Consider the following 120,757-nt stretch of genomic DNA (forward strand, 5'->3'; position numbering starts at 1 on the left):
GGCGCCGGTGGTGCCACCTAAGGCACCGACCGAGGAAGGGACAACTGAGGGGGCAGCCGAAGGAGTGTCGGCTCCCCCACCCACGGAAGAGGTCCGGGCCGAAGTACGTGAGCCCGAACGACCTGCGACGGCCCCCGTCACGCCCTCAGGAGGGACCTAGTCGAGCTCGAGCTTCCCGTCTCTCTCCGACCTCTGGGCCTAGGCGACCGACCGGGGGAAGGCACCGATGGCGTCGACGGACGATACAAGGTCGGCGGGCCACATCGCGTCATCCGATGTCCAGGTTCTCGAAGGAGCATCGACCCTGGCCAACCACAATTTGGCTAGGAGGTTGTGTCAAGCGACCATCCTCCCAGCCGACCGAGAGCTCCTGAAGGGTTGGTCGGTGTCTGACATGCTTTCTGCTTTTTACCCAACCATGATCTAGGTGAGCTCTTCTTCTTTTTCTTTCTCCTTCATTGTTATTTCTATCATTCCATTTTTGTGACGATCAGCCTTCTATTTGTAGCTGATCTACAGCATGTCCGAGCTGGAGGTCGGGTACCGGAGGTTCGGCGACGTCCGGACGGCCTGGAAGAATCGGGCCGAAACCGCCGAAGCGGAGAAGGCAATGCTGGTGGACCAGCTGAAGTTGTCGGTCGATCGTGAGGCTAGGCTCGAGGAGGAGATCACCCAACTCACCAATGGCCTAACCGCCTCGGAGGTCGAACTTCAGTCGGCTCGCGAGCAGATCCAGCGCAAGACCCGCTCCGTTCACCGACTGCGGCGAAAATGGGACGGCTGCGTCAGGGAGCTCGAGGCCAAGCACGAACAGCTTCACGTTAGCCTAAAGAACCTGGCTAAGGTCGAGGAGAACTTGTCCTCCGCCCAAGCCAACGCTGACATAGCGAAGTCGGAGGCGAAGTTGGCCAAGGAGGCACTGAGCCGGACGGTGGAGGACTTTCATGGCTCGGACGAGTACCAGAAGGAGCTCCTTGAGAGCGGCTTCACCTCCTATCGGGTGGGGTATGAGGATGCCCGAGATGTGATTCAGAGTCTGCACCCGGAGCTCGATCTGAGCGACATCGTCCCTCCAGGGTCGGAGGACCAAGCCACAGAGGAAGAGGCCGAAGGAACGAGTTGCCGAAGATGAGGCAGCTCCAACCCCCGGTCCCTCCCCGACCCGAGCGGGCACGTCGGTTGCTCCCGAACTCCACCTGGTGCAAGAAGTCGACTCCGACGAATAGTCGGAGTATCTACCCATTATCTTTGTATTTCTTTTTTTCTATTTAGTCTTTGATATTTATAATCGGGCTTCGTCCCAATTTTGTAACCAGACTTCGGCCCAATTTTGTAATCGAACTTCGATCCAATTTTGTAAGTCATTTCAACTTAACAAAATCAAAGACTTTTCACACTTTTTTTCACGTGCGGTTGAATGTGTTTAATTTGCCGAGCCATCTCCGAGTGCATAGGTCGTAGCTCCGACATATCTCATTAGGACGTTCAGTAGGATCTAGCGTAGCCGATCAAAGTAGTCAGTAGCGTGCACCACGCTAAGGGCAGCGCAAGCCCCGATCGCAGGCCGGCATCCCGATCGTCATACAGATAGCGTAGGATCTGATGGTCGAGAGCCATACTGATTGTAGGTCGAGTGCCCGCCGCCCGGACCTTGGTCGGGCATGTACGTCAGGCCGAGTGTCGGTCGATCACCGAACGTAGCTCGTCAACATGATCATTCCATAGAGTCTGATAGTCGAGTAGAATAACGATGAAGTGTTGAATATCCATTGTCCGGCCCTTGGTCAGGCATGCACGTCGGGACATATGATAAACGATGGCAAGCCAAATATCCTTCAATCGATCGTGATCAAGTCGGTTTGTCGCAAGTCGAATACCCGTTGCCCAGACCTTGGTCGAGCGGGTACGTCGTGGTGCATGATAAACGGTGGCAAACCGAATATCCTTCGATCGATCGTAATCGAGTCGATATGTCGTAAGTCGAATACCCATTGCCCAGATCTTGGTCTGGCGGGTATGTCGTGGTGCATGATAAACGGTGGCAAGCCAAATATCCTTCGATCGATCGTAACCAAGTCGGCAATCGTGTCGTAGATTCGGCATAGAGTCGTAGACTCGACGTAGAGTCGGCGATCGAGTCGTAAATTCGACGTAGAGTCGTAGACTCAGCATAGAGTCGGCGATCGAGTCGTAGATTCGACGATCGAGTCGTAGATTCGGCGTAGAGTCGGCAATCGAATCATAGATTCGGCGATCGAGTCGTAGATTCCCAATGGGACGTGGGGCTCAAGTCAGGATGTCGAGGCTCGTACTTCTGGCGAGGGCCGACCCTCGACGGAGAGCCAAACTTTGTAGACTCTGGAGTTTTAAAATTGTATTGTATTCTAAGCAAGAGGGGCATACAGAATTCATTGATAATATAATTTCAGGTTGTCAGCATTCCAAGTCTGGAGAATGGCCGTCCCTTCCAGGGTTTCAAGTCGGTAGGCACCCGGCCTGCAGGTGTCTGCAATCTTGTAGGGTCCTTCCCAGTTTGGGGATAGTTTTTCTTGATTCTGAGGCTTTGAGACTTCCGCCTTCCTTAGAACCAGGTCTCTGGGTCTGAAAGACTTTGGCCTAATTTTAGTGTTGTAGTATCGGGCCACTCTTTGTCGGTAGGAAGCCATGCGGAGTTGAGCATCGCGTCAGAGCTTGGGTAGGAGGTTCAAGTCAACTCTCCGACACTCGGAGTTGTCCGGTTCGTGATATTGCTCAACTCTAGTCGATGGTAGCCCGATCTCTAGTGGGATCATTGCCTCCGCCTCATAGGCCAGGTTGAAAGGAGATTCTCCGATCGGGACCCGAGGTGTCGTTCGGTATGCCCATAAGATCGAGTGCAACTCTTCGACCCAGAGGCCTCTGGCTTCGTTCAGTCCAGTCTTCAACCTATGCAGAATGGTCCGGTTGGTTACTTTAACTTTTTCGTTGAACTGTGGATGGCCGACCGAGGTCAGCCTGTGCGTGATGTGAAATCTCGTACAGAACTCTCTGAAATCATTATTGTCGAATTGTCACCCATTATCGGTGATGATGGTGTGCGGTAGTCCGAACCTAGAGATGATGAATTTCTGGACAAAGTCTTCCATCTTGCGCTCGGTGATTTGCATCAGGGGTTCGACCTCTATCCACTTGGTGAAGTAGTCGATTGCGATGACTATAAACTTTCTTTGGCCAGACGCCAGAGGGAAAGGGCCGAGTATGTCGATCCCCCATTGGGTGAAGGGCCATGGGGCGACGATGGCAGTCAGTTGGTTGGTGGGCCAGTGTTGTAAGTTGACGTACTTCTGACACGGCTCATACCTTCGAACCAAGTCAGCCGCATCTTTTTTCATGGTGGGCCAGTAGTAACCTTACCGCAGGATTTTGTAGGCCAAGGATTTGCCCCCCAGGTGACTCCCACAGATCCCTTCATGCACCTCTCTGAGTGCGTAGTCCGCATCCATCGGTCCCAAGCACCGTAGCAAGGGAAGGGAGAACGATCTTTTGTAGAGTCGCCCGTCCATCATTACATACTGGGAGGCCGCCCACCGAAGTCGCTTGGCTTCTACGGGATCTTCGGGGTTGGTTCCGTCAGTCAGGTACTGAACGATCAGGTCCATCCAGCTTGGCTCGATCGTCAGTTAGAGTACCTCCTCAGCCCTGTCGATGCTTGGTTGCTCGAGACTCTCCACGACTGTCCGATCCAAAATACCGTAGGCAGATGTCGCAAGCCTGGAGAGTGCGTCGGCCCGAGCATTCTCCGACCTGGAAATATGGGAGATCTCGAAATACTTGAGGTGTGCCACGAGATCTCTTACTTTCTGGAGATATTTCGCCATGGTCGGGTCCCGCGCTTCGAATTCACCTTTGACTTACCCCACAATCAGCTGGGAGTCGGAGAAGACTCTGAGGCTGTCGATTTCGAGCTCCTTCACCACTCTCAAGCCAGCGAGAAGCGCTTTATACTCGGCCTAATTATTGGAAGCTTTGAAGTTGAATCAGAGGGCGTACTCAGTAACTATTCTCTCCGAGTTGGTGAGCAGGAACCCAGCCCCGCTCCCTTGGGCATTGGAAGCTCCATCTATGTGTAACACCCAAGTTGACCCGAGGTCAAATTCAGAAGTCGCAGCTTCTTTGGAGCTTCCATCTTCCGACATTTGGTCGGCTGTCGGGCATTCTGCAATTAAGTCGGTCAGGACTTGGGCTTTCAAAACAGGTCACGGTCGGTACTGGATGTCAAACCCGCTCAGCCTCATCGCCCATTTTGCCAGTCGTCTTGATGTGTCGGGGCGATGGAGGATCATCCTCAGGGGCTGGTCGGTGAGGACAACGATGGTGTATGCTTGAAAATATAGATGGAGTCGTTGCGCGAATATGACCAAGGTAAATATCATCTTCTCCACCCTTGAGTATCGAGTTTCAGCCCCATGGAATACTTTGCTGGTATAATATACGGGCTAGTGAGTTCGGCTCTCGTTCTTCCGGACGAGTACCGAACTAACAGCCTCTAGGACGGTGGTCAAATAAAGGTACAATATTTCTCCGACCTCTGGCTTTGCAAGCAGGGGTGGAGAAGTCAGGTACTTCTTCAAATCTTCAAAGGCTTGCCGGTACTCATTTGGCCAAGAGAAGTCCTTCGTCTGCCTCAGGGTTTTGAAGAACGGGAGGCATCTCTCAACCGACCGAGAGATGAATTGGCTGAGCGCGATGATCTTTCCACTGAGCTGCTGTACCTCTTTTTTGGTGTTCGGGTGCCGCATGTCGATGATCGTCTTTATCTTCTCGGGGTTGGCCTCGATTCTGCATTGAGAAATGAAGAACCCGAGGAACTTCTCCGAAGCTACCTCGAAGACGCACTTAGTCGGATTTAGCTTCATCCGATGTTGCCGAAGAGTGCGAAAGGTTTCTTCCAAGTCTTGGACATGATCTGAAGCCCGTGTGCTCTTCACCAGCATGTCATCTACGTACACCTCCATGTTGCGTCCGATTTGATCTTTGAAGATCTTATTGATGAGGCGTTGGTAGGTGGCTCCGGCATTCTTCAGATCGAAAGGCATCACTCTGTAGCAGTAAAGGCCCTTGACGGTCATGAAGGCCGTATGCTCTGTCCTCGGGTGCCATCCGAATTTGGTTATATCCGACGAAGGCATCTATGAAGCTGAGCAGTCGATGACCGGACGTCGCATCCACCAGTTGGTCGATCTTCGGCAGTGGAAAGCTGTCCTTCGGGCAGATCCGATTCAAGTCAGTGTAGTCGATGCAGATCCTCTACTTCTCATTGGCTTTCTTCATCATGACGATATTTGCGAGCCAGTCGGGATATGTGGTTTCTTTGATGAAGCCCGCCTCGAGTAGCTTGTCCACTTGCTCGTCGATAGCCTTCTATCTTTCGGGGGTGAAAGTCTGTTTCTTCTGTCTCACCGACTTCACATCAGGGGCGATGTTGAGTCGGTGAGTCATTGTTTTCGGAGGTATGCTAGACATATCCGCCGCCAACCAAGCGAATATATCGGCATTAGCTTTCAACAGCTTTATCAACTGCTGTCGCTCCGGGTCGGACAGCTGCGACCCGACCCAGACGATCTGTTCAGGATTCTTTATCATCGGGATGGGAATCAGCTGTTCAGCCGGTTCACCCCGCTCTTCCTCTTTCCATTGGTCCAGCTTGTCAACCGTCAGGGAGTCCTTCAATTCATTGCTTTGAGTAGAGATTTGGAAGCACCACCGAGCGAGTTGTTGATCCCCATGCATTTTTTCGGCTCCATTTTTAGTCGAGAACCGGACCAGCAAGTGGTACGTCGAGACTATCGCCCTGAGGGCGTTTAGTCCGGGTCTTCTAAGTATGGCATTATAGGTCGAAGGTACTTGGACGATCGTGAATGTCATGTGGACGGTGCTTTATCGTGGTTCGGCCCCAGCTGTCACGGAAAGAGTAATTTTTTCTTCTACTGCGACGGCTTCCCCGACGAAACCCACTAGGGTTGTAGAGACTCTCCTGAGTCGGTCGGTTGATAGTCGCATTCGGGAGAAGGTCGAGTAAAATAAAATATTAGTGGAGCTTCCATTATCGACAAGAATCCTTTTTACATTATAATTCACTATTGTTGCCGAAATAACAACAGCGTCATCATGGGGAGTTTGGATTCTCCGAGCATCCTCATCTGTGAAGATGATTACATTATCCTGGCGCGGCCTCTTCATCGACTCCCCTTCAGTAGTCGTTCCTCGATCCAGTCATCTAGAGATCATGTTGATGACTCCAGCAGTAGGCTGGTTATTCACTACCTCTTCAGTCGGTTGGGATCGTTGGTCGGGAAGGGATCGAGCCGGCAGGTCCCTTCGGTACTTTTCGAGATATCTTCGTCATATGAGAGCCTCTATTTCATCCTTGAGTTGGATGCATTGCTCGGTGGTGTGACCGTGGCCCCGATGGAACCGACAGTATCTTCTCTGGTCGAGGCCATTTGCCTTCAGAGGCGGGGGCCATCGCAGGTATTCCGATCCTTCGATCTCCATCAGGATCTACGCACGAGGAGCAGAGAGAGGAGTGTAGGAGTCATACCTGCGATGCATCGGTCTCGGACTCCAGCGTCGGGGCGATCTCGGACTCCGTCGTCGGGGCGAGACCCGTTTATCAGTCGGGGGCCTGTTGGGTTCAGCAGCTTCCCGATTTTTCTTCCGCTTCTCCTTCTAGCCCGTGCCTTCAATCAGGCACCGGTCGGAAGCTCCTTCGTCCGCACGCATGTATTTGTACATACTTTCAATAATTCGGCATACGTCCGGGAGAGAGTCTTGTCCAAAGAATATGTGAACTGGGACCCCCTTAACCCCCTCTTCATGGCTGAGATAGCCATGTCTTCGTTGAGGTCCCGGACCTCAAGTGTGGCCGCGTTGAATCGAACCACAAAGTATCGGAGCGTCTTATTTTCTCTCTATTTGAGAAAGAAAAGACTGTCCGAGGTTCGTGACAATTTTCGACTAGTGCTGAAATGGGCCACGAAAAAATACTCGAGCTGTCCGAAGGAGTGGATACTCCCTGAGCGGAGGCCAGAGTACCAGGCTCTGGCAACTTTACGGAGTGTGGCGAGGAAGCCGATGCAGAGGAGGACATCGGTTGCCTCCTGAATTGTCATGAGAGCCTTGTAGCTCTCCAGATGGTCAACTGGATCGGTGGAGCCGTCGTAAGGCTCCACGTGAGGCATCTTGAACCGACTAGGGATCGGTTCGTCGAGGATAAATTGGAAAAGAGGTTGGGTGGTCCGGAAGTCGACGTCGTTTGAAGACTTCTAACCATCCGCCTGGAGTTGGACAAGCCAATGGTCGATTTCTTCGAACTTACATTCGTAGTCGTCCAACCGTCGGTGTTGTGAGACCCCAGGGGTCGAACCTCCCGATGAACTTGAGAGTGAGGCGGACGGTGTCCGCGGCCGCTTCTCCTTCCTCGCCTGCTCCAGCTGGGAAGGAGAAGGACGTCGAGACCGATGGGTGTCACACCGCGGCCGCCTCGCCCCTTCTCAGTGGGAGTGCTGAGACGGCTGCTCTTGAGGAGGAGACGAAAGTTGATGCGGACGTCGACAGCTGCTTCTGGATGGCATAGGGTGTGCCGTCGGTTGTTCCACCGGCGGTTGCGGCAACTAAGTCGGTTGCTGTTGGAGATTTTTGATCGCGTCCGTCAGAATGGTCATTTGCTGCACGATCGCCGCGATTTGCGCCTCCGTGGTTACCACCGGATGCGGAGAGCTGGGCTCCGCCATGGAAGGTGAAGGAGGGGCCTCTTTCCGATGGAAAGAGCACCTCGCCGACCCGGTAGCTCTCGATCGTTGAGCCCTGATTTTCGTCATCTCGAGAGATTTTTTTAAGCTCTGTGGAGCTCGCTGGCTTACCTCTGTCGATTATCCCTATCTGACGCGCCAAATCTGTTGCGATAAATCCCCCCATCGCCTGATCGCCGATATCGCACACCTGCAAAAAAAGTCCTCACAGATCGGAGATGCCTCCGACGGAGACCCTCTGACGGTCAAGTCAGAGAGGAGACTAGGCAACAGTGAAAAATCAGGAGCTCAACGAGAGAGAGAAAGAGAAAGAGCTCAAGAGATAAGAAGCGCTTCAGAGAGCTTGAGGAAGCTTGCTCAAAACTTACCAAGACTGTTGCCTTACCCCATTTTATAGTAGAATACGGTATGGTTCCGTCATTAATGGTGCAGACAACGGAGAGTTGTCAAATCGTCGGGGGCTGTTAAACTGCCGTGGGTTGTCAGGTTACTGGGATTAATCCATGTCCTTAGCAGGACAATGCCCCAGGATGGCCATACCGCATGTCCTTGACAGGACAACTGCCCATAGCAGTCGTACGGCGTTTGGGTGGGCTGGCCGACTATATGTCGGTATTCGGTTGTCGGATGATGACCCAAAGACACCGTCGGCTGATCTGGTACCTTGTGGAAATCGAACGTCGGCTACCATTTCCGACAGTGAGTCGATGATTTGAGCTCGGCCACTTGGCCGGTCGGGAACAGTATGAGTTTGTTCGACCGACATACCTTCGATCGGATATTGTCGGCAGCCATTATCAGCAGTCATCGTCGGAGTCGTCCGTCGATTTGGTCGGTAGAGTCGGGCGTCGGTCGAATCGATCCGAGGATAAATTGGCATATAGGGATCGATCGATATATCCCAACACTATCTCAAATGGATTAAGTGAGATTGTTTTACGGTCACTATTTCAGCTGGAGAAACCAATATGGAAACAGAATCCACATTTTCGATTTACGTTTTGGGCAACTTTTACTCTCTGACATGTAGCTATGACCAGTGTGATATTTCAAACTTGTGATGTCTCAAATCAGATAAATCAAAATTTCATAATAGTATTCTTATATTCCTTTGTGCTTATAGCATTTTAATACCATCTTGCTTGACATGGTACTAATTGAAGTTTTTGTTTAAATTTGTTGCTCAAATTTACACATCTAATGGTCATTCAGACAAGACCATATTTTAAGTCGATCAAGCCATATTTCTCTACCGTAATGGTTTTCAAGAGAGACCACTGCTATGAGAACAGAATCTGTGGTTTTTGTTTCAGCTTTTTGTGCAATATCCAATGTCTGCAAGATTTGCAAAACATTTCTAGCATGCCATGTCAAGGGAGCAAAAAAAAAAAAATCGCATATTAATAAGTTCTATTAACCTGTGTAACATGTTACTATTATCTAGATTGGTGTGGCACAAAATTTAAGTTTTGGTTTGAATTTATTGTGGAACATTGTCTTAGATTCAAGCAATCAGGACTAACCAAAAGTACACATCTATTTGGGCTTGGATCATCCAACTTTGTAAGACTTCAACCTAGCTCTACAGAAAATGCTAGCAGCTAGTCTATGTTCGTGGATCAAACCAATCCATGAATCATAATCTCAAATGAATGCCAGGCCACAAAATTACATCAGTTTGTGATGTATCCTATTGCATCAAATCCACTTGAGCCTTGCATAAAAAAACTTAGTTAATATGGAGCTTAATGGTGCTCAACTTGGACTTATATATATGATGTATAATCCATCTGACAGAGGAGCATTGAGAAAGTTTTGCACCAGTTCTTCCAAAATTTTTGGGTGAGATTTATGAATTACTAAATCCACTACTTAAATGTAGTAAGAAGAAGAGCTTCGGAGGATGAAATTTAACCAAACGTTTTCAATGTAGTAGAGTTGTTATGGACTAATTAACTAGAGACAGTGGATAGTTTACATGACCAAATTGGGAGACTCTTTTAGCTTTTAGTAGGAGGAACGGAAACTTGTTCATGAAAGCCTACAAAAGTCCACTACTTTTTATGACCTTACAATGGACTTGTCACGTGGTGGGAAATTCTAAGATGACAACAAGGACGGTACGTTCAACGTTCAACGTGCGTTAGGCCAAAAGATTCAAACTACCAAAGCGTAGTTTAACCTGATCCAATCTCAGCTAAAAGCACTTAGATTGCATGTGCTTGCAAAAACGGACCTCCAAGGTCAACATAATCCCTCCATAGTCGCTTCACCGGGACATAAATTTTTGTTTTAGAAAAAGGAAAAACTCCTCATGCCCGCATTATGTAGATCTTAATTTGTTATATATTATTAAACCATCATGTATTTGCATAATAATCCCGATCTTTGTTTCTCTTTGAGGCTTTCATGAGTGAGGGACACAAGTATCTTAGTAACTTACCAACCTAGAAATTAAGATATATACAACCTAATAAGTTGTTATTTATTTATTTATTTATTTTTATTGAGAACCTGATAATTTTGTTTAGTTCTATATGGCACATGCTTCTCTCCAAAGGCCTGTTAAACATCAATCAAGCCAGAAATGAACATTGGAGCTGCTACAGTTTATCATTAACATTGATGGAGATATAATCCCAATTCTGGAGGATGGTATTCCAATATTCCATGAAGAGGACAAATTAGAACTTAATAAAGAAAACTCTATATATTCTATGATTTAAAAAAAAAAAAAAAAAGTGTGCCTGAAACTAGCTCAAGACAGGGCAGTGCACACTTGAGAAGATGAAGGCCCAAGCTTGATACAAAGTAGGCTCTCACAATCATTTTCGACAAAAAGACAATTCAACACTCAAAAAAAAAAAAAGAAAGCAATTTTCTCCAACAATTTCTAGCTACATCATATATATATACCTGAGCATATATATGAATGAATTGTTTGTCTGACCTTTTATTTTCTTTTTTGGTTGGGTGGGGGGAATGACAGACTTGTCGAGCTGCCAGAATGCATTCATATTCCGATGTGAATTAAAGAAAATAATAAATTTTATTATAATCCAATCATTGACCTCTGATCATATTTTTGAATTTGTTTTCCCTTTTTTGGTGCTAAAGGATGGGAAATCACTAATAATTATCAGTATAGGGGTGACATGGTATTGAAATGTAATGTTGACCCATTCCTCCGGGCGAAAGTAAAGGGACCGTACAAAAAGGTGGGATATAATATATATCCCAAATGGTTTCCAAACTTCCAGCTCAAGTGGGCCACCATCAGGAAGCAAAAAGGGGCACATGGAGGAACCAGAAAAGGAAGAGAAATAAAGAAAGGTAAGCAAGCACATTTAAATGGTGAAAGCATATAGATGTATAGGATTAACTCTAGTAAATGGTTCCCTCATGTGATGCAAGATAGAAAATGACTTTGAGGCATCTAATTTGGTGTGTTATCAAGACCATCTATCACATTTTCTATATGCAAGTCATATTTTTCTTTCACATTTTGTTTAGTTTCTCTGGCATTTTTTTTTAAAAAAATATGTTGAATAAACAAAAGAAGAATCTGCATTTGGGCAGCTCAACAAGCTGACTTGTTGGTTATAAAAATATCATCTTCGTATTCTAATCATCATAAAGTTTTCGAGACATCTATGACTAAAACGTGCATGTTGAGGAGACTTAAGATTTCTTTAGTTTATATATGTGTCATTTCCTTCCACCTTTTGTGATGAACTTAGGCGGTGGTGGACTTTTTCATGTTTCGGTTTCACAAGTAACATGAGATTCGGTAGCAACCTCAACATGGGAGTTTTGTGATTACATTTAGCAAGCTTCTTGTATACTTGTTGCTCCCCTTTTTCTTTGGGCTAGATCTTCTACTCAAGCCAATGACCAAAGTAACTCTAAGAATCTGCTTGAATATTCATATAGGATGGAATGAAAATCATGTAAGACTCGTGAATTAAGCTGTCACGCTTACCAAGTACCATCTAGTCTAAATTCTTTGGGAAGAAAAAAAAAAAAAAAAGGCCTTCACAGGTTTTTTTCTTTTTCATGCAGCCCAAACATTAGGATATAAGCTAGATTTGGAGAGGCTCGTAGAAAATACAAAATGGATGAATCAACAGACTTGGTTTCTATAGGATTTTCAGTCTACTTTTATAAGAACACTCAAACAAGCTCTAAATAATCTATAAATGAAGTATGGCTAAAACCAGATTGGATACTAATATATTCATATCTATAATTATTTTAGTTGACAAATACAAATATAAATATTAGTTGGATATAAAAATTTATATCTATATTTATTTTAAACAGATACAGATATAAGTTAGATACTAGAAGTATAGATATAATTCGAATAAGGAAACTTTATGACCACATAATTAAAGATATTTCTAAGTGGGTAATAAATTAAATTAACAGTATGTTAATATGATTATATATTTTTTTTAAAAGTTAATGAATGCTATATAAAATCAAACAAGATTATAAATAAAATTAGATATTCAGATATAGATCGGATAGTTGTCTAATCACATTCATACTTATTTTCTTCAATGGATATAGATATGGATACGGATATTAGTTAGATGCTCAAATTTCTATCGATATTGTAATAAATTCAGATTCAAAAATAGATTCAGACAGACATTATCTAGGAATGACAATTTTAGCCAACTCATTGGATACCCAATTCAATCCAAATGAGACATGTTTTATCTAATCCAATTAGAAACCAAGATAGATATGGGTTCTAGAAAAATATATTTAAAATAGATTCAAATCAGATACGGATAATGGTATGATATATTTCTAATCTTAATTTAATTTTTTTTCAAAATTATAATTATTTTATAGTATTTAAATGATGAATTCTTTATCTGATCCAATTCTATCTGATCCAATTTTTTTTTTAGGGTAAACTAATAAAAAATCTCCAATTGAGTTTAAACTTAAAAGTAGCTCCTCATTTAAGTTTCAAATAAAAAATACTTTTCATTTGAAACATAACTTAAAAACAGCTTCCTAAATGGCATGAAATGATCGAATTGCCTCTGCAGTTATAAAGCAATATTATACTATTATAAAATAATACTGTGCTATTATGAAATAATACTACCTTATTGTAATGTAATACTATCTTATTGTAAAAGAATATTGTCTTATTGTAATACCGCATTAATATAATATAATACTATACTATTATAAAATAATACCGTACTATTATGAAACAGTACCGTCTTATTGTAATGTAATATTGACTTATTATAAAAAAATACTGTCTTATTGTAATATTGCACTAATATAATATAGTACTGTTTTATTGTAAAAGAATACTGTCTTATTGTATAAGGATATAAGGATAATTTTAGTTAAAAATAAAAAATTAATTTTAATTTTTATTTAAAATGTGAAACTATTTTTATATAAAATTCAATCAAAAAATTATTTTTAAATTCAAAATAAAATTAAAAATTTATTTTTAATTTTTAATTTTTTTTATATATCTGATCATATTTGATCAGTATATTCGTTCTAATTTGAGGTAGATATGGAATGGTGTAGATATTAAATTTTTAATTGTATAATAAGTATAAAAATCGATCAATTCATTCCATTGTCATCTTTAATATTATACGATCTATTTTCATCCTGAAGCTAACACCAACAACATGGTGGACAACTCACCTTTTGCGTGTGCCTGTGCAATTGCGTTCATGCTTCCGAATATAATGAGATGAGAGAGCCAAAGCCAATGGATGACCGAAGCCATTAAGTGTGGCATCCAACGACATTTTTACTGTCTGAGTTGGGTTAGCACGGAAGTACCTGAACAAGGACAGAGTAGAGGGATGAAAAAGGACCAGGACCGCTTAATGCAGTGGCATCCAACAGCATTTTTATTCCCACAGGGCTCTTGCCCACGGAGAGGGAGCATCCATTGGTATGTCTAAGGAGTTCTGACACTTTCTCTGATCAAAGCATTTAAGCGGATGCGGACCGCAATAAGAGTTCTCGGCTGTAATGCCAATAAAAAAAAATAAAAAAAGTAGCATCCCCATCCATACTTCTGACCTCATCTAACCACATGGGCTTGACATCCTCCACCAAGGACAAGGGAGGAAAGGTGGCCCAAGAAAGAAGACCTGTGAACTTTTTTTGGCTGTTTGATCTTTCTCACTGCCTTCTTCGAGCTGGCTTCCTCTGTCTGTTTCTTTACCGACGTTTCGTCTCTTCCATTAAGCATGGAGATATCGCTATCCTTTTTCTTAACCAGATGTTGCTTTCCTTTGGTAGTCGTTTTCATACACTGGGCTGTATTATTTTCTTCATGAAAAAGAAAAAGGTGTATTATTCTCTTGACATGTACAAAACTGACAGATCCACCATATTAATTCAGAGTAAATGAGCCTTGCTGAGAGGAACTCCAACCAGCAAACTATCCTTTACTCTTCTTCTCCTTCTTGAACACTAAATTTTTTTGAAGAAGTCCATGCTCCAGAAGATAGAAATTGGGGCCTCTCATGGAAAAAGATCTGCAGTGCATCTCAAAGACCCATCGAAGTAGGGGGGAAAACACCCGGAATTCCTTTGGTTTGCAGGTGAATCTTCTTTTTTTCATTCACCTATTCAGTTTTGGTAGTTAACCATTTGCATTTAAGACCTGTTTGATCAAAAGAAAACTATTTAACCAAACAATTCGATTCCACCTTGCGAAGTCTCTTGCATTCACAGCCTCTGGGAATAATTAAATCTTTGCATTTTTCTTGTTCTTCTAAATCTCTTACGTTCATAGCCTTTACAATCCCTAAGTCTTTGCCTTCATCATGTTCTTCATTGAATCAGACACTCATGAGGAGTTTATGGGTCTTGGGAGTAGATTTTTAGAAGCCTGCAGTGCTCTGCAAGTTCCAAATCATGTAAGTTTCTTTTCTAGAAGTAGCGTTTGGGTTGGGGAGTTGGTTTTGTGGGTGGCATCTGACCTTGTCCTTTTTTTTTTTTTCCTTGTCAATTCTTCTCAGTAGGATATGCCTCAAGACAATCTAAGATCAGCTGTTCACAAATCTTTAACAAAGAGCATTCCTGTTGGATTTGAAGTTGGGAATGAAACAGTCCAATGTGGGACAAGCAGAAGGTCCAAAAGCTCCCCATTTGTTGCATTAGAGCCTATAGATCGAAGAGGCCGCCGTGGCCCAGATCCGATGGCCTTCAGGGTTAAGGAAGAAGAGAAGGTCATGGCCTACCAAGAGGACAGCGAGTTGCAGCTGTTGCATGTCTCCAGAGGAGCTCAGAAGCTGAACCAGATGATTGATTCGTGGTCAAAGGCACCAAATCTGGATGGGCGATCAAAATATTTTGCAGAAGATCTTCTGAGAAGTGCTTTGGATCTCCAGGAGTCGCTGATCATGCTCGAGAAGCTACAAAATGCCTCAAAGAGAATGTTCAGGATGAATAAGAAGCAGAAACCAGAGTTCATATACGAAAGAGAGCAAGAACTAGAACAAGAGAACTCTCCTGAAGCATTGGGCTCTAAAAGATTTGAAGCTGGTGGCCACCACAATTGGTTGCAGGAACCAAGGCTTTCTGTCAGTGGATCTTCAAGGAATCTTGTCGAGGAGCTGAAAAAAGTGATAGAGGACAGCCTCAGCAGGCAGAACCTCTTGTCGTTATGCTCTGATGATGAGAAGGCTTCTTCGAGCAAGTCGGCTAGATACTCTCAAAGCAAGGTTTCCAATGGTAAGCGTAGTGAGCAAAAGGTAGAGGCAGTTGGTTCCATTCGTGCCTCGAACAGAACTAAGAAGCCAAAAGCTCCATGTTTGATTGGTAAGCTTATGGGTCTGGAAGAAGTCCCTTCACAAACTGCTCGGCCAGTCAAAAAAGAAGAGAAGGGGAAGAACATAAATTCCCCAAGGCACAGTCTTGATATTGAGATGCCAAAGGCAAGGAAGCTGCAATTTGTGCAGCCAATTCCAGATCCAAAGAGAAAGACACTCCAGGAAATCATTGAAACAATGCAATGCAAAGGGCTTTTGAAGGGTAACAAACCTAAAGACCGCAGATGTCAGCCTTGTTTCTCTCCTACTCCACAGCTGCAACAGTGTGCCAGAGATTTCCATGGGGATGACAATGTGCCACCAATTGTGATTGTGAAACCTTTGCATTTACAATGCTGGGAGAGAGGAGAGATCCATAAGGAACATGCTTTAGAAAAGCTCGCAGTTAAGGAAGACATTGGATCAACTAAGTTGGGCCAGGAGGATAAAGTTTCTGATCAGAAAATTATGGTAATCAAAACATTAAAAAGAAAAGAAGTAAAGCCCATGGGCAAAATCAAAGACAAATCATTTCCAAATGTTAAGTCTGTTTCCGTAGCTTCTTCATCTCAGAATCAGCAGAAGAAAGAGGCTTTTAAGACTTGTCAAAAACCCAATAAAGGACAGAAAGAATTATTTTTGAATAACAAGAAACAAGAAGAGAAGAAGGATGTCAAAGCAGCCACAAAGAAGTTAATATCACCTTCCAAGACCTCTGCAGCAGCAGCAAAGAATGATAAAAGACAAGCAGCAGCAAGGAATTATGGTTCCACGCAGCTAAACACATCACAAAATCAAAATCTAAGACGCTCATCAAAATTGGTAGCACAGAATTTCTCAGGTTCCACGAAGGAGAAGAAGACCACAGGAGCAAAACCAGTTAGAAGATCTAACAAAGCAGTTGTGAGTTTATTCTCCAAAAATCTTCTTTACATTATAACTTGTTTGTTAAGCAAAGGCTAGAGGTTTCAAATAGCAACCGGTAGGTCTCTGTCTGCTGGTTTCTGATACTCTCCTTCATGCAATTGCTAGGGAGAGATTCTGGTTTCGAAACACAGAAGGTGGTAATCCCACCATATATTTCACAAAAAAAAAAAAAAAAAACTAAACAGAAAGAAAAGGAAAAAGATTTTCAAGAAGCATGGATGATTGGCATCAATGCACTGTATACGTGATTTCCAATAGAAACATAGTCAAGGAAAACATTTAATTTTACAGATATGGTAATTCTATTTTCGCACATTTTTTGGTAGTCTAGGTTGCCATGCAATCAAGTTTTATCAGATGAGTACATCACTGACCTTTTTTTTTGCAATACATCATGTTTTATTGTAGAATGGTGATAAGAAATACAATGAAGATGGCAAAGAAGTCAATTCTCATTATCAAACCGATTGTGTTTCAACAGCAAGCAGCACTTTCTCAGGTGATGAGCTCTCCAAACAGGCAGCCCAAGACGCACAACCCTGCAGCAGAGGTAAACCATTTATATAATTTTGAGATTTAGCCACAAATCCTCTTCTTCTAGTCATAAGTCTTGCTTCAATTTGCACATTTTTATTAATTGTGTCTGTATGTATACTCTTCAATTCAGATTGTTCAAGGTGCCTGTTGGCTAGTTAATAAGTTCGTACATGGAACTTGTAATTTTAGTTTGAATCCATGTTTAGTATTTTTTTCTGCAAAGTGAGACCACAGCAGAAAACTTATAGTCAACTGCATATTTTTTAAATTGCAGATGATGCAGTAAAAACTTGTAAAGTGTTATGTGAAGTTATTGGAAAGATCAATCAAGATGGAAATGTCTCTGGGTTAGGAGAAGAAGCTATTCAACTTCCTGAAAAGAAAGCGACTACAGGAGAAGCAGCTGCAATAGAAGATGACCTAAAACTGTTACTTCTGAGCAACCAACCATTCCTTAACCGTGCACAAGAACTTTTCAGTGTTGATGATAATGGACATTCATACTATCAGAATAAAGGCACAGATGAGGTTGGAAAGAGAAATGCTAAGCTCTTCTTGGACATTGCAGCAGAGCTGATGATGTGCAAAAGCCACCACCAGAAGCACTTGATTCATTCATCACTTCAAGCCCATTCGTGGGGCAGAACAGTATATTACACTATAGACCTGTTGGTGGAGGAAATTGGTAACAAGATCAGTAAACTGACTAATTACATTACAGTTGGTGATGATGCTACCACAGATAGCCTTTATAGAAGACTGGAGAGAGATCTCAAATGCAAGGACCCAATGATAAATGCCATGTGGGACTTTGGCTGGGTGGATTGGACTTGCATGGAAGAGACAGACCAAGTTGCAGGTGAAGTAGGAGAATATGTCTTGGCTTGGCTCATCGAAGAGGCTGCTATAGAATTAGTGTATTAAAAAAGCTTTTATGTTTTTAGGGACGTTAGGTTATGTTTGTAAATCGAACAACTGCTAACTTTTCTATTTTACACATGATGCTGCATTCTGTAGTCCGAAAACATTCTGGTTTTATGGGAAAACATAGAACAATATAATCAATCGAAAAAGAGCATTGAAGATCAGTTAAGGTGTTGCAACTGTCCGAGTGCTATTTGAAAAGGTTGTTGTGACTTGCTTAAAATGTGAGAGTTTCTTTTTGGCAAGCACCGGTGGTGATCAATTAGCATAAATCTTCATGATTCTTCTTATGAAAATTATCTCTTGTTGGTTTAGACTTAATATTTTATCTCTTTTTCATGAAGTATCAGGCCTGGAAGCTATATGATAGGCAGCGCTTGCGTTTGTTCTTTGAGAACTTAAAATGTGCTTAATCTGTCTGTCTACTTGTTTTACCTAGTTTCTCCATTTACAGGAACAACATCCTGGATCAAATTTCATTTTTATTTTTGATATCAGAAGGTTAATTCATCTGGCCAACATGATGCTGTCATGATTATTGTGCTTATATATAGCTTCAGTTTCACAAAAAGAGTGGTAAATCCCACTCAAACCAAAGCCAACATGACTAATCGTCGGTTGAATGGGCCTTTTTTGGTAAGATTTGAATAATTTCTTCAAAATAGTATATATAGTTCTGTTGGAAATCTATGCCTTAGACCTTCCTAGTTCTTGCAAGTTGGATGGGCCTTCCTAGCCGAGGAAAATGCTGCTGCTTTGATGAAAAAATGACGATGGCTAAGAGTTAATATGTTTTTAAGGCTTCGATGTGACAGTTGGATTAATGTAGAGACCTGTCTTACCAATTTGGTTTCCAGTGGGCTTTCTCCTCTACTGCTAGTTCCCAGGCTAGAAATCTGAGTTGCAGGATGGTGTGCATTGATTGAAGCCAAGATACCACTCGCTTTGGCAACAAAATAATATATAAAGGCAGCGATAATGAGCTTTCAAAGCATGGCTCACTGAGGCGGTAATTGTGATGGCTTGAAAGAATGAATTTGGAGGAAAGCTTTGTAGCAGGGATGTTAAATTTGGATGGAGAAATGGAGCGTTATGGAGAAGCATGATGAGACGAGGAGAGAAGGTTGCTTTTTGGAAGGGGGTGCAGTATAAAGATTTAAGAAATAACCTAAATAGAATGGAATAAAAACAAATGCAATAAAAGCTTCTTATTTTCGGTTTTCTGTTCCTTTCGTCAGCATCTCCTCTGCTGATTAGTCTTGTAGCTTGTTTCTTCAAAAGAGGAAGCAGCCTTGTTTCTCTTATACAGTTTTATTTTATAAATTCTGGGTTGCAGCTCTGCTGCTTCCCAATTCATCAAAAGAAAAAAAGGGGGCTAAGCTAAAGCCATGCAAGTACGCAATTTCTATTTGAAGCTTTGGGTCGAGATGGCTGAGAACTAGATGAAAGAGAGAGAACTTTGATGGTTGTTAACTCGGACACTTCCAGGCTTGCAGTCTTATTCCTTCGCCACAAAGCATTTGGTAGCATCTTATTTGCATGATCATATATCTTTATGATCATATTGAGGCGATGAGCCATTGGTTCTCTTTGTGTTCAGCAGCCATGCCCGCACAAAAGAACTCTAGAATGTGCATACCAACTTGGAATCATTTGTATAATAAATGAATTGGCAAAAAATCTACTTCAATTTTAGTAAATTTTTAGCTCATTGGCAATTGTCATTACATAGCTATGCTGTATCTTTGCATGATAGCAGCCAAGGTGACCCAATCAATTCAGTCTTGCCTGCATGCCTCCTGAACAAAAGTAGTAATGTAAAATATGCAGCATATATCTAGTTGATGATCTGACATATATCTTCGCTAATCTAATATAGATCAAGTAATTTCTGATTTATATCAACACTCTTCAAGTCTTTAAACACTATTTTTGATAAATAAATCTGATCCATGTAACTGTCCCGATAGATGTGGTCTGTGCATGACTATGTGCATTGCATGCAGGACATCTATTATGTGCAGATTTAAGACAGGCATCAAGAAAAGGAGCTTGCATGAGTTCTCAAAAACCTGTAGTTGTACAGTTGTGCCGGAGATCAAAGACGGATATTTGTGGAGCTGGGAAGTATTCCCCATCGAAGATGTAGAGCTTGTGATTGGGTTTTGTCGCCCCGGGTCTGCGATTTCTTTTGCTCATTGCCCACTCGCTATTGATCATAATGCCCGGGAGAGCAACGTGGCTCGTGGTCTGATCTCTGATAGTGCGAGGATTTGGGATAGAGTAGATAGGGCTGGCGATTCGTGTTCAGGGCCGTAAATAAACTGTATCGATTTGAGAATATAATACAGGTTAGCTCAATTCGAATATGATTTATTTAAATGGATTGACCTATGAAATACGAACATAATATAAATATATACGGATTGACACGACATAATTCATCTGATATGATTAATAATCATATTGACGGATCAAATGAATACACAATTCGTCTAATTATTTAATTTATTTATAAATTTTAATTAAAATAATAAAAATTTAATCAAAAAATTAAAATAATATAAAAATAATTTAGTTACCTGCTATGCTAATTTATAGTTCTGAAAACCATCGTTGTTTATTTCAGATTAGGATTATAATTTTTTAATTTTCTTCATTGGTCCTCAAATAGTCTTAAAATAAAAATGTTAAATATATTTAAACATGTCGTGTAACCCGTTAATCTATTTTAATCCATTTAATCAAAGGGATCAAAATAGGTTATACCTGCTTAAGATACAAATTTATCATATCGTAAATGGGTTGATTCGTTAATGATCTGAACTCATGTATTCTAAATCCAAACCCATCAAAATATGTATTATGTCGTGTTTGTGTCAATGGGTTATGTCGAAAATTACCAATCTTAAGAGGAGCCATTGAGACATCGCTTGGCAGTGGGCTCAGCTCTTGAGTTCTCTCCTTGGCAGTTCCCTTGGGGGATTATTCGGACCAATTAGTAGGGGATGAAATGATCTCTAGCAAGGTCAGTGAGTTGTAATCTTTGATCAGGGGCTGTCGAAAGGCCAAGACTTAGGATGGATGTGGATGGAGACTACAGGTACATCCCAAAGTGGCCCTTTCCATCTGCAAGGTTGGAGGGGATCGGTTGCCTCGTAGGAGTATTTTGCACTACCAGGGTGTTGCTGTGACTCCCTTTTGTGACCTGTGTGGAGATGCAGTGGAGACTGTTGATCATGTTATCTTCTTCTCTCATGTTGCCCAAATTATTTGAAGTTGCATGTTCGACTTGGTTGGCGTTTAGTTCCCAATCTTGGGATAGGGAGGTATTCATCCATTTCATTGGTCGAGAGAACCAAACAGGAGCCCCACGATAAGAGTTGATGACTTGCTTATGCTACATTGCTCATTACATTTGGGGAGCCAGGAATAGCAGGATTTTTGAAAGTATCCAAGATAATCCATTGAGGATGATGATTAGAGCCATGGCTGAAGCCACTGCCTTAATGAGGACTAGGAGTTCCAAGGGATCCTTGATAGCCGGAAAATTGGGATCCCACCTCAATAGTTACTATGTCTCAGGTGATCCAATCTTCATAGGAACCCTATCACTCAGCTTCTTCAAAATCAACTTCGATGGCAATATAAAAGATAGAGGACAACATAGTGAAGCCGGATTTATTATTTATGATGCAAGTTTGAGATGGATTGCCATTAGGCTTGACAATTGATTGAATCGGGTATAGGTTTGGATCGATCCGAACCCTATTCGATATCTCATTATTTTGATCTGAACTTGATCCGTGATCCGGCGGGTCAATACCTTTTTTATCCATACCCGATTTGATTGGATGTCGGATCATCCGATCGAATGCTCAATCCACTTAAATGAGATTTGTTAGATGAAAATAGAAGTATTGAATAAGAACCTACTACTATTCTTCAGTCTTTGAAATTTTAACCAAGTCTAAAGACTATAAGATCTATATTTTATACAACCAGACTATATTTTTATAATATATATGCATAAGATTGGATTAGATTCGAATCGGGACGGTCACTATCTGAATCTGATACGATCCAAAATATAAATTTATCAGTTTTGGATTGGATCGGATCGGATCAAAATTCGATCAATATTAATAGATCGGATTGGAACGAGATATGTTTGGATCGGATATAATTGTCATGTCTAATTACCACTAATGGCCCCTTTCTTTTTGATTCATGGATACTTCGGGCAAAGTTGAAAGCTGCCTACGAGGATTTGGTGTACGTCGTATCATTCTAACAGCTAATAGAGTGATCTCTGAAGGCAACTCCCGGACGGTAATTTCTTAATTGTCTTCTACTACCAAGCCCTCAATTGGCAATCATTTCCCACCAGCTGATACTCCGAGACTCACCATATGCAGTGCTCATGTTGTTCGCTAACTTATAGAGAGGAGACAGTATAGCTAATTGGATGGTGTCCTACATGGCCAAGCACATTGAAAGTATGCTTTGGCTGCAGGAGCTAAGATTCCGCATCGTGTACATATTTCGACAATGTCGGATGCTTTTGGATGCATTTGTGCCAGGCTATTGAGTAGCCGGTCTCAACCAAAAAAAAAAAAAAACAGAAAATTGCTCACCAGCTGGCCTCAACCAAAAAAAAAAGGAAAAAAACTGCTCACCAGCTTCATCCTCATCCATCTGACCCGTCCAAGAAAATAATCTACGCCAGAGGCCTCGAACAATACCACGGACGATACGCGTCATGCAAATGCTTGTCTAAAACAACAGCAGCTATTCTAAGGAGAACATCTGATCCGGGATTCGATATTCGTCCCCTTATTTACCGCCAGCCTACTCTCGCCGGCGAAATGAAACCAACCAAGTGCCGAGTGGAAGAACGAGGAACCGAGGACGACAGAAACCCTAACCCTAAGCCTTTTACTTCTCTTACTACGCCGCCGCCGGCGATGGAGTCCCTTGGCGTCCTCCTCACCTTCCCCGCGAACTCGTACCTCGAGGAGGAGCTCAACAAGCGGTGCAAGCTCTTCCGCCTGTGGGAGACCCCTCCAGAGAATTGGCGGCAGTTCCTCCGGGCGAACGCCGGCTCGATCCGGGCGTTGGTGGGCAATTCAACGGTCGGGGCGGACGCGGAGATGATCGACGCGCTGCCGGCGCTGGAGATCGTGGCGTCCTTCAGCGTGGGGCTCGACAAGGTGGACCTCGCCAAGTGCCGGGAGAGGAGGATCCGGGTCACCAACACCCCCGACGTCCTCACCGACGACGTCGCCGACCTCGCAATCGGTCTCGCCATCGCCACCATGCGCCGGATCTGCGAGGCCGACCGCTACGTCCGGAGTGGGGCGTGGAACGCCAAGGGTGATTATAAGCTCACCTCCAAGGTTTGGGAAGGATTCTTCTTCTCTTCTATTAGGATTCTTTCATGCAAGTCTCAAAAAAATCGTGTCTTTTATTAAGAATTTACATCAGATAGCATGACTACTGTTGTGCTTGCTTTCGTATTTCTCCTCCTTTTTGGGGTTTCTATTATTGATGGCTGGCTGGCTACTGTGAGCTATAGTGCCGGAGATTAGTAACCGGCTGGAAATGCTGGGGACCATAGGGATCCCCAGGATGTTTTGAACTGGTCAATGTTGCCAAGGTGGGAAGAATGAATGGGATGTATGGATATAGCGAACAAATGTTGCCGAGATGGTCTGTTGGGCATCTGGAGTGGTTTAGTGGGCAAGTAGGCGGCTGCTTATTTGGGCTCATATCTACAATTTATTTTTAGCTAGTGTGTAGCAATTAGTTGAATTAAAGTTTTTGAAGTTATTTGATGCTTGCAGTTAGTTGTTAAACTATATATCACTTAGAATATTATCATTGTTTGCGCAGTTTACATACTTTTTATAACGTAAGAATGAGAATTTGTTATCATATATGTCTACTTAATGCATCCTGCCAATCTCTTATTTTTCGGTTCAAACGCAACCTAAAATATTCTAGCTTATTCAAGGAGAGGACAAAAGGGGAAGATGTTTCAGCCATATTGCCATAACTCTCGAAGAAGAAAAGGAAGAGACTGCCATCTAATTATTATTGATGTCTGATTGGTGATTTTCTCCCATTACTTTTCCAGTTCTTTTTTTGTTACCCCTTTTCATCCTATTTCCTTTTCTCTTTCCTTTCACCTCTATGTCCTCTAGATCTCTATCTTTTCGTACCCATATCCGTCCTCTACTCCCCCCCCCCCCCCCCCCCCCCTCTTCTTCTTGCCTATGTATCATGTGGGGGATGCAAAGATCAAACGCAAACTATGATGCATACGAGAAGCATAGGGGCTGAGGGGAGACCCTTGGGGTTTCGTATGACCCACCATGAGAAGAAATTTTATTCATAACTCAAAGAAGATGCTTTATTGAATTTGTAGGTATATCCTTCTCTATTTACGAAGCCATCAAGAATAATTTGTAAACCAAGACACTTGTAAAGTACTTCCCAACCAACATCATACCACCTAAAACTTCTAATTCAGCCAAAAAATAAGATAAAATTTTTATTAAAATGACGCAAACTCAACACTAATCCAATTTTGAAACTTTAAGCCAAACTTTTGACCCTCCAAATCACCAAACTAGCTGAAACTCAAAATATAGAACTTGTTGGACTTGAAGTTAGCTTCAAGACAACTACTATCATATCCCAAAGGAACATGTACAACTCAAGTTATGTCCCTGGAAAGAGAGCTCCCTTGAAAGACCAGAAAATTAAGAAAATCCTAATTCTAACAGGAAGCTTGATCTGCATCAAAATATTATCAGAATATATGTCGCATTCCCCATAGTTGAGGAGGAATATTGCTTGGTGTACCTTAGTGTAAGCTCCATTATGAAAATTTTAGATTAAGAAGTGTGTGCAATTTCAAAAGACCATTAAGGTGGAACTAAAAATTAAATGTTGCCAATAATCTGCATGGCATACTAAACCTCGACCTTTATGAAGCTCATTGGGTAATCTAGTGGACCTAGAGTACATGGGTTACTTCATATAGTTTTTTCTTTATTATTATTATTACAAATTGGTTACAAAGAATCTTCTTTGTGGTCTATAAGGCTTATGATATTTTATATAAAGCAATGAGAAGTGACAGGTCAACACATGGGTGCTAAATAATGATAGCCTCAGAACTATCAGATGTTAAGGACTAGCTTTCTTTTGGTCATGTCTTGTTATTGTATGAAGTGTAATTCAGATTTGCAAAACTAGTAGGTATTCCATATACTCTCTCACCCCTTCCTCTCTCTCTCTCTCTCTGTGGTATCAGGGTGACCATGGCAAAGGAAAGCTTAGACCTAGGTTTAAGAAACAAAATGGGAAAGAAATAGAGGCGGTGAACACTATTCTATGGTAGTTGGGCGAAGCAAGGAAGCTTTTTGGTTTTGATGGAGCTTCCAGCACCATTTGCTTATTGTAGGCAAAGAAATTGTTTGTGACTAGGGCAAAAAAAAGCATTTTCTGTGTTGTTAACATAATTCATTTTCTTGACATGCGTTAATGCCATACCGTAAAAATAATCAACTGTAAATAAGATAAATACAAGTTATCATTCTATCATGTTAGCTAGTATATTTAATATTAGATAATAACCAGCTGTCGGATCATCAAGTTAATGGTCAAGCAGATTAGATAACTGCTTAGCAACAAAGCAGATATGTAAATGTCTAATATAACTAAAATAGCCTCTTTTTTGGTTAAATGGGTACTGCTTAAATGGTACAGAATTGCATGACTGTTTAAGTGTCTGTTTTTGATAACCTGCCTTTTTTTTTAATATTTAAATCTTTTTTAATGATGGAATTGTGTATGTTCAACTTAGTAGCCCAATTATACTGATTAAGAAAATATCACATTTGTCATAAAAGATAATTGTAAAAATATCATCTTATAAGCTGAGGGTCATAGTCATATCAGAAATAAGGTACGTCATTTCTGGAAACCTTGGTGCCTTATTAGGTTGATTAAGGCCTCTTTCCTGTATTTTAAGGTAGTGCCTTTTTCTATGTTTAAATCTTTTGTTTATGATGGAGTTGTGTGTGTTTAAATCAATAGCTCAGTTATACTAATTATGATATCTTGTCATAAAAGATAATTAAGGAATGCCATCTTGTAAGCTAAGAGTTATAGTGCACATCTGAAATTAGGACGATTATTTCTGAAAAGCATGATGCTTTGTTAGTTGAAACATGTCCTGTTTCCCAAATTTTACGGGGCGTCAGTATCCTGCTAGACTACACCAAATCTTGAATATTTCAACTTCTATCTGTTGATGTGCTTATCCGAACAGGAGCCCTTTAACTGTCATTCTTTCTTAATTTCAGTTGCAGATGTTTGGTAAGATAAAAGATGGAATATTTGAAGATCTGTAAGTTGTGAATCAACTCTGGGTCTAGGATGGACCTTCACCTGTCACAAGAGACAACTTTAGCAAATTATAATGAGGACTGCTCCTACATGTCCGAATTCTAATTAGATTAACTCCACCTCACATTGTAAAAAATTGACAAATTTCAGTAGGACTCCATGCATTCGGTTTATACACTTATATGCATGTAAAAGCTTAAAAGATAATTCAACCAACAATGAGTTATCTGAAACAAAAACTGTTCATGTATAGCATAATGTCATAACCTAGTGAATTGTCAAATAGGGGTTTGGTTTATAAAACTTTGTTCACTGATTGTTCATATTAATGTATTGCTACTAGCTTTTGTAGGTCATTGCTAGCAAGTTATGTTTATGTGGCTCTGTGTTTTTCCTTCTACTTTTCCTACCTTTTCACATAGATCCGAGCTCTTCTTCTTGGAGGAGCCTTCTTCACTCCCTTCTTTCTAATTTCACAAAGCATCCATTCAACATTTCTATCCCACCGCCTTTTATCTTGTTTGCTTAGACTCTCTTCATTCCTTCACATTCATAACCATCCAAAACAGTGGGCCTCAGTGCTGTACTGTTATACTCGCTCTCAAGTCACTATGTCGTGCATCCATTCACATAACACCCGGAGAAACACCTTTCTATATCAGCTGCCTCACTCTTATTGTATTAGATTTGCCTTTCATGCATATCTCGATTCCTTAAGGGTACACATAACAAAACAATCGCAATGTCATAGTTTTTAGTCATCCATTTTGAGTGTCCCCAATAGAGTTTCTTTCCACCAAGATCAATTCAAATATAAGTGCAATATTCGTTGGTATGCAAACTACCACATCTGTTTGTCGGATGTGTATCGCCGCACAGCTTTCAATTTTACTGGGAAATTGAAAGCCATGAAGGTAGAAATGCTGCATCTCTCTACGCAAGTTTGAGTACCACGAAAACCATTTCCGACAAATGAAAACCCCCATCAGACATGCTGCACTAAGAAAAGATTTTAGGTTACATATCTTTTGCACTCATGTCATTTAATTTAAGAAACCTGTATTCGAATTTATACCCAACAGTCACCATGTCATCATTTTTTTTCCCTTGCAGTTCAGTGGCAAAACAATTGGTATAATCGGGCTTGGCAGGATTGGTTTGGCCATAGCCAAAAGAGCTGAAGCATTTGATTGCCCCATCAGCTACTACTCGAGATCAGAAAAGCCACAGACAAACTACAAATACTACTCGAGCGTTGTTGATCTGGCTGCTAACTGCCACATTCTCATCGTAGCATGCGCATTGACAGAGGAAACCCGCCATATTGTGAATCGTGAGGTTATGGATGCCTTGGGTCCAAAGGGTGTTCTTGTGAACATTGGACGGGGACCTCACGTAGATGAGGCAGAGCTTGTGTCGGCACTAATCGAGGGCCGGCTTGGAGGGGCCGCCCTCGATGTGTTCGAGCATGAACCCCATGTTCCTGAGCAGCTATTTGGATTGGAGAACGTAGTGTTGGTGCCTCATGTGGGGAGCGCCACCTGGGAAACTCGCAAAGAGATGGCAGACCTGGTTCTTGGGAACTTAGAGGCACATGCGACGAACAAGCCCCTATTGACTCCGGTGCTGTGATTGCTTGCATAAAATACAGTACGATTTTATTGTTTCAGGGAGTTGGTGAAGGATTTCATTGTAAATTTGTTTACTTGTTCTTCGGTTCAAAACTGATGTCACTTAGCCCCCTGCATGCTATGCTTATGAAAGTGTGCAGCTGGAGTCCATTTGTCATTTTTATCCTGGATGGATTTTTACTTCCTGCGGTAATCCCGTTGAGGTTAATCCTATGGTTCTCCTTGCTTGGAAACATCTACAGCTTCTGTAAGGAGGGTGGCTCTGTTGGCGATACCATTTAATTCCATGTTGTTCCTGTAATTCCGGGCGTCTTTATCTCTTTGAGGGTGCAGGAAGCCCACAAATGTGATGTTCAATTTAAGACCCGGACTTCATGCCTGTGCAAGTTCCAAATGACTTTTCCCATTCTGTTGCTGCATTTTCTTTTTCTTTTTCTTTTTCTGGTCTTGAATGCTAGCACTCTACCCTTCAGAATCAAGATGATGAACAGGATGGGAATATCTGTAAGAATTCGTACCAATTGGACCGTTTTTCTTGGTTCCAACACGAACTAAAATTAAATCATCAATAGATGAAGCCGGAGAAGGGTGGAAACTAGCTCTGAAGCAGATGGAAGATTTATCCTACTTCATTGCTTACAATTGAACTTTTGTTTTGTACATCGAGGAAGTTTTTCGCTTGAAACGCAAAATCCTAGCCAAGGATGGGAAACTCAGAAGGAAAAGAAATGTATATTGGGCACAAAAAGAGGAAAGAACCTGAGGCTAGGCAGCATCAGCCTTATAAGATGGAAGCAGAGAGTGGCAGAGGCGGGCTAAACAGGAGTAAGAGCAGCAGCTTTGAAGATGAGGAAGAAGAGTGTCTCGAGGCAGAAGTAGATGAAGGTGCCTCGCCTGTGGGTGAAGAAGCAGCCGAAGTTGGAACCCACCACGCAATGCCATCCGGGCCCATGCCTCATGTTAAACTCCTGCCACCGTCCCCCCCGGCATAAACAACATGGTAATTAATATTAATCCAGGATGCGAGTTGCGAAGAACAAAGACAGGAACTGGAGGTGAATCAGAAGGGTTCTCACCTTTGAATTCTATGGTATAAAGAAGATGATGATTAGAGAGAGAGAGAGAGAGACCTTTTTGATGTGAGTGGCGCCGGCGATGCTTTTGCAATCGAGGACATCAAAGAGGTCGAGGGCTTGGGCGGCGCAGGACCTGGCCTGCAGCTGCATCTTTACGGGCATGTCGGTATCCTGGATCGATGCCTTCCCGTCCAACATCCTCTCTTTCTTTCTCTCTCCAAAACCAAGTTGAAACCCGATGCTTGGGAGAAAGTCGCCAGAGCCCTGTCCTTCTTATCACTCTAAAAAGGCTTCCAAATGTTGAGGAATCAACGAAAGGAAAACTACCAACCATAAAGCTTTATTGCCTTCCATGAATGCCTACTAAGGAACGAACAAAAGCCACCCTCTCTCTCCTCTTTTTGCTTAAGACTCCCACTCTCTCTTTCTCATTGCTACCAGACAAACAAACGCTCCTCTCTCTCTCTCTCCGACGTGCCACTGCCAGCCACTTCCACGCGCAATAATGCTGCGGATAGAGGAGATGAGGCAATAAAATTGGTCGGCGTTTCATTGGATGAGGTATAAAATATATTTTTAAAATTATTAAATCTTGTGGGCTCCAGAGATGACTAACGAAAATACGGCCCACAAGGCAGGGTGCCCGCTAATCCTATTGTCGCTTAGCCACTTTTCCGTTTCTTTTTTTTTTCCACGAGCATCATCAAGACATGCACGGTTATATCATCGAAATGATCTATCAAGTACCAAACCAAGCAAAGGCGGCCTTGTGAACATGAAGGAATGTCACTACTTTTGCTCCATAATTATTACAATTAAACTATCTGGACGACGTATTAATTCAAATAGCTCCAGCAAAAGCGGTCGATGGGATGGACGATGGCCTTCGCAGTGAGAACGTCGCAGCACCCAATTGATAATTGAATGGTCGATTAAAAGTATAATAACGTGATTGCCATTCACTACCATTATTATTATTATGTCTTAATAGGTTGCACGCGAGTGCGCAACTCTTTTATGTGTTACTATCTTGAAATGAGTAGAAGAGCATATGAAAAAAGAATTCGCTCATCCACATGCAACTGGTTCATGAATCATTGCCCACATACATTCCAAGGGAGTTGTTCTATCAATCAAGATGTCCTTTTCATGAACTCTAGGATGGCTTAGAAAAGATGTCTTCGCGTTCGTGCATCCCACTCTTTATAATTCTTAAAAAGAAAAAAAAAAAAATGAAACAGAATCACGGCATTAGATTTTACAGGATCCGAATGCGATGGTGTCAATCGTCCAAAGTCGAGCCATACGTTCCCAATATCATCTTTTGGATTTCAACATACGACATTAGCTGAAGTGGACCCATTTTGATTGTACCCCAATAATTTTCCGTGTGGAACCTGTGTCATAGATGAAGCCAATAAGGTTGAACGGCAATATGGGATACCCTTTTTTTTATTATTATTATTTTTTATTTTATTTTGGATGGTGGTTCAGCATATATAATTTTGTAATGAGTGCAAAATCATAAAATAATTATTATTTTAATTTTTTATGCTCCGAAAAAAACATATGAATGCTTAGTATGATGAGATGGCACGTACTAATTTTGCAAACCATTTGTCCATTTGGGTAATCTAGCCCATTTCTCCCCATGCTCGGTCGAAAAGGGATGGTGATAACAAGGAGGTAGCAGCATAGAATTTAATTTTCATTTTCCACCCAAAAAAAAATAACTGTACAAAGTCAAAATAGAGTCGTTCCGAAGCCGAACAAAGAAAGAAAAGGGGTACTTCGGTGGTTTTGGCGCTGGTGCTTTGCTTTCCTTTCACGTGCTTGCTTTCCTTTCCCGTGAAGGGGAAAGAAAAATAACGGGTTTCAGGGGTAGCGAGATTCTTTGGGCACGAAGAATACATTGTTACATCCGATTGATCTATATATCCATCATCTTTTAATATATATTTAATATTTATAAATTAATTTTTTATTTAAAAATTTTATATAATATTTTTTTTTAAAAAAAAATTATAACATTCTACATTACATTATGACAATTTTAAACCATAATATACAGATGTCGTAATTTTTTTCTAAAGGACTGAAATATTTTCGTCATTCAAAATTTTCAAACGAAAAAAAACTAACCTGCAAAAATTAAATACGTATTAAAAAATAATTGGACAAAAATATCCATCTTATATTATGATATTCGAGATCATATTATGACATCGCAAGCTATATTATATCAAAGGATGTCATAATTTTTTTCAAAAAAAAGAAATATTTTTATCATACAAAATTTTTAAACGAAAAATCAACCTACAGACATTAAATGCACGTTGAAAAATGATGACTACATAAATCAATCGAATAAGACGGTGTACTCTACGTCGGATTTTCTACACCACTCATGGTGCATAAAAAATTTCCCTTCAAAGATATGTATAAATGAATTTTTTATAAAGCTGATCGATCTAAATCGATGTTTCCAGTGCCCAAGCCCAGCACACCACCGGTGCTAGTCTTTTAGACTCATCTCGATTGAAAAATTCTTTGTGCACCATGGACACAGACGATGCAGAACTGCATGCATCATCCGTAAAGATTGGCTCATACAGAAAAAAAAAAAAAATCACCCACCGCACCATAGCAAACCACCATGGGCGGCGCGTGCATTCTATGCCACCCACGGTGTACAAAGAATTTCTCAATCCCGATTTAGTTTGGTGACGCCCAACATGTACATAGGATTCGTATGCATGAGCTAAAAATAAAGAACCAGCTTCCAGTCATGTCAAATTATGGACCGCACGTACATGACATGGACTTAGCAGTTCTGCTGAAAATTAATTAAAACGACGGATCTTATTCCACTAAGCATGATTTACTATCGATCTTCACATAAACATTAATATACTTAATATTCAAAAAATTAGAAATTGAACCTTCTAAAATAAACAAATCAATTTAGTAAAGAAGACTGCACCAGAAGCTAAGACACAGCCTTCCTACGTCCTTCCATTCTACCATTAAATCCAGATATCTGAAAGTCTTTTTTCAGGAGAAGAACCGACAACGATTTCTTTTTTTAAAAAAAAAAGTTTTCGACTCATATCACAACAAGAAATTCAATTGGTCTACATCTTGATCCTAATTGGATCGAAGTTTTTGAAATATTACTCATCTCAATGGTAGGTATCAAGCAGCCAAGCTAAGCCACATCTTGCAAATATCTAGAGCTCAACAATGATTTACACTAGTCAAGGAGAAAGGAAAAAGCTCAGATTTGGCTCGGCCTGGCTGCTTTGGCATATAGCAAGGCTAATGATCGAAGCATTTTTCACATCAAGAACAGGATAGAAACTCCAGGTAGAATTGAAAATAATCATTCAAATAAGAAACATAAGACAATCTAAACCATTAGTCTTTCATCATCTGTGTAACAAATATACCTGTATCAACCACAACTGATAAATGATCCCATTCCTTGTTGACAACTTGTGATAAAAAACAGGTCTGAAGCTGTCGGCTTAACTAAGTCATCAGAACATTAGTTCTGTGTCCAAGTGACCTGAATCCTTCAACTTGCTGCACTGATCATGTGGAGCTTCCAAAGTTTGAGCTTTCTGCCAGCCACAAGTAACTTGCCGCAGTTACATGAAGTCTTCTTCCAGTTCTTGCAGGGATTTGTTGGTCGATGCAATCTGTTTGTTAGATGTCATCTTTTCTGACACCATCAGGCCCTTGTAGCTCCTTACCTCTGCCTGTCTCTCCTTCTCAAGCCTCTCCATCTCCTCTCTCCGTTTCTGCAAATGTCGGGATCACAAATGAGCTTTCTAGAGAATTATTTATTTACTGCTGGCTTTTTTCCCCCATAAAAGGTTGTGATCGTCCTCTTCAAAATAAAGCATCATCCAAGTTTTTTTTCCAAATAAGATGGGGTTTGCTATCACTCAAAACTCTAAATCAAGAAGGTTCCACGAAAGGATCAGATAATCTTTATGACAGTAGGTCAAGTTGATGTTAAATCTGTGATAATTGGTCTGCCAAATTCCTCACCAGGTCAACTTAAGAGAGAAGTCTGACAATGAAAACTAGACGCTAGTTGACACGAAGGGGCAACAGTCTTACTGGTCACTGCTTGTGCTCATCCAACCAAGGAGCATCCAACCCTTCAAAGTTCACTCGGACTTGGGAAGGACCAAATAATTAATTATTAAAATATCACAGCAAGATCCTCCTTAAACATGTCTCTTCTAAGAGCCATGTTTGATATTGATCTTAGTCAACAATTATAATGTTTTCCACAGATTTTCTTGTTGAACTACTTAACGTCTTTGTGGTAAAAAGGTACTCAAGGACATACTTTCTCTCTTAACTGAAGCTTTCTTTCTGCCTTTTCAGCTGCATTAACAGCTTCTCGCTCAGCTGCACAAGGAAACAGGTACAAATAAATTATCATATGTTTTAAGTATAGCATAACTATTATATAACCAAAAGATGCAGAGGAAAGTCCAAGAAAGGCCATCAATTTTTTGTGTGAAAACAAAGGATAGCAGCTATTTCTACTTTTAAGATTATAAGAATTAAATGTGTGTTGGGGGGGGGGTGGTGGGGTTCAACATACTCCAACTATAAACTGGTACAGCAAAAGTTCTCATTCTTTAGATTCAGATCATATTCCATTCATGCTTTCTTGACCCATTTCAATCACTGACATCACACTTAGAGTATGAACAAGAAGGCCTCATTAACTAAAAAGTTGTATCACAACTTAAGCAAAATCATATGTAAAACTTAAGCAAGATTGAGTAAATTAGTATTATGCATTATACTTGATTATGTTGTGTTAAACATATTTATGAATGATAAAATTCTAAGAGAGTATTTTTTTCTCCATGGGATCAAATGATCTAGCACCATCATGCAAAGTCACAGGATATGAAATTATAAATTGCCTATTTACAAACCTCAAAGCATAACAATCCCCTCTGGCAAGTTTTCTCCTAAGAATTATATGGATATTAACGATAGATATTTCCATGCTATGACATCATGCTTTATTATTTTGTTGGATTGGGTTGGTTTTGAATGGTGGGTTATTTTATGTCTTTGGGATGGGGGGGGGGGGGGGGGGGGGTTCCAGGGTGGGGGCATACATGATTTGTAGCATGCTCCATAAAATGTGTGCTTATCAGTTCATATATGCATCACCTGGCATCAGCTACTAGGCATTCTATCAAGTCATAACAAATGATATCAGGTAATACAGGGCAACATATGGTTGGTCCACAGATGCAAATGCACAATGTGCACACCCACTAAATTGCATCTTCATGTTAGTTTTCAGGCTTAGGGCTATTTGAAAGTACACCACATAACAGGAATGATCTATCAACAACCAGCACAAGTCGTCACCACCCTTAGAATGATAGATTTACCTAGCTAGATCCAACAGCATAATGAGTGTTCAAGGCATACCTACCTCCACCAGAGAGGAAGTCGAAGTAGTTTAGATGAAAAAATAATTAGAAAATCATATTGTACTTTAGTCAGTCGTTCTCTAGCTTTCTAAACAATGGTACCATGCCAACCTTGGACAGGCACAAACTAGCTAAAATAATGTTTAATCCTTGGCTTATAGTACTATTTTCATGAGACATAAGCCTGCTTAATGACCTGTCCATGACTGAACTATTTGACATTTTTACAGCTTCAACTTCAATCCACTCTTTCCTTCTCTTTTGTTTTAGGGAGTACACCAGCATTTGCAGGGATTTCCGAGTCCCTTTATAATCTGCAATATTAATTGTAATGATGTCATGTCTTTCTTAGTAGAGAAGCAATGATGGTTACCCGAAGACATCTTCCTCCTATTATTTTTATTAATTGTGTCTGTATGTATACACTTCAATTCAGATTGTTCAAGGTGCCTGTTGGCTAGTTAATAAGTTTGTACATGGAACTTGTAATTTTAGTTTGAATCCATGTTTAATATTTTTTTCTGCAAAGTGAGACCACAGCAGAAAACTTATAGTCAACTGCATATTTTTTAAATTGCAGATGATGCAGTAAAAACTTGTAAAGTGTTATGTGAAGTTATTGGAAAGATCAATCAAGAAGGAAATGTCTCTGGGTTAGGAGAAGAAGCTATTCAACTTCCTGAAAAGAAAGCGACTACAGGAGAAGCAGCTGCAATAGAAGATGACCTAAAACTGTTACTTCTGAGCAACCAACCATTCCTTAACCGTGCACAAGAACTTTTCAGTGTTGATGATAATGGACATTCATACTATCAGAATAAAGGCACAGATGAGGTTGGAAAGAGAAATGCTAAGCTCTTCTTGGACATTGCAGCAGAGCTGATGATGTGCAAAAGCCACCACCAGAAGCACTTGATTCATTCATCACTTCAAGCCCATTCGTCGGGCAGAACAGTATATTACACTATAGACCTGTTGGTGGAGGAAATTGGTAACAAGATCAGTAAACTGACTAATTACAGTACAGTTGGTGATGATGCTACCACAGATAGCCTTTATAGAAGACTGGAGAGGGATCTCAAATGCAAGGACCCAATGATAAATGCCATGTGGGACTTTGGCTGGGTGGATTGGGCTTGCATGGAAGAGACAGACCAAGTTGCAGGTGAATTAGGAGAATATGTCTTGGCTTGGCTCATCGAAGAGGCTGCTATAGAATTAGTGTATTAAAAAGGCTTTTATGTTTTTAGGGACCTTAGGCTATGTTTGTAAATCGAACAACTGCTAACTTTTCTATTTTACACATGATGCAGCATTCTGTAGTCCGAAAACATTCTGGTTTTATGGGAAAACATAGAACAATATAATCAATCGAAAAAGAGCATTGAAGATCAGTTAAGGTGTTGCAACTGTCCGAGTGCTATTTGAAAAGGTTGTTGTGACTTGCTTAAAATGTGAGAGTTTCTTTTTGGCAAGCACCGGTGGTGATCAATTAGCATAAATCTTCATGATTCTTCTTATGAAAATTATCTCTTGTTGGTTTAGACTTAATATTTTATCTCTTTTTCATGAAGTATCAGGCCTGGAAGCTATATGACAGGCAGCGCTTGCGTTTGTTCTTTGAGAACTTAAAATGTGCTTAATCTGTCTGTCTACTTGTTTTACATGGTTTCTCCATTTACAGGAACAACATCCTGGATCAAATTTCATTTTTATTTTTGATATCAGAAGGTTAATTCATCTGGCCAACATGATGCTGTCATGATTATTGTGCTTATATATAGCTTCAGTTTCACAAAAAGAGTGGTAAATCCCACTCAAACCAAAGCCAACATGACTAATCGTCGGTTGAATGGGCCTTTTTTGGTAAGATTTGAATAATTTCTTCAAAATAGTATATATAGTTCTTTTGGAAATCTATGCCTTAGACCTTACTAGTTCTTGCAAGTTGGATGGGCCTTCCTAGCCGAGGAAAATGCTGCTGCTTTGATGAAAAAATGACGATGGCTAAGAGTTAATATGTTTTTAAGGCTTCGATGTGACAGTTGGATTAATGTAGAGACCTGTCTTACCAATTTGGTTTCCAGTGGGCTTTCTCCTCTACTGCTAGTTCCCAGGCTAGAAATCTGAGTTGCAGGATGGTGTGCATTGATTGAAGCCAAGATACCACTCGCTTTGGCAACAAAATAATATATAAAGGCAGCGATAATGAGCTTTCAAAGCATGGCTCACTGAGGCGGTAATTGTGATGGCTTGAAAGAATGAATTTGGAGGAAAGCTTTGTAGCAGGGATGTTAAATTTGGATGGAGAAATGGAGCGTTATGGAGAAGCATGATGAGACGAGGAGAGAAGATTGCTTTTTGGAAGGGGGGGCAGTATAAAGATTTAAGAAATAACCTAAATAGAATGGAATAAAAACAAATGCAATAAAAGCTTCTTATTTTCGGTTTTCTGTTCCTTTCGTCAGCATCTCCTCTGCTGATTAGTCTTGTAGCTTGTTTCTTCAAAAGAGGAAGCAGCCTTGTTTCTCTTATACAGTTTTATTTTATAAATTCTGGGTTGCAGCTCTGCTGCTTCCCAATTCATCAATAGAAAAAAAGGGCGCTAAGCTAAAGCCATGCAAGTATGCAATTTCTATTTGAAGCTTTGGGTCGAGATGGCTGAGAACTAGATGAAAGAGAGAGAACTTTGATGGTTGTTAACTCGGACACTTCCAGGCTTGCAGTCTTATTCCTTCGCCACAAAGCATTTGGTAGCATCTTATTTGCATGATCATATATCTTTATGATCATATATCTTTATGATCATATTGAGGCGATGAGCCATTGGTTCTCTTTGTGTTGAGCAGCCATGCCCGCACAAAAGAACTCTAGAATGTGCATACCAACTTGGAATCATTTGTATAATAAATGAATTGGCAAAAAATCTACTTCAATTTTAGTAAATTTTTAGCTCATTGGCAATTGTCATTACATAGCTATGCTGTATCTTTGCATGATAGCAGCCAAGGTGACCCAATCAATTCAGTCTTGCCTGCATGCCTCCTGAACAAAAGTGGTAATGTAAAATATGCAGCATATATCTAGTTGATGATCTGACATATATCTTCGCTAATCTAATATAGATCAAGTAATTTCTGATTTATATCAACACTCTTCAAGTCTTTAAACACTATTTTTGATAAATAAATCTGATCCATGTAACTGTCCCGATAGATGTGGTCTGTGCATGACTATGTGCATTGCATGCAGGACATCTATTATGTGCAGATTTAAGACAGGCATCAAGAAAAGGAGCTTGCATGAGTTCTCAAAAACCTGTAGTTGTACAGTTGTGCCGGAGATCAAAGACGGATATTTGTGGAGCTGGGAAGTATTCCCCATCGAAGATGTAGAGCTTGTGATTGGGTTTTGTCGCCCCGGGTCTGCGATTTCTTTTGCTCATTGCCCACTCGCTATTGATCATAATGCCCGGGAGAGCAACGTGGCTCGTGGTCTGATCTCTGATAGTACGAGGATTTGGGATAGAGTAGATAGGGCTGGCGATTCGTGTTCAGGGTCGTAAATAAGCTGTATCGATTTGAGAATATAACACAGGTTAGCTCAACTCGAATATGATTTATTTAAATGAATTGACCTATGAAATACGAACATAATATAAATATATACGGATTGACACGATATAATTCATCTGATATGATTAATAATCATATTGACGGATCAAATGAATACACAACTCGTCTAATTATTTAATTTATTTACAAAATTTAATTAAAATAATAAAAATTTAATCAAAAAATTAAAATAATATAAAAATAATTTAGTTACCTGCTATGCTAATTTATAGTTCTGAAAACCATCATTGTTTATTTCAGATTAGGATTATAATTTTTTAATTTTCTTCGTTGGACCTCGAATAATCTTAAAATAAATATGTTAAATATATTTAAACATGTCGTGTAATCCGTTAATCTATTTTAACCCACTTAATCAAACAGATCAAAATAGATTATACCCGCTTAAGATACAAATTTGTCATATCGTAAATGGGTTGATTCGTTAATGATCTGAACTCATGTATTCTAAATCCAAACCCATCAAAATATGTATTATGTCGTGTTTGTGTCAATGGGTTATGTCGAAAATTACCAATCTTAAGAGGAGCCATTGAGACATCGCTTGGCAGTGGGCTCAGCTCTTGAGTTCACTCCTTGGCAGTTCCCTTGGGGGATTATTCGGACCAATTAGTAGGGGATGAAATGATCTCTAGCAAGGTCAGTGAGTTGTAATCTTTGATCAGGGGCTGCCGAAAGGCCAAGACTTAGGCTGGATGTGGATGGAGACTACAGGTACATCCCAAAGTGGCCCTTTCCATCTGCAAGGTTGGAGGGGATCGGTTGCCTCGTAGGAGTATTTTGCACTACGAGGGTGTTGCTGTGACTCCCTTTTGTGACCTGTGTGGAGATGCAGTGGAGACTGTTGATCATGTTATCTTCTTCTCTCATGTTGCCCAAATTATTTGAAGTTGCATGTTCGACTTGGTTGGCGTTTAGTTCCCAATCTTGGGATAGGGAGGTATTCATCCATTTCATTGGTCGAGAGAACCAAACAGGAGCCCCACGATAAGAGTTGATGACTTGCTTATGCTACATTGCTCATTACATTTGGGGAGCCAGGAATAGCAGGATTTTTGAAAGTATCCAAGATAATCCATTGAGGATGATGATTAGAGCCATGGCTGAAGCCACTGCCTTAATGAGGACTAGGAGTTCCGAGGGATCCTTGATAGCTGGAAAATTGGGATCCCACCTCAATAGTTACTATGTCTCAGGTGATCCAATCTTCATAGGAACCCTATCACTCAGCTTCTTCAAAATCAACTTCGATGGCAATATAAAAGATAGAGGACAACATAGTGAAACCGGATTTATTATTTATGATGCAAGTTTGAGATGGATTGCCATTAGGCTTGACAATGGATTGAATCGGGTATAGGTTTGGATCGATCCGAACCCTATTCGATATCTCATTATTTTGATCTGAACTTGATCCATGATCCGGCGGGTCAATACCTTTTTTATCCATACCCGATCTGATTGGATGTCGGATCATCCGATCGAATGCTCAATCCACTTAAATGAGATTTGTTAGATGAAAATAGAAGTATTGAATAAGAACCTACTACTATTCTTCAATCTTTGAAATTTTAATCAAGTCTAAAGACTATAAGATCTATATTTTATATAACCAGACTATATTTTTATAATATATATGCATAAGATTGGATTAGATTCGGATCGGGACGGTCACTATCTGAATCTGATACGATCCAAAATATAAATTTATCAGTTTTGGATTGGATCGGATCGGATCAAAATTCGATCAATATTAATAGATTGGATTGGAATGAGATATGTTTGGATCGGATATAATTGTCATGTCTAATTACCACTAATGGCCCCTTTCTTTTTGATTCATGGATACTTCGGGCAAAGTTGAAAGCTGCCTACGAGGATTTGGTGTACGTCGTATCATTCTAACAGCTAATAGAGTGATCTCTGAAGGCAACTCCCGGACGGTAATTTCTTAATTGTCTTCTACTACCAAGCCCTCAATTGGCAATCATTCCCCACCATCTGATACTCCGAGACTCACCATATGCAGTGCTCATGTTGTTCGCTAACTTATAGAGAGGAGACAGTATAGCTAATTGGATGGTGTCCTACATGGCCAAGCACATTGAAAGTATGCTTTGGCTGCAGGAGCTAAGATTCCGCATCGTGTACACGACAATGTCGGATGCTTTTGGATGCATTTGTGCCAGGCTATTGAGTAGCCGGTCTCAACCAAAAAAAAAAAAAAAACAGAAAACTGCTCACCAGCTGGCCTCAACCAAAAAAAAAGACAAAAACTGCTCACCAGCTTCATCCTCATCCATCTGACCCGTCCAAGAAAATAATCTACGCCAGAGGCCTCGAACAATACCACGGGACGATACGCGTCATGCAAATGCTTGTCTAAAACAACAGCAGCTATTCTAAGGAGAACATCTGATCCGGGATTCGATATTCGTCCCCTTATTTACCGCCAGCCTACTCTCGCCGGCGAAATGAAACCAACCAAGTGCCGAGTGGAAGAACGAGGAACCGAGGACGACAGAAACCCTAACCCTAAGCCTTTTTCTTCTCTTACTACGCCGCCGCCGGCGATGGAGTCTCTTGGCGTCCTCCTCACCTTCCCCGCGAACTCGTACCTCGAGGAGGAGCTCAGCAAGCGGTGCAAGCTCTTCCGCCTGTGGGAGACCCCTCCAGAGAATTGGCGGCAGTTCCTCCGGGCGAACGCCGGCTCGATCCGGGCGTTGGTGGGCACTTCAACGGTCGGGGCGGACGCGGAGATGATCGACGCGCTGCCGGCGCTGGAGATCGTGGCGTCCTGCAGCGTGGGGCTCGACAAGGTGGACCTCGCCAAGTGCCGGGAGAGGAGGATCCGGGTCACCAACACCCCCGACGTCCTCACCGACGACGTCGCCGACCTCGCAATCGGTCTCGCCATCGCCACCATGCGCCGGATCTGCGAGGCCGACCGCTACGTCCGGAGTGGGGCGTGGAACGCCAAGGGTGATTATAAGCTCACCTCCAAGGTTTGGGAAGGATTCTTCTTCTCTTCTATTAGGATTCTTTCATGCAAGTCTCAAAAAAATCGTGTCTTTTATTAAGAATTTACATCAGATAGCATGACTACTGTTGTGCTTGCTTTCGTATTTCTCCTCCTTTTTGGGGTTTCTATTATTGATGGCTGGCTGGCTACTGTGAGCTATAGTGCCTGAGATTAGTAACCGGCTGGAAATGCTGGGGACCATAGGGATCCCCAGGATGTTTTGAACTGGTCAATGTTGCCAAGGTGGGAAGAATGAATGGGATGTATGGATATAGCGAACAAATGTTGCCGAGATGGTCTGTTGGGCATCTGGAGTGGTTTAGTGGGCAAGTAGGCGGCTGCTTATTTGGGCTCATATCTACAATTTATTTTTAGCTAGTGTGTAGCAATTAGTTGAATTAAAGTTTTTGAAGTTATTTGATGCTTGCAGTTAGTTGTTAAACTATATATCACTTAGAATATTATCATTGTTTGCGCAGTTTACATACTTTTTATAACGTAAGAATGAGAATTTGTTATCATATATGTCTACTTAATGCATCCTGCCAATCTCTTATTTTTCGGTTCAAACGCAACCTAAAATATTCTAGCTTATTCAAGGAGAGGACAAAAGGGGAAGATGTTTCAGCCATATTGCCATAACTCTCGAAGAAGAAAAGGAAGAGACTGCCATCTAATTATTGATGTCTGATTGGTGATTTTCTCCCATTACTTTTTCCAGTTCTTTTTTTGTTACCCCTTTTCATCCTATTTCCTTTTCTCTTTCCTTTCACCTCCATGTCCTCTAGATCTCTATCTTTTCGTACCCATATCCGTCCTCTACTTCCCTCCCCCCCCCCCCCCCCCCCCTTCTTCTTGCCTATGTATCATGTGGGGGATGCAAAGATCAAACGCAAACTATGATGCATACGAGAAGCATAGGGGCTGAGGGGAGACCCTTGGGGTTTCGTATGACCCACCATGAGAAGAAATTTTATTCATAACTCAAAGAAGATGCTTTTATTGAATTTGTAGGTATATCCTTCTCTATTTACGAAGCCATCAAGAATAATTTGTAAACCAAGACACTTGTAAAGTACTTCCCAACCAACATCATACCACCTAAAACTTCTAATTCAGCCAAAAAATAAGATAAAATTTTTATTAAAATGACGCAAACTCAACACTAATCCAATTTTGAAACTTTAAGCCAAACTTTTGACCCTCCAAATCACCAAACTAGCTGAAACTCAAAATATAGAACTTGTTGGACTTGAAGTTAGCTTCAAGACAACTACTATCATATCCCAAAGGAACATGTACAACTCAAGTTATGTCCCTGGAAAGAGAGCTCCCTTGAAAGACCAGAAAATTAAGAAAATCCTAATTCTAACAGGAAGCTTGATCTGCATCAAAATATTATCAGAATATATGTCGCATTCCCCATAGTTGAGGAGGAATATTGCTTGGTGTACCTTAGTGTAAGCTCCATTATGAAAATTTTAGATTAAGAAGTGTGTGCAATTTCAAAAGACCATTAAGGTGGAACTAAAAATTAAATGTTGCCAATAATCTGCATGGCATACTAAACCTCGACCTTTATGAAGCTCATTGGGTAATCTAGTGGACCTAGAGTACATGGGTTACTTCATATAGTTTTTTCTTTATTATTATTATTACAAATTGGTTACAAAGAATCTTCTTTGTGGTCTATAAGGCTTATGATATTTTATATAAAGCAATGAGAAGTGACAGGTCAACACATGGGTGCTAAATAATGATAGCCTCAGAACTATCAGATGTTAAGGACTAGCTTTCTTTTGGTCATGTCTTGTTATTGTATGAAGTGTAATTCAGATTTGCAAAACTAGTAGGTATTCCATATACTCTCTCACCCCTTCCTCTCTCTCTCTCTCTCTGTGGTATCAGGGTGACCATGGCAAAGGAAAGCTTAGACCTAGGTTTAAGAAAACAAAATGGGAAAGAAATAGAGGCGGTGAACACTATTCTATGGTAGTTGGGCGAAGCAAGGAAGCTTTTTGGTTTGATGGAGCTTCCAGCACCATTTGCTTATTGTAGGCAAAGAAATTGTTTGTGACTAGGGCAAAAAAAAGCATTTTCTGTGTTGTTAACATAATTCATTTTCTTGACATGCGTTAATGCCATACCGTAAAAATAATCAACTGTAAATAAGATAAATACAAGTTATCATTCTATCATGTTAGCTAGTATATTTAATATTAGATAATAACCAGCTGTCGGATCATCAAGTTAATGGTCAAGCAGATTAGATAACTGCTTAGCAACAAAGCAGATATGTAAATGTCTAATATAACTAAAATAGCCTCTTTTTTGGTTAAATGGGTACTGCTTAAATGGTACAGAATTGCATGACTGTTTAAGTGTCTGTTTTTTGATAACCTGCCTTTTTTTTTAATATTTAAATCTTTTTTAATGATGGAATTGTGTATGTTCAACTTAGTAGCCCAATTATACTGATTAAGAAAATATCACATTTGTCATAAAAGATAATTGTAAAAATATCATCTTATAAGCTGAGGGTCATAGTCATATCAGAAATAAGGTACGTCATTTCTGGAAACCTTGGTGCCTTATTAGGTTGATTAAGGCCTCTTTCCTGTATTTTAAGGTAGTGCCTTTTTCTATGTTTAAATCTTTTGTTTATGATGGAGTTGTGTGTGTTTAAATCAATAGCTCAGTTATACTAATTATGATATCTTGTCATAAAAGATAATTAAGGAATGCCATCTTGTAAGCTAAGAGTTATAGTGCACATCTGAAATTAGGACGATTATTTCTGAAAAGCATGATGCTTTGTTAGTTGAAACATGTCCTGTTTCCCAAATTTTACGGGGCGTCAGTATCCTGCTAGACTACACCAAATCTTGAATATTTCAATTCTATCTGTTGATGTGCTTATCCGAACAGGAGCCCTTTAACTGTCATTCTTTCTTAATTTCAGTTGCAGATGTTTGGTAAGATAAAAGATGGAATATTTGAAGATCTGTAAGTTGTGAATCAACTCTGGGTCTAGGATGGACCTTCACCTGTCACAAGAGACAACTTTAGCAAATTATAATGAGGACTGCTCCTACATGTCCGAATTCTAATTAGATTAACTCCACCTCACATTGTAAAAATTGACAAATTTCAGTAGGACTCCATGCATTCGGTTTATACACTTATATGCATGTAAAAGCTTAAAAGATAATTCAACCAACAATGAGTTATCTGAAACAAAAACTGTTCATGTATAGCATAATGTCATAACCTAGTGAATTGTCAAATAGGGGTTTGGTTTATAAAACTTTGTTCACTGATTGTTCATATTAATGTATTGCTACTAGCTTTTGTAGGTCATTGCTAGCAAGTTATGTTTATGTGGCTCTGTGTTTTTCCTTCTACTTTTCCTACCTTTTCACATAGATCCGAGCTCTTCTTCTTGGAGGAGCCTTCTTCACTCCCTTCTTTCTAATTTCACAAAGCATCCATTCAACATTTCTATCCCACCGCCTTTTATCTTGTTTGCTTAGACTCTCTTCATTCCTTCACATTCATAACCATCCAAAACAGTGGGCCTCAGTGCTGTACTGTTATACTCGCTCTCAAGTCACTATGTCGTGCATCCATTCACATAACACCCGGAGAAACACCTTTCTATATCAGCTGCCTCACTCTTATTGTATTAGATTTGCCTTTCATGCATATCTCGATTCCTTAAGGGTACACATAACAAAACAATCGCAATGTCATAGTTTTTAGTCATCCATTTTGAGTGTCCCCAATAGAGTTTCTTTCCACCAAGATCAATTCAAATATAAGTGCAATATTCGTTGGTATGCAAACTACCACATCTGTTTGTCGGATGTGTATCGCCGCACAGCTTTCAATTTTACTGGGAAATTGAAAGCCATGAAGGTAGAAATGCTGCATCTCTCTACGCAAGTTTGAGTACCACGAAAACCATTTCCGACAAATGAAAACCCCCATCAGACATGCTGCACTAAGAAAAGATTTTAGGTTACATATCTTTTGCACTCATGTCATTTAATTTAAGAAACCTGTATTCGAATTTATACCCAACAGTCACCATGTCATCATTTTTTTTCCCTTGCAGTTCAGTGGCAAAACAATTGGTATAATCGGGCTTGGCAGGATTGGTTTGGCCATAGCCAAAAGAGCTGAAGCATTTGATTGCCCCATCAGCTACTACTCGAGATCAGAAAAGCCACAGACAAACTACAAATACTACTCGAGCGTTGTTGATCTGGCTGCTAACTGCCACATTCTCATCGTAGCATGCGCATTGACAGAGGAAACCCGCCATATTGTGAATCGTGAGGTTATGGATGCCTTGGGTCCAAAGGGTGTTCGTGAACATTGGACGGGGACCTCACGTAGATGAGGCAGAGCTTGTGTCGGCACTAATCGAGGGCCGGCTTGGAGGGCCGCCCTCGATGTGTTCGAGCATGAACCCCATGTTCCTGAGCAGCTATTTGGATTGGAGAACGTAGTGTTGGTGCCTCATGTGGGGAGCGCCACCTGGGAAACTCGCAAAGAGATGGCAGACCTGGTTCTTGGGAACTTAGAGGCACATGCGACGAACAAGCCCCTATTGACTCCGGTGCTGTGATTGCTTGCATAAAAATACAGTACGATTTTATTGTTTTCAGGGAGTTGGTGAAGGATTTCATTGTAAATTTGTTTACTTGTTCTTCGGTTCAAAACTGATGTCACTTAGCCCCCTGCATGCTATGCTTATGAAAGTGTGCAGCTGGAGTCCATTTGTCATTTTTATCCTGGATGGATTTTTACTTCCTGCGGTAATCCCGTTGAGGTTAATCCTATGGTTCTCCTTGCTTGGAAAATCTACAGCTTCTGTAAGGAGGGTGGCTTGTTGGCGATACCATTTAATTCCATGTTGTTCCTGTAATTCCGGGCGTCTTTATCTCTTTGAGGGTGCAGGAAGCCCACAAATGTGATGTTCAATTTAAGACCCGGACTTCATGCCTGTGCAAGTTCCAAATGACTTTTCCCATTCTGTTGCTGCATTTTCTTTTTCTTTTTCTTTTTTGGTCTTGAATGCTAGCACTCTACCCTTCAGAATCAAGATGATGAACAGGATGGAATATCTGTAAGAATTCGTACCAATTGGGACCGTTTTTCTTGGTTCCAACACGAACTAAAATTAAATCATCAATAGATGAAGCCGGAGAAGGGTGGAAAACTAGCTCTGAAGCAGATGGAAGATTTATCCTACTTCATTGCTTACAATTGAACTTTTGTTTTGTACATCGAGGAGTTTTTCGCTTGAAACGCAAAATCCTAGCCAAGGATGGGAAACTCAGAAGGAAAAGAAATGTATATTGGGCACAAAAAGAGGAAAGAACCTGAGGCTAGCAGCATCAGCCTTATAAGATGGAAGCAGAGAGTGGCAGAGGCGGGCTAAACAGGAGTAAGAGCAGCAGCTTTGAAGATGAGGAAGAAGAGTGTCTCGAGGCAGAAGTAGATGAAGGTGCCTCGCCTGTGGGTGAAGAAGCAGCCGAAGTTGGAACCCACCACGCAATGCCATCCGGGCCCATGCCTCATGTTAAACTCCTGCCACCGTCCCCCCCGGCATAAACAACATGGTAATTAATATTAATCCAGGATGCGAGTTGCGAAGAACAAAGACAGGAACTGGAGGTGAATCAGAAGGTTCTCACCTTTGAATTCTATGGTATAAAGAAGATGATGATTAGAGAGAGAGAGAGAGAGACCTTTTTGATGTGAGTGGCGCCGGCGATGCTTTTGCAATCGAGGACATCAAAGAGGTCGAGGGCTTGGGCGGCGCAGGACCTGGCCTGCAGCTGCATCTTTACGGGCATGTCGGTATCCTGGATCGATGCCTTCCCGTCCAACATCCTCTCTTTCTTTCTCTCTCCAAAACCAAGTTGAAACCCGATGCTTGGGAGAAAGTCGCCAAGCCCTGTCCTTCTTATCACTCTAAAAAGGCTTCCAAATGTTGAGGAATCAACGAAAGGAAAAACTACCAACCATAAAGCTTTATTGCCTTCCATGAATGCCTACTAAGGAACGAACAAAAGCCACCCTCTCTCTCCTCTTTTTGCTTAAGACTCCCACTCTCTCTTTCTCATTGCTACCAGACAAACAAACGCTCCTCTCTCTCTCTCTCCGACGTGCCACTGCCAGCCACTTCCACGCGCAATAATGCTGCGGATAGAGGAGATGAGGCAATAAAATTGGTCGGCGTTTCATTGGATGAGGTATAAAATATATTTTTAAAATTATTAAATCTTGTGGGCTCCAGAGATGACTAACGAAAATACGGCCCACAAGGCAGGGTGCCCGCTAATCCTATTGTCGCTTAGCCACTTTTCCGTTTCTTTTTTTTTTTCCACGAGCATCATCAAGACATGCACGGTTATATCATCGAAATGATCTATCAAGTACCAAACCAAGCAAAGGCGGCCTTGTGAACATGAAGGAATGTCACTACTTTTGCTCCATAATTATTACAATTAAACTATCTGGACGACGTATTAATTCAAATAGCTCCAGCAAAAGCGGTCGATGGGATGGACGATGGCCTTCGCAGTGAGAACGTCGCAGCACCCAATTGATAATTGAATGGTCGATTAAAAGTATAATAACGTGATTGCCATTCACTACCATTATTATTATTATGTCTTAATAGGTTGCACGCGAGTGCGCAACTCTTTTATGTGTTACTATCTTGAAATGAGTAGAAAGAGCATATGAAAAAAGAATTCGCTCATCCACATGCAACTGGTTCATGAATCATTGCCCACATACATTCCAAGGGAGTTGTTCTATCAATCAAGATGTCCTTTTCATGAACTCTAGGATGGCTTAGAAAAGATGTCTTCGCGTTCGTGCATCCCACTCTTTATAATTCTTAAAAAGAAAAAAAAAAAAATGAAACAGAATCACGGCATTAGATTTTACAGGATCCGAATGCGATGGTGTCAATCGTCCAAAGTCGAGCCATACGTTCCCAATATCATCTTTTGGATTTCAACATACGACATTAGCTGAAGTGGACCCATTTTGATTGTACCCCAATAATTTTCCGTGTGGAACCTGTGTCATAGATGAAGCCAATAAGGTTGAACGGCAATATGGGATACCCTTTTTTTTATTATTATTATTTTTTATTTTATTTGGATGGTGGTTCAGCATATATAATTTTGTAATGAGTGCAAAATCATAAAATAATTATTATTTTAATTTTTTATGCTCCGAAAAAAAACATATGAATGCTTAGTATGATGAGATGGCACGTACTAATTTTGCAAACCATTTGTCCATTTGGGTAATCTAGCCCATTTCTCCCCATGCTCGGTCGAAAAGGGATGGTGATAACAAGGAGGTAGCAGCATAGAATTTAATTTTCATTTTCCACCCAAAAAAAAATAACTGTACAAAGTCAAAATAGAGTCGTTCCGAAGCCGAACAAAGAAAGAAAAGGGGTACTTCGGTGGTTTTGGCGCTGGTGCTTTGCTTTCCTTTCACGTGCTTGCTTTCCTTTCCCGTGAAGGGGAAAGAAAAATAACGGGTTTTCAGGGGTAGCGAGATTCTTTGGGCACGAAGAATACATTGTTACATCCGATTGATCTATATATCCATCATCTTTTAATATATATTTAATATTTATAAATTAATTTTTATTTAAAAATTTTATATAATATTTTTTTTAAAAAAAAATTATAACATTCTACATTACATTATGACAATTTTAAACCATAATATACAGATGTCGTAATTTTTTTCTAAAGGACTGAAATATTTCGTCATTCAAAATTTTCAAACGAAAAAAAAAACTAACCTGCAAAAATTAAATACGTATTAAAAAATAATTGGACAAAAATATCCATCTTATATTATGATATTCGAGATCATATTATGACATCGCAAGCTATATTATATCAAAGGATGTCATAATTTTTTCAAAAAAAAAGAAATATTTTTATCATACAAAATTTTTAAACGAAAAATCAACCTACAGACATTAAATGCACGTTGAAAAATGATGACTACATAAATCAATCGAATAAGACGGTGTACTCTACGTCGGATTTTCTACACCACTCATGGTGCATAAAAAATTTCCCTTCAAAGATATGTATAAATGAATTTTTTATAAAGCTGATCGATCTAAATCGATGTTTCCAGTGCCCAAGCCCAGCACACCACCGGTGCTAGTCTTTTAGACTCATCTCGATTGAAAAATTCTTTGTGCACCATGGACACAGACGATGCAGAACTGCATGCATCATCCGTAAAGATTGGCTCATACAGAAAAAAAAAAAAAATCACCCACCGCACCATAGCAAACCACCATGGGCGGCGCGTGCATTCTATGCCACCCACGGTGTACAAAGAATTTCTCAATCCCGATTTAGTTTGGTGACGCCCAACATGTACATAGGATTCGTATGCATGAGCTAAAAATAAAGAACCAGCTTCCAGTCATGTCAAATTATGGACCGCACGTACATGACATGGACTTAGCAGTTCTGCTGAAAATTAATTAAAACGACGGATCTTATTCCACTAAGCATGATTTACTATCGATCTTCACATAAACATTAATATACTTAATATTCAAAAAATTAGAAATTGAACCTTCTAAAATAAACAAATCAATTTAGTAAAGAAGACTGCACCAGAAGCTAAGACACAGCCTTCCTACGTCCTTCCATTCTACCATTAAATCCAGATATCTGAAAGTCTTTTTTCAGGAGAAGAACCGACAACGATTTCTTTTTTTAAAAAAAAAAGTTTTCGACTCATATCACAACAAGAAATTCAATTGGTCTACATCTTGATCCTAATTGGATCGAAGTTTTTGAAATATTACTCATCTCAATGGTAGGTATCAAGCAGCCAAGCTAAGCCACATCTTGCAAATATCTAGAGCTCAACAATGATTTACACTAGTCAAGGAGAAAGGAAAAAGCTCAGATTTGGCTCGGCCTGGCTGCTTTGGCATATAGCAAGGCTAATGATCGAAGCATTTTTCACATCAAGAACAGGATAGAAACTCCAGGTAGAATTGAAAATAATCATTCAAATAAGAAACATAAGACAATCTAAACCATTAGTCTTTCATCATCTGTGTAACAAATATACCTGTATCAACCACAACTGATAAATGATCCCATTCCTTGTTGACAACTTGTGATAAAAAACAGGTCTGAAGCTGTCGGCTTAACTAAGTCATCAGAACATTAGTTCTGTGTCCAAGTGACCTGAATCCTTCAACTTGCTGCACTGATCATGTGGAGCTTCCAAAGTTTGAGCTTTCTGCCAGCCACAAGTAACTTGCCGCAGTTACATGAAGTCTTCTTCCAGTTCTTGCAGGGATTTGTTGGTCGATGCAATCTGTTTGTTAGATGTCATCTTTTCTGACACCATCAGGCCCTTGTAGCTCCTTACCTCTGCCTGTCTCTCCTTCTCAAGCCTCTCCATCTCCTCTCTCCGTTTCTGCAAATGTCGGGATCACAAATGAGCTTTCTAGAGAATTATTTATTTACTGCTGGCTTTTTTCCCCCATAAAAGGTTGTGATCGTCCTCTTCAAAATAAAGCATCATCCAAGTTTTTTTTCCAAATAAGATGGGGTTTGCTATCACTCAAAACTCTAAATCAAGAAGGTTCCACGAAAGGATCAGATAATCTTTATGACAGTAGGTCAAGTTGATGTTAAATCTGTGATAATTGGTCTGCCAAATTCCTCACCAGGTCAACTTAAGAGAGAAGTCTGACAATGAAAACTAGACGCTAGTTGACACGAAGGGGCAACAGTCTTACTGGTCACTGCTTGTGCTCATCCAACCAAGGAGCATCCAACCCTTCAAAGTTCACTCGGACTTGGGAAGGACCAAATAATTAATTATTAAAATATCACAGCAAGATCCTCCTTAAACATGTCTCTTCTAAGAGCCATGTTTGATATTGATCTTAGTCAACAATTATAATGTTTTCCACAGATTTTCTTGTTGAACTACTTAACGTCTTTGTGGTAAAAAGGTACTCAAGGACATACTTTCTCTCTTAACTGAAGCTTTCTTTCTGCCTTTTCAGCTGCATTAACAGCTTCTCGCTCAGCTGCACAAGGAAACAGGTACAAATAAATTATCATATGTTTTAAGTATAGCATAACTATTATATAACCAAAAGATGCAGAGGAAAGTCCAAGAAAGGCCATCAATTTTTTGTGTGAAAACAAAGGATAGCAGCTATTTCTACTTTTAAGATTATAAGAATTAAATGTGTGTTGGGGGGGGGGTGGTGGGGTTCAACATACTCCAACTATAAACTGGTACAGCAAAAGTTCTCATTCTTTAGATTCAGATCATATTCCATTCATGCTTTCTTGACCCATTTCAATCACTGACATCACACTTAGAGTATGAACAAGAAGGCCTCATTAACTAAAAAGTTGTATCACAACTTAAGCAAAATCATATGTAAAACTTAAGCAAGATTGAGTAAATTAGTATTATGCATTATACTTGATTATGTTGTGTTAAACATATTTATGAATGATAAAATTCTAAGAGAGTATTTTTTTCTCCATGGGATCAAATGATCTAGCACCATCATGCAAAGTCACAGGATATGAAATTATAAATTGCCTATTTACAAACCTCAAAGCATAACAATCCCCTCTGGCAAGTTTTCTCCTAAGAATTATATGGATATTAACGATAGATATTTCCATGCTATGACATCATGCTTTATTATTTTGTTGGATTGGGTTGGTTTTGAATGGTGGGTTATTTTATGTCTTTGGGATGGGGGGGGGGGGGGGGGGGGGGGTTCCAGGGTGGGGGGCATACATGATTTGTAGCATGCTCCATAAAATGTGTGCTTATCAGTTCATATATGCATCACCTGGCATCAGCTACTAGGCATTCTATCAAGTCATAACAAATGATATCAGGTAATACAGGGCAACATATGGTTGGTCCACAGATGCAAATGCACAATGTGCACACCCACTAAATTGCATCTTCATGTTAGTTTTCAGGCTTAGGGCTATTTGAAAGTACACCACATAACAGGAATGATCTATCAACAACCAGCACAAGTCGTCACCACCCTTAGAATGATAGATTTACCTAGCTAGATCCAACAGCATAATGAGTGTTCAAGGCATACCTACCTCCACCAGAGAGGAAGTCGAAGTAGTTTAGATGAAAAAATAATTAGAAAATCATATTGTACTTTAGTCAGTCGTTCTCTAGCTTTCTAAACAATGGTACCATGCCAACCTTGGACAGGCACAAACTAGCTAAAATAATGTTTAATCCTTGGCTTATAGTACTATTTTCATGAGACATAAGCCTGCTTAATGACCTGTCCATGACTGAACTATTTGACATTTTTACAGCTTCAACTTCAATCCACTCTTTCCTTCTCTTTTGTTTTAGGGAGTACACCAGCATTTGCAGGGATTTCCGAGTCCCTTTATAATCTGCAATATTAATTGTAATGATGTCATGTCTTTCTTAGTAGAGAAGCAATGATGGTTACCCGAAGACATCTTCCTCCTATTATTTTTATTAATTGTGTCTGTATGTATACACTTCAATTCAGATTGTTCAAGGTGCCTGTTGGCTAGTTAATAAGTTTGTACATGGAACTTGTAATTTTAGTTTGAATCCATGTTTAATATTTTTTTCTGCAAAGTGAGACCACAGCAGAAAACTTATAGTCAACTGCATATTTTTAAATTGCAGATGATGCAGTAAAAACTTGTAAAGTGTTATGTGAAGTTATTGGAAAGATCAATCAAGAAGGAAATGTCTCTGGGTTAGGAGAAGAAGCTATTCAACTTCCTGAAAAGAAAGCGACTACAGGAGAAGCAGCTGCAATAGAAGATGACCTAAAACTGTTACTTCTGAGCAACCAACCATTCCTTAACCGTGCACAAGAACTTTTCAGTGTTGATGATAATGGACATTCATACTATCAGAATAAAGGCACAGATGAGGTTGGAAAGAGAAATGCTAAGCTCTTCTTGGACATTGCAGCAGAGCTGATGATGTGCAAAAGCCACCACCAGAAGCACTTGATTCATTCATCACTTCAAGCCCATTCGTCGGGCAGAACAGTATATTACACTATAGACCTGTTGGTGGAGGAAATTGGTAACAAGATCAGTAAACTGACTAATTACAGTACAGTTGGTGATGATGCTACCACAGATAGCCTTTATAGAAGACTGGAGAGGGATCTCAAATGCAAGGACCCAATGATAAATGCCATGTGGGACTTTGGCTGGGTGGATTGGGCTTGCATGGAAGAGACAGACCAAGTTGCAGGTGAATTAGGAGAATATGTCTTGGCTTGGCTCATCGAAGAGGCTGCTATAGAATTAGTGTATTAAAAAGGCTTTTATGTTTTTAGGGACCTTAGGCTATGTTTGTAAATCGAACAACTGCTAACTTTTCTATTTTACACATGATGCAGCATTCTGTAGTCCGAAAACATTCTGGTTTTATGGGAAAACATAGAACAATATAATCAATCGAAAAAGAGCATTGAAGATCAGTTAAGGTGTTGCAACTGTCCGAGTGCTATTTGAAAAGGTTGTTGTGACTTGCTTAAAATGTGAGAGTTTCTTTTTGGCAAGCACCGGTGGTGATCAATTAGCATAAATCTTCATGATTCTTCTTATGAAAATTATCTCTTGTTGGTTTAGACTTAATATTTTATCTCTTTTTCATGAAGTATCAGGCCTGGAAGCTATATGACAGGCAGCGCTTGCGTTTGTTCTTTGAGAACTTAAAATGTGCTTAATCTGTCTGTCTACTTGTTTTACATGGTTTCTCCATTTACAGGAACAACATCCTGGATCAAATTTCATTTTTATTTTTGATATCAGAAGGTTAATTCATCTGGCCAACATGATGCTGTCATGATTATTGTGCTTATATATAGCTTCAGTTTCACAAAAAGAGTGGTAAATCCCACTCAAACCAAAGCCAACATGACTAATCGTCGGTTGAATGGGCCTTTTTTGGTAAGATTTGAATAATTTCTTCAAAATAGTATATATAGTTCTTTTGGAAATCTATGCCTTAGACCTTACTAGTTCTTGCAAGTTGGATGGGCCTTCCTAGCCGAGGAAAATGCTGCTGCTTTGATGAAAAAATGACGATGGCTAAGAGTTAATATGTTTTTAAGGCTTCGATGTGACAGTTGGATTAATGTAGAGACCTGTCTTACCAATTTGGTTTCCAGTGGGCTTTCTCCTCTACTGCTAGTTCCCAGGCTAGAAATCTGAGTTGCAGGATGGTGTGCATTGATTGAAGCCAAGATACCACTCGCTTTGGCAACAAAATAATATATAAAGGCAGCGATAATGAGCTTTCAAAGCATGGCTCACTGAGGCGGTAATTGTGATGGCTTGAAAGAATGAATTTGGAGGAAAGCTTTGTAGCAGGGATGTTAAATTTGGATGGAGAAATGGAGCGTTATGGAGAAGCATGATGAGACGAGGAGAGAAGATTGCTTTTTGGAAGGGGGGCAGTATAAAGATTTAAGAAATAACCTAAATAGAATGGAATAAAAACAAATGCAATAAAAGCTTCTTATTTTCGGTTTTCTGTTCCTTTCGTCAGCATCTCCTCTGCTGATTAGTCTTGTAGCTTGTTTCTTCAAAAGAGGAAGCAGCCTTGTTTCTCTTATACAGTTTTATTTTATAAATTCTGGGTTGCAGCTCTGCTGCTTCCCAATTCATCAATAGAAAAAAAGGGCGCTAAGCTAAAGCCATGCAAGTATGCAATTTCTATTTGAAGCTTTGGGTCGAGATGGCTGAGAACTAGATGAAAGAGAGAGAACTTTGATGGTTGTTAACTCGGACACTTCCAGGCTTGCAGTCTTATTCCTTCGCCACAAAGCATTTGGTAGCATCTTATTTGCATGATCATATATCTTTATGATCATATATCTTTATGATCATATTGAGGCGATGAGCCATTGGTTCTCTTTGTGTTGAGCAGCCATGCCCGCACAAAAGAACTCTAGAATGTGCATACCAACTTGGAATCATTTGTATAATAAATGAATTGGCAAAAAATCTACTTCAATTTTAGTAAATTTTTAGCTCATTGGCAATTGTCATTACATAGCTATGCTGTATCTTTGCATGATAGCAGCCAAGGTGACCCAATCAATTCAGTCTTGCCTGCATGCCTCCTGAACAAAAGTGGTAATGTAAAATATGCAGCATATATCTAGTTGATGATCTGACATATATCTTCGCTAATCTAATATAGATCAAGTAATTTCTGATTTATATCAACACTCTTCAAGTCTTTAAACACTATTTTTGATAAATAAATCTGATCCATGTAACTGTCCCGATAGATGTGGTCTGTGCATGACTATGTGCATTGCATGCAGGACATCTATTATGTGCAGATTTAAGACAGGCATCAAGAAAAGGAGCTTGCATGAGTTCTCAAAAACCTGTAGTTGTACAGTTGTGCCGGAGATCAAAGACGGATATTTGTGGAGCTGGGAAGTATTCCCCATCGAAGATGTAGAGCTTGTGATTGGGTTTTGTCGCCCCGGGTCTGCGATTTCTTTTGCTCATTGCCCACTCGCTATTGATCATAATGCCCGGGAGAGCAACGTGGCTCGTGGTCTGATCTCTGATAGTACGAGGATTTGGGATAGAGTAGATAGGGCTGGCGATTCGTGTTCAGGGTCGTAAATAAGCTGTATCGATTTGAGAATATAACACAGGTTAGCTCAACTCGAATATGATTTATTTAAATGAATTGACCTATGAAATACGAACATAATATAAATATATACGGATTGACACGATATAATTCATCTGATATGATTAATAATCATATTGACGGATCAAATGAATACACAACTCGTCTAATTATTTAATTTATTTACAAAATTTAATTAAAATAATAAAAATTTAATCAAAAAATTAAAATAATATAAAAATAATTTAGTTACCTGCTATGCTAATTTATAGTTCTGAAAACCATCATTGTTTATTTCAGATTAGGATTATAATTTTTTAATTTTCTTCGTTGGACCTCGAATAATCTTAAAATAAATATGTTAAATATATTTAAACATGTCGTGTAATCCGTTAATCTATTTTAACCCACTTAATCAAACAGATCAAAATAGATTATACCCGCTTAAGATACAAATTTGTCATATCGTAAATGGGTTGATTCGTTAATGATCTGAACTCATGTATTCTAAATCCAAACCCATCAAAATATGTATTATGTCGTGTTTGTGTCAATGGGTTATGTCGAAAATTACCAATCTTAAGAGGAGCCATTGAGACATCGCTTGGCAGTGGGCTCAGCTCTTGAGTTCACTCCTTGGCAGTTCCCTTGGGGGATTATTCGGACCAATTAGTAGGGGATGAAATGATCTCTAGCAAGGTCAGTGAGTTGTAATCTTTGATCAGGGGCTGCCGAAAGGCCAAGACTTAGGCTGGATGTGGATGGAGACTACAGGTACATCCCAAAGTGGCCCTTTCCATCTGCAAGGTTGGAGGGGATCGGTTGCCTCGTAGGAGTATTTTGCACTACGAGGGTGTTGCTGTGACTCCCTTTTGTGACCTGTGTGGAGATGCAGTGGAGACTGTTGATCATGTTATCTTCTTCTCTCATGTTGCCCAAATTATTTGAAGTTGCATGTTCGACTTGGTTGGCGTTTAGTTCCCAATCTTGGGATAGGGAGGTATTCATCCATTTCATTGGTCGAGAGAACCAAACAGGAGCCCCACGATAAGAGTTGATGACTTGCTTATGCTACATTGCTCATTACATTTGGGGAGCCAGGAATAGCAGGATTTTTGAAAGTATCCAAGATAATCCATTGAGGATGATGATTAGAGCCATGGCTGAAGCCACTGCCTTAATGAGGACTAGGAGTTCCGAGGGATCCTTGATAGCTGGAAAATTGGGATCCCACCTCAATAGTTACTATGTCTCAGGTGATCCAATCTTCATAGGAACCCTATCACTCAGCTTCTTCAAAATCAACTTCGATGGCAATATAAAAGATAGAGGACAACATAGTGAAACCGGATTTATTATTTATGATGCAAGTTTGAGATGGATTGCCATTAGGCTTGACAATGGATTGAATCGGGTATAGGTTTGGATCGATCCGAACCCTATTCGATATCTCATTATTTTGATCTGAACTTGATCCATGATCCGGCGGGTCAATACCTTTTTTATCCATACCCGATCTGATTGGATGTCGGATCATCCGATCGAATGCTCAATCCACTTAAATGAGATTTGTTAGATGAAAATAGAAGTATTGAATAAGAACCTACTACTATTCTTCAATCTTTGAAATTTTAATCAAGTCTAAAGACTATAAGATCTATATTTTATATAACCAGACTATATTTTTATAATATATATGCATAAGATTGGATTAGATTCGGATCGGGACGGTCACTATCTGAATCTGATACGATCCAAAATATAAATTTATCAGTTTTGGATTGGATCGGATCGGATCAAAATTCGATCAATATTAATAGATTGGATTGGAATGAGATATGTTTGGATCGGATATAATTGTCATGTCTAATTACCACTAATGGCCCCTTTCTTTTTGATTCATGGATACTTCGGGCAAAGTTGAAAGCTGCCTACGAGGATTTGGTGTACGTCGTATCATTCTAACAGCTAATAGAGTGATCTCTGAAGGCAACTCCCGGACGGTAATTTCTTAATTGTCTTCTACTACCAAGCCCTCAATTGGCAATCATTCCCCACCATCTGATACTCCGAGACTCACCATATGCAGTGCTCATGTTGTTCGCTAACTTATAGAGAGGAGACAGTATAGCTAATTGGATGGTGTCCTACATGGCCAAGCACATTGAAAGTATGCTTTGGCTGCAGGAGCTAAGATTCCGCATCGTGTACACGACAATGTCGGATGCTTTTGGATGCATTTGTGCCAGGCTATTGAGTAGCCGGTCTCAACCAAAAAAAAAAAAAAAACAGAAAACTGCTCACCAGCTGGCCTCAACCAAAAAAAAAGACAAAAACTGCTCACCAGCTTCATCCTCATCCATCTGACCCGTCCAAGAAAATAATCTACGCCAGAGGCCTCGAACAATACCACGGACGATACGCGTCATGCAAATGCTTGTCTAAAACAACAGCAGCTATTCTAAGGAGAACATCTGATCCGGGATTCGATATTCGTCCCCTTATTTACCGCCAGCCTACTCTCGCCGGCGAAATGAAACCAACCAAGTGCCGAGTGGAAGAACGAGGAACCGAGGACGACAGAAACCCTAACCCTAAGCCTTTTTCTTCTCTTACTACGCCGCCGCCGGCGATGGAGTCTCTTGGCGTCCTCCTCACCTTCCCCGCGAACTCGTACCTCGAGGAGGAGCTCAGCAAGCGGTGCAAGCTCTTCCGCCTGTGGGAGACCCCTCCAGAGAATTGGCGGCAGTTCCTCCGGGCGAACGCCGGCTCGATCCGGGCGTTGGTGGGCACTTCAACGGTCGGGGCGGACGCGGAGATGATCGACGCGCTGCCGGCGCTGGAGATCGTGGCGTCCTGCAGCGTGGGGCTCGACAAGGTGGACCTCGCCAAGTGCCGGGAGAGGAGGATCCGGGTCACCAACACCCCCGACGTCCTCACCGACGACGTCGCCGACCTCGCAATCGGTCTCGCCATCGCCACCATGCGCCGGATCTGCGAGGCCGACCGCTACGTCCGGAGTGGGGCGTGGAACGCCAAGGGTGATTATAAGCTCACCTCCAAGGTTTGGGAAGGATTCTTCTTCTCTTCTATTAGGATTCTTTCATGCAAGTCTCAAAAAAATCGTGTCTTTTATTAAGAATTTACATCAGATAGCATGACTACTGTTGTGCTTGCTTTCGTATTTCTCCTCCTTTTTGGGGTTTCTATTATTGATGGCTGGCTGGCTACTGTGAGCTATAGTGCCTGAGATTAGTAACCGGCTGGAAATGCTGGGGACCATAGGGATCCCCAGGATGTTTTGAACTGGTCAATGTTGCCAAGGTGGGAAGAATGAATGGGATGTATGGATATAGCGAACAAATGTTGCCGAGATGGTCTGTTGGGCATCTGGAGTGGTTTAGTGGGCAAGTAGGCGGCTGCTTATTTGGGCTCATATCTACAATTTATTTTTAGCTAGTGTGTAGCAATTAGTTGAATTAAAGTTTTTGAAGTTATTTGATGCTTGCAGTTAGTTGTTAAACTATATATCACTTAGAATATTATCATTGTTTGCGCAGTTTACATACTTTTTATAACGTAAGAATGAGAATTTGTTATCATATATGTCTACTTAATGCATCCTGCCAATCTCTTATTTTTCGGTTCAAACGCAACCTAAAATATTCTAGCTTATTCAAGGAGAGGACAAAAGGGGAAGATGTTTCAGCCATATTGCCATAACTCTCGAAGAAGAAAAGGAAGAGACTGCCATCTAATTATTGATGTCTGATTGGTGATTTTCTCCCATTACTTTTCCAGTTCTTTTTTTGTTACCCCTTTTCATCCTATTTCCTTTTCTCTTTCCTTTCACCTCCATGTCCTCTAGATCTCTATCTTTTCGTACCCATATCCGTCCTCTACTTCCCTCCCCCCCCCCCCCCCCCTTCTTCTTGCCTATGTATCATGTGGGGGATGCAAAGATCAAACGCAAACTATGATGCATACGAGAAGCATAGGGGCTGAGGGGAGACCCTTGGGGTTTCGTATGACCCACCATGTGAAGAAATTTTATTCATAACTCAAAGAAGATGCTTTATTGAATTTGTAGGTATATCTTTCTCTATTTACGAAGCCATCAAGAATAATTTGTAAACCAAGACACTTGTAAAGTACTTCCCAACCAACATCATACCACCTAAAACTTCTAATTCAGCCAAAAAATAAGATAAAATTTTTATTAAAATGACACAAACTCAACACTAATCCAATTTTGGAACTTTAAGCCAAACTTTTGACCCTCCAAATCACCAAACTAGCTGAAACTCAAAATATAGAACTTGTTGGACTTGAAGTTAGCTTCAAGACAACTACTATCATATCCCAAAGGAACATTGTCACGCCCCAAATCCGGGACATAACACGGTCATGCTACCGAGGGATGGAGCCCACGATAACACGAAGTCAATCCATCATAATCATCTAAAATTCATCAAATAAAAAAAATTTCAATTCTATTATTCATCAAATAATCGAACCAATATTGGTTCAGAGCATCTAAATCCAAAAGCAAGTACTAATCCGAATCTCAACATTCATAAATAACTACAAATCCATGATTATAAAATAAATTAAACTTCTGTTGCCAAATTTTTCAGCTTGCTATGTCGATCTTCAAGCTTGGATTCCTTTTGCCGATTCTAACCTTATTTCTCTGTTCAAACAAAAAGAAAACAAAAAGAATATGAGTTACACTAGCCCAGTAAGTAGACTTCCGCTTCCTTACCGGATCAAGCATAAGTTTTCTATGATAATGCATCATTTAGCAAATAACAATTATTGCGAAAATAAATATTTCATAGAGCATATAATAAAACAAGTTATAAGCTCATCATGCATGCATAAATCATGTATATTTCACAATTATGAATCGTAAATCATTTTCATCATGTATTCATGTCATGTTTCAAAATATTGCTCACAGACATTCGTGCTAAGGTCACTATTATACCCGTAATAGTGCCATGTTTCTTAATCGACAGAGTTCTTAATTCATATGCCAACTTTATACCCACTGGCAGGACCATGTTTCGTGTGGATGCTAGCTCCGGATGTCGACCTTCCCGAAGAGATTCATTCATAGCCATCTGAGAGCCTTTGAAATCATTATATCTTTTTCTTAAAGCATACATATACATAGATGAAAAAACAATAAAATGCATACTTCATGATTATGCTATTTTCATAAGACATATTCATGAAAGCAATGCTCATAATAAAATATGCTTTTTTATATCACATATGCCGATCCTTAATTTTACAAAAAAATATGATTTCATCAATAACAATTCTTTGCATGAAAATATGATCATTTAAAAATAAGGAGCATAAGATCTACTTACCTCGATCATCCGGGACCTTTTAATCTTCCTTAAAAGAATCGGATAGTTCTATTTAAAATATTAAATCATCAATAAATTTTATTTCATATATTTAATAAAATAATTAAATCATCAATAAATTTTATTTCATATATTTAATAAAATTACAATATAAAGAAATGACCGATTTGGTGATCAGTCCACTAAATCTCTTCTTTCGGCTCTAAACCGATCTAAGGTCATAGGTCCCTAAGTCCTTAGGAGTGGAGAAGATAGCCTAATAAGGGATTCATAGGATTTCTTGGAGAGAGAATTTTTTTTTAGAGAGAGAAAGTAGAGAGAGAAAGTATCCAATTCTAGAGAGAGAGACTTTAGAGAGGGATGAGAGAAACTCTCTTTTTTTTATATATATTTTTTTATTTTTATTTTTATATATTTTTTTTCTTTTCTTTTTCTTCTTTTCTTTTTATTATTATTATTATTATTATCATTATTATATGATTATATATTTTCTTTTTCTTTTTCTTTTTCTTCTTCTTCTTCTTTTCTTTTTCTTTTCTTTTTTTTTTTCCTTTTCTTTTTCTTTTTCTTTTCCTTTTCTTTTTCTTTTTCTTTTTCCCCCTGTGGCCTTCTTTGGCCGGAACAGGGGACCTAGAGGTCCCCGTTCCCTACGTCGGCCGTTCACGGCCACCCCTTGCCCGGCGGTGGCCGGCGGCAAGGGCGGCCTTCCCCCGATTTCGGAGGGCCCGTACCGGCGGTCGGGGATGACCGTCGGTGTCGGAAAATCAGAGAAAGGAAGAGGCAAAAACAGGGGTTTTCTTTTCCAGCAAAATCCGGCGACACCCGTCGCCGGCAATCGTGCCCACAGGCACGGGAAAGAAGGGAGAGAAGAGAGGGAGAGGAGGGAGACCTTACCACAACCTCCGGTGACCCCCACCGGCGTGAAATCGCGGCGAGCACAGGTCGAGGGGCCGCGGCTTCAAACGAGAAAATCGAAGAAAAACTCCGGCGATCGTTGGTGACTGTTGGATCTACACTTAGAGGAGAAGAGGGGGGTTCTTATAGAGCTCGTCTTAGGGTCTTTTAATGGTCCTAGGACTCCGATTTTTTATCGGAAATGGGAAAGAGGAAGACTCCGTTCCCTGTTTTTTTTTTTTGGGCTTAGTGAGCTTTTGGTTTAATGGGCCGGGTTATCACATTCTACCCTCCTTAAAAAAAAATTTCATCCTCAAAATTTAACATACCTTCATTTTCACATAAGTGTGGATATCTCGTCTTCATATCATCTTCAAGCTCCCATGTGGCCTCTCTCTCTTCACGATTACTCCAATGAATCTTTACATACGGAATGATGCGCCGTCTTAGAACTTGCTCTTTTCGATCAATAATTCAGAGGAAAAATTTTTCATAGGTTAGATCTTCATGAACTTGCAATGGCTCATACTTTATCACACTGTTTGGATCAGGTATAAATTTTCTTAGTGGTGAAATATGAAAGACATTGTGCACTTTAGATAATTCTGGTGGTAAAGCTAGTTCGTAAGCAACATCTCCTACTCGGCTCAAAATTTCAAAAGGCCTAATAAATCGCGGACTCAGCTTGCCATGTCTCCCAAACCTCATGACATTTTTTGTAGGTGATACTTTTAGAAAATTATAATCACCAAAGTGAAATTCCAATTCTCTTCTTTTTCTATCTGTTCAACTCTTCTGTCTATCCTGTACTGCTTCAAGTCTTTCCTTGATCAGATAGATTTTTTCTCTAGCATCCATCTATTATCAGTAAAATCCTTCCTTATTTACAACTAACGTATTTCATAATATCTTTTGATTTAAAGGATTAACATTTCTAATCAATTCAGACCATCACGCTTTTGCTGCGCACTCTGATCTCAACTTATCAAATTATCTAAGTCTATCAAAAATATCTTTGTATGTTAAATCAATCAAAGATAGATCCAACTTTCAGATTTCATATACAATTTAGGATAAAATTTAAGATTTTCTTGTTATTACTATCTCTTAGGCATAGTACATCAAAATTAAATCTTCATCCACCTTCTATGTTTGAACTTATTACATAAGCTTCACCACCCCTCAAGAATGCAATATGTCTAGAATTAATTTGAGTTAACCTTCGATTTACCTTACAATCATTTAGACAACTTCCAAACTAACTTTTCTTTAAAAAAAAAATTAACATTAAAATCAGCAAAGTTATCATGTCCTTTATCCATATAGGTTTAGCATTCCAATGTCATCGAATATATCCAATATAATATATCAATATCTTCCACTTCATTCTAGGGACAACACTTCTCGTACTCAGGTCAACCTTGCTAATTAAAATCTATAATATAACTCGTCAATTCTATTATAGACATCATATGCCACTTATGCATAAATTTCATCATAATACCTATTGATTCGAAATCAAATAATTGAATTCTTTCTTTTATATCTATCATGTTCCTCATGATCTTAGCCTCAAGTTCAAATATCACTAAAGTCACAATCCTGAATAATGGTAACCTTAAGTTCAAATACTACTTAAGTCATATTCTCTAGTGATCATAACCTAAACTTTATATCATTCTATCACGTCCTTAATGATCATAATCTTAAGCTATGATATTATCCATTATACTCCACTTGATCACATCCTATTGATCATACATAAAATTTTGATATCACTTTATAATCTCAATGATCTTAAACCTAAGCTCTGATATTATTCTATCATATCCTAATCATTTATATCATTTATATCATAATCCCCAATGATTATAACCTAAGCTCTGATACCATAAAATGTCACGCCCCAAATCGGGACATAACACGGCCATGCTACCGAGGGATGGAGTCCACGATAACACGAAGCCAATCCATCATAATCATCTAAAATCCATCAAATAAAAAAAATTTCAATTCTATTATTCATCAAATAATCGAACCAATATTGGTTCAGAGCATCTAAATCCAAAAGCAAGTACTAATCCGAATCTCAACATTCATAAATAACTACAAATCCATGATTATAAAATAAATTAAACTTCTGTTGTCAAATTTTTCAGCTTGCTATGTCGATCTTCAAGCTTGGATTCCTTTTGTCGATCCTAACCTTATTTTTCTGTTCAAACAAAAAGAAAACAAAAAAAATATGAGCTACACTAGCCCAGTAAGTAGACTTCCGCTTCCTTATCGGATCAAGCATAAGTTTTCTATGATAATGCATCATTTAGCAAATAATAATTATTGCGAAAATAAATATTTCATAGAGCATATAATAAAACAAGTTATAAGCTCATCATGCATGCATAAATCATGTATATTTCACAATTATGAATCGTAAATCATTTTCATCATGTATTCATGTCATGTTTCAAAACATTGCTCACAGACATTCGTGCTAAGGTCACTATTATACTCGTGACAGGATCATGTTTCTTAATCGACAGAATTCTTAATTCATGTGCCAACTTTATACCCGCTGGCAGGGCCATGTTTCGTGTGGATGCTAGCTCCGGATGTCGATCTTCCCGAAGGAATTCATTCATAGCCATCTGAGAGCCTTTGAAATCATTATATCTTTTTCTTAAAGCATACATATACATAGATGGAAAAACAATGAAATTCATGCTTCATAATCATGCTATTTTCATAAGACATATTCATGAAATCAATGCTCATAATAAAATATATTTTTTCATATCACATATGCTGATCCTTAATTTTACAAAAAAATATGATTTCATCAATAATAATTCTTTGCATGAAAATATGATCATTTAAAAATAAGGAGCATAAGATCTACTTATCTCGATCATCCGGGACCTTTTAATCTTCCTTAAAAGAATCGGACAGTCTTATTTAAAATATTAAATCATCAATAAATTTTATTTCATATATTTAATAAAATTACAATATAAAGAAATGACCGATTTGGTGATCAGTCCACTAAATCTCTTCCTTCGGCTCTAAACCGATCTAAGGTCATAGGTCCCTAGGTCCCTAGGAGTGGAGAAGATAGCCTAATAAGGGATTCATAGGATTTCTTGGAGAGAGAATTTTTTTTTAAAGAGAGAAAGTAGAGAAAGAAAGTATCCAATTCTAGAGAGAGAAAGACTTTAGAGAGGGATGAGAGAAAATTTTTCTTTTTTTTTATATTTATTTTTATTTTTATATATTTTTCTTTTCTTTTTCTTCTTTTGTTATTATTATTATTATTATTATCATTATTATATGATTATATCTTTTTCTTCTTCTTCTTCTTCTTCTTTTCTTTTTTTTTTCTTTTCCTTTTCTTTTTCTTTTTCTTTTCCTTTTCTTTTTCTTTTTCTTTTCCCCCGTGGCCTTCTTTGGCCGGAACAGGGGACCTAGAGGTCCCTGTTCCCTACGTCGGCCGTTCACGGCCACCCCTTGCCCGACGGTGGCCGGCGACAAGGGCGGTCTTCCCCCGAGTTCGGAGGGCCCGTACCAGCGGTCGGGGATGACCGTCGGTACCGGAAAATCAGAGAAAGGAAGAGGCAAAAATAGAGGTTTTCTTTTCCAGCAAAATCCGGTGACACCCGTCGCCGGCAATCGTGCCCACAGGCACGGGAAAGAAGGGAGAGAAGAGAGGGAGAGGAGGGAGACCTTACCACAACCTCCGGTGACCCCCACCGGCGTGAAATCGCGGCGAGCACAGGTCGAGGGGCCGCGGCTTCAAACGAAAAAATCGGAGAAAAACTCCGGCGATCGTTGGTGACTGTTGGATCTACACTTAGAGGAGAAGAGGGGGGTTCTTATAGAACTCGTCCTAGGGTCTTTTAATGGCCCTAGGACTCCGATTTTTTATCGGAAACGGGGAAGAGGAAGACTCCGTTCGGGAGTCTTCCTCCCTGTTTTCTTTTTTTTTTTTTTTTTTTTGGGCTTAGTGGGCTTTTGGTTTAATGGGCCGGGTTATCACAAACATGTACAACTCAAGTTATGTCCCTGGAAAGAGAGCTCCCTTGAAAGACCAGAAAATTAAGAAAATCCTAATTCTAACAGGAAGCTTGATCTGCATCAAAATATTATCAGAATATATGTCGCATTCCCCATAGTTGAGGAGGAATATTGCTTGGTGTACCTTAGTGTAAGCTCCATTATGAAAATTTTAGATTAAGAAGTGTGTGCAATTTCAAAAGACTATTAAGGTGGAACTAAAAATTAAATGTTGCCAATAATCTGCATGGCATACTAAACCTCGACCTTTATGAAGCTCATTGGGTAATCTGGTGGACCTAGAATACATGGGTTACTTCATATAGTTTTTTCTTTATTATTATTATTACAAATTGGTTACAAAGAATCTTCTTTGTGGTTTATAAGGCTTATGATATTTTATATAAAGCAATGAGAAGTGACAGGTCAACACATGGGTGCTAAATAATGATAGCCTCAGAACTATCAGATGTTAAGGACTAGCTTTCTTTTGGTCATGTCTTGTTATTGTATGAAGTGTAATTCAGATTTGCAAAACTAGTAGGTATTCCATATACTCTCTCACCCCTTCCTCTCTCTCTCTCTCTCTCTCTGGTATCAGGGTGACCATGGCAAAGGAAAGCTTAGACCTAGGTTTCAGAAACAAAATGGGAAAGAAATAGAGGTGGTGAACACTATTCTATGGTAGTTGGGCGAAGCAAGGAAGCTTTTTGGTTTTGATGGAGCTTCCAGCACCATTTGCTTATTGTAGGCAAAGAAATTGTTAGTGACTAGGGCAAAAAAAAGCATTTTCTGTGTTGTTAACATAATTCATTTTCTTGACATGCGTTAATGCCATACCATAAAAATAATCAACTGTAAATAAGATAAATACAAGTTATCATTCTATCATGTTAGCTAGTATATTTAATATTAGATAATAACCAGCTGTCGGATCATCAATTTAATGGTCAAGCAGATTAGATAACTGCTTAGCAACAAAGCAGATATGTAAATGTCTAATATAACTAAAATAGCCTCTTTTTTGGTTAAATGGGTACTGCTTAAATGGTACAGAATTGCATGACTGTTTAAGTGGCTGTTTTTGATAACCTGCCTTTTTGTTATATTTAAATCTTTTTTAATGATGGAATTGTGTATGTTCAACTTAGTAGCCCAATTATACTGATTAAGAAAATATCACATTTGTCGTAAAAGATAATTGTAAAAATATCATCTTATAAGCTGAGGGTCATAGTCATATCAGAAATAAGGTACGTCATTTCTGGAAACCTTGGTGCCTTATTAGGTTGATTACAGCCTCTTTCCTGTATTTTAAGGTAGTGCCTTTTTCTATGTTTAAATCTTTTGTTTATGATGGAGTTGTGTGTGTTTAAATCAATAGCTCAGTTATACTAATTATGATATCTTGTCATAAAAGATAATTAAGGAATGCCATCTTGTAAGCTAAGAGTCATAGTGCACATCTGAAATTAGGACGATTATTCCTGAAAAGCATGATGCTTTGTTAGTTGAAACATGTCCTGTTTCCCAAATTTTACGGGGCGTCAGTATCCTGCTAGACCACACCAAATCTTGAATATTTCAAATTCTATCTGTTGATGTGCTTATCCGAACAGGAGCCCTTTAACTGTCATTCTTTCTTAATTTCAGTTGCAGATGTTTGGTAAGATAAAAGATGGAATATTTGAAGGTCTGTAAGTTGTGAATCAACTCTGGGTCTAGGATGGACCTTCACCTGTCACAAGAGACAACTTTAGCAAATTATAATGAGGACTGCTCCTACATGTCCGAATTCTAATTAGATTAACTCCACCTCACATTGTAAAAAATTGACAAATTTCAGTAGGACTCCATGCATTCGGTTTATACACTTATATGCATGTAAAAGTTTAAAAGATAATTCAACCAACAATGAGTTATCTGAAACAAAAACTGTTCATGTATAGCATAATGTCATAACCTAGTGAATTGTCAAATAGGGGTTTGGTGTATAAAACTTTGTTCACTGATTGTTCATATTAATGTATTGCTACTAGCTTTTGTAGGTCATTGCTAGCAAGCTATGTTTATGTGGCTCTGTGTTTTTCCTTCTACTTTTCCTACCTTTTCACATAGATCCGAGCTCTTCTTCTTGGAGGAGCCTTCTTCACTCCCTTCTTTCTAATTTCACAAAGCATCCATTCAACATTTCTATCCCACCGCCTTTTATCTTGTTTGCTTAGACTCTCTTCATTCCTTCACATTCATAACCATCCAAAACAGTGGGCCTCAGTGCTGTACTGTTATACTCGCTCTCAAGTCACTATGCCGTGCATCCATTCACATAACACCCGGAGAAACACCTTTCTATATCAGCTGCCTCGCTCTTATTGTATTAATGTATTAGATTTGCCTTTCATGCATATCTCGATTCCTTAAGGGTACACATAACAAAACAATCGCAATGTCATAGTTTTTAGTCATCCATTTTGAGTGTCCCCAATAGAGTTTCTTTCCACCAAGATCAATTCAAATATAAGTGCAATATTCGTTGGTATGCAAACTACCACATCTGTTTGTCGGATGTGTATCGCCGCACAGCTTTCAATTTTACTGGGAAATTGAAAGCCATGAAGGTAGAAATGCTGCATCTCTCTACGCAAGTTTGAGTACCACGAAAACCATTTCCGACAAATGAAAACCCCCATCAGACATGCTGCACTAAGAAAAGATTTTAGGTTACATATCTTTTGCACTCATGTCATTTAATTTAAGAAACCTGTATTCGAATTTATACCCAACAGTCACCATGTCATCATTTTTTTTCCCTTGCAGTTCAGTGGCAAAACAATTGGTATAATCGGGCTTGGCAGGATTGGTTTGGCCATAGCCAAAAGAGCTGAAGCATTTGATTGCCCCATCAGCTACTACTCGAGATCAGAAAAGCCACACACAAACTACAATACTACTCAAGCGTTGTTGATCTGGCTGCTAACTGCCACATTCTCATCGTAGCATGCGCATTGACAGAGGAAACCCGCCATATTGTGAATCGTGAGGTTATGGATGCCTTGGGTCCCAAGGGTGTACTTGTGAACATTGGACGGGGACCTCACGTAGATGAGGCAGAGCTTGTGTCGGCACTAATCGAGGGCCGGCTTGGAGGGGGCGCCCTCGATGTGTTCGAGCATGAACCCCATGTTCCTGAGCAGCTATTTGGATTGGAGAACGTAGTGTTGGTGCCTCATGTGGGGACCGCGACCTGGGGAACTCGCAAAGAGATGGCAGACCTGGTTCTTGGGAACTTAGAGGCACATGCGACGAACAAGCCCCTATTGACTCCGGTGCTGTGATTGCTTGCATAAAATACAGTACGATTTTATTGTTTCAGGGAGTTGGTGAAGGATTTCATTGTAAATTTGTTTACTTGTTCCTCGGTTCAAAACTGATGTCACTTAGCCCCCTGCATGCTATGCTTATGAAAGTGTGCAGCTGGAGTCCATTTGTCATTTTTATCCTGGATGGATTTTTACTTCCTGCGGTAATGCCGTTGAGGTTAATCCTATGGTTCTCCTTGCTTGGAAACATCTACAGCTTCTGTAAGGAGGGTGGCTCTGTTGGCGATACCATTTAATTCCATGTCCATGTTGTACCTGTAATTCCGGGCGTCTTTATCTCTTTGAGGGTGCAGGAAGCCCACAAATGTGATGTTCAATTTAAGACTTGGATTTCATGCCTGTGCAAGTTCCAAATGACTTTTCCCATTCTGTTGCTGCATTTTCTTTTTCTTTTTCCTTTTATTCTTCTTTTTTTTTCTTTTTAGGTCTTGAATGCTAGCACTCTACCCTTCAGAATCAAGATGTTTTTCTTGGTTCCAACACGAACTAAAATTAAATCATCAATAGATTAAGCCGGAGAAGGGTGGAAACTAGCTCTGAAGCAGATGGAAGATTTATCCTACTTCATTGCTTATAATTGAACTTTTGTTTTGTACATCGAGGAGGTTTTTCGCTTGAAACGCAAAATCCTAGCCAAGGATGGGAAACTCAGAAGGAAAAGAAATGTTTATTGGGCACAAAAAGAGGAAAGAACCTGAGTCTAGGCAGCATCAGCCTTATAAGATGGAAGCAGAGAGTGGCAGAGGCGGGCTAAACAGGAGTAAGAGCAGCAGCTTTGGAGATGAGGAAGTAGAGGAAGGTGCCTCGCCTGTGGGTGAAGAAGCAGCCGAAGTTGGAACCCACCACGCAATGCCATCCAGGCCCATACCTCATGTTAAACTCCTGCCACCGTCCCCCCCGGCATAAACAACATGGTAATTAATATTAATCCAGGATGCGAGTTGCGAAGAACAAAGACAGGAACTGGAGGTGAATCAGAAGGGTTATCACCTTTGAATTCTATGGTATAAAGAAGATGATGATCAGAGAGAGAGAGAGAGAGACCTTTTTGATGTGAGTGGCGCCGGCGATGCTTTTGCAGTCGAGGACATCAAAGAGGTCGAGGGCTTGGGCGGCGCAGGACATGGCCTGCAGCAGCATCTTTCCGGGCATGTCGGTATCTGTAACATCCCGGTCCAGAATCAGCCACAGCCCACAAAAAAAAAAAAAAAAAAAAAAAAAAAAGAAAAAAAGAGAAAAAAGAGAAAGAGAAAAATAAAAATAAAAATAAAATAAAAAAAAGAAGAAGAGAGAAAAATCTTTCCTCTCTCCTCTCTCTACTTTCTCTCTCATCTTTCCTCTCTAGTACCTGATCAGAGAACTGAAGAAATTTAATTTGTACCTATACAAAATTTTATGAATTATTGTTGAAATTAATTGTTATGGATGTTAAGGTTGTAATATTTATTTTTGGCCCTGCATATTCTTTAGGGCTTGCTCTAAGGAGTGTGCGGCCATCACGTATCCGACCCGGGTGTTGGGTTCGGAGCGTGACAGAATGGTATCAGAGCATAGGTTATGATCATTAGGGATTATGATATAAGTGATTAGAATATTACAGAATGGTATCAGAGCTTAGGATATGATCATTAGGGATTATGATATGAGTGATTAGAATATTACAGAGTAATATCAGAGCTTAGGTTATGATCATTGGAGATTACGATATAAATGATTAGGATGTGATAGAATAATATCAAAGCTTAGGTTTAAGATTACTAGAAATTATGAAGAGATATTAAAACTTTATGTAAGATCAGTAGAATGTGACAGAGTGGCATCTGAGCTTAGAGCTTAGGTTACATTCATTTGGAGACAATGATACAAGTGATTAGGATATGACAGAACAGTACTAGAGCCCAAGTTTAAGGTCACTAGGGATTGTCATATAAGTGATATCAAAACTTTGGGATTATAATCACTAGAGTATGATTGATAATATCGGAGTTTAAGATTTTGATCATTAAAGGTATGATAGAATGATATTAGAGTTTAGGTTATGATCACTAGGAAATATGATTTAAGTGGTATTTGAGTTTAAGGTTATAATTATTTAGAATTGTAATTCTAGTGATATCTGAACTTAGTTTATGATCATGAGGAACATGATAGATATAAAAGAGAAGATTCAATATTTAGATTTCGAATCAATAGATATTAAGATAAAATTTATGTATAAGTGGCATATGATATCTATAATAGAATTGATGAGTTATATCTTAGATTTCAATTAGTAAGGTTGACCTAAGTATGAAAAGAGTTGACCTTGGAATGAAGTGGGAGGTATTGATAAGTTATGTTGAATATACTAGAGGATTTTGGAATATAAAACTTATATGATTGAAGATCATGATATTTTTTTAATTTCGATGATAATTGTCTAAGCATTATGAATTCTGGACTTATCAAAGAGAGTTAATTAGGGTATGGTCTAAGAAGAAATTACATCATATGAGAGAGAAATATTTTTGAACACTAAACCCATAAGAGGTCATATATGAAACTCAATTTTAAATGAAAAATATACTTGAATTTTATTATGAGAATATGAGATACACATCTTGGTGAAATATTTGGTTACTTAAATATCATATTCTGAATATGATTCTTTGATCTTTCAAGTTGCATTGAATTTCAAGTCAAAAACTTACCTTTCTAAGTGGTTCAAAAGTATTTTGATATTATTGTTAAATTAAAGAAGAAAATTTATTGTGTCAAAGAATGATATACAGGTTATGATAAAATTTTTTAATAATTCATATTACTATCTTTGGATTAGATTTTTTTTTGTGATTATTGAAGATGGTGAAGTGTATTAATTATTCAAGTCAAAGTTCGAATTTTTAAATTAAATTAAGACATCTTGCTAATGTTAAATTTTGAATGACTTATACAAGGGACAAGATTTTGTATAGATTTATTGATTAATATTAAGGGTTGTGATGAAGGAAGTTCTATAAGAAATAATCAAGTTAATTCTATTTATAAAGATGTTGGCTTGAGTTCTTCTAATTTGTCAAGTTAGAATTAATTCTTTTAAAAAGAAAGTTTGATTTAGAAATTATCTAAATGATTGTAAGGTAAATCTAAAATTAACTCTAATTAATTCTAGATATGTTGGATTCTTGAAGAGTGATGAAACTTATGCAATGATTTCAAACATAGAAAGTAGATTAAGATTTAATTTTTATATGCTATACCCGAAGGTAGTAAAAATAAAAAAAAAAAAAACTTAAAATTTTGCCCTAAGTCTTATATGAAATTTGAAGGTTGGATCTATTCTGCATTGATCTAACATATAAAGATATTTTTATCTTTGATATAATTATATAAATTAATAAATTAAGATCAAAGTGCGCAGCAAAAGCATGGTGGGTTAAATTGATTAGAAATATTAATTCTTTGATTCTGAAGATATTATGGAATACATTAGTTGTTAATAAAGAATAATTTTTTTATCTGATCATAATCGGATAATTTTTGTTAGTAGGTTGCTTCATTGTAGATAATGCCAAGAAAGTCTAGATATCTCAAGTTTATTAATAGCTTGATAGTTCTGATATTAGTTCAAACTTAGAATGTCCTGACATAGATCTCATATTTTTTTTTAATCTAATATTGTTACTTGAACTAATATAGAAGATTGAGATTTCTCTTAAGATGAGAGTCTACATATAAAATTTATTGGAAGGTCAAGAGAAGAAAGAAATCGATAATCATGAAGAGTGTCCAATGTTCGACCTTTCTTTATTTACTTTCTATCAAAGTTAGTCTGAGATAATTATGAATTTCGAGTGAAAGGTATTAGATAAATAATGGTAGTATATTAATACAAGTTCAAAATATTACAGTTCTTCAAAAAAGTTGAGAAATCAATAAGAAGGGATGAGTTTGAGATTTCAAATAATTTTTGTTATAACAAGATCATGAGAAATAAAAGACATTATTGTAAGCTTGAGAATGATATGAAGAATGTATACTTTGAAATATGTCTCAACAACATAACTTAATTTCGAGGACGAAATTATTTGAAGGGGGAGAGAATGTAACACCCCGGCCCAGAATCAGCCACAGCCCATAAAAAAAAAAAAAAAAAAAAAAAAAAGAAAAACAGAGGAATCGGGAGGAAGAAGACTCCCATTGAGAGTCTTCTTCCCACCATGAAAAGGAGAGAGGAATCCGAGTAAAAAACGGATTCCTCCTCTATAAAACCCCCTCTTCCCCTCCTAAACAACCCATAGTGATCACCGGTTCTCTCTCTCCTTTCTCCTTGTTTTCTCCGGTTGAAGTCAAGGTCTTCCGTACTTGTGCTCGCCGGAAATTGGAGCTGACGACATTGTCGGAGCTCGAGGTAAGCCCCTTCTCTTTTTCCTCTCCCTCTTCCCTTTCTCCCCTGGCCCAAAGCCTCGCTGCCGGCCACTGTTTTTGCCGAAAATCAGTCGCGAAAGAATCTCCCTGTTTTCAAATCTCTTCTTGATTTTTCCCGACCGAACCCTGCCGCCGGCCGTCCGCTGCTGGCCACCGTCGGCCGAACCCCATCGTCGGTCGTTGTCGGATCTCCGGCCAAGCCACCGGAGCCCGAGCCACCGAGGTGGGGGGACCTCACGGTCCTCCCCTGTTTCAGCCAAGGGAGGCCGCGGGAAGAAAAGAAGAAGGAAGAAGAAGAAGAAAAGAAAAGAAAAGAAAAAGGAAAAAAAAAGAAAAAGAAAAAGAAAAGAAAAAGGAAAAAGAAAAGAAAAAAAAAAGGGAAAAAAGAGAAAGAGAAAAATAAAAATAAAAATAAAATAAAAAGAAGAAGAAGAGAGAAAAATCTTTCCTCTCTCCTCTCTTTACTTTCTCTCTCTAGTTTCTCTCTCTAGATTCTCTTTCTATTTTCTCTCTCTAGATCTTTCTCTCTTTTTGTGAATTTTATCTCTCTAGAATCTTTCTACTCTCTCTCTCTGATTGCATCACAGATCCTAGGATATATTTGAATTAAAAATATGATGAATTGAGATTGCTCCAAAATTCGTACAGTAGGTCTGATCCCAGTCCGATCCTATTCGAAATTTGTAACACTTGATTCATATTGAGTCACCCTGATAGGACCTCGGATGGTCTCGACCATGATTGCCTCATCTGAAGGATATGAAAATTTCTCTCTCCACTTTCTCTCTCTACTTTCTCTCTCTAGAATTTTCTCTCTCTTCATGAATTTTCTCTCTCTAGAAGTCTTATGGATCAGTGGACGATCCAGATACATAGACAAGTCCTAATTTTGGTTAATCTTAAGAGATCCTCGATCTGTATTATTAGGATCGATTATCGGTAATTTTCTCCATATATGATCTTTATATTTGATCAGGGTTACGAAGAGATGATTGTCTGCAAATGATATCGAGTGGAATATTTTGTTAAAGAAATTCATAAATCAAAGAAGAACATTGATTTCTGTATTTGGATCAGTCACCGGTAAAGGTAAGAATTCCTGTACATGATCACTATTATGTATATGCTATTTTGCTGTTGGTCTTGCATCGTTGGTTTTGCATCGTCGGATTTGAGATCGATGAATTTATTATACCTGAGATACTGTTATTTGATTTTGAGCATGAGTATGTTATGTCAATATATATGTATCAGAGATTGATGGCATGATTATATGGATATGACATATCTGAATTGATCATAATGCAAGACAGAATTGATTGATGAAATCAATACATAATGATTAAATGAAAAGAAAGAGATATATGGTATGGACTAGCCTTGTCATGTGGAACAGCCGGCCAGGAGCTTATGCTTGGGATAGCCCGCCAGGAGCTTATGCCTGGGACAGCCTCCACTGGCTTACAGGTGGATCAGCCGGCCAGGAGCTCATGCCTGGGACAGTCCGCCAGGAGCTTATGCCTGGGACAGCCTCTCACGGGCTTTGGTACGTGGGATAGCCGGCCAGGAGCTCATCCTGGGACAGTCTTGAAAGACTTTTTAAAGTGGATTCGATCCGGATGATGACTGAGGTATAGACTTGGATAGTCCAGAGTCAGAAAGAAAATGTTAAAAGTCATGTGATTATGAAAAGAGAAATGAAAGATAAGGCATGAAACAATTGTTGAACAAAAGTGTTTCACCTGTTAACATATGATGATGCATCTATTTTGACAAGACAGCAAATTTATGAATGTTTGCATTATTCTGGACATTGAACATGAGATTTTATATTTTATTGCTATTCTTTATTTTCAGACTATATTACTATATTAGTGTGATATGGGAATTCTTACTGGGCTGTAAAGCTCACACCCCTTCATCTTTCTTTTCTTTTCAGAGATACAGGATGTTCATGATTGGCCATGGCTTAGATTTATGGGTGAGCAGATGGATAGATAGAGTGTTATAGTACCTGATCAGAGAACTGAAGAAATTTAATTTGTACCTATACAAAATTTTATGAATTATTGTTGAAATTAATTGTTATGGATGTTAAAGTTGTAATATTTATTTTTGGCCTTGCATATTCTTTAGGACTTGCTCTAAGGAGTGTGCGGCCATCACGTATTCGATCCGAATGTTGGGTTCGGGAGGTGACAGTATCCTGGATCGATGCCTTCCCTTCCAACATCCTCTCTTTCTTTCTCTCTCCAAAACCAAGTTGAAACCCGATGCTTGGGAGGAAGTCGCCAGAGCCCTGTCCTTCTTATCACTCTAAAAGGGCTTCCAAATGTTGAGGAATCAACGAAAGGAAAACTACCAACCATAAAGCTTTATTGCCTTCCATGAATGCCTACCAAGGAACGAACAAAAGCCACCCTCTCTCTGCTCTTTTTGATTAAGACTCCCACTCTCTCTTTCTCAATGCTACCAGACAAACAAACGCTCCTCTCTCTCTCTCCGACGTGCCACTGCCAGCCACTTCCACGCGCAATAATGCTGCGGATAGAGGAGATGAGGCAATAAAATCAGTCGGCGTTTCATTGGATGAGATATAAAATATATTTTTAAAATTATTAAATCTTGTGGGCTCCAGAGATGACTAACGACTATACGGTCCACAAGGCAGGGTGCCCGCTAATCATAATCTCGCTTAGCCACTTTTCCGTTTCTTTTTTTTTCCACGAGCGTCATCAAGACATGCACGGTTATATCATCGAAATGATCTATCAAGTACCAAACCAAGCGAAGGGGGCCTTGTGAACATGAAGGAATATCACTACTTTTGCTCCATAATTATTACAATTAAACTATCTGGACGACGTATTAATTCAAATAGCTCCAGCAAAAGCGGTCGATGGGATGGATGATGGCCTTCGCAGTGAGAACGTCGCAGCACCCAATTGATAATTGAATGGTCGATTAAAAGTATAATAACGTGATTGCCATTCACTACCATTATTATTATTATGTCTTAATAGGTTGCACGCGAGTGCGCTTGCTTTATAAGCCAACTCTTTTATGTGTTACTGTCTTGAAATGAGTAGAAGAGCATATGAAAAAAGAATTCGCTCATCCACATGCAACTGGTTCATGAACCATTGCCCACATACATTCCAAGGGAGTTGTTCTATCAATCAAGATGTCCTTTTCATGAACTCTAGGATGGCTTAGAAAAGATGTCTTCGCGTTCGTGCATCCCACTCTTTATAATTCTTAAAAAAAAAAAAAAAAAATGAAACAGAATCACGGCATTAGATTTTACAGGATCCGAATGCGATGGTGTCAATGGTCCAAAGTCGAGCCATACGTTCCCAATATCATCTTTTGGATTTCAACATACGACATTAGCTGAAGTGGACCCCAACAATTTTCCATGTGGAACCTGTATCATAGATGAAGCCAATAAGGTTGAACGGCAATATGTCATACCCTTTTTTTTATTATTATTATTTTTTATTTTATTTTGGGTGGTGGTTCAGCATATATAATTTTGTAATGAGTGCAAAATCATAAAATAATTATTATTTTAATTTTTTATGCTCCGAAAAAAACATATGAATGCTGAATTTCTGCACCGCGCGCGGTGCACAGAGAATCGCTCCCGGTACTACCATGGTATGATGAGATGGCACGTACTAATTTTGCAAACCATTTGTCCATTTGGGTAATCTAGCCCATTTCTCCCCATGCTCGGTCGAAAAGGGATGGTGATAACGAGGAGGTAGCAGCATAGAATTTAATTTTCATTTTCCACCCAAAAAAAAATAACTGTACAAAGTCAAAATAGAGCCGTTCCGAAGCCGAACAAAGAAAGAAAAGGGGTACTTCGGTGGTTTTGGCGCTGGTGCTTTGCTTTCCTTTCACGTGCTTGCTTTCCTTTCACGTGAAGGGGAAAGAAAAATAACGGGTTTCAGGGGTAGCGAGATTCTTTGGGCACGTAGAATACACTGTCCCATCCGATTGATCTATATATTTATTATTTTTTAATATATATTTAATATTTATAAATTAATTTTTTATTTAAAAATTTTATATAATAATTTTTTTTAAAAAAAATTATAATATTCTGCATTATATTATAACATTCTAAAACAATAATATACGGATGTCGTAATTTTTTTCTAAAAGATTGAGATATTTTCGTCATTCAAAATTTTCAAACGAAAAAAACTAACCTGCAGAAATTAAATACGTATTGAAAAATGATTGGACAAAAATATCCATCTTATATTATGATATTCGAGATCATATTATGACATCGTAAGCTATATTATACCAAAGGATGTAATAATTTTTTTCAAAAAGAAAAGATATTTTCATCATACAAAATTTTTAAACGAAAAATCAACCTACAGACATTAAATGCACATTGAAAAATGATGACTACGTAAATCAATCGAATAAGACGTGCACTCTACGTCGGATTTTCTACACTGCTCATGGTGCATAAAAAAATTCCCTTCAAAGATATGTATAAATGAATTTTTTATAAAGCTGATCATAGGCCGAACATCGGACCAAAACTATATTCATTTTAGACAGACTACAAGTCAGGCCTATCTAAAATCGATGTTTTCAGTGCCCAAGCCCAGCACACCACCAGTGCTAGTCTTTTAGACTCATCTCGATTGAGAAATTCTTTGTGTACCATGGGCACAGACAGCGCAAAATCGCATGCACCATCCATAATGATTGACTCATGTGAAAGAAAAAAAAAAAAAAAAAATCACCCACCGCACCATAGCAAACCACCATGGGCGGCGCGTGCATTCTATGCCACCCACGGTGTACAAAGAATTTCTCAATCCCGATTTAGTTTGGTGACGCCCAACATGTGCATAGGATTCGTATGCATGAGCTAAAAATAAAGAACCAGCTTCCATTCATGTCAAATTATGGATCGCACGTACATGACATGGACTTAGCAGTTCTGCTGAAAATTAATTAAAACGACGGATCTTATTCCACTAAGCATGATTTATTATCGATCTTCACATAAACATTAATATACTTAATATTCAAAAAATTAGAAATTGAACCTTCTAAAATAAACAAATCAATTTAGTAAAGAAGACTGCACCAGAAGCCAAGACACAGCCTTCCTACGTCCTTCCATTCTACCATTAAATCCAGATATCTGAAAGTCTTTTTCAGGAGAAGAACCGACAACGATTTCTTTTTTTAAAAAAAAAGTTTTCGACTCATATCACAACAAGAAATTCAATTGGTCTACATCTTGATCCTAATTGGATCGAAGTTTTTGAAATATTACTCATCTCAATGGTAGGTATCAAGCAGCCAAGCTAAGCCACATCTTGCAAATATCTAGAGCTCAACAATGATTTACACTAGTCAAGGAGAAAGGAAAAAGCTCAGATTTGGCTCGGCCTGGCTGCTTTGGCATATAGCAAGGCTAATGATCGAAGCATTTTTCACATCAAGAACAGGATAGAAACTCCAGGTAGAATTGAAAATAATCATTCAAATAAGAAACATAAGACAATCTAAACCATTAGTCTTTCATCATCTGTGTAACAAATATACCTGTATCAACCACAACTGATAAATGATCCCATTCCTTGTTGACAACTTGTGATAAAAAACAGGTCTGAAGCTGTCGGCTTAACTAAGTCATCAGAACATTAGTTCTGTGTCCAAGTGACCTGAATCCTTCAACTTGCTGCACTGATCATGTGGAGCTTCCAAAGTTTGAGCTTTCTGCCAGCCACAAGTAACTTGCCGCAGTTACATGAAGTCTTCTTCCAGTTCTTGCAGGGATTTGTTGGTCGATGCAATCTGTTTGTTAGATGTCATCTTTTCTGACACCATCAGGCCCTTGTAGCTCCTTACCTCTGCCTGTCTCTCCTTCTCAAGCCTCTCCATCTCCTCTCTCCGTTTCTGCAAATGTCGGGATCACAAATGAGCTTTCTAGAGAATTATTTATTTACTGCTGGCTTTTTTCCCCTATAAAAGGTTGTGATCGTCCTCTTCAAAATAAAGCATCATCCAAGTTTTTTTTCCAAATAAGATGGGGTTTGCTATCACTCAAAACTCTAAATCAAGAAGGTTCCACGAAAGGATCAGATAATCTTTATGACAGTAGGTCAAGTTGATGTTAAATCTGTGATAATTGGTCTGCCAAATTCCTCACCAGGTCAACTTAAGAGAGAAGTCTGACAATGAAAACTAGACGCTAGTTGACACGAAGGGGCAACAGTCTTACTGGTCACTGCTTGTGCTCATCCAACCAAGGAGCATCCAACCCTTCAAAGTTCACTCGGACTTGGGAAGGACCAAATAATTAATTATTAAAATATCACAGCAAGATCCTCCTTAAACATGTCTCTTCTAAGAGCCATGTTTGATATTGATCTTAGTCAACAATTATAATGTTTTCCAAAGATTTTCTTGTTGAACTACTTAACGTCTTTGTGGTAAAAAGGGACTCAAGGACATACTTTCTCTCTTAACTGAAGCTTTCTTTCTGCCTTTTCAGCTGCATTAACAGCTTCTCGCTCAGCTGCACAAGGAAACAGGTACAAATAAATTATCATATGTTTTAAGTATAGCATAACTATTATATAACCAAAAGATGCAGAGGAAAGTCCAAGAAAAGCCATCAATTTTTTGTGTGAAAACAAAGGATAGCAGCTATTTCTACTTTTAAGATTATAAGAATTAAATGTGTGTTGGGGGGGGGGGTGGTGGGGTTCAACATACTCCAACTATAAACTGGTACAGCAAAAGTTCTCATTCTTTAGATTCAGATCATATTCCATTCATGCTTTCTTGACCCATTTCAATCACTGACATCACACTTAGAGTATGAACAAGAAGGCCTCATTAACTAAAAAGTTGTATCACAACTTAAGCAAAATCATATGTAAAACTTAAGCAAGATTGAGTAAATTAGTATTATGCATTATACTTGATTATGTTGTGTTAAACATATTTATGAATGATAAAATTCTAAGAGGAAATTGGTAACAAGATCAGTAAACTGACTAATTACAGTACAGTTGGTGATGATGCTACCACAGATAGCCTTTATAGAAGACTGGAGAGAGATCTCAAATGCAAGGACCCAATGATAAATGCCATGTAGCCTTTATAGAAGATGTAGAGCTTGTGATTGGGTTTTGTCGCCCCGGGTCTGCGATTTCTTTTGCTCATTGCCCACTCACTATTGATCATAATGCCCCGGAGAGCAACGTGGCTCGTGGTCTGATCTCTGATAGTGCGAGGATTTGGGATAGAGTAGATAGGGCTGGCGATTCGTGTTCAGGGCCGTAAATAAGCTGTATCGATTTGAGAATATAACGAATATGATTTATTTAAATGGATTGACCTATGAAATACGAACATAATATAAATATATACGGATTGACACGACATAATTCATCTGATACGATTAATAATCATATTGACGGATCAAATGAATACACAACTCGTCTAATTATTTAATTTATTTATAAAATTTAATTAAAATAATAAAAATTTAATCAAAAAATTAAAATAATATAAAAATAATTTAGTTATCTGCTATGCTAATTTATAGTTCTGAAAACCATCGTTGTTTATTTCAGATTAGGATTATAATTTTTTAATTTTCTTCATTGGTCCTCAAATAATCTTAAAATAAAAATGTTAAATATATTTAAACATGTCGTGTAACCCGTTAATCTATTTTAATCCATTTAATCAAAGGGATCAAAATGGGTTATACCCGCTTAAGATACAAATTTATCATATCGTAAATGGGTTGATTCGTTAATGATCTGAACTCATGTATTCTAAATCCAAACCCATCAAAATATGTATTATGTCGTGTTTGTGTCAATGGGTTATGTCGAAAATTACCAATCTTAAGAGGAGCCATTGAGACATCGCTTGGCAGTGGGCTCAGCTCTTGAGTTCTCTCCTTGGCAGTTCCCTTGGGGGATTATTCGGACCAATTAGTAGGAGATGAAATGATCTCTAGCAAGGTCAGTGAGTTGTAATCTTTGATCAGGGGCTGCCGAAAGGCCAAGACTTAGGCTGGATGTGGATGGAGACTACAGGTACATCCCAAAGTGGCCCTTTCCATCTGCAAGGTTGGAGGGGATCGGTTGCCTCGTAGGAGTATTTTGCACTACCAAGGTGTTGCTGTGACTCCCTTTTGTGACCTGTGTGGAGATGCAGTGGAGACTGTTGATCATGTTATCTTCTTCTCTCATGTTGCCCAAATTATTTGAAGTTGCATGTTCGACTTGGTTGGCGTTTAGTTCCCAATCTTGGGATAGGGAGGTATTCATCCATTTCATTGGTCGAGAGAACCAAACAGGAGCCCCACGATAAGAGTTGATGACTTGCTTATGCTACATTGCTCATTACATTTGGGGAGCCAGGAATAGCAGGATTTTTGAAAGTATCCAAGATAATCCATTGAGGATGATGATTAGAGCCATGGCTGAAGCCACTGCCTTAACGAGGACTAGGAGTTCAGAGGGATCCTTGATAACCGGAAAATTGGGATCCCACCTCAATAGTTACTATGTCTCAGGTGATCCAATTTTCATAGAAACCCCCACCACCCAGTTTCTTCAAAATCAACTTCGATGGTAATATAAAAGATAGAGGACAACATAGTGAAGTCAGATTTATTATTTATGACGCAAGTTTGAGATGGATTGCCATTAGGCTTGACAATGGATTGAATCGGGTGTAGGTTTGGATCGATCCGAACCCTATTCGATATCTCAGTATTTTGATCTGAACTCGATCCATGATCCAGTGGGTCAACACCTTTTTTATCCATACCCGATCTGATTGGATGTCGGATCATCCGATCGGATGCTCAATCCGCTTAAATGAGATTTGTTAGATGAAAATAAAAGTATTGAATAATAACCTACTACTATTCTTCAGTCTTTGAAATCTTAATCAAGTCTAAAGACTATAAGATCCATATTTTATACAACCAGTCCATATTTTTACAATATATATGCACAAGATTGGATTAGATTCAGATCGGGACAGTCACTATCTGAATCTGATACGATCCAAAATATAAATTTATCAGATTTGGATTGGATTAGATTGGATCAAAATTCGATCAATATTAATGGATCTGATTGGAATGAGATATGTTTAGATCGGATATAATTATCAAGTCTAATTACCACTAATGGCCCTTTCTTTTTGAGTCATCGATACTTCGGACAGAGTTGAAAGCTGCCTACGAGGATTTGGTGTACGTCGTATCATTCTAACAGCTAATAGAGTGATCTCTGAAGGCAACTCCCGGACGGTAATTTCTTAATTGTCTTCTACTACCAAGCACTCAATTGGCAATCATTCCCCACCATCTGATACTCCGAGACTCACCATATGCAGTACTCATGTTGTTCGCTAACTTATAGAGAGGAGACAGTATAGCTAATTGGATGGTTTCCTACATGGTCCAAGCACTTTGAAAGTATGCTTTGGCTGCAGGAGCTAAGATTCCGCATCGTGTACATATTTCGACAATGTCGGATGCTTTTGGATGCATTTGTGCCAGGCTATTGAGTAGCCGGTCTCAACCAAAAAAAAAAAAAAACAGAAAACTGCTCACCAGCTGGCCTCAACCAAAAAAAAAGACAAAAACTGCTCACCAGCTTCATCCTCATCCATCTGACCCGTCCAAGAAAATAATCTACGCCAGAGGCCTCGAACAATACCACGGACGATACGCGTCATGCAAATGCTTGTCTAAAACAACAGCAGCTATTCTAAGGAGAACATCTGATCCGGGATTCGATATTCGTCCCCTTATTTACCGCCAGCCTACTCTCGCCGGCGAAATGAAACCAACCAAGTGCCGAGTGGAAGAACGAGGAACCGAGGACGACAGAAACCCTAACCCTAAGCCTTTTTCTTCTCTTACTACGCCGCCGCCGGCGATGGAGTCTCTTGGCGTCCTCCTCACCTTCCCCGCGAACTCGTACCTCGAGGAGGAGCTCAGCAAGCGGTGCAAGCTCTTCCGCCTGTGGGAGACCCCTCCAGAGAATTGGCGGCAGTTCCTCCGGGCGAACGCCGGCTCGATCCGGGCGTTGGTGGGCACTTCAACGGTCGGGGCGGACGCGGAGATGATCGACGCGCTGCCGGCGCTGGAGATCGTGGCGTCCTGCAGCGTGGGGCTCGACAAGGTGGACCTCGCCAAGTGCCGGGAGAGGAGGATCCGGGTCACCAACACCCCCGACGTCCTCACCGACGACGTCGCCGACCTCGCAATCGGTCTCGCCATCGCCACCATGCGCCGGATCTGCGAGGCCGACCGCTACGTCCGGAGTGGGGCGTGGAACGCCAAGGGTGATTATAAGCTCACCTCCAAGGTTTGGGAAGGATTCTTCTTCTCTTCTATTAGGATTCTTTCATGCAAGTCTCAAAAAAATCGTGTCTTTTATTAAGAATTTACATCAGATAGCATGACTACTGTTGTGCTTGCTTTCGTATTTCTCCTCCTTTTTGGGGTTTCTATTATTGATGGCTGGCTGGCTACTGTGAGCTATAGTGCCTGAGATTAGTAACCGGCTGGAAATGCTGGGGACCATAGGGATCCCCAGGATGTTTTGAACTGGTCAATGTTGCCAAGGTGGGAAGAATGAATGGGATGTATGGATATAGCGAACAAATGTTGCCGAGATGGTCTGTTGGGCATCTGGAGTGGTTTAGTGGGCAAGTAGGCGGCTGCTTATTTGGGCTCATATCTACAATTTATTTTTAGCTAGTGTGTAGCAATTAGTTGAATTAAAGTTTTTGAAGTTATTTGATGCTTGCAGTTAGTTGTTAAACTATATATCACTTAGAATATTATCATTGTTTGCGCAGTTTACATACTTTTTATAACGTAAGAATGAGAATTTGTTATCATATATGTCTACTTAATGCATCCTGCCAATCTCTTATTTTTCGGTTCAAACGCAACCTAAAATATTCTAGCTTATTCAAGGAGAGGACAAAAGGGGAAGATGTTTCAGCCATATTGCCATAACTCTCGAAGAAGAAAAGGAAGAGACTGCCATCTAATTATTGATGTCTGATTGGTGATTTTCTCCCATTACTTTTCCAGTTCTTTTTTTGTTACCCCTTTTCATCCTATTTCCTTTTCTCTTTCCTTTCACCTCCATGTCCTCTAGATCTCTATCTTTTCGTACCCATATCCGTCCTCTACTTCCACCCCCCCCCCCCTTCTTCTTGCCTATGTATCATGTGGGGGATGCAAAGATCAAACGCAAACTATGATGCATACGAGAAGCATAGGGGCTGAGGGGAGACCCTTGGGGTTTCGTATGACCCACCATGAGAAGAAATTTTATTCATAACTCAAAGAAGATGCTTTATTGAATTTGTAGGTATATCTTTCTCTATTTACGAAGCCATCAAGAATAATTTGTAAACCAAGACACTTGTAAAGTACTTCCCAACCAACATCATACCACCTAAAACTTCTAATTCAGCCAAAAAATAAGATAAAATTTTTATTAAAATGACACAAACTCAACACTAATCCAATTTTGGAACTTTAAGCCAAACTTTTGACCCTCCAAATCACCAAACTAGCTGAAACTCAAAATATAGAACTTGTTGGACTTGAAGTTAGCTTCAAGACAACTACTATCATATCCCAAAGGAACATTGTCACGCCCCAAATCCGGGACATAACACGGTCATGCTATCGAGGGATGGAGCCCACGATAACACGAAGTCAATCCATCATAATCATCTAAAATTCATCAAATAAAAAATTTTCAATTCTATTATTCATCAAATAATCGAACCAATATTGGTTCAGAGCATCTAAATCCAAAAGCAAGTACTAATCCGAATCTCAACATTCATAAATAACTACAAATCCATGATTATAAAATAAATTAAACTTCTGTTGCCAAATTTTTCAGCTTGCTATGTCGATCTTCAAGCTTGGATTCCTTTTGCCGATCCTAACCTTATTTCTCTGTTCAAACAAAAAGAAAACAAAAAGAATATGAGTTACACTAGCCCAGTAAGTAGACTTCCGCTTCCTTACCGGATCAAGCATAAATTTTCTATGATAATGCATCATTTAGCAAATAACAATTATTGCGAAAATAAATATTTCATAGAGCATATAATAAAACAAGTTATAAGCTCATCATGCATGCATAAATCATGTATATTTCACAATTATGAATCGTAAATCATTTTCATCATGTATTCATGTCATGTTTCAAAATATTGCTCACAGACATTCGTGCTAAGGTCACTATTATACCCGTGATAGTGCCATGTTTCTTAATCGACAGAGTTCTTAATTCATATGCCAACTTTATACCCGCTGGCAGGGTCATGTTTCGTGTGGATGCTAGCTCCGGATGTCGACCTTCCCGAAGAGATTCATTCATAGCCATCTGAGAGCCTTTGAAATCATTATATCTTTTTCTTAAAGCATACATATACATAGATGAAAAAACAATGAAATTCATACTTCATGATTATGCTATTTTCATAAGACATATTCATGAAATCAATGCTCATAATAAAATATGCTTTTTCATATCACATATGCCGATCCTTAATTTTACAAAAAAATATGATTTCATCAATAACAATTCTTTGCATGAAAATATGATCATTTAAAAATAAGGAGCATAAGATCTACTTACCTCGATCATCCGGGACCTTTTAATCTTCCTTAAAAGAATCGGACAGTTCTATTTAAAATATTAAATCATCAATAAATTTTATTTCATATATTTAATAAAATAATTAAATCATCAATAAATTTTATTTCATATATTTAATAAAATTACAATATAAAGAAATGACCGATTTGGTGATCAGTCCACTAAATCTCTTCTTTCGGCTCTAAACCGATCTAAGGTCATAGGTCCCTAAGTCCTTAGGAGTGGAGAAGATAGCCTAATAAGGGATTCATAGGATTTCTTGGAGAGAGAATTTTTTTTTAGAGAGAGAAAGTAGAGAGAAAGTATCCAATTCTAGAGAGAGAAAGACTTTAGAGAGGGATGAGAGAAACTTTCTCCTTTTTTTATATATATTTTTTTATTTTTATTTTTATATATTTTTTTTTCTTTTCTTTTTCTTATTTTCTTTTTATTATTATTATTATTATTATTATTATCATTATTATATGATTATATATTTTCTTTTTCTTTTTCTTCTTCTTCTTCTTTTCTTTTTCTTTTCTTTTTTTTTTCTTTTCCTTTTCTTTTTCTTTTTCTTTTCTTTTTCTTTTTCTTTTTCCCCCCGTGGCCTTCTTTGGCCGGAACAGTGGACCTAGAGGTCCCCGTTCCCTACGTCGGCCGTTCACGGCCACCCCTTTCCCGGCGGTGGCCGGCGGCAAGGGCGGCCTTCCCCCGATTTCGGAGGGCCCGTACCGGCGGTCGGAGATGACCGTCGGTGTCGGAAAATCAGAGAAAGGAAGAGGCAAAAACAGGGGTTTTCTTTTCCAGCAAAATCCGGCGACACCCGTCACCGGCAATCGTGCCCACAGGCACGGGAAAGAAGGGAGAGAAGAGAGGGAGAGGAGGGAGACCTTACCACAACCTCCGGTGACCCCCACCGGCGTGAAATCGCGGCGAGCACAGGTCGAGGGGCCGCGGCTTCAAACGGAAAAATCGGAGAAAAACTCCGGCGATCGTCGGTGACTGTTGGATCTACACTTAGAGGAGAAGAGGGGGGTTCTTATAGAGCTCGTCTTAGGGTCTTTTAATGGTCCTAGGACTCCGATTTTTGATCGGAAATGGGAAAGAGGAAGACTCCGTTCGAGAGTCTTCCTCCCTGTTTTTTTTTTTTGGGCTTAGTGAGCTTTTGGTTTAATGGGCCGGTTTATCACATTCTACCCTCCTTAAAAAAAAATTTCATCCTCGAAATTTAACATACCTTCATTTTCACATAAGTGTGGATATCTCGTCTTCATATCATCTTCAAGCTCCCATGTAGCCTCTCTCTCTTCACGATTACTCCAGTGAATCTTTACATACGGAATGATGCGCCGTCTTAGAACTTGCTCTTTTCGATCAATAATTCAGAGGAAAAATTTTTCATAGGTTAGATCTTCATGAACTTGCAATGGCTCATACTTTATCACACTGTTTGGATCAGGTATAAATTTTCTTAGTGGTGAAATATGAAAGACATTGTGCACTTTAGATAATTCTGGTGGTAAAGCTAGTTCGTAAGCAACATCTCCTACTCGGCTCAAAATTTCAAAAGGCCTAATAAATCGCGGACTCAGCTTGCCATGTCTCCCAAACCTCATAACATTTTTTGTAGGTGATACTTTTAGAAAATTATAATCACCAAAGTGAAATTTCAATTCTCTTCTTTTTCTATCTGTCCAACTCTTCTGTCTATCCTGTACTGCTTCAAGTCTTTCCTTGATCAGATAGATTTTTTCTCTAGCATCCATCTATTATCAGTAAAATCCTTCCTTATTTACAATTAACGTATTTCATAATATCTTTTGATTTAAAGGATTAACATTTCTAATCAATTCAGACCATCACGCTTTTGCTGCGCACTCTGATCTCAACTTATCAAATTATCTAAGTCTATCAAAAATATCTTTGTATGTTAAATCAATCAAAGATAGATCCAACTTTCAGATTTCATATACAATTTAGGATAAAATTTAAGATTTCCTTGTTATTACTATCTCTTAGGCATAGTACATCAAAATTAAATCTTCATCCACCTTCTATGTTTGAACTTATTACATAAGCTTCACCACCCCTCAAGAATGCAATATGTCTAGAATTAATTTGAGTTAACCTTCGATTTACCTTACAATCATTTAGACAACTTCCAAACCAACTTTTCTTTTAAAAAAAAATTAACATTAAAATCAGCAAAGTTATCATGTCCTTTATCCATATAGGTTTAGCATTCCAATGTCATCGAATATATCCAACATAATATATCAATATCTCCCACTTCATTCTAGGGACAACACTTCTCGTACTCAGGTCAACCTTGCTAATTAAAATCTATAATATAACTCGTCAATTCTATTATAGACATCATATGCCACTTATGCATAAATTTCATCATAATACCTATTGATTCGAAATCAAATAATTGAATTCTTTCTTTTATATCTATCATGTTCCTCCTGATCTTAGCCTCAAGTTCAAATATCACTAAAGTCACAATCCTGAATAATGGTAACCTTAAGTTCAAATACTACTTAAGTCATATTCTCTAGTGATCATAACCTAAACTTTATATCATTCTATCACGTCCTTAATGATCATAATCTTAAGCGATGATATTATCCATTATACTCCACTTGATCACATCCTATTGATCATACATAAAATTTTGATATCACTTTATAATCTCAATGATCTAAAACCTAAGCTCTGATATTATTCTATCATATCCTAATCATTTATATCATTTATATCATAATCCCCAATGATTATAACCTAAGCTCTGATACCATAAAATGTCACGCCCCAAATCGGGACATAACACGGCCATGCTACCGAGGGATGGAGTCCACGATAACACGAAGCCAATCCATCATAATCATCTAAAATCCATCAAATAAAAAAATTTTCAATTCTATTATTCATCAAATAATCGAACCAATATTGGTTCAGAGCATCTAAATCCAAAAGCAAGTACTAATCCGAATCTCAACATTCATAAATAACTACAAATCCATGATTATAAAATAAATTAAATTTCTGTTGTCAAATTTTTCAGCTTGCTATGTCGATCTTCAAGCTTGGATTCCTTTTGTCGATCCTAACCTTATTTTTCTGTTCAAACAAAAAGAAAACAAAAAAAATATGAGCTACACTAGCCCAGTAAGTAGACTTCCGCTTCCTTATCGGATCAAGCATAAGTTTTCTATGATAATGCATCATTTAGCAAATAATAATTATTGCGAAAATAAATATTTCATAGAGCATATAATAAAACAAGTTATAAGCTCATCATGCATGCATAAATCATGTATATTTCACAATTATGAATCGTAAATCATTTTCATCATGTATTCATGTCATGTTTCAAAACATTGCTCACAGACATTCGTGTTAAGGTCACTATTATACTCGTGACAGGATCATGTTTCTTAATCGACAGAATTCTTAATTCATGTGCCAACTTTATACCCGCTGGCAGGGCCATGTTTCGTGTGGATGCTAGCTCCGGATGTCGATCTTCCCGAAGGAATTCATTCATAGCCATCTGAGAGCCTTTGAAATCATTATATCTTTTTCTTAAAGCATACATATACATAGATGGAAAAACAATGAAATTCATGCTTCATAATCATGCTATTTTCATAAGACATATTCATGAAATCAATGCTCATAATAAAATATATTTTTTCATATCACATATGCTGATCCTTAATTTTACAAAAAAATATGATTTCATCAATAATAATTCTTTGCATGAAAATATGATCATTTAAAAATAAGGAGCATAAGATCTACTTATCTCGATCATCCGGGACCTTTTAATCTTCCTTAAAAGAATCGGACAGTCTTATTTAAAATATTAAATCATCAATAAATTTTATTTCATATATTTAATAAAATTACAATATAAAGAAATGACCGATTTGGTGATCAGTCCACTAAATCTCTTCCTTCGGCTCTAAACCGATCTAAGGTCATAGGTCCCTAGGTCCCTAGGAGTGGAGAAGATAGCCTAATAAGGGATTCATAGGATTTCTTGGAGAGAGAATTTTTTTTAGAGAGAGAAAGTAGAGAGAGAAAGTATCCAATTCTAGAGAGAGAAAGACTTTAGAGAGGGATGAGAGAAAATTTCTCTTTTTTTTATATTTATTTTTATTTTTATATATTTTTCTTTTCTTTTTCTTCTTTTATTGTTATTATTATTATTATTATTATTATTATTATTATTATTATTATTATCATTATTATATGATTATATCTTCTTCTTCTTCTTCTTCTTCTTCTTTTTCTTTTCTTTTTTTTTTCTTTTCCTTTTCTTTTTCTTTTTCTTTTCCTTTTCTTTTCTTTTCTTTTTCTTTTTCCCCCGTGGCCTTCTTTGGCCGGAACAGGGGACCTAGAGGTCCCTGTTCCCTACGTCGGCCGTTCACGGCCACCCCTTGCCCGACGGTGGCCGGCGACAAGGGCGGCCTTCCCCCGAGTTCGGAGGGCCCGTACCAGCGGTCGGGGATGACCGTCGGTGTCGAAAAATCAGAGAAAGGAAGAGGCAAAAATAGAGGTTTTCTTTTCCAGCAAAATCCGGTGACACCCGTCGCCGGCAATCGTGCCCACAGGCACGGGAAAGAAAGGAGAGAAGAGAGGGAGAGGAGGGAGACCTTACCACAACCTCCGGTGACCCCCACCGGCGTGAAATCGCGGCGAGCACAGGTCGAGGGGCCGCGGCTTCAAATGAAAAAATCGGAGAAAAACTCCGGTGATCGTTGGTGACTGTTGGATCTACACTTAGAGGAGAAGAGGGGGGTTCTTATAGAACTCGTCCTAGGGTCTTTTAATGGCCCTAGGACTCCGATTTTTTATCGGAAACGGGGAAGAGGAAGACTCCGTTCGGGAGTCTTCCTCCCTGTTTTTTTTTTTTTTTTTGGGCTTAGTGGGCTTTTGGTTTAATGGGCCGGGTTATCACAAACATGTACAACTCAAGTTATGTCCCTGGAAAGAGAGCTCCCTTGAAAGACCAGAAAATTAAGAAAATCCTAATTCTAACAGGAAGCTTGATCTGCATCAAAATATTATCAGAATATATGTCGCATTCCCCATAGTTGAGGAGGAATATTGCTTGGTGTACCTTAGTGTAAGCTCCATTATGAAAATTTTAGATTAAGAAGTGTGTGCAATTTCAAAAGACTATTAAGGTGGAACTAAAAATTAAATGTTGCCAATAATCTGCATGGCATACTAAACCTCGACCTTTATGAAGCTCATTGGGTAATCTGGTGGACCTAGAATACATGGATTACTTCATATAGTTTTTTCTTTATTATTATTATTACAAATTGGTTACAAAGAATCTTCTTTGTGGTTTATAAGGCTTATGATATTTTATATAAAGCAATGAGAAGTGACAGGTCAACACATGGGTGCTAAATAATGATAGCCTCAGAACTATCAGATGTTAAGGACTAGCTTTCTTTTGGTCATGTCTTGTTATTGTATGAAGTGTAATTCAGATTTGCAAAACTAGTAGGTATTCCATATACTCTCTCACCCCTTCCTCTCTCTCTCTCTCTCTCTCTGGTATCAGGGTGACCATGGCAAAGGAAAGCTTAGACCTAGGTTTCAGAAACAAAATGGGAAAGAAATAGAGGTGGTGAACACTATTCTATGGTAGTTGGGCGAAGCAAGGAAGCTTTTTGGTTTTGATGGAGCTTCCAGCACCATTTGCTTATTGTAGGCAAAGAAATTGTTAGTGACTAGGGCAAAAAAAAGCATTTTCTGTGTTGTTAACATAATTCATTTTCTTGACATGCGTTAATGCCATACCATAAAAATAATCAACTGTAAATAAGATAAATACAAGTTATCATTCTATCATGTTAGCTAGTATATTTAATATTAGATAATAACCAGCTGTCGGATCATCAATTTAATGGTCAAGCAGATTAGATAACTGCTTAGCAACAAAGCAGATATGTAAATGTCTAATATAACTAAAATAGCCTCTTTTTTGGTTAAATGGGTACTGCTTAAATGGTACAGAATTGCATGACTGTTTAAGTGGCTGTTTTTGATAACCTGCCTTTTTTTTATATTTAAATCTTTTTAATGATGGAATTGTGTATGTTCAACTTAGTAGCCCAATTATACTGATTAAGAAAATATCACATTTGTCGTAAAAGATAATTGTAAAAATATCATCTTATAAGCTGAGGGTCATAGTCATATCAGAAATAAGGTACGTCATTTCTGGAAACCTTGGTGCCTTATTAGGTTGATTACGGCCTCTTTCCTGTATTTTAAGGTAGTGCCTTTTTCTATGTTTAAATCTTTTGTTTATGATGGAGTTGTGTGTGTTTAAATCAATAGCTCAGTTATACTAATTATGATATCTTGTCATAAAAGATAATTAAGGAATGCCATCTTGTAAGCTAAGAGTCATAGTGCACATCTGAAATTAGGACGATTATTCCTGAAAAGCATGATGCTTTGTTAGTTGAAACATGTCCTGTTTCCCAAATTTTACGGGGCGTCAGTATCCTGCTAGACCACACCAAATCTTGAATATTTCAAATTCTATCTGTTGATGTGCTTATCCGAACAGGAGCCCTTTAACTGTCATTCTTTCTTAATTTCAGTTGCAGATGTTTGGTAAGATAAAAGATGGAATATTTGAAGGTCTGTAAGTTGTGAATCAACTCTGGGTCTAGGATGGACCTTCACCTGTCACAAGAGACAACTTTAGCAAATTATAATGAGGACTGCTCCTACATGTCCGAATTCTAATTAGATTAACTCCACCTCACATTGTAAAAAATTGACAAATTTCAGTAGGACTCCATGCATTCGGTTTATACACTTATATGCATGTAAAAGTTTAAAAGATAATTCAACCAACAATGAGTTATCTGAAACAAAAACTGTTCATGTATAGCATAATGTCATAACCTAGTGAATTGTCAAATAGGGGTTTGGTTTATAAAACTTTGTTCACTGATTGTTCATATTAATGTATTGCTACTAGCTTTTGTAGGTCATTGCTAGCAAGTTATGTTTATGTGGCTCTGTGTTTTTCCTTCTACTTTTCCTACCTTTTCACATAGATCCGAGCTCTTCTTCTTGGAGGAGCCTTCTTCACTCCCTTCTTTCTAATTTCACAAAGCATCCATTCAACATTTCTATCCCACCGCCTTTTATCTTGTTTGCTTAGACTCTCTTCATTCCTTCACATTCATAACCATCCAAAACAGTGGGCCTCAGTGCTGTACTGTTATACTCGCTCTCAAGTCACTATGTCGTGCATCCATTCACATAACACCCCAGAAACACCTTTCTATATCAGCTGCCTCGCTCTTATTGTATTATTGTATTAGATTTGCCTTTCATGCATATCTCGATTCCTTAAGGGTACACATAACCAAACAATCACAATGTCATAGTTCTTAGTCATCCATTTTGAGTGTCCTCAATAGAGTTGCTTTCCACCAAGATCAATTCAAATATAAGTGCAATATTCATTGGTATGCAAGCTACCACATCTGTTTGTCGGATGTGTATCGCCGCACAGCTTTCAATTTTACTGGGAAATTGAAAGCCATGAAGGTAGAAATGCTGCATCTCTCTACGCAAGTTTGAGTACCACGAAAACCATTTCCGTCAAATGAAAACCCCCATCAGACATGCTGCACTAAGAAAAGATTTTAGGTTACATATCTTTTGCACTCATGTCATTTAATTTAAGAAACCTGTATTCGAATTTATACCCAACAGTCACCATGTCATCATTTTTTTTCCCTTGCAGTTCAGTGGCAAAACAATTGGTATAATCGGGCTTGGCAGGATTGGTTTGGCCATAGCCAAAAGAGCTGAAGCATTTGATTGCCCCATCAGCTACTACTCGAGATCAGAAAAGCCACACACGAACTACAAATACTACTCAAGCGTTGTTGATCTGGCTGCTAACTGCCACATTCTCATCGTAGCATGCGCATTGACAGAGGAAACCCGCCATATTGTGAATCGTGAGGTTATGGATGCCTTGGGTCCCAAGGGTGTACTTGTGAACATTGGACGGGGACCTCACGTAGATGAGGCAGAGCTTGTGTCGGCACTAATCGAGGGCCGGCTTGGAGGGGCCGCCCTCGATGTGTTCGAGCATGAACCCCATGTTCCTGAGCAGCTATTTGGATTGGAGAACGTAGTGTTGGTGCCTCATGTGGGGACCGCGACCTGGGGAACTCGCAAAGAGATGGCAGACCTGGTTCTTGGGAACTTAGAGGCACATGCGACGAACAAGCCCCTATTGACTCCGGTGCTGTGATTGCTTGCATAAAATACAGTACGATTTTATTGTTTCAGGGAGTTGGTGAAGGATTTCATTGTAAATTTGTTTACTTGTTCCTCGGTTCAAAACTGATGTCACTTAGCCCCCTGCATGCTATGCTTATGAAAGTGTGCAGCTGGAGTCCATTTGTCATTTTTATCCTGGATGGATTTTTACTTCCTGCGGTGATGCCGTTGAGGTTAATCCTATGGTTCTCCTTGCTTGGAAACATCTACAGCTTCTGTAAGGAGGGTGGCTCTGTTGGCGATACCATTTAATTCCATGTCCATGTTGTACCTGTAATTCCGGGCGTCTTTATCTCTTTGAGGGTGCAGGAAGCCCACAAATGTGATGTTCAATTTAAGACTTGGATTTCATGCCTGTGCAAGTTCCAAATGACTTTTCCCATTCTGTTGCTGCATTTTCTTTTTCTTTTTCCTTTTATTCTTCTTTTTTTTTCTTTTTAGGTCTTGAATGCTAGCACTCTACCCTTCAGAATCAAGATGTTTTTCTTGGTTCCAACACGAACTAAAATTAAATCATCAATAGATGAAGCCGGAGAAGGGTGGAAACTAGCTCTGAAGCAGATGGAAGATTTATCCTACTTCATTGCTTATAATTGAACTTTTGTTTTGTACATTGAGGAAGTTTTTCGCTTGAAACGCAAAATCCTAGCCAAGGATGGGAAACTCAGAAGGAAAAGAAATGTTTATTGGGCACAAAAAGAGGAAAGAACCTGAGGCTAGGCAGCATCAGCCTTATAAGATGGAAGCAGAGAGTGGCAGAGGCGGGCTAAACAGGAGTAAGAGCAGCAGCTTTGGAGATGAGGAAGTAGAGGAAGGTGCCTCGCCTGTGGGTGAAGAAGCAGCCGAAGTTGGAACCCACCACGCAATGCCATCCAGGCCCATACCTCATGTTAAACTCCTGCCACCGTCCCCCCCGGCATAAACAACATGGTAATTAATATTAATCCAGGATGCGAGTTGCGAAGAACAAAGAAAGGAACTGGAGGTGAATCAGAAGGGTTCTCACCTTTGAATTCTATGGTATAAAGGAGATGATGATTAGAGAGAGAGAGAGAGACCTTTTTGATGTGAGTGGCGCCGGCGATGCTTTTGCAATCGAGGACATCAAAGAGGTCGAGGGCTTGGGCGGCGCAGGACCTGGCCTGCAGCTGCATCTTTACGGGCATGTCGGTATCCTGGATCGATGCCTTCCCTTCCAACATCCTCTCTTTCTTTCTCTCTCCAAAACCAAGTTGAAACCCGATGCTTGGGAGGAAGTCGCCAGAGCCCTGTCCTTCTTATCACTCTAAAAGGGCTTCCAAATGTTGAGGAATCAACGAAAGGAAAACTACCAACCATAAAGCTTTATTGCCTTCCATGAATGCCTACCAAGGAACGAACAAAAGCCACCCTCTCTCTGCTCTTTTTGATTAAGACTCCCACTCTCTCTTTCTCAATGCTACCAGACAAACAAACGCTCCTCTCTCTCTCTCTCCGACGTGCCACTGCCAGCCACTTCCACGCGCAATAATGCTGCGGATAGAGGAGATGAGGCAATAAAATCAGTCGGCGTTTCATTGGATGAGATATAAAATATATTTTTAAAATTATTAAATCTTGTGGGCTCCAGGGATGACTAACGACTATACGGTCCACAAGGCAGGGTGCCCGCTAATCATAATCTCGCTTAGCCACTTTTCCGTTTCTTTTTTTTTCCACGAGCGTCATCAAGACATGCACGGTTATTCATCGAAATGATCTATCAAGTACCAAACCAAGCGAAGGGGGCCTTGTGAACATGAAGGAATATCACTACTTTTGCTCCATAATTATTACAATTAAACTATCTGGACGACGTATTAATTCAAATAGCTCCAGCAAAAGCGGTCGATGGGATGGATGATGGCCTTCGCAGTGAGAACGTCGCAGCACCCAATTGATAATTGAATGGTCGATTAAAAGTATAATAACGTGATTGCCATTCACTACCATTATTATTATTATGTCTTAATAGGTTGCACGCGAGTGCGCAACTCTTTTATGTGTTACTATCTTGAAATGAGTAGAAGAGCATATGAAAAAAGAATTCGCTCATCCACATGCAACTGGTTCATGAATCATTGCCCACATACATTCCAAGGGAGTTGTTCTATCAATCAAGATGTCCTTTTCATGAACTCTAGGATGGCTTAGAAAAGATGTCTTCGCGTTCGTGCATCCCACTCTTTATAATTCTTAAAAAGAAAAAAAAAAAAAATGAAACAGAATCACGGCATTAGATTTTACAGGATCCGAATGCGATGGTGTCAATCGTCCAAAGTCGAGCCATACGTTCCCAATATCATCTTTTGGATTTCAACATACGACATTAGCTGAAGTGGACCCCAACAATTTTCCGTGTGGAACCTGTATCATAGATGAAGCCAATAAGGTTGAACGGCAATATGGGATACCCTTTTTTTTTATTATTATTATTTTTTATTTTATTTTATTTTATTTTGGGTGGTGGTTCAGCATATATAATTTTGTAATGAGTGCAAAATCATAAAATAATTATTATTTTAATTTTTTATGCTCCGAAAAAAACATATGAATGCTTAGTATGATGAGATGGCACGTACTAATTTTGCAAACCATTTGTCCATTTGGGTAATCTAGCCCATTTCTCCCCATGCTCGGTCGAAAAGGGATGGTGATAACGAGGAGGTAGCAGCATAGAATTTAATTTTCATTTTCCACCCAAAAAAAATAACTGTACAAAGTCAAAATAGAGTCGTTCCGAAGCGGAACAAAGAAAGAAAAGGGGTACTTCGGTGGTTTTGGCGCTGGTGCTTTGCTTTCCTTTCACGTGCTTGCTTTCCTTTCACGTGAAGGGGAAAGAAAAATAACGGGTTTCAGGGGTAGCGAGATTCTTTGGGCACGAAGAACACATTGTTACATCCGATTGATCTATATATCCATAGTCTTTTAATATATATTTAATATTTATAAATTAATTTTTTATTTAAAAATTTTATATAATAATTTTTTTTTAAAAAAATTATAACATTCTGCATTATATTATAACATTTTTAAACCATAATATACAGATGTCGTAATTTTTTTCTAAAAGGACTGAAATATTTTCGTCATTCAAAATTTTCAAACGAAAAAAAACTAACCTGCAAAAATTAAATACGTATTAAAAAATGATTGGACAAAAATATCTATCTTATATTATGATATTCGAGATCATATTATAACATCGCAAGCTATATTATACCAAAGGATGTTATAATTTTTTTCAAAAAAAGAAAATATTTTTATCATACAAAATTTTTAAACGAAAAATCAATCTACAGACATTAAATGCACGTTGAAAATTGATGACTACGTAAATCAATCGAATAAGACGTGCACTCTACGTCGAATTTTCTACACCACCCATGGTGCATAAAAAATTTCCCTTCAAAGATATGTATAAATGAATTTTTAATAAAGCTGATCGTTAACCGCACATCGGACCAAAACTATATCCATTTTAGACAGACTACAAGTCAGGCCTATCTAAATCGATGTTTTCAGTGCCCAAGCCCAGCACACCACCAGTGCTAGTCTTTTAGTCTCATCTCGATTGAAAAATTTTTTGTGCACCATGGGCATAGACGGTGCAGAACTGCATGCACCATCCGTAATGATTGACTCATACAGAAAGTTGAAAGAAAAAAAAGAAAAAAAAAAAATCACCCACCACACCATAGCAAACCACCATGGGCGGCGCGTGCATTCTATGCCACCCACGGTGTACAAAGAATTTCTCAATCCCGATTTAGTTTGGTGACGCCCAACATGTACATAGGATTCGTATGCATGAGCTAAAAATAAAGAACCAGCTTCCATTCATGTCAAATTATGGACCGCACGTACATGACATGGACTTAGCAGTTCTGCTGAAAATTAATTAAAACGACGGATCTTATTCCACTAAGCATGATTTATTATCGATCTTCACATAAACATTAATATACTTAATATTCAAAAAATTAGAAATTGAACCTTCTAAAATAAACAAATCAATTTAGTAAAGAAGACTGCACCAGAAGCCAAGACACAGCCTTCCTACGTCCTTCCATTCTACCATTAAATCCAGATATCTGAAAGTCTTTTTTCAGGAGAAGAACCGACAACGATTTCTTTTTTTAAAAAAAAAAGTTTTCGACTCATATCACAACAAGAAATTCAATTGGTCTACATCTTGATCCTAATTGGATCGAAGTTTTTGAAATATTACTCATCTCAATGGTAGGTATCAAGCAGCCAAGCTAAGCCACATCTTGCAAATATCTAGAGCCCAACAATGATTTACACTAGTCAAGGAGAAAGGAAAAAGCTCAGATTTGGCTCGGCCTGGCTGCTTTGGCATATAGCAAGGCTAATGATCGAAGCATTTTCCACATCAAGAACAGGATAGAAACTCCAGGTAGAATTGAAAATAATCATTCAAATAAGAAACATAAGACAATCTAAACCATTAGTCTTTCATCATCTGTGTAACAAATATACCTGTATTAACCACAACTGATAAATGATCCCATTCCTTGTTGACAACTTGTGATAAAAAACAGGTCTGAAGCTGTCGGCTTAACTAAGTCATCAGAACATTAGTTCTGTGTCCAAGTGACCTGAATCCTTCAACTTGCTGCACTGATCATGTGGAGCTTCCAAACTTTGAGCTTTCTGCCAGCCACAAGTAACTTGCCGCAGTTACATGAAGTCTTCTTCCAGTTCTTGCAGGGATTTGTTGGTCGATGCAATCTGTTTGTTAGATGTCATCTTTTCTGACACCATCAGGCCCTTGTAGCTCCTTACCTCTGCCTGTCTCTCCTTCTCAAGCCTCTCCATCTCCTCTCTCCGTTTCTGCAAATGTCGGGATCACAAATGAGCTTTCTAGAGAATTATTTATTTACTGCTGGCTTTTTTCCCCTATAAAAGGTTGTGATCGTCCTCTTCAAAATAAAGCATCATCCAAGTTTTTTTTCCAAATAAGATGGGGTTTGCTATCACTCAAAACTCTAAATCAAGAAGGTTCCACGAAAGGATCAGATAATCTTTATGACAGTAGGTCAAGTTGATGTTAAATCTGTGATAATTGGTCTGCCAAATTCCTCACCAGGTCAACTTAAGAGAGAAGTCTGACAATGAAAACTAGACGCTAGTTGACACGAAGGGGCAACAGTCTTACTGGTCACTGCTTATGCTCATCCAACCAAGGAGCATCCAACCCTTCAAAGTTCACTCGGACTTGGGAAGGACCAAATAATTAATTATTAAAATATCACAGCAAGATCCTCCTTAAACATGTCTCTTCTAAGAGCCATGTTTGATATTGATCTTAGTCAACAATTATAATGTTTTCCAAAGATTTTCTTGTTGAACTACTTAACGTCTTTGTGGTAAAAAGGGACTCAAGGACATACTTTCTCTCTTAACTGAAGCTTTCTTTCTGCCTTTTCAGCTGCATTAACAGCTTCTCGCTCAGCTGCACAAGGAAACAGGTACAAATAAATTATCATATGTTTTAAGTATAGCATAACTATTATATAACCCAAAGATGCAGAGGAAAGTCCAAGAAAAGCCATCAATTTTTTGTGTGAAAACAAAGGATAGCAGCTATTTCTACTTTTAAGATTATAAGAATTAAATGTGTGTTGGGGGGGGGGGTTCAACATACTCCAACTATAAACTGGTACAGCAAAAGTTCTCATTCTTTAGATTCAGATCATATTCCATTCATGCTTTCTTGACCCATTTCAATCACTGACATCACACTTAGAGTATGAACAAGAAGGCCTCATTAACTAAAAAGTTGTATCACAACTTAAGCAAAATCATATGTAAAACTTAAGCAAGATTGAGTAAATTAGTATTATGCATTATACTTGATTATGTTGTGTTAAACATATTTATGAATGATAAAATTCTAAGAGAGTATTTTTTCTCCATGGGATCAAATGATCTAGCACCATCATGCACAGTCACAGGATATGAAATTATAAATTGCCTATTTACAAACCTCAAAGCATAACAATCCCCTCTGGCAAGTTTTCTCCTAAGAATTATATGGATATTAACGATAGATATTTCCATGCTATGACATCATGCTTTATTATTTTGTTGGATTGGGTTGGTTTTGAATGGTGGGTTATTTTATGTCTTTGGGATGGGGGGGGGGTTCCAGGGTGGGGGGCATACATGATTTGTAGCATGCTCCATAAAATGTGTGCTTATCAGTTCATATATGCATCACCTGGCATCAGCTACTAGGCATTCTATCAAGTCATAACAAACGATATCAGGTAATACAGGGCAACATATGGTTGGTCCACAGATGCAAATGCACAATGTGCACACCCACTAAATTGCATCTTCATGTTAGTTTTCAGGCTTAGGGCTATTTGAAAGTACACCACATAACAGGAATGATCTATCAACAACCAGCACAAGTCGTCACCACCCTTAGAATGATAGATTTACCTAGCTAGATCCAACAGCATAATGAGTGTTCAAGGCATACCTACCTCCACCAGAGAGGAAGTCGAAGTAGTTTAGATGAAAAAATAATTAGAAAATCATATTGTACTTTAGTCAGTCGTTCTTTAGCTTTCTAAACAATGGTACCATGCCAACCTTGGACAGGCACAAACTAGCTAAAATAATGTTTAATCCTTGGCTTATAGTACTATTTTCATTAGACATAAGCCTGCTTAATGACCTGTCCATGACTGAACTATTTGACATTTTTACAGCTTCAACTTCAATCCACTCTTTCCTTCTCTTTTGTTTTAGGGAGTACACCAGCATTTGCAGGGATTTCCGAGTCCCTTTATAATCTGCAATATTAATTGTAATGATGTCATGTCTTTCTTAGTAGAGAAGCAATGATGGTTACCCGAAGACATCTTCCTCCTATTATTTCAAAATTTCATAAGCCTCCAGCCTGCTACACAAGAGTGCAGACAAAGATAGTATTCAACTTGTTTACATCATTATATATTACTGGCAAGATACTTCCCTCGTATCTTCATACAATGGATATATATTAACCATTGTGGTCTAGAGGTGCTGATCCAAATAGTAGTGTTAGGTCTGCAGATATCCTATGGGTTCTATGCCTTACATAAAATAATGGTCACCGAGCTTTTAAGTGTAGATACGGGAATTAAGAAATAAGACATCACATAATATAAGGATATAATTTATGTGATGGTGTATAGAGAATTAAAAAAATCTGAGATTGCATAATGCAAATAAAAAAAGATAGAACTTGGCAAATGTAAATTGACAAAACACTGTTATATCTCCATCACGATATAACGTAGCAGCTAATTGAAGGCTATATTAATTTTCAAAAATGAAAAGAAAGGTTGGACCAAGAAAATCTAAATACTGGTGTTTAATGGATTTAGCATGACCCAATATGAGAATGGTAGGACATAATAAGCCACACCCAGCTAGCACTGATAAGGTTGTTTTATATTTGAATAACTCCTGCCTGTTGGATTGCATAACTATAACCCTATTTATACAGATAATTATTTATGATGTCAGTTCTTGCTATAACAGTCAAATTCTCACAATGCCCTTGTTATTGTATGTTTAAGGCGTTTCCATACACATCAAACAATTTGATTCTTGTACATACCGACAAAAACTTTGACTCTTTTGATTAATAAGCCAGTATCCATTAGCACAAGTACAAGTGACAACTAGATACAAAAATGAACTACATCTGCCTGTTGATGGCAAAACAAAACAACACATAAACATGTGCAAAATATGTTTATTATAATAACATCTCAAACAATTCTTCAAAAATATGGAGAAACGATCTTGCAATATGCTACTCACTTTGTTTATTTGTTTTGGATTAAGTAACTCCCATTTTCATGCATATGTATCAAGATCAGCTTTAATGTAGAAGGTCTCACACTGGCTTCATGATGAAACAAATCCAATCAAATATAGTTAACAGTATTGCGCACATGATATGCACGTGGTGTGGTAAAGAAGAGGAAGGATGTAATAATTGGTAGATCATGGAGACCCCACGAAAGTTATAAGCTGATGCATGTTCATCTATTGAACAAAACAAATATATAGCATGGAAACATATGGTTTTTTAATTAATAAGTAAGGCTGCATTCCTAAACTGTTTGTTTTAAAATTTAAAATGTAAGCGGTCTTCCATAGATCAAAAGCCTATCAAAATGTTGCATGTAAGTAACAATATTTTATCGATACTTTGATTCTAATATTTAGAGATAATATATCTTAAATGCATTTAAGTTAAATACTAAAAGTAAGAGCTTATTTAGTAGTTCAAGCATTTGCTAACGAGTGAATGCAAGCACTGATCAGTCATTTGTACTTGAAATGCTTTACAGTCTCATGTCAGCATCCACATAAGGCATTTCATATCATTTACGACTGACTTGAAATAATTTGAAAGATCATGCGGTATTACTATAAAAGAGATTTCATCATGATTTCTCAAACAAGTGTTACAAGAACTGTAATGTTCTTACCTTTCAAGTCTGGCTTTCTCTCCACCTTCGTCTTGTTCAACCTGTTAACAATCTCATTTATGCGTTTATCTACCTTTACAGTACGGACCTGTAAATAAATAATTAGGTCACTTAGAACAGATGCCCGGGGGAAGGCTCTGCTAAGAAATATATCACATTATTTAAAGAAGTTTCACAGAACAATTAAAGAATATTTTCAGCAAAGTGTATCTTACCTTCATTAGTGACAATAAAGTTACTAAAATATAAACCATTACTATTAAAATGAGTGCTCATAGCTATATAAAAATGATCATAAGTCAAAAAAAAAAAAAAGTAGCAGGCTAAATCAAAGTCATACAACCAACAATGAACAGCATCACAAGGCAAAACCAAACATGAGGGACTGATGAGCTCCTTATGTGTTGCTCAAAAACACCGAGCATACCAAAACATCCATAAATTACACTTCCCTCTCTATATTATCTGCTCTAATTGCACAGTGAATAAACTTGGGAGATTTTTTTTTAATGACTATAATAACACCAGTCTAATCAGAGAGCATTATCACAAATAAGAAAGAGAAGGGGCTGACATAGGACGCTTAAAAGTTCTAGTTGTTGTCCATTCTGAGCCAGGGAAGAAAGGGTGAGAACTGATCTTATGCCAACACTGTGTGCAGCAGCAGTGGCAGTTAAATTTTAATTTCCTCAATCAAGCAAGCGACAAGCCCCAACTCATCTGGAGGGAAAACTGAGATAACTCAAACAGAAATGGGAGAAAACAACTTAGATAAACTTTTGTTGGCAGGCAAGTTGGCAAAGGAATCGAATACCCAAATTATGAAAGAAGATTAGGAATTACACATATAAAATAAATAGATAAAAGGAAATACCAGTAATAACTAATAAGTGCTATCACTAGAAAGTTCATTCTAATGAAAACAAAAAAAATGATTCATTATTCTGAAACCCAATCATCAGTTCAAGGTTTGCTAGTACATTTCAGGTTGTAACTACTGAAAATGGATAAAATAAATAAACCTGCGCCTCAAGGAGAAAGTTTGCCAGTCAAGTTTCAAGATAAATCATAACTTCAGCACTGTAGAGGAAGGTTGCACCAATGTGCAATCCTCATGTTTTATTTTGGCCATTCCAAGACTTTTAAGGACTCAGGTTGCAATGTTATATAAAGCAGAGGTTAATTCCAAAAAGATAAACTTATTAGAATAAGAATAAGACTTAAGTAATGATGTATCAAACAATTAAAATAAAAAATAAAATAAAATAAAGTTTGAACCGCCATCAGCTTAGCAAGTTTTGGTGAATGACCATGTCCAAGAAGTCAGAAGTCACATAATTCAAGTAGTGCCTGTGATGCTGCAACAAGGTCAAAAGATTATACACAGAGATGACTCACCATCTTAGGATTGTGGAAACCAACTTGACCAACATCCATTGAAGGAGTTTTCTTCAAATTATACCACGGAGTATAAACAACATCAACGTTGTTCACTTTATTGCCTGCACAAATATAAACAGGATACAAAGGAAACAGCTAGCTTGAATTGCCAGAAGACGACAAAAAGTCAGCATACAGGGATCAGATACAAAAAAAAGTGGCACTAGAAAAGTGGAAAAACCACCAAAGCACAGCTATATCTTGACAATTGCATTTGATACAACAAATATTAGCTGGATATTACCTTGAATCGAATTGGCTTTAACGAGCTGGGCACAATCTTCCAGCAGACCTTCACTTATATCATCAATAGTCTGACCTTTTTTCAATCTGAGATAAACATGAGCAGAGGACATTTTATCCACATGAAACCTGCAGTCATGACTGACCCAGTAAGATAACTTGTAAACACAAGACATGCTAGATGCTGAAGAAGTAACAGTCTACAAGTATTCTAAGACCTCAAAAAAATGCTTATGCACAACGTAAAACATTGGAGATCCAGAACACAGTCTCGAATGTAAAGAAATAAATCAAAAAAAATAAGCTGTTCATCTATATTTATGAATGTAATAAATTACCAAAATAAAAACAGACGTGGTAAAAATTAGGGAGGGCCACATTTTAGGCACAAGTAAATTTCTGGCAGAGAATGCATAAATTGAACCAAGAAATCAGGGTGTCATATGCATTATTCACGAAAAAAAGCGAGGGACTAAGTACCAAGAAAAACAGAAGAGAGTGTTGAACAATGTAGTCCCTCATAACAGGATCTATGGTAGAGAAAAAAACACTAATGTGGCATAAACTCCTCAAATAACAACCATAAACCCCATCACATAGTACTAGGAGGATAAGTCACAACTCGCAAAATCTTCGCCCTAGAAGCACCTCTACAACACCCAACTATAAGTTTAAATTTCCCATTTGTCTCTCCATTTTTCTGCAGTAAATGTGCACCAGCGCTGCACAAAGCACCACAAGGCACAAGGAAGACAGTGAAGCAGCATAGCCTTGCTATTCACAAAGGAGGGAGATCAAAAAGGTGAGCAGCGAACTAGAAGGCAACAGGCTAAGGAGGGTTAATTTATTGACATTGTAGATAATATGAAGGTTGAGGAGGCACAAGCAAAGGAAGGTGATCATGGGAAGGATGAGGAGATAAGCAGTGACAAAGGGCATAAAGGAGGCTGGGTTAGCAATGGAGGCAACACAAGGGAGCTACACTAGCAGGAGGAGGAAAAACAGGCTAGGGTGGAGAAGACGTGAAACTATGGAAGTAGGTGTCCTAGTAGGGATGTTGGATGTCCTTGCATGACCAATCCATTTGAAGGTGAGATTTGTTTAGCAAGATGTAGGGTACAAGGGACAAGAGCTTGTAGCATTTGAATTTTTAACTAGGCATTTCTAGCCCCTAGCCCACCTTTGGGTAGGCCTAGGTTGTAAGATTTGCCCGAATCAAGTTCTCAACTCAATCGTAACTTAGAATGGGCTCAGGTTTACTACATTTAGCCCAACCAGGCAAAAATCATACAATAATATAATAAACATAAATATTTCATATAATATAACATATGTTACATTCTTAAACCCTAAAGCTACATAAAGATTAAAGGCCAAACCCTCTGCCAACCTTTCTCTGAATCATTTCCCCCTTCCTCCTCTATTTTCTCCACCAAGACTATCTTCTCTAATCCCTGTTCTCTCCAGCAAGGCTACGTCTTCTCCAATCCCACCAAGCGCATCCTCCTCTTCTCTCTTTTACTCATCACTCATGCTATCATCACTATAGTTGGACCAAGAAACCACCTTCCCTTTCTTCCTCTCACCATCACCAAATTGTGCCCACCCTCATTCCCTTTCTCCCTACCTGGCATAGCTACCACTTAATCAATCATCACTACATAGAATCATTGCCACAAGGCCCACAATGGAGCTACCAAAATTACCTCCTCTCCCCTACTTTCCACATGGAATCCTAGTCTATGGAAGAAAACATGAATATCTGGGTTGAGCTAGGTCAAGTCCAGTGATCAACCCATCCTTTAGAAATGCCAAATTTATATTTTCTCTAGCATAAATTCTCATCTTGATAAGTATGTCACCATGTTCTGCACAAAAATATACCAGTTATAGCATATTATTTGTTCCCTGCCCGGATAAAGAAGTGAATGAGCATAGCCAAACACATGGAACCCTAACTAGTACCTCCAAATCAGAACATCTGTTCTATTATTCCCAAACTACCAATAAAACCAATAGAAGTAGTATTTTCTTCTTCAGTTTTAAATGTAAATAAACAGAATATCACTAAATTATGTCAAGCATGCTTTATTGCTTATCAAGTGATCACCCTTGTGGCTTCAAGAAAGCAAACCTTAATGACCGCTCAAACCCAAAGCACAGCTCCCCTTAATATGTGATCAAGAAAAAAGGTATAACGATGTATAGTGAAAGAAATCAGAATGGGTCGGAAGGATATTGCTTAATGACCAAAAGGAAGAACTCCTGTGGATTTGGATAATGGATACATGGGGCAACCTTGACAGCAAACTGAAAATAAAATATTAACACTGACAATGCTAAGAACCAAAAACGTGCTGCACGAATCCTATATCAGAGAATAAACACAACGAAAAGGAAATGGCAAGAAAATACAATTCAAAGAACAAATCTTTGAACGGAAATTAGGGAGTTTACCAAGAAATCGTCACGTTCAGATAGAGAATCAACAGAAATTGTAACGAGAAAATAAGAAATCTGCGACAAAAGGAGTCAGATCAAGGTAAAGAAATTACCATATATCCTCAGGAAACCCGTACTTGATGAGCTCCTCGTTCTCGTACTTGTCCAACCCCATGAAGATGGTATAATCACCCACTTCAGGCCGCGCCTTGAAGTAGAAAACCATCTCCTCCTACCCCTAACCAGGACGCGGAGATTTAGGGTTTCGGCGCTCCCTTCAGATGCAACGAGAAGATCTCGAATTGGAAACTAGGGCTTGAGGCGACGACGGAGTATACTTATTGCGTGCAATCGATCAAATTCATGAAGTGGAAGGTGGGATTCTGAATTGATTCGACACTAGGGCTTCCTTGGACTGGAGGAGATTTCGAGGGAAATTTCTTGTCTGCGGTCAAGAATCGGACGAAATTAGGATCGCGTAAGTCGGCCCGGGAAATCGAGTTCCGTTTTATATGTGTTGATGTCTATGGAACTTGTCGACGGTTTCCTAATCCCAGACCGCAAACTACTGGTAATTCTTTGTACACCAGAGAGTAATTTTTGCACACGGTATGTGGTGTAAAAAAAATATGGGTGCTTTTGGTTACACTTTTTGATTTTTAATTTTTAATTTTTTAAAAATATTTTTTTTATTTTTTATTTTTATTATTAAATAAAAAATAAAAAAATATATTTAATAACTATGTTGTTATAAAGTAAAAAGTAACATTTGAAAATAGCAGATAAAGAGCTCCATGAGAGAGGAAGGTTCAGAAAGGAAGAAAGAAAGAGATAGGAAGGTGAAAAGCTCAACGAGGGAGAAGATTTCGGGCTCTTTATTTTTTGATTCAGCGTTTTAGAGATGCGAAAGTAAAAAAAAAAAAAATAATAAAAAAATAAGTTTTAAAAATCAAATATTTTTTATTTTACATATAAAGTGATTATTTTGATTTTGTTTTTTGCTTTTCATAATGTTACCAAATATTTTTTTTATTTTTATTTTTTAAAAATTAAAAAATAAAAATATATATATATTTTTAATGGCTAACCAAATATATCCTATATCGTCCCATCTGATTAGATCACATAACTACTATTTTTTAATACATATTTAATATTCATAGTTTTATTTTTTATTTAAAAATTTGAATGATGAAAATAATCCTCTTCTTCTAAAAAAATTATGACATTCTATATTCATATTATGTCAAATTATAATTTTTTATTTATAATTTGATCACGGAATGTCATAACGAAGGAAGAGATATTTTCGTGATTTAAAAATTTCATAAAATTTTAATAACAAAAATATCTTTCATTCTTTATGTTTTTAAAAAAAAATTATGGCTTTCTATGTGCAGGATATCATAATATAGCTACAGGATATTATAATTTTTTCAAAATATAAGAAGAATTTTTATCATTCAAAATTAAAAAAAAAAAATAAAGGTATTAAATGCACATTGAAAAATAGTGGCTATGTGCTTCAATGTGGTTAGATGGTGTGCTCCGCATGTGATGTAGAAAGATTTTCTCTCAGCCTTTGACTCAGAAACTCCCACCACTTCATGAAAAATTATTTACAATCCTTGATTTAATGGTGAAGTGCTCCACTCTGAATTGCAGAATGTCATTCGGTATGCATCCTGCGGGGATTTTTTTTTTCAAAAAATTAAGGAAGATTGTTTATCTTTACTTACAGTAGTACATTTTTTTCTAAATAATAGTAAATTACTTATAATTATCTTGATTACAACTTAATTCTATATTTGGTTGAAGTTATAAGAGGATGAATGGATAAGATTGAAAGGATGGATAGCTTCCGTCCATCATTTGATTCAAAAAAATTATAAGGAGGATGAATGAAAAAAAGGAGTTATCCATCCATCCTAATCCAACAATTTACATCTTTTCAAATTAGAAGGATGCAAGAAATGATGAATGAAGCATTGATGGGTGGATTTTTGTATTGATAAAATTATCCATCATTAATTTTGTTAATAAAACTATAATATTTATATATCTTTTATTCATATTATTTATATATATTTTTATATATACTATTAATCATATACTATTAAATTTTATTACTAATTATTTTAATTTTAGTATATAATATCAATAATTATAATTAAATAATAAAATTATCTTCTATTTCTCTATTTTTATTTACTATTTTTAATTAGCTATTTGTATAATATTAATTAACTATTTAAATTAAAATTAAAATTAATTAGTTATTTATATAATTAATATATATATATTTAAATTATTAATAATAATTTATTAAATTATTTATTAAATTAAATTAAATATTTATATAATTTTATATATAATTATAAATTATAATAATTACAAGTTTATATATTGTTTACTTCTTTAGTATAAATATATATTATAAATTAATAATAATAATATTTTTATCAAATAATAATTTAATAAAAATGTTCTATAAATATCATCCATCCTTTCTTTCATTCTTCCTATACCAAACAGAAGAAGGAATCATTTACATCCATTCTTTCATATTTTATTAAATATATAAAAAGATGAATAGAAGATTCATCTTTCTTTCAATCCATCCTTCGTACCAAACAGAGAGTTATAAAGCTATGTATGAAGTTGACTTAATATACATCTTGTATGATTTTAGATAGAGGACTGCTTAACTATCAGAATTTTCAATGCCTCAAATATCAAATAATTATGGCATCTTTCACTTGGAGGAAAGAATGAAATAAAATGATTTTTTTAAAAAGGAGTACCAAAAATCCATTATTTCATCTTTTCATCTTATTTTACGTTGGCTATGCATGCATAGGCTCAGGAGACAGATTCGGATACCTATTATCCTTTGAAGGAGATTGGGAGACCTATTATTTTTTTTAAGGATCTCCCAGACAAAGAGGTGATGGGGTGTATTCATGAGTCTTTTTTTTATAATTGAACTAAACTCGTAAACCTTACCCCATCATATTGATTTTTGGTACGTTAGCTAGGTGGTGACTCCAAATCAAATGGTGAATTATAGGAAGTGTCTCAAAAAAACAAACAATCTATGTGCTTTTGTCTTGTTGGTCGAAATTTTAAGAGCAGCATCAATGAGTTAAGATGATTAGAGACCTTGAAGCAAGACAACCAAATTGCACCTAGATATAAAAGAGATCTGTGTGAGTTAACGAGCTGTAATGGGCTGGCCTGTTTATGACTTAACCTCATGCATCATACATCTAGATCGGCATGTCAAATTGATGAGTTCGGGCATACATTGTTTTCATTATTTTCTAAATGCATTTGATTTTGCAGTCAAGGTTGGAATTGAAATTAAAATAGATTGGAATAAGAATTAGAATGACTGTATCTCCTAATATATTTGGTTTCCGATTAAAATTAAAATCTGAATGGGATTTAAATATCAAAAAAAAAAAGGATTGGATTTTAGGGAAGGAAAGCATTTTCATTCTATCTATAATCAGAATGGAAATAGGACTTCTTCCAATCAAATAGTTAAAATAGAAATTACCCATTCTCATTTTTATTCTACAATCCAACTCCTCTAATCAAACATATCTTTTATGTATTTCAACATATCAATGCAACAGAAACTTTCAAATTTTGTATCTCATCGATGCATATGTTAAAGATCACTAAATTATATTAATTTTTATTTTTAAAAATTTTTAGACATGTAGATTATAATTAATGGCGTGGATCCTCTGTGTCCGATTACTTTGGATTTGATACCCTTTTTTCTCAAGGACAACATAAGACATCTCTCTCCCTCTCCATTTCGTTCTCAGAAAATGAAAAGAAAAAACGTTGAGAATGGAGAAGACGAACCTTTGGAAACTATAGAAATTTTTTGTGCACCACCCACGGCATAGAAAATCTAACATAGAGCGCACCGCTTCATCCTATTGGATTACGTAGTCATTATTTTTCAATACATATTTAATATCCATAGTTTTACTTTTCATTTGAAATTTTAAATGACGAAAATATCTTTTTTAAAAATTATGATATCTTATCTTAAAAATTATGATATTTTTTTATAAAAAATATAACACCTCTTTCTTTTCGAAAAAATTATGATATCTTGTGCTGATATTATGGTATCTTATATTAAAATTATGATTTTCTGTATAGAATATCATAATTTTTTTCATAGAATATCATAATTTTTATGAAGAGATATCATAATTCTGTAAAGGGGTGTCATAATTTTTTTGAAAGAGAAAGGGTGCTATAATTTTTTTAAAAAGATATTATAATTTTTAAGAAGTATATTTTTATCGTTCAAAATTTCAAACGAAAAAATAGGATGGTGCATAAAAAATTTCTCGAAAATAATTAGCCTAAGCTAACCCCAACTTGCATCTAGCCAGCCCAACCCAAGACACTTTTGGGTTCAGATTGTGTCTTCCGCACGAAAGCATGATTGATCCTCCTTCATGATCGACCACTGAACCGCGCTTTGCACCGATCTCCAAGTACGCCGGACCCCTTCGGCCATCCACCTACGCGGCTCCTGAAGCGACCATTCCAACGGTGGATCGTCTGGTCGGGAAACTTTCCCGCGCTGTCCACCAATTTCAATTTCGTTCGCCGCGATAGGAACGGCGAACTTAGAACATGGCTACAAGCCTATACTTTTTTTTTTTTTTTTGTGTAAATGTGGTCTATATATATCAAATCCTGTCCGATTCTGCGTGACGTGAGAGGTTCTGAGAGACTGCATAAATGGACGGATGTGATTATTTAACGGGCATAACAGATGGCCCATAACATCCCTACGATAATATCTATGAGGCATTTTTTTTGTTTTTAATATGGTCTAATATCAAATCCTGTCCGTTTCAGCGTGACGTGACGTAAGATACACCAAGGCTCTGGGAGAGCGCATAAATGGACGGATGTGATTATTTAACTAGGCACAACGGATGGCCCATAGCATCCCAACGATTATATCTATACGCCTTATACGAACGCCTCTTGATGCGATAGCTTGCATCATGCGCATCCGAGAGGACCGACCGTCATCAGCCTTCTATAAATACCGGCCGTGCTCGTCGACTTCTTCTCGTTTGATTGAGACCGCGCAACGGTGAGCGCGTAGGAACCAGCTATATATATATATATATAGAGAGAGAGAGAGAGAGAAAGAGTAAGAGTAGGAACCAGCTAAGGCCTAGTCAACTATGATATGTTTATTTCATTTGATCAAATTTTAGAACTAAAAAGTGTAGAAAGAGCAGGAGATTAGTTCATTTTTCCTTCTTTGATGCAATGAAGGAAAATAATGACTGATAAAATTGGATGTAGGTCGATTGACGTATCCAGATCCTTTTTGTTGTTTTTAGACTTGTAACTTTGCATCCATCTTATGTGATACAAACTAGATAGTTGATGTTTCCGATCCAGGACCGATGCTGTGGTTGGTTTCTTATCCATTAATCAAAGGTGCATTTGGTTATATTTTTTTATTTTTAATTTTCAAAAAAATATTTTTTATATTTTATATTTTTTTTATTGAGTATAAATAAAAAAATATGTTTGGTAACTACATTGTCATAAACCAAAAAGCAACGTTTGGAGATGACAGATGAATAGCTCGACGAGAGAGAAAGATTCAAGAAGGGAGGGAGAAGAAGACGGAGAGGTGATGAGCTTGAGAAAAGAGAAGGATTCGGCCTCTTTACTTTTTGGTTTGGCATTTTAGACTTGAGCAAGCAAAAAAAAAAATAGAAAAATAAATTTTAAAAAATAAAAATTTTTTGTTTTATAAATAAAATAATTATTTTGATTATTTTGATTTTGATTTTTTGTTTTTTATGATGTTACCATATATTATTTTTTGATTTTTATTTTTTAAAAATAAAAAAATAAAAAAAAAATATATATTTTTTCAATGCCTAACCAAACGCACCCTAATATTATTTCTTCTCCGCATATATCGTTATGCTTCCTTTGTTTAGGTTTATTGCCGTATGTGCAATGAATGTGTCTATACTAGTGAAAAAGTATGATACTGATCAGTTAAAGGTTGTTGAAAAGCTTTTCATTGGATGTGCACCAAGCAAATTTGGACTTCCAACCACCATAAAATTTCAAGGGCCTTCAAACATGTAAAGTTTTTTCCCCCAAATATAATATAGCTGTACCTGTACCCCTTTTATAGCTACTCAAATTTGTATGCAAAATGTTAAAAACACAAAGCAAACTTGTCCGTTGAAATGAGGATCTTACATGTTGAGTGTTGTTGGTTAGTATGCTTCATGGTCTTATACCATAGCCTTATTTTCTTTGCTTACGCTTGTTCTAATACTTTTTCCCTCAACCTCTCTCTCTCTCTCTCTCTCTCTCTCTCTCTCTTTCACACACACACACACAGTGTTAGTATTGTTATTTGCAATGGATTGGTGACAATATGCCATTTATAGGCATGTTTGGTGTTTGAAAATTTTCTATTACAGCTTTTAAAGCAAAAATTCATTTCGTACAGATGATATTCGCACACACGTACACAGACATATGTTTATTTTGGTGTAATTTGATAAATGATACTTCTTAGATAAGTAGAAATTAGCAAGCATCTTTCTGGAGAAACTAGTTTTTGCTTTATGCCTAATCATAGCTGCTACTCTGATTCTCATAGCTGATGATTTTGTCTTGCTTAAAAGTTGACTTATTAGTGATGCAAGTCGATCGGCTTAATCCTAATTCAACCCAGATTAGCACGTATTCTACTTACCCAAAATTGATCATGTGGGTTGGACCTCCAAGTTCTTCTTGTACACTTGAAACCTGAATCGACTTGCATGAAGGTCTAACAAAAATGGACTGATGTTCCTACCATGAAATAGAATGGACTTGATATTGCTTTGAATTATAAGATAGATGCATAAAACTCAGATGCAAAACCAACTATATTTGGACTCTTACCTTGATGTAAAGTTTATAAAATGATCCTACACTTATGTCCAACTGAGGTCAGTCCTACTCATTTCGTTTAGAAGAAAAAAGAGATCAGACCTACTCATGCAGTCATGCTAGACCTAACTGCTATCAGAGTAATAAAATAGTTATTATACTTTGTGTCCATCAAGCATTTAGCATGTAAAGTACTTCTCCTTGATGCATTACGTTAGAAATGCTTCTGGATGTAGAAAAGCATAAGCATTATAGGCAGCACAGCCTTAGAACTCTAGCAAGTGAATGGGCATGGAACAGCGAACAGATTGATGGAAGACAGGTCTGCGATAGAGATTCTATGGATGGGTTGAATGAGTATAGGACTTGATCAGGAGAACCATGGACCAGCTTGGATTATTTGGTGCTGGCTTACCAGGGAAGAATAGCTTCTTCACCATGTGAAGGTCATGTTCATGTATTCATTGTTTGATCTTGTGATGATCACATTTAGGGATAGGAAGTTAATATGAAGATATATAAGAGGTATAAATTTTCAGTTGTTAAATACTGACAGTTCTACCTTTATGCTATGCAAGATAAAATACTTACTCTGTTGATAAGTTCTCCAACCCAGGGGGGCTGTGTTGGAATAGGATTATTTCTATCTGGAGGATTTATGTGTAGACCACAGTTGCAGCAATTGAAGATGGTGAAATTAATAGAAGGATTCAGGTGAAAAATGTATTCTGTTCTGATCTCTCTTTTAATAACAAATATGGGAAAAAAGATTTGCATGTCAGTTTTAAAGCTGAAATTGCATTGGTACCTTGCTTTTCGGTGCCTCTTATGCTTTTTTCCTTCATTGATATGGTGACATCTGCAACCGGAGCAAGCAAGATAGAAGAATCATCAATGTTTCTACCTTTCTGAATGGGCAGGCAAACTTTAAGGTTATTGTTGTCATGGATGTCAACTTTGTTTGGTGGTGATTCATGAATTAAATGTTCATAAACCAAAGGATTCCAAGAGATCCTTTAACAATCTTCATGGGAAATTTGATGGGGTGAACAGTGAAATTTTGCTGCTAATGTTGGCCCAGCCAGGAGGGTTAGCCTTGCCGACTGGGCCTACTGCTCCGCTGATGTTCTTCGGAGGTTGTCAACCTGAGGATCCAGTCATGTGGATGCATTGGTGGGTAATCTTGTAGTTCTTACCCTTTTTCTTTCTTCTTGTATAAGATTTGACCATCTTTTCAGTGCTTTACAATGCCAGAAGACATGAATGGAATTCCTTTCTTTCTTTTTTTTCTTCTCTTCTTCCTTCTTTTTCATGATGGATGGATTTCTTATTTCTTGTGAAATATTGTTGTGCTATCTTACTGATTTATTTGGAATACATACATATATATATATATATATATATATATATATATAGAATGCTTGAGTAGAACTACTGCATTTTTTTTGATTTCTTCCTTCCTTTCTTTGTTCCTTCTCCATGCCTAATAGATTTTTCTTATTTCTTGCGAAAGATTTGATCTTGTTCTATTTTGCTAGTGTGTTCAGTAATTCTATGTTACAGTAAGCACAAAAATAAAGCACACACAGATTCGTACAATCACACAGAATAGAGAAGAGAAGAAAAACGGACATAGGATTTTCATGGTTCGGCTGAAAAGCCTACATGCACAGGCAAGACACAAGAAAAAAATTTTACTATGATGAAAAAAGAGATACAATCATTTAGAACTCTCCAAACCTTAGCCGCAGTTTGATTTCTCAAACCTCTCACATAAAACTGTCAAGATTGGCAGAAAGTACAATATTTATACTTGTACGTACTACCATAGACCTCCCAAAAAGTTCCATTTAGGTTGCAATGCGGATTTTTCGGATCGGGTCATAGTTCGAGCCCACAAAAATATTCAAAATTCAAGCTACATTAACATTCTAGTCTTGGAAGATTGAAAGAATTGCTTTCTGATTCGATCTTTTATTATTTTACAGATTTATTCAGTGAAAACAGGATTGGAATGATTGAATATAATTATTATAGTGCACCTTCCCTTTTTCTATGCTTGATTTATTTCTTCTTTTGTGAATGATTTGATTTCGTGCTATTTTACTAATGTGTTTGGTGATTTTGAATCTTTATTCTGTAGTGCTTGAATGGATAATTGCTTTGCAGTTTCCTTCTTTCTTTTCTTGATTGATAGAACTCTTTCAAAATTGAATTTGATAATGGCTTATGATTTATGAGGATTAACATGGATATTAGTTAATAGAATGTATTGTTTGGCCCTATTTTTATTTTGTGTTTCCTTGAGAATATTTAATAGAATCGGGCCAATTTGAGTTTATATAGGAAGGCATCGGATATTGAGGATTAACATGCATATTAATTAATAGAATGTATTGTTTAGCCCTATTTTCAATTTGTGTTTCCGTGAGAATATTTATAGAATCAGGCCAATTTGAGTTTATATAGGAAGGCACTGGATATTGAGGTGTAGAAGATTGAAATAAACACTAACAATAGCAGTATTATTAGAAAAAAAATATGTTTCCCACAAATTTGACAGCATGAGGTATTACATTTTGATTGTTTTTACTAGTAGCGTCTGGGCACATAAGATAAGTGAAACAAAGATGAAAATGCTGAGGTGGAAATGTAGCAAAGTTTAGATTTTAGATAAATACTGCAGTAAGCGTATCGTATATATGCTAACGGACGATGAAATCATGTTGAACACACTAATGTTGAACCCACCAAGGAAAGTTGGTTGATATATGTTGAATGATTTCAAAGAAATTAAGTATAATACAAGATAACCTAAGTAGAAGTGGCGAAGGGATTTTAAAAGCACGAAGTGACAGTAGATGTATCCTTTGTAGAAAGCTATGACAACAGAGACCTTAAAAAGCTCATTCCAAAATAGAGATAAGCTTATTAATTATTTTTTCTAGGAGAAACAAATAACTTTATATGTATTTCCAACTCTTATTCCTTCAAAACTGGGATGGGAAAATAAATTTCTATGATTTTAATGATCTTTGTAATACTTCTGTTTTTTTAAGTGAAACACCAACGCACCATTATTTGATATTTTCATTTGGAAAAATGTTTCACCACACTGCTCCCCCCGTATCAGTCCCCAAATGTGTTGATTAATGGCTGGTACACACGGCCTGCTTGTCACCCACATGACCCCCACGTACCACACACAAATCCCTGACTTCCACAGGGGACTGGTTCTGTGAGTGAGGGATGAGTGGTTATTGGAAGCAGCACTCTTTCATTTATGTAGAATTGTAAAGCTTCCAGAATCCAAGCCAAGGTTCCAAGTGCTGCAAATTCTGCTGGTGGACAGGATAGTGGTGGAGAACTGACTTAATTGTTATGAACACTTTCGACACAGATTCGAGAAGTCTCTGATAGGGTGAGCTTGAATTTGTGTTGTCATACCACAATATGTTGTACTGAAAAACCTAAAATGATCTGAATGAAAGTGTATGAAAAGATGGTGGTGACAACAATTCTAAACCGCTCAAAGAAATGGATTCCAGAGCAGGACTCATAAAGTTGATTGCAATATTTGGGGTAAGGGTTCTTGTTTATAGTTTTTGAAACTTGGTTGATTGGAATCTATAATTTGGTGCTTGTGATTCCTGCTCGTGCAGTGAAGATGATATCTGTCTCATGTTCGCATTTTGCTTCTTTCTCGAATGCAGTTATGGATTTATTCATTTTTTTTATTGGCTGTCCTGTGACGTTTGTTTTCATTTGCCGGCAACTTTTTTCTAATTTCCAATCATCTGTCCTCTTCCACAAGTAATCCTTAACAAAGCCCTGCTCATGATAATATTGCCTATGATACCCGCATTGAATTATAAAAGTTTCTGCTAATGCCAAACAATATTTATTAGCAAGCTTGATGTCTTCACATGTTGATTAATTTATTTTCTTTGTGTACGTAGTCCTTGATTTGCCTCCTTCGTTAATCTAATTATTTCTTATTTACTTTGTTTTTTGATTTGTCCTGCCTGATAAGTTTAAGGCTGAATTGCTTAAGCTGGAGTTAGGATCCTGTATGGGGAGGGCTAATAAAAATGAACAAGTATGTTTAAGTCATTGCCCTAAATGTTTTCTGTTAAATTACTCAAAAAAGTTCTCCATTTAAGCTATTTTCTTTGTTTTGCATTACCATTGTAATTTTAAGGAAAGCTTGTCCTTTACTATGATCTTGAAATGCTAGATGATGGGTAAACACATTATTTGCTTTGTAGTTAGATGCTATTATTCTTGCTCAACAACTTCAAAAGAAATTCTTTGATCAAAACTCCCCCTGTCGTCTTGTCAAGTAATGCATCACCACATTTGGTAATATTTTGCTGGTTCGTGGTTACTTACCATTAGCATATTTTGTTCTTATAATTCTAGCCTTTCTGCTGCTTTGTCTTGACAACTAGTTAAAACATTTCCTTTCATATTCCGGATTTGTACAGAGCTTTGTTATTTATGCCATTTTGCCAATCAGTGTTTGAACTTAATAATATTTTTGCTTCTCTATTTGTGTGCATTTGCATGGGTCATCTACTAGGTAAGATGGCGGTTTTACTAATAAAATAATACTAGATAATGAAAATTCTTTCTCTAAGAAAGTATTTTTAGATCGGAAAGTTATGAATTTCAAATCTGGCTGAAAAATGAGACTGTAGGACTTGGGTCTCAAACATGCATATCTAATGTGTTTCCATATCGTGGGCATCACCAAGAGAAATATCTGCAAGTATTAATGTTTGTAATTGGCCATAAATTGTTGAGGAGAAGAAATTACTGAGTGATATTCAAATATTGCATGTAGCAGTTAGGGAAATTCTATCTTATTACTAGAACTAGCTCAACAATCTAGTTCTGAGGCTGATAATGCTACCTTGTAGTGTTCATCTCAAGGACGGTGGAATCGTCCTGACTGGAACAGTTCCGGCAAGCCAAACGAGAAACCGACGATAGAGAGGGAGAGGGAGGGATAGAGATGTTGGAGAGGGAGAGAGAGGGGGCTCGGAGGCCCTCCTCTCCTCTCCTCCTTCGATCTCTTAGGCAGAGCCAAACCTTTGCGAATAAAACAGGTCCGATTCCTATGGGATTTTCAGCTCAATCACGTAGGATATCCAAACAAGCGCTTGGTGTTTTTTCGTGATTGACTTGAGCTGCAAACACTCGTCGGTGATACAAGTACACAACAATATTGATTTATTTGATTCTCTTGGAAGGAAAGAACATTGGAACAATATGCAAAATGGACTTTTTAGGGTCCCTTGTTATTTATCATGCGTTTGCTGTAACTAATAATGTTCCAACAGGTTTTTTTTTTTTCTTATGGGATTCGGATCAGCCCACTTACAAAGTGGTCTTAGATAATTATAAAATAGGTCTAGTTCAATCTATAATTCTATAGAAAAAATTTTTTGTACACCACCTGCGGTGTAAAAAATTTGACATGGAGCATACCGTCTCATCCGATTGGATCACGTAGCCATCACTTTTCAATACGTATTTAATGTCATTTAATGTCCGCAGTTCTACTTTTTCGTTTGAAATTTTGAATGACAAAAATACTCCTTCCCTTCCAAAAAAAAATTATGACATCTTGCACCGATATTATGACATCTTGCGTTGAAATTATGACTTTCTGCATAGGATATCATAATTTTTTTACAGGATGTCATAAAGAAGGAAGGACGTTTTCATCATTGAATGAAAATTTTTTAATGACAAAAATGCGCTTCTCTCTTAATGATATTTTGTGAAAAAATTATGATATCATGTGCACAAAGTCATAATTTCAACGTAGGATGCCATAACATCGGTGCAGGATGTCATAATTTTTTCGAAAGAGAAGAGATATTTTCGTCATTCAAAATTTCAAACGAAAAAA

At 38.3% G+C, this 120,757-nt stretch overlaps 7 protein-coding genes, 3 long non-coding RNA genes and 2 pseudogenes across 12 annotated transcripts; 5 read left to right on the forward strand and 7 right to left on the reverse strand.

Annotated features, from left to right (window-relative positions):
• Positions 1-13,914: 13,914 nt before the first annotated feature.
• LOC105040828 (uncharacterized) lies at positions 13,915-36,016 on the forward strand. 3 transcript variants are annotated; one of them, XM_073254453.1, is made up of 5 exons: positions 13,915-14,401; positions 14,646-14,719; positions 14,822-16,516; positions 16,949-17,090; positions 35,190-36,016. In XM_073254453.1, the coding sequence occupies exons 3-5, from the start codon at positions 14,828-14,830 to the stop codon at positions 35,837-35,839; spliced, it is 2,481 nt and encodes an 826-aa protein (XP_073110554.1). In that variant the 5' UTR covers positions 13,915-14,401; positions 14,646-14,719; positions 14,822-14,827; the 3' UTR covers positions 35,840-36,016. The 3 variants fall into 3 exon arrangements, with proteins under 3 accessions (XP_073110554.1, XP_073110555.1, XP_019705042.1); XM_019849483.3 differs by lacking the exon at positions 35,190-36,016 and adding an exon at positions 17,352-18,165 and having other exon boundaries at positions 13,923-14,401; XM_073254454.1 differs by lacking the exons at positions 14,646-14,719; positions 35,190-36,016 and adding an exon at positions 17,352-18,165 and having other exon boundaries at positions 13,922-14,401.
• LOC140856606 (hydroxyphenylpyruvate reductase-like) lies at positions 22,855-28,219 on the forward strand. The gene is made up of 2 exons (XM_073254456.1): positions 22,855-23,400; positions 27,536-28,219. The coding sequence occupies exons 1-2, from the start codon at positions 22,870-22,872 to the stop codon at positions 28,052-28,054; spliced, it is 1,050 nt and encodes a 349-aa protein (XP_073110557.1). The 5' UTR covers positions 22,855-22,869; the 3' UTR covers positions 28,055-28,219.
• LOC140856607 (uncharacterized) lies at positions 27,465-29,613 on the reverse strand. Its single transcript, XM_073254458.1, has 2 exons — positions 29,184-29,613; positions 27,465-29,021 (listed from the first exon to the last, which is right to left on the reverse strand). Exons 1-2 carry the CDS (start codon positions 29,325-29,327, stop codon positions 28,869-28,871), a joined length of 297 nt encoding a protein of 98 aa, XP_073110559.1. The 5' UTR covers positions 29,328-29,613; the 3' UTR covers positions 27,465-28,868.
• A 4,593-nt stretch (positions 36,017-40,609) lies between the features above and the next one.
• LOC140856601 (glyoxylate/hydroxypyruvate/pyruvate reductase 2KGR-like) lies at positions 40,610-45,915 on the forward strand (annotated as a pseudogene).
• A 733-nt stretch (positions 45,916-46,648) lies between these two features.
• On the reverse strand, positions 46,649-47,246 carry LOC140856134 (uncharacterized). Its single transcript, XM_073253298.1, has 2 exons — positions 47,026-47,246; positions 46,649-46,864 (listed from the first exon to the last, which is right to left on the reverse strand). Exons 1-2 carry the CDS (start codon positions 47,167-47,169, stop codon positions 46,712-46,714), a joined length of 297 nt encoding a protein of 98 aa, XP_073109399.1. The 5' UTR covers positions 47,170-47,246; the 3' UTR covers positions 46,649-46,711.
• Positions 47,247-50,340: 3,094 nt separating this feature from the next.
• LOC140856602 (uncharacterized) lies at positions 50,341-52,838 on the reverse strand. Its single transcript, XR_012140008.1, has 2 exons — positions 51,337-52,838; positions 50,341-50,776 (listed from the first exon to the last, which is right to left on the reverse strand). It is a non-coding gene; the product is annotated as an uncharacterized lncRNA (long non-coding RNA).
• A 5,499-nt stretch (positions 52,839-58,337) lies between these two features.
• On the forward strand, positions 58,338-70,103 carry LOC140856603 (hydroxyphenylpyruvate reductase-like; annotated as a pseudogene).
• A 184-nt stretch (positions 70,104-70,287) lies between these two features.
• Positions 70,288-70,888, reverse strand: LOC140856604 (uncharacterized). Its single transcript, XR_012140009.1, has 2 exons — positions 70,779-70,888; positions 70,288-70,616 (listed from the first exon to the last, which is right to left on the reverse strand). It is a non-coding gene; the product is annotated as an uncharacterized lncRNA (long non-coding RNA).
• Positions 70,889-79,648: 8,760 nt separating this feature from the next.
• On the reverse strand, positions 79,649-81,139 carry LOC140856605 (uncharacterized). Its single transcript, XR_012140010.1, has 2 exons — positions 80,645-81,139; positions 79,649-80,084 (listed from the first exon to the last, which is right to left on the reverse strand). It is a non-coding gene; the product is annotated as an uncharacterized lncRNA (long non-coding RNA).
• Positions 81,140-83,772: 2,633 nt separating this feature from the next.
• On the forward strand, positions 83,773-95,585 carry LOC105040827 (hydroxyphenylpyruvate reductase). The gene is made up of 2 exons (XM_073254455.1): positions 83,773-84,541; positions 94,653-95,585. Exons 1-2 carry the CDS (start codon positions 84,011-84,013, stop codon positions 95,169-95,171), a joined length of 1,050 nt encoding a protein of 349 aa, XP_073110556.1. The 5' UTR covers positions 83,773-84,010; the 3' UTR covers positions 95,172-95,585.
• Positions 95,586-95,753: 168 nt separating this feature from the next.
• On the reverse strand, positions 95,754-96,649 carry LOC114913980 (uncharacterized). Its single transcript, XM_073254459.1, has 2 exons — positions 96,259-96,649; positions 95,754-96,098 (listed from the first exon to the last, which is right to left on the reverse strand). Exons 1-2 carry the CDS (start codon positions 96,400-96,402, stop codon positions 95,967-95,969), a joined length of 276 nt encoding a protein of 91 aa, XP_073110560.1. The 5' UTR covers positions 96,403-96,649; the 3' UTR covers positions 95,754-95,966.
• A 2,965-nt stretch (positions 96,650-99,614) lies between these two features.
• On the reverse strand, positions 99,615-108,403 carry LOC105040824 (uncharacterized). Its single transcript, XM_073254457.1, has 6 exons — positions 107,982-108,403; positions 105,428-105,555; positions 105,142-105,245; positions 103,744-103,831; positions 100,636-100,697; positions 99,615-100,075 (listed from the first exon to the last, which is right to left on the reverse strand). Exons 1-6 carry the CDS (start codon positions 108,092-108,094, stop codon positions 99,923-99,925), a joined length of 648 nt encoding a protein of 215 aa, XP_073110558.1. The 5' UTR covers positions 108,095-108,403; the 3' UTR covers positions 99,615-99,922.
• Positions 108,404-120,757: the final 12,354 nt, after the last annotated feature.

Source organism: Elaeis guineensis, chromosome 3 (assembly GCF_000442705.2).
Source record: "Elaeis guineensis isolate ETL-2024a chromosome 3, EG11, whole genome shotgun sequence".
Classification (NCBI taxonomy): domain Eukaryota; kingdom Viridiplantae; phylum Streptophyta; class Magnoliopsida; order Arecales; family Arecaceae; genus Elaeis; species Elaeis guineensis.

Coding starts and splice junctions, on each gene's coding strand:
- LOC114913980 (XM_073254459.1), bottom strand. CDS start 96,402: ATGTTGGAAGGGAAGGCATCGATCCAGGATACCGACATGCCCGTAAAG. Junction 96,099..96,258: donor GCGCCACTCACATCAAAAAG/GTCTCTCTCTCT, acceptor GGACGGTGGCAG/GAGTTTAACATGAGGTATGG.
- LOC105040827 (XM_073254455.1), top strand. CDS start 84,011: ATGAAACCAACCAAGTGCCGAGTGGAAGAACGAGGAACCGAGGACGAC. Junction 84,542..94,652: donor ATTATAAGCTCACCTCCAAG/GTTTGGGAAGGA, acceptor TTTCCCTTGCAG/TTCAGTGGCAAAACAATTGG.
- LOC140856607 (XM_073254458.1), bottom strand. CDS start 29,327: ATGTTGGACGGGAAGGCATCGATCCAGGATACCGACATGCCCGTAAAG. Junction 29,022..29,183: donor GCGCCACTCACATCAAAAAG/GTCTCTCTCTCT, acceptor GGACGGTGGCAG/GAGTTTAACATGAGGCATGG.
- LOC105040824 (XM_073254457.1), bottom strand. CDS start 108,094: ATGGTTTTCTACTTCAAGGCGCGGCCTGAAGTGGGTGATTATACCATC. Junction 103,832..105,141: donor GTTTCCACAATCCTAAGATG/GTGAGTCATCTC, acceptor ATTTATTTACAG/GTCCGTACTGTAAAGGTAGA. Junction 100,076..100,635: donor AGCTTCAGTTAAGAGAGAAA/GTATGTCCTTGA, acceptor CGACATTTGCAG/AAACGGAGAGAGGAGATGGA.
- LOC105040828 (XM_073254453.1), top strand. CDS start 14,828: ATGCCTCAAGACAATCTAAGATCAGCTGTTCACAAATCTTTAACAAAG. Junction 16,517..16,948: donor GAAGATCTAACAAAGCAGTT/GTGAGTTTATTC, acceptor GTTTTATTGTAG/AATGGTGATAAGAAATACAA. Junction 17,091..35,189: donor CGCACAACCCTGCAGCAGAG/GTAAACCATTTA, acceptor TTTAAATTGCAG/ATGATGCAGTAAAAACTTGT.
- LOC140856606 (XM_073254456.1), top strand. CDS start 22,870: ATGAAACCAACCAAGTGCCGAGTGGAAGAACGAGGAACCGAGGACGAC. Junction 23,401..27,535: donor ATTATAAGCTCACCTCCAAG/GTTTGGGAAGGA, acceptor TTTCCCTTGCAG/TTCAGTGGCAAAACAATTGG.
- LOC140856134 (XM_073253298.1), bottom strand. CDS start 47,169: ATGTTGGACGGGAAGGCATCGATCCAGGATACCGACATGCCCGTAAAG. Junction 46,865..47,025: donor GCGCCACTCACATCAAAAAG/GTCTCTCTCTCT, acceptor GGACGGTGGCAG/GAGTTTAACATGAGGCATGG.